The 139,704-nt window shown below is 34.9% G+C and overlaps 2 protein-coding genes across 4 annotated transcripts; one reads left to right on the plus strand and one right to left on the minus strand.

Annotated features, from left to right (window-relative positions):
- The first annotated feature begins 4,139 nt into the window (after positions 1 to 4,139).
- TPP2 (tripeptidyl peptidase 2) lies at positions 4,140 to 94,517 on the plus strand. 3 transcript variants are annotated; one of them, XM_001365769.4, is made up of 30 exons: positions 4,140 to 4,531; positions 12,923 to 13,051; positions 17,205 to 17,300; positions 18,532 to 18,636; positions 20,747 to 20,871; positions 24,737 to 24,900; positions 29,371 to 29,525; positions 34,142 to 34,218; positions 35,814 to 35,941; positions 40,939 to 41,038; positions 43,120 to 43,268; positions 44,713 to 44,828; positions 46,175 to 46,343; positions 48,272 to 48,429; positions 49,774 to 49,850; positions 52,808 to 52,914; positions 59,496 to 59,650; positions 63,469 to 63,585; positions 64,164 to 64,264; positions 65,830 to 65,926; positions 68,668 to 68,805; positions 70,722 to 70,966; positions 71,150 to 71,228; positions 73,205 to 73,243; positions 82,398 to 82,549; positions 82,863 to 82,959; positions 84,057 to 84,187; positions 86,338 to 86,548; positions 90,544 to 90,663; positions 93,593 to 94,517. In XM_001365769.4, exons 1-30 carry the CDS (start codon positions 4,367 to 4,369, stop codon positions 93,680 to 93,682), a joined length of 3,792 nt encoding a protein of 1,263 aa, XP_001365806.3. In that variant the 5' UTR covers positions 4,140 to 4,366; the 3' UTR covers positions 93,683 to 94,517. The 3 variants fall into 3 exon arrangements, with proteins under 3 accessions (XP_001365806.3, XP_001365861.3, XP_016280426.2); XM_001365824.4 differs by lacking the exon at positions 73,205 to 73,243; XM_016424940.2 differs by lacking the exons at positions 90,544 to 90,663; positions 93,593 to 94,517 and having other exon boundaries at positions 84,057 to 84,198; positions 86,338 to 86,518.
- A 4,417-nt stretch (positions 94,518 to 98,934) lies between these two features.
- METTL21C (methyltransferase 21C, AARS1 lysine) lies at positions 98,935 to 111,921 on the minus strand. The gene is made up of 5 exons (XM_001376445.4): positions 111,782 to 111,921; positions 104,685 to 104,883; positions 103,436 to 103,590; positions 100,296 to 100,413; positions 98,935 to 99,673 (listed from the first exon to the last, which is right to left on the minus strand). The coding sequence occupies exons 2-5, from the start codon at positions 104,842 to 104,844 to the stop codon at positions 99,279 to 99,281; spliced, it is 828 nt and encodes a 275-aa protein (XP_001376482.3). The 5' UTR covers positions 104,845 to 104,883; positions 111,782 to 111,921; the 3' UTR covers positions 98,935 to 99,278.
- Between the last annotated feature and the right edge of the window lie 27,783 nt (positions 111,922 to 139,704).

Below are 139,704 nucleotides of genomic sequence, written 5' to 3' on the forward strand. Positions count from 1 at the left end.
TGGGCTGAATGAGCCCTGAAGCAAAAAACCTCCTCCTCCACAATCTGTGTTGAATGGCCGGAGACTGGCCCAGGTTGCTTTCAAGGTAAGCCCTTCAGAGTAACCCCTTCGCCGGCCCTGAGGTTTCTGTTCTTTCAGAAGCTCTGAGGGCTCCTGATGGGATTAAGTTCAGCTGGTGTGGGCCTAATGATCCCGAACCAAAAAAAACCCAAAAAACAAAAAAACTCCTCCTCTACAGTCTGTTTTGAATGGCCGGAGACTGGCCCAGGTTACTTTCAAGGTAAGCTCTTTGGAGTAACCCCTTTGCTGGCCCTGAGGTTTTTGTCCTTTCAGTAGCTCTGAGGGCTCCTGATGGGATTGGGTTCAGCTGGTGCCCTAAAGCTGGAAACTCCCTTGAGACTCAGATGGAAGGGCCCAGCCAGGGGGCTACAGGCTTCCCCCTTCTCTCTATGTTTCCCTGCCATCTGTGTTGGGCACCCCGGAGACTGGCTCAGGTTGCTTTCAAGGTGAGTCCTTCAGAATAGCCAGCCCTGAGGCCCTTTTGCTGGCCCTGAGGTTCCCTCTGCTGCCGTGGGCTCAGCACTCTGGGTTGGGGGGGATGGGTCCTGGGACCTTCCTTCTGCCTAACCCTTGGATCCGAGTGATCTAGGGTTCTGGCTTTTGGGGGGGCCAAACCTTTTGATCCAGGTCCAGGAGGGGGGTTCCCCAGGTCTGTCCTGTTGTTCAGCTTGAATTTCGGTGTCCTAGGAGCACTCAGTTTGCAATCAGTAAGGAAGGGTTTCCGAGGTCTGAACTTTCGCTGCTTCTAAGCCGCCATCTTGACCAGAAGTCCATTTTTTCTTTTTTAACTCTTACTCTCTGTCTTAGTAACAGCCTTATGGCAAGGGCTAGGCAATTGGAGTTAAAGAGGCTAGCATAGAGTCCCAGAGTTAGGAAGTGTCTAGGCCACATTTGAACCCAAGTCCTCCTGACTCCAGGCCTGGCTCTCTTTCCACTAAGGCAGCCAGCTGCCCCAAATCATTCTTTTCTTAATACTCTCTTCACCCTAGGTTTTCTTGTCATTACTTTCTCCTGGTTCTCCTAATATTTATTTTTAAATCCGTACCTTCCATTTTAAAATCAATACTGTGTATTTGGTTCTAAGGCAGAGGAGCAGTATGGGCTAGGCAATGGGGGTTAAGTGACTTGTGCAGGGTCACACAGCTAGGAAATGTCTGAGGCCAAATTTGAACTCAGGACCTCTTTTCTCTGGGCCTGGCTCTCAATCCACTGAGCCAACCAGCTGCCCCCTGGTATTTATTTTATTTAACTGACCACTTTTCTATCTCTTTTGCTGGATCTTTGCTCAGGTCATCCTCTGCTGGATCTTTAACATGCTATGGATGTCTCTCAGGGATCCAGACGTTCTTTTCTGCCTCTACACTATTAATTCATTTGGTGATCTCATCCATTTCCAGGGATTCAATTATCTCTCTGCTAATGACTTTCAAATATACTTACCCAGGACAAATCTCTCTGCTAACCTCCAGCCTCTAATCTCCAATTGCCTACTGGGGACCTGAACTAAATGTGTATTAGACACCTTAAACTCAACATGTCCAAAATTAAACTCATTATCTTTCCCCTCAAACCCTCCCCTCTTCTTAACTTCTTTATTATTGTCAAAAGTCACCCAAGATCACAACCTAGGTGTCACCTTCAACTCTTTGAGCTCCTTCATTCTATCATCTTTTGTCAAAACCCATAGATTTTATCTTTGTAAGAGCTCTCATATACATCCCTTTCTCTCCTTACCCACCAACCTGATGCAGGTCCTTACTATATACACCTGAACTACCACAATAACTGGCTGTTTAATCTGCCTAATACAATTTTCAGTTGAAGTCTATCCTCCACTCAACTGTCAAAGTGAACTTCCTAAAGCATGAGTCTGACCACTACTCAATAAATTCCCATGATTCTCTATTCACCTTCAGGAATAAATATAAATCTTCTGTTTGGCATTCAAATCCCTTTATAATCTCCTCCCATCTCTATGCCCTCACTTCTAGTCTTACTCTACCTTAATCACCACCACCACTGGCCAACTTAACTCTGTGATGTGATCCAGTGATATGGCCTCTTTGCTGTTTCCTGCACAAGATATTCTATCTCCCAACTCTGGGCATTTTCACTGGCTGTCCTTCATGCTTTGTAATTTTCTCTGTAATCATCTCTACCTTCTGACTAAGTCCTGGCTAAAATCTCACCTTTCCCCATCTGCCCTAATTCTGATGCCTTTTCATGTATTTTACATTGTTGCAGGAACTATTCTTTGCCTTTCTTTGAATCCCTAGTATTTAGTGCAGTGCCTGGCACATAACAGGCACTTCTTGTATATTGACCAACTGTACTTGTAGTTAGGAAGAAGAGCTATGTTTAGATTTTATTAGATGGAAAATCACTTCTGGTGGTTCTGAGCAACCTATAGTTGTGAGGATAAAATGAGAAGATACATGCAAAGTGTTTTGCAAACTTTAAAGGGCTATATAAATGTTAGCTACCAAGATTTCCAAAGTTCCTTCCAGTTTTTTCTAAAGTTCTAGGATTCTTTTTATTTTACAGAAGAAATCAAGGATCTTAGAAGTTAAGTAAGTTTCCCCAAAGTCTCTTAGTTAGTCATGACAGAGCGGAGACTAAGATTCCTGCCTTTTTTCCACCATGCCATTAAGCCTCTCTAATATCTTCTATTGGTGATTTAATGATTTGTAAGGTCTCGTGTCAGTTAATTGCTTTTCAACTCAATTCAATAAACATGCAATGTCTACTTTGGGCAGAATCTAGCTGTTGAGAGAATATAAAGAGAAAGCAAAAACCACAATAGTCTCTGACCAAATGGTATTTGCATTCTTATCATATAAACATAAATTCTATTCAGTAAACTGCAGGGGCTTCCTAAATGCCGCCAGGAGTAAGGTGAAAGGCTCAGTTTAACATTCAAAGCCCTTCATAATCTAGCCCACAAGACTCTCCACCTCTCAGCTCAGAACATTTTTCTCTGGCAGTCCCCCATGCCTAGAACATTCCACTGACCTCTTATGTCTCAATTAAAATCCCGCTTTCTGAAAGAAGCCTTCTCTAACCCCACTTAATTCCAGTACTTTCCTTCTTTTAATTACTTCCCATTTTCCTACATATAACTTGTTTTGTGTGTAAATATGTATATATATACATATGTAAAATAAAATGTGTTTGTATGTTAAAGATTTTAAGCTCCTTGATGACAGGAGCTGGCTTTTCCTTCTATGTAGCCCCAGAGCTTAGCACAAAGCTTGACAGAAAGTAGGCCCTTAATAATGTCGAATGAATTAATGACTTGCAGAAGCAGGCTTTGAATTGTGATCTTCTGATACAAGGGCCATACACCTTTTATTTTACAAAAGAGGCAACTAAAGCCTGCCTTGGTTCTCTGACACCAAAAGTCCGTGTTCTTCACGCACACAAATACAAACAAGTACAATCCCTTCATTTTGCAAATGGCAAGTCGTACCATTTACACACATCTGCACACATCTACACCATCTTGATTTTGCATATGAGGTAACTGAGGCTCGCAGGGGCTCTCTCCCCGCTTTAGGAAAACGAGGTTTTAAGAACAGGGGGTTTTAAGGTTGTCCCATGGAAGTTCAGGGCCCGGTCGAGAGAAGCTTGGTTACTAGAATGAAGGGGAGGAGGATAGCCAGGAACAGTTCGACACGCGCACGCGCGCGCGAGTCTCCTAGAGGTCTTTCCTATTCTTTCCAGACTCCAGAGAAGGAATGAGGTTTCGGAACCGAAAACCAACGTCAAGGTTTTCGGGATGATGAAAGACAATACTAGCCAGAAGAGGGGTGACAGTAAGATTTGCCGAAAGTTAGTTTCCAGCCAAAGTTTTAGCTCACATCGAAGTCATCCGCCCGGGCGTGTCAAAGGCTCTCCTTGGGCTGCATTTTTCCAGGCGACTACGTTCCCTGAAGTCCTCTAGGGTTTTGCTCGGGTCCCCAGGGCCATAGGTTCCAAACTAATCTACAATTCCCGGTCCCTCCTCCCCACCCTACTGTAGACATGGCAACGTTCCTCCTGACGTCATGCGCCGATGCGCGTCGCCCCTTGCTTACGTCACTGCCGGCAATTGGCTAGTCCGGTGGGACGGTACCTCCCCTTGGCGGAGCCCGGACCTCGCTCTGAGTCGCGCGCGCCCCCGCATGGAAGGGACTGGCTGGCCAGCCGGGGGCCCCGGACTCCCCGCCTCTTCTCTCCGCCCCCATTCCCTGCTGCAGGGTGTCCTCGAGCTTCTCCGCGCGCCGCCTGGCAGTTTGCCTCGTCCTCGTCCTCGCGTCTCTCATCCATGGCTGCCGCCGCGACAGAAGAGCCGTTCCCCTTTCACGGGCTTCTCCCAAAAAAGGAGACTGGGGCTGCTTCATTTCTCGCTCGCTACCCGGAGTACGATGGGCGAGGGGTGCTCATCGCTGTGTTGGACACCGGGGTAGACCCGGGAGCACAGGGCATGCAGGTGAGGGAGCTACGGAGGCCGTAGCCCCAAGGATGGGGACGCTGGAGACCCGGCACAACGAGGGAGGGGTTGTCGGGGAAGGGGACGCAGCAGCCAGGGCGCCTCTGGGGCTGCCCATCGCGGCGGTGGTATGCAGGAGGAGGGGAGGACCGGATCACGCGCAGGCCCCGCGGGTGGGGGACTGGTCCTCGCGCGCCAGCCAGCAGTGGGCTCGCCGCCCGCCCAGTGGATGGTTGGAGCTCCCGGAGCTTGGCGGCCAGGGAGGAAGGAGAGGGGAGGGGAGGGCTGGAGGGTGCACTTGAAATAGACAATAGCGGCGTGGCGGGCCCTTGAGGTTCTCTGGGAACTTGTGCCTAAGAGCCACCACTTCTCCTTTCCTGGTGACCCTCCCTGTCCTGAAGCCCCTAGATATCTCGAATCATCAGGGTTTTGATTTTTTCCAATATCTTATTGCTGGGGAGAGGGAGGATCATTTTGAATGGGTGATCCAAATGAAAAAAAAAATAGTTTTTGAAGATCCTGTTTTTTAATTTGTGTAGCTTTGTTGCGAGTGGCGGGGAAGCGTTTACATTTAATGTCAAACGAAATGCATTTCATTTAGTTATCTTTAGGTGAGGCTATCAGCTTCCGGGAAGTTCCTTCAAGTAGTTTTGCCTGTTCTTTTTGTTGTTCTTGCTGTTTTAAGTATAAGTTAGTGCTTTCTTTTTCTGCGGTGTGTTTTGGATCTTCGTGTTGCATAAGATAAAATGGCGAAATAAAATGAAGCTTCTGTAAATTCTTGTTTTATTTGAGGATAAATTGGATCGGATTTTGGTTATTCCTCGGAGGGTGCTCTTTTTAACATGACAAATTTTAAATAATTCTTTAAAAATTTATTATACCAAGCCTTGAGGAAAATTTAGAAAAAAAAGACTATTTCTTGCACTTGTTATAATTGCAAACATAAAAAACATTTAAAGTTTCATATAACTACGAGATTTGCTGCTGTTCAGTAACAGTATTCAGAGATAGGTAACTTTTTTTCCTTTCCGTCTACCGAGTAAAGAAACAAATCCTTCTAAAAGAAACTATCCCTGACTAAACACACTACATTTGATCTTTCTGTTACTTGGCATTCCCAATAGACTTTGTTTGTATCTTGATACTTTATATCATTAATTTACTTGGGCTCCAAAGTTATTATGTGTTTTCTTAACTAGTTCTTAAGGATTCAACAATAATACTTCTTTTGTTTCAGTTGCTAAACACACAAATGGGGTAATTTGCAGTAATGCTAATTCGAGTTTAGTTTAAGTTCCAGTCCAGAGTTTTTTTGGGGGGGAGTGGACTTTGTAACTAAATAGTGTTCCTCCAGCATTTTCTAATTATTTGACCTCATGGTCTCTATCCTTGGTGAGAGTAAGGAGTGAAAGGTAGATAAGCAGCAGCATTCTTTCAGAGTATTAGCTCTTGAGAATCTCAAGAGTGAGCTTCACTGGAAAGCGGTGAGGCTTATTGGATATCACTAGATGAGAAATCAGGAAGGACTGAGTTCAAATCCAGTCTCATACATTTCCTTGCAGTTTAACCCTGGACAAGATATTTAACCTCCATTTCCTCATCAATAAAACAAGGTTAATGATAAATATCTCCTACTTCTCATGATTGTGGTTAGAGTAAATGAAGCAATATTTGTAAAGCCCTTAACCTGGGTTAATTTCTGGGTGTCAGATGCCTCCAATGTAAAATGAGGGGCATTTTACTTCTGAGGTTCCTTCCATTTCTAAATCTATACAATATTGTAATCCTAATGATGCTCAAAGTGTAATTGTAGGAGTTACTATTAATATCTGAATCCTGCAGATTGTTTGCAGGGTCTGTTAAAGTATTTAATATTTCACAATTGTTTTAACACTAATAACAAAGCTTCAGAAATAACTTCATTAGTTTTTTCATTGAGAATCAGTCTTCCCATTAATTTTTATGAATTTTATTACTGGCTAGGTAGTTCACTGATTAGTTTGCCCAATCACAGTAATTAAGTGGATCAAAAAAGTTTTAGAAATGAAGACCTTTAGAAGCCACTCTTATTTTTCTAACCTCTTAGATATTAATTGATCCTTGAGTACAGAGTATTGAATTGTTTTATCTTTGTATCCCCATACAATGCTCTATGCTTAATAAATATTTGTTCACTTGAATGAATATAGTAATGAACCTGCCTGTCAAATTGTTACCTTGTTCTTTTTTCTTTCCCATAAAACAACAATGTTTGCTTCCCTGGGATTGCTTTGAAAATTAATTATAGGGGAAAACTAATTATCTATGAGTCTTTAAAGTGCTCAAAGAAAATAGTGTTATATAATCACTCATTTTAAAACTAATATTTATTGGCAGAAACTTGTGATGGGTCTTCAGTAGTTCTTATTCGATTATACACTGAGTTTATTAATATAAATCTTTGATAGGAAGGATGAAATCAAATAAAAATCTCCCTTTGTCTAATAGTAGCATTCATTTTGTGACATTTAAAGGTCTGTAAAAAGGACAACTCAGTCAAATCTAAAGCATTTACCAAATACCTATATGCGCATACTCTGTGATAAAAAGACAAAAATGAAACAATTACTCTTTTAAAGGTGATTGCTGACATTAAAATGCAAAACACATACAAAGTAATTTTGGGGGCGGGGTATCAGAAGAGGCATTCTTTAGGAGCTGAACTTTAAAGGAAGAAGGAAATTTGTGATGAGGAAATGAATGAATGAATTGCAGTCCTAGATGACAACTTGTCAAAAAGGACCAAAACATAGAATATCACAAAAAAAATAGACTGATTTCACTAGAATATTGAGTGTTTTTGGTGTGAGAGGTCCAAGAAGATAGGCTAGAGGTAGACTGAAGGACTTTAAATTTGAAACTGGAATTTTTCTTGAGTAAAGAGAAGGCCACTGGAGTTTCTTGATCAGGTTGTAATATTGTCAGAACTGTGATTTAGAAAGAGCAGCTTGACAGCTCTGTGGTATGAGGATTGAAGAGGGGAAGAATGGAGGCAAGAGAGCAGTTAAGCTAATATAGTAGTCCAAAGTAATGAGAGCCTATGCTTGAGCAGTAGTTTGTGAGTGGAAAGAAGGAAAAGAGGTAAGAAGTGTAAAGGGTCAGCAACAATGGATAACTGAGTTCATGGAACATAGTGACTTGAGGATTAGGGGGGCTGCATATCTTTGAGACAAGGAAGGCATACCCTTAACAGAAAAATAGGGAATGGGGGGATGGTTTAAGGGTGGTGGGAAAGGTAATAAATTCTGTTTTGGACATTTTGAGTTTGAGATGCTTTAGGGCATCCAGTTTGAATGTCAAATAGGGAATTCATAGAATATTGAATTAGAATTCATAAAAGAGTTTTGGCCTAGCTACAAAATTATGGGAATAATTTGCATACAGGTTATAGTTGAATAAGATCATCAAAAGAAAGAAAAAACATGCAATAAGTTACCTTCTAAATATGAAAGGGTTGCTTTTTTTTAGATATTTTAAAGATTTTCATTGTTGCACTTTTTTTGGACTCTAAATTAAAAAGTATGGGGAAATGGATTTCAAATAGGAAACCACAAGAGAATAGTCAAGGAAATAATATATGCATGAAGGACCAAAAAAGGAAAAATTAGGACACAAAAAATCTTAAAGGCATAAATGATACCATTTGATGAAAATGAGAATCTAATGTTAGTTAACATTTTGTTTCTTCTTGGCACAATTCTCCTGAATTAATTGGTGTCTCTTCTGTTATGGAAGAAGGAAGAGTAGAACAACTGAAGATAAATATAAACAATTTTTAAAATATTCATCAAATATTTGAACAGAGTCCCAGCATTATCTTCCATTATATAATCATTTATTAAGCATTTATTAAATACACACTATGTGCTGGCTGTGATAAATGCCATATATATGAAGATTAAAAACAAAAACATGCCCTCAAGGAGCTCACACTTCATATTTGATTGAAGATCAAATTGTTTGGCTTTTAAATGCTTCATAGTTTTGACTCCTTTCTACCTTCTCAGTTTTGCACCTTAATACCTTCCACTTTCCATCCAATGATACTAGCCTTCTTGCTGCTTCTCATACAATACATTCCATCTCCTAAATGGTGATTTTTATTTGCTGTTATTGCACTGTATTCTCTGACTTCCTTTAAATCCCAACTAAAATTCTTCCTTTTATAAGAAGACTTTAGGAATCACCCTAGATGCTAGTGCCTTCCCACTGCCAGTAGACTATGAGCAGCTCCTTCACTGCAAAAACTTTTTTTAAAAAAATCTTTCTTTGTTTCCCTATTGTTACAGTTACCAGAATATCTAGTAGGTGCTTAAGTGATCATTAACTAGATTAGTTGTTCCTTTAAAGGATATATTTACATAATTAGTAAAAACAAAACCTACAGTAAACAGATTCTGTATACAGTAGAGCACCCTTTATCTTAAAGAGTATGTGTTCCAAGACCTACCTTGAATGACTGAAACTCTAGATAGAAGTTAACACATGCTGACCTCATATATATGTGCTCTATTTCCCCAGCTTCTTAGTCTCTAATACCCCCCCAACACACACACACACACACACACACACACACACACACACACACACACACACACACACACACACACACACACACACACACACACACACACACACGAGAAAGTGAAATCCGTGAAATCCGAAGAGATTAGTGGGAAAAAGGACAGTTCCATGGCCTGAGGGAACCTCTGTTGCTTTCCAGGTGAATCTACAACTATTCCTAATTAACTGTGGCTGAATGAAACCTCTGAACCGAAGATAAGGGGCCCCTACTGTACCTGTAAATGTAGGCTTTCAGAGGCTATGAAGACTTAATAAATTATTATTAGCTTCCAGAAGGAAATGGGACCTGAGTAAGGCAGAATTTGTTTAGGGGATCAGAGACCATATTATAGGCTACATGTATTCTAAAGTAAGAAAGCTAAAATGCTACATTCTTGGAACTGTGAGACCAGCCTGATTTCAGTGTAGGGTATGTATGGGTAGCAGTTAGATAGGTTAGGTTCTGGTGGAGACCCACTATGGTGGGTATTAGGCTCTTATTTTCTGTTGAATATTTCTTTGGATTTGTAAGCCTGGATTGATATCTATATTAGCTGACTAGTATTAAAATTGATCTGAAAAGTCTAGATGACAGTCTCAGAAAAGGAAAAAAAAGTTTTGCCTTTTAAGTAGCTGAGAAGCATTAATAACTGCTTGTCATTAATTGAACTAATTTAATGATTATTGGAACAAATTTCTTTTTTCCAAAATTCATCAGGATTTCAGAGATTTAGTATTTAGTATTATGCTTTTGTTGTTGTTGTTAAAACATTTTCCAAATATTTTGGGTCATGTCCCACTCTTTATTAACCCAATTTAGAGTTTTCATGGCATAGATACTGAAGTGGTTTGCCATTCCCTTCTCCATCTCATTTTACTGATGAGGAAAGTAGGGTGAGTGACTTGCCCAGGGTCACACAACTAACAGTTTTGAATTTAGGAAAATAAGTCTTCCTGATTTTAGTCCTGACACTCATCCAATTGCTATATAACATGATGTTAAATTTTTTTTTTAATCTCATTTTTAAAAGCACTCTTTTGAGTATAAAGGAAAATGCACTAGCTTTGGAGGAGTCAGAGGACCTAGTTTTAAATTTTAACTTGCATCTCCTGGTATGTATGTTTACCTTTATCACCTAGACAAGATTAACTTCCCTGAGATTTTTCAGCTCTAAATCTGTGGGGGTGGGGTTTGTGAAGTCTGGTTAGCAAGTGAATGCCCTTATTTTTTGACAGTTATTGAAAACTTGTGAAAGAATTCAGCAGTGCCTTAGGAGGGGGAAAATAATACAGTAACATCTCATTTATGTGGGGGTCACTTATCCAATGACCTTGACAAAAGCCTGCATTCAAGTTTATAAAATGCCCTGAACAATTGAACATAGATACCCAAAATATAGGTACTAAAGCTTAGGTGCTTGATGGAGAAACAAGTGGAACCATCATTCCTGGAGAGTGATCAGCAAGATTGCCCTTCTTTCCACCATTCCCATACTCTTCTCAATTTCCTTTCCTTCCTTACCCTTCTTCCTGGGGAATGGCTTTTGTTGCCCTGTTATGAGCCCTACTGTACAACCCCACCTAGGAGCCCTGCATAGAACAAAAGTTCAGCTTGAGTTGGGCTTCAAAGGAGAACCTCTCAAGGCCTATTCCTAAGAGCTAACTTGTACTTTCTTCAGACATAATTCTAAACAAAGTTATTAGAATTTTATTAGAATTCAAAGTTTGCTAAATTGCTTATCTGGCTTCTCAGGTAGAACATATTTCCAAAAAAAGACTTCCAACTTAGCAAAACAAACATAAATCAACTCAAATCTATCTTAAGTCACCCAGGGAAATGAATCCATTTATAGGAAATTAGATTATCCACAACTTTTCAGGACTTCTTTGATTTGCATAGTGACAAATAGTTATATAACTTTTTGTTGATTCTTAAGAGAATCAACTGTGAAATAGGTACTTTGGATGTTATGCTCTTTCAGCACATGAGGAAACTGGCTCAGAGAGATTAAATAACTTGCCTGTGGTAAAAAAAAATGTAGAATTGGAATTGGAACTGAGGATTCTCCTGACTTCAGATCAAGTGCTCCTTTCCACATGCATCAGTTCTGCTTCTCATAACTGGGATATACCCATGAGGGATTGCAGTGAAATTCTTGTAAAAATAAAATAGATTGAAGTAAAAATATGTGGGTAATTGGCCGCCAAGTTGCTACAAATTTTATTCATATCATTGCTTATAAGCTTTTCTTCCTGGAAATATTCATGACTGTTTTAGCTCGGCTAGGGCACTGAAAGGGACTTTCTGGGACTGATGAGACAAAGGAATTATAAGCATTTTTTAGCAGTGGTGGGAACTACTTTTTCCAAATTACATTTAAAATAAGCAAATAATTTTTACCATGGTTGTTTAACATGTTCTCTACCTGGGTACATCTGAATTTATTGGAATAATAATAATAATAATAATCTTTCTTTGCTTATTACACTTGTCACATCTGTTTTTAGTTTGTTTTTCTCTCTCTCCATCTCCCGCATTGCTCTTTTCTTTTTTCATTATCAATTCCTTCAAAACCTATAAATATAAGAAATGCCATAATGGTGGGGTGCTATATATGGATTGGATACTATTTTTTCTGTTAGTTATTAACTTTTCTTTTAATTGGTCTAGTTTTCACAATGATTATTAGATAACTGTTTTAATTTGTGGATTGTTATTGTTTTGGTCCACTGAGCATTGTGTAGAACCTTTGTGCCATTCAATCATTGCTGTCTTGGGTGGTATCTGAGAAACTAAAATCTGAGTTGAATATAAACACATCAAGGTTTTATTGTCTTCCTACTGAAACAAAATACCACCTTCTTGATACTTTATTGCCTTAGCATCTCTGCCACTGTAAGGAACTTTTATCAACCGTGGCTAGCTTTGGATCTGGATGACATCTCCTCCCCCCTAATTACTAAGGGAAGGGAATTCTCTTGAGAATAAAAAGGTTTTTCCTTTTTACAGTCATTGATTGGGACTATCTTCCCTAGACTGAAATTCAGATCATGTTTTCTCCTAGAGCCAATAGGTTAATGCTGTGATGGCAAACCTTTTAGAGACCTTAGAGCCTGAGTGCCCAAACTACAATTCTTATGCCACTTGTGAGCCCCCCACCTTACCTCATACAGGAGGGAAGAAGCACTTCCATTGGGCTGCTGGACAGAGGGTCATATGAGAAATGTCCTCAGGCAAGAGGGGGAAGGGAGCGGCTCCCTCTGGCACACATACTGTAGGTTCACCAATAGAGGGTTAATGTATTTAACTATCCTTTATTGTGTTGCTTCTATGGAAGGGAATATTTTCTTTGCTTCAAACAGCTGGTTGAGAAGCAAACTTTTAGAAAGCAACCTTTTTTATAGGTTGAGGACCATCTGGGTGTAGAATTAGAAATCCTACCAATAGAATTCCAGTAGCCTCTACACAGTCAAAAGATGTTTCTGGATCAGTCGATTATGCTCTTAATAAATTGTTCATTCTCTCTCTTTCTTCCCATATTTCACATTAAATTGCCCAAAGTCTTATGATGTCTATGCAGTAAATCTTTTCAGTAATATTTTTATGATTGAACAGTCTAGTTGGGATTTGCCAATCTTCTCACTTAGATGATTATTATTTTTTTTTAATTCAGTTACAAGAATCCTGGTCATTTGGGGTTTCTTGATTTGTTTCTTATTTATATAATACCTAAGTAAGGAATATAGTAATTTCTTTCTCAATTAAAACTTGAATTTCTTATTTTTTAGATTACTACTGATGGGAAACCTAAAATCATTGATATCATAGATACAACAGGAAGTGGTGATGTGAATACCTCTACAATAGTAGAATCAAAAGATGGGGAAATTGTTGGACTTTCAGGAAGAACTCTTAAGGTAAGACATTATTATTACTGTTATTCCTTATGTTACATGTATTTTTAATGTCCTTATTATTCCTACTGCCTATGGAATGAGGAAAATGATAATAGCCAGCATTTATATAGCATTTTAAGGTTTGTAAAGTGCTTTTCAAATATTATCTTTTTATTTCTTCTTACAACAGTCCTGGGAAGATCCATGCTATTCTTATCTCCATTTATTAGATAAGGAAAGTGAAGTAGAGGTTAAGTGACTTGCCCAGGAATGTATGACTAACAAACATTTGGGTTAGGATTTGAACTTGGATCTTCCTGACTCCAGGTCCAGAGCCCTATGGACAATGCCACTTTGCTACCTAGAATAATGATCTTGGGTTTGAGGGAAAATTAACTAAGATCTGGTACAATTTTAGGGTTTTTTTTAAAGTAAGTTTTAGCTTTCTTTTTTAAAATAGGTACCTGGCTATTTAGTATGAGAAAAATCTTTGGGAATAAAATTAAACAGTATAGCTTTCAGCCTAATAATGGTCTAATTTTTGTCGTTAGAAGAAAATATCTTAGTTGTTAATGACTTTAGTTTTGTTGAGAAACAAAATAAAACATGATTATAGAGAATTTAATGTTATTTATGTAAAGTTTTAGTTTGGGAATAACTAGAAAGTTGGTAGATAATTGTCTTTGATAGTATGTGTCTTTTTCCTAAAGATGTTTTAGAGTTTATTGACATTATAGATATTCAAGTCTATAAAAAATTGTTTAAATCTTAGTGTTTAGACCATTGAATTTAAGCTGAAAGTAACCTTAAATTAGAGATTCTATATTTTTTTCTGGACTCTTCAGAATAACAATGTTTTTAAATGCATGAAATAAAATTATCAGAATTTTTTTTAAAGTTTACATCCCTAAAATTAAGATCCCCACCTTCACTCACCCCCTATCTTAAATTATTTAAGTCTTTATTTTACAGAGGATTTAAGTTAACCTAGCTCTTACCAGAACAAGCATGTATATGGGAGGGGCAGAGATGGTAGCTATTATTGTTATTATATCATCATCATCATCATTATTATTAGACAGCTATACAAGTTTTACTGATGGCATTGTTTTCTTAGCACCCTTTTAATGTCCAAGTCCTCCTTTCAAAAGGAATGGAAAAAATGTTAGGAAGAACAGAATATCAAATTATTATATTATTGGGGTTGGAGGAATAGAAATCAGCCAGTTGGTCAGCAGGAATTTTTTAAGTAGCATTTTGCCAGGTGCTTGGAATACAGATAACAAAATAAGTAATTCCTCCTCTGGACATTCTATCCTGGGAAATAGTATGTATGTAGATAAATATATGCATAATATATACAAAATATAAAGTATTTGTAGTCATGGTAGGTAGAAGAAGGGTGAGTACTTGTAGTTGGGGAGATTTGGGAAAGGTATGTAAAAAGATGGTGCTTCAGCTGGGTATTGAGTTAAGGGATTTTCTAGGTAGACATGAGTCAGGAGAGATTTAACTGACATGGAGGTGATCAGTGCAAAGTTATGGAGAGGGTTCGTGTTGTTATATATATTAAGAATAGAGAGAAGCCAAGTTTTGCTAAACCAGAGTGTGGGAAAGGGACTAATATATAGATTGAGGTCAGGTTATGAGGGGTTTCAAAATTACAGAAGAGAGTTTCATTTTTTCTTTTCCTAGAGATAATTGGGAGCCAATGGAGCTTGAGTAAGGGAGTGTGATAAAGTCACTTTGCGTGGAGGATGCATTGGAATAGGGCAAGGCAATTAGGGCATTGGCAGTAATCCAGGTAAAAAGTGATAATGAGGACCTGAACTGTGAAGTGATGTCTGTGTGAGTAAAGAAAGAGTCAAATATAACATGTGGATGTAGAAATAACAAGATTGTGGAGTTGGATCCTTGGAGAAAGAACTAAGAGCTTAAGACAATGTTACAAAGCTGGAGACTTGAATATAGTAATTTAGAAATTGAAGAATATAAAAGATGGGGGGGGGGAACTAGCACCTGAAAATCCCAACATTTCCTGCAATGTTTCATACCCATAATCCCTCTAAGAAGGAAAGGAATCACTTCTGTTTTCAAATAGTGCTCCACACTTCTAATTTTCCTCCAGTCAGTCATAGTATTTTTTAGAATTTTCATAAGTTATGTTACTCATAAGTTAATATTGTTCTTAACTGCTTGAGATAAGAGAGTAATCTTTACAAGACTAAACAATCAATTATTACTTGATAAGTTCTCTTTTAACTAACAATTTCTCTCAAATAATATGTTCATTGGTTAAATGGTTTTATTATATACAGTAATTTAGAAGCAGCAAACAAGAATAAAGAGTGTTGTTAGTTAATCATAGTAACAGAGTGACAGGTAACACTAAAATTAAGGGGGGGGAGATATCAAGAAAAGATTGAACCATGTTTTTTGTTTAAGAAGTCAGGAAAATTTAGGGCTTTACTACTATAAAGTAACAAGATTGATTCCAGAATTGCCTGTCATTGACTTGTATACAGTACAGTTCAAAAAGATTTCTATTAAAATGATTTTTAAAGGCTTAACAACTCTTATTAGCACAATGACCAGCTACCATTCCAGAGCACTCAGATGAAACATACAACCCACCTCCAAATTGAGTCAGAATGCAGGACTTATTTTGGGGGACTAATGTAGGAATTTATTTTGTTTGACTGTATATGTTTACAACATGTTTTATTTATCTTCAATGTGGAGAGAGGAGGAGGTTGGGAGTGAGAAAATTTAGAATGTAAAATTGAATTTTAAAAAAGTTTTTTAAAAGTTCTTATGTGACATGGGATAGATATCAATTTTTTTTTACTCTGTGCTAGTTGTACTTTTGACATTTTGATGGATCTATAATTTCACTGATGCTTAGTACCCCTGGACCAGGGTATAACACAACTATATGCAATTATTGTTCACAAACTTCCATAAATCTTCCACAAAAGGGAGTTAAAATTATGCATATGGTTATGCTTTATTATATTAAAATTATTTTAATTTAGTATTCTATTTAATCCCCTGAAATTATAGGATTCATTATTTCTGAGATATAGTAAATAGATCACTTGACCAAGGCCTTATAGTTAATTGGTGGGACACCTTTATTAAAAGGCATACTCTCAATTCTCGAGTAGTTATACTATATTTTGGTTGTAAGATATAGATTTTTTTAAAAATTAAGTGAAAATAAATAAATTTGAGACATTAAAACATTAGGGTTTTGAGAAAAGAAGGTTAAAATCTCTAAGGAACTCCAAAATTTCTATTATGTGAGTAATTCTCTGTTCCACTTCTGGAAGTGATAGTAATTGGCCATATAGATACTAAAAATAGTAATAATGATAATACATATGAATAGCACTTTATCATTGATGAAGAGGTTTTTGCATGGTACCTCCTTCCATTTTCAGAGTGGATAGAATCCTGTGAAGCAGATAACTGAAGACCAAGTTATATGACTTGAAAAAGTCATATAACTTTTATGTTATGAGACAGAACTTAGATGATAACTTGGCTCTTTTGACTGAATTCATTGGTCTTTTTACTCCTCTGCATATGCTCAGATTCTGAATTGGAACAAAGTCTTCAATTCATTTGATCTTCCTACTAGTTTTTATTAATAGCAGGTAAACCTTTGGTTTAATTTCATACATGAAGATACATGTATTTACCTGATCATTGTTCTAGGGTCTAACTTTGGTTAGGTTCTAGAAAAATGTACATAGGCAACTTGTTCTATCAAGAGTGGTTCCAGATAATATGAAAGTCTTGGGTTTTTTTTCAGTTTCAAAGAAGATAAAAAAAGAGCTTTAGCACCTTCAAATGGTAAGCAAACCATAGATACCTTTGATTGCCCCAGTTGTGAGTAGATAAGGTAAGGTTGAACTCAGGGACTTGGAGAATCTTTTGATGTCAGTATCCAAATTCAGATGTTATTTATTCATATGCTTTTTCTTTATATATCTCCTTTCTCCTTGTGAAGTAAGAGGCCTAGTCTAACCAACCTGTTGTCACATTAAGATCAGATTTTTTCATTACAATATAACAGGTCTTAATCTCAATTTTATAGACTAGTGTGTAATTTGGAGAGAACATTTAATGAAAAAAAAATTAATGAAAAAAATTTTCCCTCCCTTCACAGATTCCAGCAACCTGGACAAATCCCTCAGGCAAATACCATATTGGTATAAAAAATGGTTATGACTTCTATCCTAAGGCTCTTAAAGAGAGGATGCAGGTAATCTATTACATTTTGTCATTTATGTACATTTTAAGAGTTTATGCCAATCAATACTATATTTACTCTCCTTTCTTACCCTGAAGAATTCTTACTTCTTGAAAATGTTTTCTTTGAATCATCTCATCAACATTAGTGTTTTTGCCTTTTTTATAATACCAACTTCTGTTGCTATTAGACTTCTCTACGAATTTATAATTTGCTAGAATAAATGAATGCTATCTATTTAGGAATTGTATTCTCTTTTTTTGCTGGCTTTCTGACTTAGTCCCCTGTGCTGCCATATCTTACTATCATCTTCCTTATTGACCTTTTTCATTAGTTCATGAATTTTATCCATTAATAGTTGACAAAATCAGAAATTGTTAAGATGAAGTGTAGATTATTAGAAGTCGTGGATGAACTTAGTGAAAGGGAACTTAGTATTTTTCTGTCCTAGTCTAGTCCTTTTATTATAGTTTAATTGGGAACTCATTTACTACATATAAACTAAATACTACATGCAAACTCTTTAGCCATGTTAAACATTTTATTTAAAAATTGTATTTAAAAAACTAGTATGCCTAATTTTCCTTCCAGTGGCATAATGAATTACACATTAATTCTAAAATTTATCTTTATGTAGTGATTATAGAAACCTTAATTTATCAAATGGGGCTCAGTTATTGTTGGGAAGAGCCTTTTTTACATTAAATTTTAAATTGATATTCAGAAATACAATTTACACATTTTAAAATGACAATTTTTATTGTCATTTTAATGTCAATGTAAAGCCAAAATAGTTTTTCAAAATTCTGTAAAAGTTTAAAATTATTGAAAACCCCAGTGCTAAATGCTGCCAGTTGCTTTTATTATATTCCTTGTTTTTCATAGTTGAGAGTGAATATATATTATCATACTTTAAAATTTTAGTTAAAATATATAGTTTCTTATTTTGGTAATTTTTATTTGAAATAGTAACTTTTTTTGGAAGCAGCAAATTTTGATTGGGTGTAGTTGGAGTTGTAATAAAAAATTGAATAACAATATACTCAGTTTCTTAAAATATGCCTTAAATCTTTTTTTCTTTATTATGTGACTTTTATAGCCTTGCTAACTTTACTAACATTTTATTTACTTTAATTAATTGCATAAGCATCCAAATGTAATAGCAATGGGGTTTGCAAATTAAGTTGTCTAAAGTATTAAATGTACTGTAAAATTTTCAGAAAAAAATTATTTTTTTTTCCAGAAAGAACGTAAGGAGAAAATTTGGGACCCTGTTCATAGAGTTGCACTTGCAGAAGCCTGTAGGAAACAGGAAGAGTTTGATGCTGTTAACAACTCTTCTTCTCAAGTTGGTGCTAATAGTTTAAATAAAAAATATTGATTAAGGATATGCAACATTTGGGAATAAAAATTCTATGTTTGGAATTTTTTCTTGAAAGCAATTCGCTTATTTTCAAGATTTATAATATCATTCCTTTTAAAGTTGAAATAGACTCTGTGCCAAGCTCTTTTGTCAGATAAGATTTTTGGTTTAAAAGTAAGGTCCTGATTTGTATCCCATTAACTAAAAAACATATCATGTCTTATAACCTCATCATGGGAGAATAATAATTTTTAAATAATGGAAAATTAAGCATTATTAAAGGACAAAACTACAGCAATGACTTTGAGACATTTGAGAATCATCTTTCTTTCAACTAATCTTTAGGCTAAATATTTTTTAAACACTTAGGGCAACATATCCTAAGTATATGTGGCAACACTATCTTTCTGAAAAAATTAGACCCCACATGAAAATGTAATTGTGTAGCATTTTTGATCAAGCTCAGATTTTTTCCACTGTTTTATTTTCATAGTAATTTTTGAATTGAATATAGAAACATAGAAAGTATGTTTATTCTAAATTGTTAAAATCACCTATAGATATAGATTCAGTATTTACATAGCAAACCTGAAAGCTTTATTAACTGTTGTTTTATGTAGTTCCATCCTCAAAATAATTTTCACATTTGCTACCTATGAAGAGCATCACTTAGTCTTTTGCTAGCCTGCTGGCCACAAGTTAACTTTTTTTTTTAAAAAATATATTTTATTTGATCATTTCCAAGCATTATTCGTTAAAGACACAGATCATTTTCTTTTCCTCCCCCCACCCCCCATAGCCAACGCGTAAGTCCACTGGGCATTAGATGTTTTCTTGATTTGAACCCATTGCTTTGTTGATAGTATTTGCATTAGAGTGTTCATTTAGAGTCTATCCTCTGTCATGTCCCCTCAACCTCTGTATTCAGGCAGTTGCTTTTTCTCGGTGTTTCCACTCCCATAGTTTATCCTTTGCTTATGAATGGTGTTTTTTTCTCCTGGATCCCTGCAAGTTGTTCAGGGACATTACACCGCCACTAATGGAGAAGTCCATTACGTTCGATTATACCACAGTGTATTAGTCTCTGTGTACAATGTTCTCCTGGTTCTGCTCCTCTCGCTCTGCATCACTTCCTGGAGGTTGTTCCAGTCTCCATGGAACTTCTCCACTTTATTATTCCTTTTAGCACAATAGTACTCCATCACCAACATATACCACAGTTTGTTCAGCCATTCCCCAATTGATGGGCATCCCCTCGTTTTCCAGTTTCGGGCCACCTCAAAGAGCGCAGCTATGAATATTTTTGTACAAGTCTTTGTGTCCATTATCTCACAAGTTAACTTTTTATTTGGATTTTTATTTTATTTTTAAATCCTTTCATTTTCTGTTTTGATACTCTATAGGAATGTTAATGTTCATTGTTGAATGCTTTAGATAAAAAAAAAAGTTTTGTAATAGAATGGTAGTTGGTATTAATCATTTGTTAAATGTGTTCTTTGTTTAATGTGTTTTTAAAACATCCTAGACTGGTGCATGATTTTACAACTCTAAAATAGATTGATTTGATCCAGTAAATATTGGGGTTTTTTTCTTTAGCCTATTACATTTATAAGAATTGAAGACCTGTTTTTTTTTTCTATACTATATTATAAATACTTAAAGAGTTGGGGTTTTTTTCCTAGAAAAAGTCTCAGAGTAAAAATTTGGTCTTTAATGGCCTATGTAATATGATCTACTAGATTAAGTAACTTGATTTCTTTTATAACCAGTTCTTAAAATAGCTTATAAAACTCATTAGAGAGTATTTTTGGTTTATTTTATTAACTACTTAGGAATAAGAGAAGACAAATGTTCTTATAAGGTTTGAGAACTTAATTGACAGCCATTTCATTAGATGCAACCATAATTTAGGGTAGGAAAATAAAATGACCTTTTATTTAGCTGGAGTAAAATTCATACAATAAAGTAGAAAATTGAGAAATGGTGTGGTTTTTTTTTATGCAGATTATATTGGCAAGTAGAGTGGTAGATTATTATTAATTCTTTAGAAGCAGAAATGTACCAAAAATTTGCATGTTTGTGTTATCTTTTTTAGTTAAGTAAATTAATCAAGGAGGAGCTTCAAAGTCAAGTAGAACTGTTAAATTCTTTTGAGAAAAAATATAGTGATCCTGGCCCTGTGTACGACTGCTTAGTTTGGCATGATGGTGAAACCTGGAGGTAAACCCATTCTATATGTCTTCATATTTTAATCATTTTTTAAAAGTGCTTAAATATGGTTTAGACCAAAATTAAGTCTTAGAAAGTACCCAGATTGTTGCTTTATATGATAGTAATTTTACTGACTAAAGTATATGAAAATCAAGTTGGTCTTTTTTTTTTTTATGAAGCACTAGGAAAGATTGCATATTTTAGCTATACAGGGTGTCCCCAAAGTTTTAATGAAGTTTTAGGGTATTAAGCCTTAAAAGCGCACTAAGACTTTTGTATTATTCTCTTAAGAACTACATTTTTAAAGTATATTTCACCTTTTGCCACAGGTATATTAATTTGTATTAAATGTGATCATTTCGTAAATTGTCTTACTTTAAGTGTACTTCAGACTCGGTTTAATTGGTTCCACAAAACCATGTTTGGCAAATAACATTATAGGATGCATTGGGGTAAACAGTAACTTTATTACAAATTTGAAAGGCATTACTTATTGGTAAAAATTCTAACTCTAAAACCTTAAGTATTTAAAGAGATCTGCAATGATGCAGTATTTTAATGGTAATATGGACTCTTTTTGCCCTAAACTCTTTCCTTGTCCCTTTATGTAATGAGCAAAAGAGGAAATGACTGAGAAACAAAGATTGCTCTCCTCTGAGCATATTGATATATCAAGCAATACATGCCAGTTGCCTCCAAAATCAGGGCCAAGACCCTTTCTCAGTTTAGAACTGGTCCCCAAGTACAGGGGGAGACAAACCTTTATACAGAAACAATCAGCTAAGGCCAATTATTTAAAAGGAAATAATACATTGGGCAATCTGATTTCTTATTCATAAAAGATTAGGGGGAGGAGAATGAACTGGTTACAGTTCCCTGAATTCAGAAGAAGTGTCCCATATCCTCTCAAATGTCCACATATAATAAGAGGAACATGGGAACAATAACTGACTAGGGTCAGTTTTCAGATAAAACATATAGGTTGCTTGAAATGTACAAGTACTAGAAAACTCCTTGCATCAATCTTAGGATCTGACTGTGTTTCTGGTCAACACATAGGTCCTTGGTTAAGAATCTCTAAATAGCAGGTATAGGTGATCCAATTTCTCAGCTGCATAGGGTTAGGTTCAAACAGTGCAATAAGTTTTCCTCCTAATTTCCACAATTGAATACACTTTCCTAACATGATAGAATTTAGACTAGGCCCATGATTGAATGGAAAGAGAGCTAAGCTAACTCCAGAACTTAATCACAAAATGGAATCTGTGGTTCAATCAATTTCCAGAGTTCAAATGATGTCCAAATCCCCTCAATTTTCACACTAGATTTCTGGGGATTTAAAGGTGGTAATAGGAGAATAAAGGATTCCATTGATGTGGTATTATTCCTATACACAACCTCTTGATTTTCTCCTTATGACTAACAGCTATCCTAATCTCACTATCTTCACTTAACACAGGATATTATGGGGAAGGAGAAAAAGGGTTTTCTAGTTGATGATTTGTTTTATTATTTTCTTGGCTTCTGGTGATAAGAACATAGGAGACAACATGGTATAATAGAAAGAACACTGGGTTTAGTCAGAGAATCCTGGGTTTGAATATTGATTTCACTGACTGGAGTGAATACTGGCATAACTGTGGTTAAATCATTTAACCACTTGGGTCTTCATTTTTCCTATTTAAATATAGAGAGCTAGCTAGATGATCTATAAAAGTACCTTTTAGCTCCAAACCTGTAATCTTAAGGTGATCCCATGCATGGTGTCTCCCAAACAGTTATTTTCTGATTGATCTGAGAATTGAAAGCTCTGGAGGAAGATGGGAATTATGTGGATGGAAAGTGGTACCTACTTAGTAGTAAGAAGACATTTTCCTTTTGAGGCATTAGCCATGATAATAGTTTTGCTGTTTTGTATCAGGACTTGATTATTAATGTCAGGCAATTTGTACTTTAAAACAATATTGGTCAGGGTGACCTTGTGTATAGGAAATTTTTAAGTCAAATCAGTGATCCATCCATCACAAGTGTTCTGTAGGAGAGCAAAATTGATTCTTTGTGTGATGTAGATATCACAAGGATAATGGGTTTGCTTTTAAAAATGTGTGTGTGTGTGTGTGTGTGTGTGTGTGTGTGTGTGTGTGTGTGTGTGTAATTTAGTCTTTATATACTTCTTGAGCCTGTTCATCACTGTGTTAAGTTGCTAGGCATAACAGTGATATTCTTATAATCATTTTCATTGGAAATAGAGTGTTTGGCATGTAAATTGGGTTTGAAAAGAAAATCAGCTTTCCAGCTGGTGAAAATACTGAAGGGAAAATATGGATATAGGAGGATGAGGTAAGGATCAACTAGTTGTCCACTTTGGTTGAAACAGAATAATAGATGGGAAGTACAGTTGTCCCTCACCATGTCACAGTTCACTTGTTGCAGCTTCGCTGTATCGGTTTTTTTTTTAATAAATATATATATATATAAAATTCTGTATTGCGGAGTTACACTTATTACGGCACATTATTGGCTGATGGAATGAAAGGTGACCAACCACAGTGCTGTGTTCTGTATCCTGGGCACTGATTGAGTCAGTAACTGTAGGTTAATAAGTGTGGAAAAGGTTTATAAGAGAGTAGGAAGGGTTTATAAAGCCTTAAAATATATATATATATATAATTCCACTACTTCATTAATTTTCATCTCTCATGAGGGTCTCTGGAACGTAACTCCTGGGATAGGTGCAGGATCACTGTATTGCAAAATCAAGTTGAAAGGTAGGGTTGGAACCTTGAAGGTCTTTGTTCCCAAGCTAAAGAGATCTTTTTTTTTCCCCCTTTGGTAATAGGCAGCTAGTGAAGCTTTTCTTAAGCATGGTTAGATGCATACATCAGGAAAGATTGTTTTAGCATCTGTATGAGGGTGGACTTGTTATGTGAGAGATAGAGGCAAGAGACCACTTAATAAGTAATATTCCAAAGACTTGTTGGCTGTGGAAATCAATGGAAAAGAAGACCATTTAGGAGATAGAGCAGGTAGAATCAATAGGACTTGACAAATTATTGGATATGGGGAATGAGGAAGATAGAAGACTCAAAGATATCTTTCAGAATCTCTGGGGTGTTGGTGGCAATATCAGTAGATATTACTAAGTTTAGAGGAAGGTCAGGATTTGGGGAAAGATGAATTTGGTTTTTAATATATTGGCTTTGAGGTACTAGGGAGACATGCAGGTAGATATATGAATTGGAGGTTAGGTGACAGATGACAGAGCTAGATATAAAAGGGTCATCACTAAAATTTAAAATACTACTTTAAAGTTTTCATCTCATTTGAGGCTCACTTTGATCTTGGTAGCTATTATTATCCCACTTGTACATATGAGAAAGCTTTGATTCAGACTAAATGATTTGCCCATTGTCACAGAGCTAGCAAAGTAAGTATTAAAGAAAGGATTTGAACCCAGGTTGGCCTGGCCCTGGTTTATTATGCTGTGTTGTTGATAGTTCAGTTAGGGATTTACAGACCTTTAGTAAGAGGAATCTACTTCTTTCATTTTAAATACCTCTAAAGCTTACTTCACATTGCCCCAGCCATGTATAGGGCAATGTGTTTTCTTTTATCCTGATAGCCATTATTTGGTCATGTGGCTACTCTTTTTTTAAAGCCCTTTGAAGAAGAGGTGAGGGCATTTACTTTGATATGTTGGAGGTAAGTATGGTAGATCCTTAGCCTCAAGAAATAGTGATTATGAAATTTTCAGAAATTAAAATGAATTGCATGAAAAGTGGAGGGAGGTGAGGAGAAATTGTACTCTTAGTGACACATAATTGTCTATAAAATAGACATTTGAATATTAACTATTCCTCTTTTCAATTCACAGAGCCTGCATTGATTCAAATGAAGGTGGGGATTTGAGTAACAGCACTGTATTGAGAAACTACAAAGAAGCACAGGAATATGGTTCTTTTGGCACAGCTGAGATGTTGAATTACTCTGTTAATATATATGATGATGGAAACCTACTTTCTATTGTGACCAGTGGAGGTATTTCTTTAATTTGTGTAGCTGATAGATGATGAGTATTTCAAAGTTAAGATTAAAATGCTCAACTCTTTGATTTATCAATAATTTACAGACTCCAGCCTACTTATTTCAACTAGTTAGTGGGACTAAACCTCAGGTCTCCTGATTCCCAGTCTATCCTAAAATAGTGTTAACTATTTTGTCATATTTAAAAAGAAAACATGCTCAGAATGATGAAGCTGTGTGTAATTGAGTAGTTTAATGAATACCAAATTTTAAATGTGTTTCCACCTTTGGGTATACTTTTTATCTGCTTGTTTCAAAAGGGCTACACAGAGTCCAAACTATCCAAATACTCATTATCACATACCTGTAATTGAGTTTGTTTTGTTGTGATCCAGACTTGTAGATTTCATTGTTATAGGGACATCTCTGGCAGTAGTACTGTGAATGCAGATCAGCAAATGCTTTTAAGTTGCCCAGGACATTGAAATATTAAGTGTGTTGGCCATTTTAAATAGTCATACAACCTCTGTGCTAGAAGATTTAAATTTAGATCTTCTTGACTTGAGGCCAGCTATACTGTTCTCCATGCTATTTCTCTTAGGGGAGCAAAATTCGTCACAACACATTATCATAAATCAGTTTTTCTCTTCATGTCCAGGCCTGCCCATCTCTTGAAATTTTTATTGGTCTTCAAAAGAACGATTTTAATATTAGAGTTAAGAAAATTGATGGAGCTTTCTAGTGGGTCATACTATGTTGCTACTTTAAAAATCAAAAGTAAAATCCCATCATATAATTTCTTTAGAAAAAATTCAACACTGACTCATCTCTTGTTTCAAGTATTAGCACAGAGTTTCTCTTATAACCTAAATATTGTTATGGATAAATTTATTTACTTTCACTTATGAAATGAAGGTGAAAACCTTTTCTATTTACTATGTATTGATACCTATTTTAAGTGGATTCATCTTAAGTGGACTTTTTCTGGTAGCAGTTTAACTATTGAATAAGGATTAGAGTTTTATATGTTTGCCATAAATATAGTAACTTTATATTGATTTATGTATTTGTTCACTATGCAAAACACAACAAAATAATAAGTTAATGCCAATTTTCTTGATAAACATCCATTAACAAATGTTTTACTCATTATTCTATTAAGGAATAAACTTGTCACAATAACATTCCACAAAAGAGCGGGCCTATACCCAGTGTTTTCATTTCTTTACTTTCTCCTTCTTTGTTACCTTTATATTCTGGTTTTCATTGCTGCTGCTTCATGGAATCCTTTGTTAATTGAATCAGTTTTGTTATTTTCTTGGGTCTTTGTTGGATTTTGTATTGTTGATTACACCCATTCTCTACTAATTTCCCTGTTTTTGTTACTGGCACAACTCTTCTTTCTTTTTGGGATCAAAATTAGAGTAATGTTTGATTTTTTTCCCTCTTTAATGCTTCTTAAAGTTTTTTTGAAATGTCTCCGATTTATTAATTTCTACATTACACTTTTACTAAACCAAAACCAGTCTATTGCTACAACAATTTGGTTAACCTACTGTGTTCTGTTCCTATTTCTTTTCATTTCATGTTATATCAGTTTTAGATTGATTGATATGGCTGTAACACCATTTTTATCTTGTCACCTCCATGCTAAAGAACTATAATGGCCTCTTATTATGCATTGAAGCAAATCTAGAGTCCTCACCTGACATTGATAACTTTTCCTATATCTTATTTAAACTTGCTATGAAATCACTTTATCTTTTATTGAAAATCTTTGTTCTCAAGATTTTATTCTGATAAATGTACAAATTCTTTTATTTTTGATTGAGTATCTAATTAATTGTTAGCATTAAGGAGTGGCACTGCAGATTTCAATTCATTTATTCATTAAGAGGGGCCTGGAGTTAGCCATCTCCAAGAGGTAATAGATAAGGAAACTTTTTGGTGAAAGATATTTATGTGAAAGTTAGAAACTTGGAGTGCTTGTTCTACTTACATGGCTCCAGTTTCATTTCTTAGAGTATGTGAGTGGGAAGATGCAGGAGAGTCAGAAAAAAATGACATACAGACTGTGATCTGAAGTTAGAAAGGCAAATAGAGGCCATTTAAAACTTCTTCAACAATCTAAATGAATTCCAGAGACGGAACTATGAAAGAAGAAAATCAGTGTTATCTTAGATAGCCTGAAAAGGCATTGATGCCAACATAGTGCAAAACCTTTGAGCCATGTACCAGCTCTTGGAGAATTACATTACAGGATGTGAGATAAATTAGAAGTACTGGAAGTACCAAGTATTTTCCTTGCCCAACATTATTTTGCACTAACTTTACTGATATATTATATAACCAAACCTGTTGTAAGCAATATTGTTTTTAGGGAACCATTTGAAAAAAAAAAAGAAAGGCTATAATAGAAAGAATTCTAGTTTTCAGTCAGATGAGTTATTCAAATTTGACTTCTGCTTATTTTCTTGATGACCCTCTACAGGGAACCTTACTATTCTGAACTTCATTCACCTCAGTGAAAAAAAAAAGTGAAAGGATTGAACTAGATCATTACTGAGGTCTCTTTAGCTCTAAATCCATGGACATGTTACCCACAGTAATATTTCATTTAATAACCTTTTGGCAGATCCATTTAGTGGTATAATCTAATAAGGATCTAGGGAAAGACCTATAAAAATTGGTGAAAGAGAATCTACCTTAGATTTCTTTAAATTTTTTAAATTAAATTTTCTTTAAAATCTTTACATATTTTTCATTACATGTATTATTTTCATTATTAGTTCATTTACGTGTTTTTTACTTTTAAGATGTTTTATTGATGTATTTTGTTTTTTTCCTTTTTTCTTTCTCTTCTGTTCCCCAAAGTGATCTCTTTTCTTTAGATGAAGAAAAGTAGTTAAGCAAAAACATCCTATACAGTAACATAATCAGATGGTCTTTGTAACATTCTACTTTAGTATTTCCCCACCCACACACACACACACTCTAGGGAGAAAGACAGATTTCATTTTCTGTTCTCTTGGACCATTCTTGGTTACTAAAAGTTTGGCTTCCTTTTAGTAATATTTTCACTTATATTGCTGTAGTCATTTTGTGTATTGTTCTGATTCTACCTGATTTATTTTTAATCAGTTCATACAGACATTTCCACGTTTCTTTGAATTCTTGTAATTTCTTTTTATACAATGACATTCTATTACATTCATATACCACAGTTTATTCAACTTGCACCCAGGTGCAAGACTCTGTTTGAGTCAAGGTGTTTTTTTTTTCCTTTTTAAGGAAAAGCATGCCTATATTAAGCTTAAAGCAAATCTTGTCTACTTGTGTTTACTATGCTATAGATTTTATTGTCTAATCTATGTGGCCATGACTGAAGCAATGCCACCTGATGTCATTGACTCAAATTGCAACAAAAATAGTTAAAAGGAAGGGGAAACAGCCTTTTGAATGTTGTGATTAGAAACCCAATGAGTTAAATAGAGTGGTATGGTGGAAAGAAGTTTAGTTTGGACTCAGAGAATTTTTCTATTTAAGACCTATATGAACTTGAGTGGGACACTTGGACTTTCTCTTTTCCATATGCAAAGAAGATACTTGTTACATCTTGAATAAAGTCCCAGGTCTAAATCCTCTTATTCCATAAATGACAATAACATTTTATACTTTACCTCTTCTTACATATGACAAATCCCTACCTTTATAGGAAATTTTTTAAAGTATATCAATAAATTGTACTCTCTTTTATTTGCCAGTTTATACCATACATTTCCTTTAAAGCCAATTTTTTATTAAGCCTTTCCTGATTGATCTTTGCCTACAGTTATATTTCCTTTATCTAAATTTATAGAACCTTTGATCTGTTCATACAAGTTAACTCTTATTTAAATATTGCTATGGTTATTTTTAACATGAAATTCCTATACCACTTGCAGAGTCTTAAACACAGAGGAATCTTAATTGCAAATCATTTGAGAATTCCAAAATATAATGCAAAGAAGTGATATAGTTTGAGGCTTAGGATAGCTGTGTGATGAATTTAAATTAGTGAACTGTTTAATGCTCATGAGTTAATGACATGAGTAGTAGGATCCTATCCAAAGAGTCTTATTAATAAATTATAATTAGGTGGAAATTAAAACATTGCTAAATTTTTATATTTAAAAATGCTTTCTTTTTAGACATCTGAAAATTTTACTCCTTCAGGTTCCTTAGGTTTTCTATTTTTTTTTTTAAACCATTACCTTCTGTCTTAGAATCAATACTAAGCATTGGTTCCAAGATAGAACAATGGTAAGGGCCAGGCTATAGGTGTTAAGTGACTTGTCCCGGGTCCCAGAGCTAGGAAGTGTCAGACTAGATTTGAACCCAGGATGTCCTTTTCTGAAGCCAAGTAAATTTTTTTTCCTATTACAGTTATAAATGTGTAAAAACATTATTATAACATGTTATATTTTCATCTTTTCTTGTTCATAGGAGCTCATGGGACACATGTAGCTAGTATAGCTGCTGGATACTTTCCACAAGACCCTGAACGAAATGGCATTGCTCCTGGTGCTCAGATTCTTGCAATCAAGATTGGTGATACAAGATTAAGCACTATGGAAACTGGCACAGGTCTTATAAGAGCTGTGAGTATTCATTATATTAATCTAGACCTTTTTTGTGCTTAGCCTTCTGATTGCTTGTTTACCTATTGGCTTATTCTTCTTCATGTGTAATTTGCAACTCCATCAGGGAATGGAAGATAAAATAAAACTCAAACTCCACAATTTGATCTATCAGTCTCAGTTTCACATTTATTATACTACTACATTGAAATATTTAGATAATTTAAGGTTTTTTATGAAAGAAGTATCTTTTCTGTATGTTAGCTAGACTACAAATGAGTCATTTAAAAATTTATTCGGTTTGTTCAATGCCCCTAGTTTTTTGTCAGTCACATTCTTAGAGCTGTGTCAACCCCACTATATAAATCTTTTCCTCCAACATCACCCCATAATAGTCATCTAGCCTTTGTTTGAACAATTCTAGGAGCTATGAACTCATTAGATCTTAAGGCATCATATTCCATTCATTCTAGCTAATCTGGAGGCCACAAATACAAAATAAAGTGATGGAATAAGTGAGAATGAAAGTAGTTATTTCTTCTGTGTTCTGTATAATCATAAAGTATTCTAGCTAGAAGGATTTTAGAGATCAGATAGTCCTTCCCTGTCATTTTCTAGATAAGAAATGGAGGCTGTTGGAGATACAGTAACTGTCAAGTTATTACAATTGCCTTGTCTCTTCCCTTAGAGGTTTTCTTTTTTTTAAAACCCTTTTTTTAAACCTCCCATCTTTTAGTTGATACTAAGTATCAGTTCCAAGGCAGAAGAGTGGTAAGGGCTAGGCAATGGGGGTTAAGTGACTTGCCCAGGGTGGCACAACTAGGAAGTGTCTGAGGTCACATTTGAACCCAGGACCTCCTGTCTCTAGGCCTGGCTCTCCACTGAGTCACATAGCTGTGGCTCCCTGACCCCAACACTTAAAGAACAGACCTATTTCAACATGTGAATTTTTGTTTGCATATAAGCAGATATATATCAGATGTCAAGCCCTTAACAGTATATGCCTATAATATGGTTAGTGATAGAAAGTATATATGACTCAGAAGGTAATTTGGTCTAAATGGGGAATATGTGGCCAGGGAAATTTAGATTGGCAACTGGAAGCAAGAAGTATGTTTTTATTGCAGTTGTGCTATTATTTCATTATACGATTTTAGTTAAATGATTCTTTTGTCTTTGCCAGTTTTCTATATTCCTAGAGTGATGAAAAAGATGTCCTCTTTCTCATCTTAGAATTTTTAAAACTATTGAGGTCATCATTACAAAAATATTAAATAGTTCATTTGGATATGATTGTGCTAAGTACTAAACAGGAAGAAAAAAAAAGCACCATCTGCCTGGAAATTGTTTCAGCAACCTCAGCTGTCTGAAACCCAACTTAAAAAATAGGAGTAAGTGTAAAAAGCTTTGGCAACAAAGTTGACAAGTCCATAAACTTGATTATTTAAGAGATACAAATTCCAGTAGCAGCAAGAAATGAAACTATTATCTTTTAACCAGAAAGAGGAAACAAAAAAATCTTTAAGCCATAGCCTTCTAGACCCATTCATTTTAGTGATAAAAGAGCCCCAAGTCCTTCACAAGTCTATAAGAATTCTAAATATAGGAAAATTCATTAATGTTTTGTATAATGATAATCCTGAGATAGCAAGGAAAAGTTGTATTCGGTATATTCTTGTGACAAGGTGATAAGTAAATATTACATTCTGTATTTCCAAGAAAATTGGTTTAAAATATTTTGGCATTTAAAGGAGTAAGCTTAAGATATTTTGACATTTTATCTGGAATAGTTCCCTAGCAGGACTAGATATAGGAGATGTTATTGAAATAAACTATTAACAGACTTCTGTCAGTTTTATAAAAGACTTGCTAGACTAATTGCTGATGGTTTCATTCTCTATTACTTCCTGGTAAAGTGAGGTTTGGTGTTATATTCCATATTCACAATTGAGATGTCTCTGAGTGTTGTAACTCTAACAAGAAGATATTAGCAAAATTGTATTTTTTGTATTCTCTTTCCCTACCCACATCCCTGCCCCAGGAAATTAAAATGATTAGTGAATTTAAATGATCTTATTGAAGCTTGTGTTGTATTGGCATAGCCTTTAGAAATCAAGATAGAAAGTTCTTTGAAATCTTCTACCTACTCGGGGACCTTTTCTCAGTCTTCATCTTCCTTGACTTTTCTGCAACCTTTGGAATCTTCACTTCCTACATTCTGACTGCTCTTCCCTTGGATTCCATGACCCTGGGATGATATAATAGGATCAGAAGATCAGAGATTTAGAGATAGAAGGGAGCTCAGAGATTAACCCACCCACCCCCCATTTTACAGATTAGGAAAAAGGAGGCTTAGAAAGATTAAGAGACTTTTACCTCAGGATCATACTGGGTATTTATCCAATAGCATAACTGGGATTTGAACCTAAGCCTTCTGATTATAAATTCAATGCTTCCCACCCCTTTATGGTTTTATAATTTCATCATCCTTAATTCTTCATTGTCTCTCAGTGCCTAATCCCAACCATTTGCCAAGTCTTATTTTACTCCACAATATCTCTTGTATTCTTACTTTTTCTTTTTCTGCTTACCTGGACTCTGCTTTAGAACCCCATCACTTCTTGGCTTGACTTTTATAAGACTTTTAAGTGGTTTCACTCCTCCTTCACTTCCACATGATTTCCAAAGTAGTTTTCCTAAAGGACACATCCTAAAATGTTGTCACTCTGCTACATACCTTTAGTATGACTCCCTGAGCCTTCCACAATCTGCCCAAACTGATTTTTCTAGACTCACATCATCCCTTTTATCCTTTGTACTTCAGCCATACCAAATTCTCCAAATCTCCAAATCTGAGATTTCTATTTCCTCAAATCCCCCCCCCCAAAAAAAAAATTCCCCTTGCCATTAGGTAGCCAGTTCCTTAAAGGCAGGAATGTCTTTTGCCTTTCTTTGAATTCCCAGTTTTAGTATGGTATCTGTTGCACATAGTTGGTACATAATAAATGCTTATTGACTAACTGCCTAGAATATATTTCTCATCTGTACCTTTCAGGGTCCTTATTTTCCCTCAAGATTATGATCTGGTGCTATTTACCCTTTGAGGTTTTTGTGAATCCCTTTACCTCCCCTTTCTTCCCTCAAATTGACTTATATTTGTTTATCTCTATATGCTGTAAAATGTCTTCAGCCTGCTCAAGTTGCCCCTTCACCATGCCTACCTACTCCGCTCCTGGAAGGTGAGGCCTTGGGGACAAAACTTCATATGAGGTATCAGAGAAAGACAGTAGTGGAGGTTTTTATTTTGTCATTTTTAATGATCTTTTTTTTTTTAAATAAACAGTGACCTTGACCCTAGATTCATTTTGTAAAAATGAATTTTACCTTGTAGCTAAACCTACATGTGCCTGTAACTATTGCCTACAATAGCAGGTAAATTGTTAGGGTAAATTTTTAGTGCTAGAAAAAGGAACCTTATGGAGACTCATCCATTTCTGTGCCTTCCTGTGAAAGAAGTAGAACAGTGGCCTCAAGAACTCAAGTATCTTGTTCAAGGGTTTACTCTTAGAGTTGAGATTAGAACACATTTCTCTTGGTTTATAGGCCAGGACTCTTTTCTGTATATTTCATTCCCTTCATTATCATTTCAAATTATTTAATCATGCTTATTTTTATTTTTTCAGATCTTATAAAAATTAGATTTGAGAGTCTGGAATTTCCATGTTTTCCCACTATTATATAGTATTTGTTTTTGTCTAGTATTTAATGTACAAAAATAAAAGCCTTTTCTCAAACTGTTAGTAAGTATGAATTGCACTTATTAATGTAAATGATTAGAGGAATTTTAAAATTTATACTGAAAATATATTTTTTTTAATTGTAATGATTTTTTTCTTAATGTATATATAATGCTAGACATAAAATCATTGAAGTTTCTTGATTTCAAGAAGTTTTATGTATCTTTTGGAAGCTTTTTAATTAATTAATTAATTTTTAAGATGAAAGTCTTTACTATCTATCTTAAAATTAAAGCTTGGTTTTCAAGTTAGAAGAGCAGTAAGGGCTAAGGCAATGGGAGTTAACTGACTTTCCTAGAGTCACACACCTAGAAAGTATCTGAGGCCATATTTGAACCTGGGGCCTCCCATCTCGAGGCCTGGCTCTCTATCCACTAAGTCACCTGGCTGCTCCCTTTAAAATGTTTTTTAGAGCATTATTTCTAAAACTGATAACTGAATTTTCCTGAAATGCAAGGGAGTAAATTTTAAAGAGGTTATGGGAACTTGAGCTATGGAGTGGCATATCTATAGAACATACAGAAAATAGGAATAGGGTGAACTGAAATTCTCAAGCTTTTACATCTTCCTTGCTGAAATTCCTTCTTCTTAAAAGATATATTACAATAGAAATAACATAATTACAAACTTCAAAATAGTTGTTTGGGCATAATAAGCACCTGCAAAATTAACTGAAGTTTATGAACAAATTGTGCTTTGTGGTTATCAACTATTTTGAGAAGGCTTGCATGTTTTATCTGAAACTTTGAGTCTTTAAAAATAGTATGAACTTGGTCTACAGAAAATACTCTGTTCCTAAAATCGGCATGTAAGCAAAACTCTGAAACTTTTTTTTAACAGATGATAGAAGCCATCAATCATAAATGTGATCTCGTCAATTATAGTTATGGAGAAGCTACCCACTGGCCAAACTCTGGGTAAGTATAAATAAAATGTGAATAATGATTTATGACTATTACTATTTAAACTGCCACATAATCTTTTATGACTCTAACTCCATTTTCCTCATTAGCTCCATAGTCTTTGTTGATCAATTTACATATTTGGGATGCTTTGGAGAACATCAGTATTATAGCAGGGATAGCTAGGTAGCATAGTGTTGAGCCTGAAGTCAAGATTTTTCATCTTCTTGAGTTCAAATCTGGCCTCTGACACTTACTAGCTATGTGACCTGTGGCAAGTTAATTAACCCTGTTTGCCTCAATTCCTCATCCATAAGATGAACTGGAGAAGGAAATGGCAAATCACTACAGTATCTTTGCCAAGCAAACCACAAATGAACTCACAAAGAGTTGGACATGACTGAACAATGTGCTATAACATCTTGATATATGCAAAATCAAGCAATAAAAACCATCAGGCTTCTGAGGAAAATGAGTTTAGGGCACGGCTTAAAAGCTTCATCAGTGACACTAAAAAAAAAAAGAAACCTAACACATATGTATTAAGTGGTTTAGAAATACATCAACACGATAATAATGACCACATCCACAAGCTCAGGTTGTTAGTCTCATTGGAACATGCATAAAAGCAGAGCTTCTTAAACAACAGTATTGAATATAATCAGTGATAAGCTGAACATGAACCAAAAGGAAAGTATTAGATATAGATAGGTTGTGACAACTATATTTTTCTCAAACCATGGAGATAAGCCATTCTCATTCTTTAATTAAAATACCTATAGGTAAGGCATTAACTGAATCTAAATGTAACCCTTGCTGCTGAGGAATCACCTTGCCCTGATATTGTTCAACCTTCATACGTCTTGTATCATTGCACTTTTGTATCTGATCTTACTTCTGCTCCTGACACCTGTTATCTGTATAAATCCTTGTACTCTTTATTTTTAAGATAGATTTACTTGTGTTTTGTAAATACTCTTTTAAAGCATATTCACATTAATTCCTAGTCTTTCATTACCTTAATTTTAAAAATTCTTCAATATCCTTTGTTTTGTTCTTGTTCAGCCCTTAAAAGGCTTACTAATGTGTAGAATGCTCAGTCTCTTCCTCTGGCTTATTACCTTTTTCATGATGAATCTTCTTCCTTGCATCCCATCATAGCTTTAACTGCTAGAAAAACAGGACCCTTGTCTCATTTTATCTTTTATCCCAGCTTTCAGCATACTATGCTCTATGTGGTCAGCATATAATAAATACTGAATTGAGTTTTTCTCTTTCCTCTCTCTAATTTGCATTCTTCCATCTCTTCTACCAGCATATTTCTCTCAGTTCCCCTCCAGCCTAGCCAAGTTCTGCTGTAATTAAAGCTTCATAGAGATTATCTAGATGCCATTTTCCCTGCTTTTTTCCTTTACCATTTTAGGTCATCTCCATGATCTTTTAGTTCCATGATGGGCAGTTCCTGATACAACTAATAGATGTTTTGTTTTTGTTTTTGTTTTTGATATTTGAATTATATATACTTACTACAAAACAGCTTAGTGTTTGAGTTCCATGGAAAATGTTGGAAAATGTTTTGTGCATTCAAAGGGCTTCTGTCTCTCTTTCAGGAGGATTTGTGAAGTTATTAATGAAGCTGTGTGGAAGCATAATATAATCTATGTTTCAAGTGCTGGGAATAATGGTCCTTGTCTCTCCACAGTAGGTTGTCCAGGTGGAACTACTTCAAGTGTAATAGGTTAGTTCTTTGCTTAACAAGCAATTTGTGCATATTTTGTTCTAAAATTACTTATTGATACCTATGATAAGATTCTGTTCAGTGTGATGAGTGGCAAAGCTGGAATATTTTAAGAGGAAAAATATACCTTTTTGGTAGTTAGTTTTAATTGAACTTAATATGCTTTTGGATTGGTATTGCACATTCTGAAAATTCAAAGATTATAGATATATTGTAAAATATCCTATACCCACGCATGTTCATTATCTCCCCACTGTCAAGAAGATTAGTTCTCTGGGGAACAGGAGCAATTTTTTACTCCTGTAGTCCCAGCACACCACCCAGAATACTAGACCTAAACCTTTTTTCTTTTTTTTTCTCCAATGAGAAGGAATTCCCATTTCTTTTGTAGAAGACAGATGGAAGTATTTACTTTAATTGAAGTATAGTTCTTCTGACTGGTGAAAGATACTTGTATTATAATATAATTCCATTTTTTCTTATTATTATATCAGTTGGCACATATAAAACAAGAATGATTGGAAGATCTGAATGTTGCCTAGTGTGTTATTTTACATTTGTTCTATATGCATAGTAATAGCCATTTTTTAAAAAAGACTGGCTTTAACTGAAGTGTACATCATACCCCTCATTTTTTTTTTCATCAAAAGATGCCAGAACTCTGAACTCTGCTCCTTCCTGATTCCTCAATCCCCTATTACCCAAGCATTTCTTTAGGCTCTGCTTCTTAAAAACTGTACATAACTTTTTTTTATTAATGTGTTTGAGGTTTTCATTAAGTGTTATAGGAAAACTTATTTGGGAAGACATAAAGTAAAGCCATTGGAAAAGCTGATAGTATTTTAGAAGTATTATTAAAAATTAATTCTGGTCCTAAATATACTGGATCTTGGTCTTTTTTTCCCATCTTGTTCCTAACACTGCCTTTATTCCCCATTTTGTCTTCAAGTGTAACCTATCCACTTTTATTTAGGCTAAACCTAAATAAATCAAAGTATAGATTTCCAAACTATAGATTTCCAGTTTGGTTTTGACTTAGTATCAAAATATCTAGAATCTACCTATCTAGGTCTTAGCACTTGGTATGGGAACTTAGGCTTATGGCAAAACTCCTTTTTATATACTATATTTACCACTGCATCTGTTCCAGCCCACCAGCATCATAGGAATAGTTTAGAAAGTGTCCAGTTGCCTCCCTTACACTAGTTATTGACCTATAGATTTCCCTTACCCTCATTTAGATGACCATATAAGAAAAAAATTTCCTTTGTTAGCCTTCAAATAATTTTATCCCAGGGCTTTTGCCAGTCCTTGGAAATTTTCTTGCTTTTGAACCGCCCTTACTATAATAGTATAAAACAAATTCTCTAGCTGGATGGATATGTAGTAGCCGTTAATACTCTTTATGGCAGATAATCTCCTACCATCTCTAAAAACATGTCATTGTTGTCATAATTCAACAGTCGAGAATATTTTTTAAAATCATGTTCTTCCAATGTTGCTTTTATTTTTCCCAGGAAAAGGTTTTTAGCAAAATGAACTATTGAACCATAGCCCATTCTGTTTTTTTTAATTGTTTCTGCTCTTTTCCCACCACTTTTATTTCCCAATTATTTTTAACTTTTCACACTTCCTTCTTACAAAGGGGAAAAAAATAAAACAAACTTATAAAATAGCAAGCATCTAACAGCACTTTCAGCATCTGTTTCTCCAGTTCATCTGCTTCTCCAGTGAGTAAATTTTAAGATTATTATCCATTTTATAGAAATACAATTTTATTTAACTTCCACTAAATTAGAGGAGTTTTAATTCTACCACATAATAGAAAGACAATTTTTGCTTGAAACAACTGTTTTTAAGCATATGAAGAAATCTTGTTTTAATCTTGGCATCCTTTCAGTTTTAAGAGTGATCTCAAGGAATTCAGTTTTAGCAACTAAGATCTTTGTCAATTTAGATCACTACCAAGAGGTGGCAGCAGAGAATGGTGATTTTTAACACACTTCCTTAGTTCAGTATGACTTCTTTTCCCCTTCATTTTTTTCTCCAAATTCCTGAACCAAATTTTCCAGTGTAGCTGTCCAGTTTTTTTCAATTAACAAGCTTTTATTTTCTCTATTCCCCTAAATTAAAAAGAAATGCCAAATACTTATGAAAATATGCATAGTCAAGCATAATAAATCCTCATGTTGTCTATATACAAAAATTTGTCTCATTTTGTATCCCAAGCTAAAATTCTATAAAAGTATATAACTTATGAGATATCTGAACTTAACAGAAAATATGGTAAGTACAGCATAGTGGAAAAGTTAAGGGTGTTGAATTCTGATCCCAACTTGGATGCTAAGTAGATAGATGTTATGTGTTTGACCTTGATATTTAGTGTTCTTTTGGAACTAGTTTCTTTATTTGTAAAATGAGAACTTTAGGTAAGCTCTAAAAGTTCTTAAATTCTGTTATTCCTATGAAACAAATCTTCAATTAAATAGCAAATATCTTCTGTTAGCTACTTTGTTTTCCTTCTTTTAATCATTTTAAAGGTTCCAAATTTTTAAATTTCTCATTTCATCTACTTATCTTTTGTATCAAAATCCCTTTGTCATGCTGTCAGTTCTGGCTGGATTCCACTGAGGGAATAATTTTCTAATTGTCTCATGCTGGTAGATGGCCTTCCTTTGCGAAGTTCTCTCTTTTTTGGAAGGAATTCTTGCCTCCTTTAATGTTATCTTTGTGTAGTTTCTCTAATGAAAAAGTCATTAAACATGAAGGTATGAAGAGCGGTTGTTTTATGATTTATCAAAAGTCCTTTATCATATAGTTTGCATCTATCTTCTCTTTTTAATATAACTCCCCATCACATGTTCTATTCTAATCAAACAGACATGCTAGCCTTAACCTCTGCATGGAATTTCTTTTCCTGTCTTGGTAACACTTTTGTGTTCATGCTCCCCTGTGTCTGAAATGTGCTCCCTCTTCATCTCTGCCTCATAGGATTTCTAATTTCCGATAAAGCACAGCTCAGATCTCAAATCTTACTGGAGTTTTCCTAATCTTCCTAGGTACTCACACTCTTTTCATATTGAAATTACTTTGTAAATACTTGAATTGTGTTGTATATCTCTCCAGTAGAATTGAGTAGTCCTCAAAGGTAGCAATGGCTTCATTTTTACGGTATTTCATGCCCTTGTTACTGAAATTGTACCTTAAACATATTATATGTTTATAATAAATATTCAATTGAATTGAATAAGTAGTTAGATATCAGATTGAATAGGTGACTTCTTTCTACCAAAATTAAAAAGCACAAAATCATAGAGCTTTTAGTGACTTTAGATATCACCTTATCTAAACCATACATGCATATTAAGCACATGCCCTTAGACCTGTTCTTAGTTCTGTAATTTATTACTTAAACTAAAATTATTCATGATAGTTAAAAATACTAATTATAAGAATGAATATTACTTTTTTGGTATTTTCTAAAAAAGTAAAGGCTAAAGGACTCCTAAGACCTGGTAAACTATTTTTAATACAAAAAGAATATACTGAAACCATTTTCATGTTCATTAGACAATTTAATTTTAAAGTTTTCTGTGAATAATTCAATTCTATAATTTTGAGTGTTCAACTAAACTGAACAAATTCATTAACTGCTTTATCAGTTCGGTGGACTATTATATATTTCTGGATACTTCTAAGATAAATTTTAGTCTCATTTATCCAAATCAGTTCCCCAAGAATATACTAAACTCCTTTTACACTTATGGTTCAGTGCCAGGGAAGGGCAGACAGAATTTTACATTAGACATAGTCCCTGCCCTTTAGGAGTTTATAGTCTAAGTCTAGGAATAGAATGTATACACAGATAACCAGATCAGATTCTGTCTATTCTGAACTCAAGTTCAACTGTGCTCCTTGACTTAGACTCTTTTTTAGGCTCTAACTTCATCTTTTTTCATTTGTAGTGTTTACCTACTAGAGTTTCTTGTTCATAACATGGTAGGAACCTAAAAAATGCTGATCATCACATTTGTTGACTTGGAAAAAACTTTAGTCTCTGAATTAAAAGATCTTGAATATCAAGAGGCTTCCTATATATACATAGGTTTGTAGAGAGTTACTCTAGGGCCAGAATTATGTATACAGTTTAGATTAGCAAATTTAACAAACTGTGGTATAGGTTTTCCAACAGCTTATTAGAGACAGCAAATCAAAAATAGAAAAGGATGGGTTAGAGCTGCTAGAATCAGACATTGAGATGTGATAGCTAGAAGAAGGAAAGGAAAGAAGCAATAGAACCATCAAATAAAAAACTGTTGGAGGCCACTTAATACTAATGATGATAAAAAAAGACAGTGTATACTCATCAGGTGATCAGTTTTGTAACAATTATTGGTCCAGCAAAAGGATATTACTAATCAATCAGAAACATATATAAACAGAAGTATCTGTAAATATGTCTTGAATTCTCAGCCCCCATACCTAGACTGTGTGGCAGTATTGTGTAGTAGAAAGGACATTCATTTGTTTGGGAGTTCACTCTGTTGCTGTGTGATCTTAGGAAAACCCCCTAATGTATCTGACTTCAGTGTCCTTATCTGTAAATAAGATGATTGGACAAATTATTTCTAAAAGCTTCTTCTAACTCTAAAGTCTGAGAGTTTATATATTTTCTGATAGTTTTGCACTTGTATATTTTTCTGTGCTGCCAACATTTTTTTTACGTTACTTTGTCACATGTATATTTGTATTAATTTTCTTCTTCAAATTGTGAACTCTAGTAAATAAATTTATTCATCTATTCTTTGCAGCTTTTTCTGTAATCTTAATATAGATTTAGCAAATGTTAGCACACCGGTTAACTAAAAGTGACTTTCTTTTTCTTCAATAAATCTAGTGGCATTTTGTGGAACAATTGTTATTTCCATATTACATAACATTGGAGAGCATTTTTGTTTTTGTTCTGTAATTTGTTAATTCAGATATCTGTTTTGTAGGAGTTGGTGCTTATGTTTCTCCGGACATGATGGTGGCCGAGTATTCACTAAGAGAGAAATTACCTGCTAATCAATACACTTGGTCTTCTAGAGGCCCTAGGTAGGTCAAAATTAATATCTTGAAGGCATTAAAGTTAAAGATACAAAGGTATAATGAGGGGGAGGCTACAAAAGACCTGGGTTAAAACTCAAGTTCTTATATTTAGAAACTGTTTGACCTCACACCAAACATTTTTCCCTTTGGGGGTACTTAATTTTCTCATCTCTAATATAATTGGATCAGTGCTTGAAGGGACACTTAGCTAATTTATGACATACATATAAACTTTGTTTCTCCAATGTGGACTCTAGATAGAAATTTTAATTTCATTCAGTCTTTGTACTATCATGTACATTTGATAATTTCTATTACTGATACTACTAGAACAAAGTAAACTGCTAACTAGAAGAATGAAACTCAATTCAATTAATTCATTGTATTTTCTGAATATAGTTTGGCAAAAAAAAAATAGAAAATAAAATATAGAATAAGTTCTGTTTCTATCAGGTCTCAATTATTATATCCTGAATAGTTGCAACAGTATGACATTCTTATCTTTAGGATAATAGTATAGTTGCTTCCATCTTATAGTACTAAAGATTCAAATTATGATAAAAGTCAAGCCTTCTTTCAGACATTTGCAGAACTTTACCACAATGGCAGATTTTAACAGCCCTTTTAAGGCCAATTCCACTGCATTTTAGTTTTTAAGGTAGTAACTTGGGTTGGGAAACATTCAAACTCGGGACTGGAAGTAACTGTATAGATTGTTTTTTTTAACCCTTACCTTTACTTTCTGTCTTAGAATCAATACTATGTATGTATTGATTCTAAGCCAGGAGGGTGATAAAGGCTAAGCAGTGGGGGTTAAATGACTTGCCCAAGGTCACATAGCTAAGAAGTTTGAAACCAAATTAGAATCCAGGACCTCCTGTCTCTAGGCCTAGTTTTCAATCCACTGAGCCACCCAGCTACCCCTCAATTCTATAGTTTTAAGTAAGAGTTATTCCTTTTTTAGGTCATACAGTCCCATGTGAGCTATAAAGCATTCCAGAGATATAACAGTTTCTTAAGCATTTTTTTCTTAGGCTAATGGTGTTTGCATGCAATGAGAACACCTGGCAAAATAGTGGTTAAGGGGTTCTCTCCTGGGCTTTGGAATGGACAGATGATAAAGGGAATAGACAAAGTGAGCTCTCTACTCCATTTGATTTGAGGGGGATGCGGGAATTTCATGAATTTCCTTTATAAATTATAAATGGCACCATTCCTATGAAGTTCACTACCTTAAATTCCTATGTGATAACTTGTTGCTTAGCACAGTTATCATAGAACTAGAAAAAATTTAGGACTTATTTATTTCAAATTCCTAATTATATAATTAAGGAAACCAAGGCCAGAGGCATGAGATAGTATTCCTAGAGTCAAATGGTATAATAAAGTGACATACATAACATTCATGTAAATAAAGTTCAGTGTACTTTTTATAGCTTTATAATAAGAAGCAGACATACATACATACTATTCAATACTTTAAGGATTTATTAATTCATCATTGTGTATACTGTCTTCACAGAATAAAAGTGACCCATTGGTGACTTAAAGTCTTCCAAAGTTCCTGGGACTGAAAAATTTCATCACTCTGAAGCCCACTTCATGATAAGATTCTCTGAATTTAGTTAAATTGGTCCTTGTGTGATAGACATATATAGTCTTTCACTGTGACCATATTTAAATCCTCCAGCTTTAGTATAGGATCATATAATGATCATTTATCTTTGTATATAAAATGCTTTTACTATACAGTGTATTTTCCCTACAAAAGCTCTGTGTAATAAATAATATAAACTTTATTTCCATTTTATAGATGAGAAAACTGAGGTTCAAAGTTTATAAACGACTTTCTTGTGGTTATATAGTTCATGTGGAGGATATAAACCTAGGTCTCTGGATTCCCAAGGCCATTAGGTTTTTCTATTACACAGCACTGTCCTTGTTTATAAGTAGTATAGAGTTCTGGCATTTCCTAATGTTTTATCAATATTCCATCATAGATTAGAAAGCCTTAATGAATTGCCATTCCTCAAACTTATTACCTGTATTGCTTATTTAAGGTTAATAATTTTTATTTTTATTCTTAGTACTGATGGGGCACTTGGAGTGAGCATTAGTGCACCAGGTGGAGCTATTGCTTCTGTTCCTAACTGGACGTTAAGAGGAACCCAGCTTATGAATGGGACATCTATGTCCTCTCCCAATGCTTGTGGAGGCATTGCTTTGATACTCTCAGGTAAGTAAATCATGTATGATTTTTAATGTTATTTCCATTCCTTAATGCATCTATGTAGGCACCCATATGGGGACTCTTTCTAGTGTCACAATTTGTAGCCTATTAATGCCTTTTCATACCATGTGCACTTTCCAAGTTCTTCCATAAATCTTTGTAGAAAAATCTGTCTGGTCACTCAATACATTATTTTGAAGCATCTGTTATGTGTTCAGCACTCGTAGGCCCTGGGGATACAAAACCAAAAACAAAAGTCTCTGCCCTCAAAAAGTGTGCATCCTGTTAGAGGAGACAGCATGCACAGTCCATTCAAAATAAGTACAAAGTAAGGAGGAGGGAGAGACCTAAGAGCTTGGAGGTATCAGAAAAAGACTTCCTTTAGAAGGTAGGGCATAAATGAAATCTTGAAGCAAACAAGGGACTCTGAGGTAATGCATTCCAGACATGAAGGGAAAAAAAATTATCCTAGAAAGGTAGTTTGGGGTTAGATGGGAAGTGTTTTTAAATGCCAAATAGAGAAATTTATATTTTTGTCCTGAACGCAATAGTTAACCACTGGAGTTTGCATATAAGAGTGATATTGTCAAGACTGCAACTGTCTAAATTATGGGGTTCATCCTTTAGTTTTTTTTTTTAACATTCTGTGGGTAGCTGGCAGCATAGTGATTTTGCTCTTGCTGTGTGACAAGCCCACCCCTCCTTGTCTGATTATAGTCATCATGTCATGAGTGGCATATTTTATTCCTCATTTTACTTGGAAGTAAGTCATTTTCATAATAAGTTGCATTACCCTGCCATTCATTGCTCCATTGCCCTTCATTGCTCCATTGCCCTTCAGATATATAAAGTTACATCTGTCTTTCATCTCTTCATTGCCCTTTGGCTACCCAAAATTTTAATCATGATAGTGTAACTTCTGAAGGAAGGGTGGACCAGAGTGCTACCCAGGAAGGAGAGTGGCAAGGGTCAGGGAGGAGTCTGAAAGAGCTGGGGCCAAATTCTGTCAAAGTTAATTATTAGTTTAGTGATCTGGGGAAGTTTCCTCAGATAAAAATGTGGTAATACTTCACAAGGTTTTTATTTAATGAGATCATGTATTATATTAAAAAAAAAATTCTACAAACCTCAGTTGTTATAGAGTTATTTAAATCATGTCTGACTATAATCCCAATTTAGATTTTTCTTGGCAAAGATATTGGTTGATTTGCTAGTTCCTTCTTCAGCTCATTTTATAAATGAGGATGCTAAGGCAAATGGAGCTAAGCGACTTGCTCAGTCACCCAGCTAGTGTCTGAGGGCAAATTTTAACTCAGTAAGATGAGTCTTCATTTACAAATCAGAAATGATATGCTCTAAACCAAAAAAGTCTACATGTAATTCTAAGTTGAAATAAAGTGTTTCCTGCAGCCAGTTATCTTTAAATGGATTTTCTTTTCCCATATTTTAGGACTGAAAGCTAATGACATTCATTACACAGTTCATTCAGTCAGAAGAGCACTGGAAAATACTGCAGTGAAGGCTGAAAATATAGAAGTGTTTGCTCAAGGACATGGTGTTATTCAGGTATTGTTTTCTTATACATATAAATGGATTATAAATCATTAAAATGACAACCTAGCACAAACTTTATTTTCATAACTCTTACCTTCCATCTTAGAATCAATTCTAATGTATTGGTTCTAAGGCAGAAAAGTGGTAAGGGCTAGGCAATGGAGGTTAAGTGGCTTGCCCAGGGTCACCCAGCTAGGAAGAGGTCAGACAAACTTATTTTAAATGATCCCTTTTGAAATTCTTATTTTATTTATCTAAATCCTACATTAAAGTACTCTTTTATTTTTTTCTACTTAATGTAGTATCTTGTGCTACAAATGAAAAAGAGAATATTTTTCTGGTTCATGCATTGCACTCAGTCTTCAGTTGTTTTTAAGCAAAATATTGGGGTATAAATAAAGTTGGAACCATGGCTGAGAACCTAGAGTTGGTAGAACTAGATTATAATGGTAGATTGAGTGACTTCTAAATTGTAATTACTTAGGAGTAAGAGTATGAGCAAAGTTAAGGAAGAAGTGGCATTTAGAGACTACTACTAAAAGAATTCTTGTAAACTGAATTACTTTTGCAGATTGTTACTTTGTAGATTGAGTTACCTTGCATTTACTAAAATCATGACAGTTACTATGTAGATTTAGAGCTAATCATTAAGAAATTTTTTTCCTTTAATTTGAAAATAGAAATTAGAAAATGAAGCAGAGTTATGTAATTCTTACTAAAACTGGAGGTCATCACTTATTAGGTCATAGTCATACTCTTGTTATATAGTATAACATAGTCAATGTTTTGTTACTAATTTGTTATAATTACTTCTGCAATGCTATTAGTGATAAAGGGCCTAACACCAAACCAGTGTGAGATCTAGAAGCAGCTTAATTACATTTTAAAATCAAATATAAAAACCATTTTCAAATGAGCAATATTACTGGCCTTTATCATCTCATAGAATTAGATTTGGCAAGAATTTGAAGAATTTCCCACTGGAATAATTTTTATCACTGATTATTATTATTAAGTTCTTCACATTTTAAAAAATATCAAGACCACAATGTTAATTATTTCTAAGATAATGAGCATCTAGTTCATCTAAAGTTTAAGATTCTTAGAACCACACATAAAATTACCATTGTTTGGAGTCTGATGGTCCACCCAAGGAAGTTCAATGTATATTATTTATTAGATTTACTACTGACTCTTCAAAGGAGTTATAAAATTCTTAGGAGCTTAAGCTTGTAATTGCAGTTTAACCTTTTTGTATCTTTTTTTTGCTTTATTGAAATTTCTAGTGATTTGCAGCCATGCAAATTTCTATACCTAAGCTTATATTTTACTAATTGTCAATTTGTTTTTCTGCTTAGGTTGATAAAGCATTTGACTACCTCGTTCAAAATACATCATTCACGAATAAAATAGGTTTTACTCTTACTGTTGGAAGTAACCGTGGCATCTACCTCCGAGATCCTGTCCAGGTAGCTGCACCTTCAGATCATGGGGTTGGCATAGAACCTGTATTTCCTGAGAATACTGGTAAGCAGTAAATAATGTAATTTTGTAAAAATGTTTATATTCAAATTTCATGATCGTGTAGGTACTATTAGGTTCTATAAGGGGCAAAATACAAATGTGCTAATAATACTAATTTCCAAAGTTATAAATGAATAGTTTAGAAATATATATTCATATTATTTTAGCAGTAAAATTTCTGTTTCAGTAAATCATCACAGCATAGAATAGAACGAGAAAGTATTGCTAACTATGATTCATGAGTTAAGGGAGCAGCATGCTTTATTATTATTGTTCAATCTACAGTATTGCTGGACTTGGAGTGAGAAGACTTAAGTTTAAATCCTAGCTCATCTATGTACCTTGGAAAAATCACCCTTTCTGGGACACAGTTTCCTCATTTGTAAAGCGAATAGGTAGAATTGTATGGCATCTAAAGTAAGTTCTAGCTTAAATATATGATCCATTGATTTCTTTTAAAATCTCTTTAGATTAGTCTGAACATAATGAGGTAATCCTTCATGCTTTTGTAGATGATCTGTACAGCACATCAAAATTGTGATTTTCAAGTTGTGATTATCAAAAAACTGATACAATTGATTTTGAGTTATTGTGTATTACTGATTTTTAAAAATACTGATAAATAGACTTTCTTAACAAGGTATATATTAAAATAATATGTATTAAAGATTCCTTTTTATACATAAGCAACGATAATTTTGTTCAACAATTCCTAGATTATCAGTATAAAGCAAGGTATAAGGCAAGCATATGTGTTTACTCCAAAGGGCTTCCTCAGCAGTGTTCAAATGAAAGAGGGATTCCATTTTGATTTTAAGGTTTTCCAGAAGCTCTTGTTTACAGATAATATTGTCCTGATTTCAAAGCACATTCTATCATTCTTTAATCATCTCAGAGAGGTCTATAGCCTAGTAATTGCTATAAGAATAACCCAGTGAAAAAAATTACTTATTGATCACCTTATGAAATGCAGTTAATTGGTAATCATTCAGAAAGAGATAAGAATATGTAGACAGCCTAAGTATGGCACTTAAATGCCTGAAATAATTAAGAGTTAGAGGAAAGCCTTCAGAACATTCATTAGATCTCTTATGGAGGGTTTATGGAAAGACATGGATAAGAATAGTACTGCACAAGAACACACACACACACACACACATATATATATATTTATATATATATATAAATTGCACTCTGGTGAGAGAAGTCATAGATGCATGGAAACTTCATTGTTGTTTTTAACAGCTTTAAAAAAATAAAATTAGGTCATTTGCTAGACATGATTGTTCACAATTGTAATCCCTGGTCCCTGAGGAGATTAAGACTAAGTGGATTTCTTGATAGTAGATCTAGAGCCAATCAGTGTCTTCACTAAGTCTGGTATCACTATGATGAGCCTCCAGAGCCCTGGAATGCTCATCAGGTTGCTCAGAGCAGGTCAAAGTTCCTAGAGTGATCAGTATTGGGATCATTTTCATGAATTGCCATTGTGCATCTTGTTTAGATAGGAAATAACAGTCCTCCCCAAAAAAGTCCATCTTGGTCTGCAAACTCAAATTGTTAGTTGCTCAAGCTTTTTTCTAAGAGTGCTAGTTGTATTAGTGTCATTTTTTGAAATTGTGCATTTTTTGTATTTTGTGAAATTAGTATTCCCTGTCACTTTGCACTGCCTGGATATGGAAAGAAAGCTCTTTTGAAGAGGGGGAAATAGAGGCAGCCATGAAGAATGACAGGTTTTCCTTCACACAACTAAAATATATATACATATATATTTTCAGTTGCAAAGGAGTTCAATATTCACCCAATGTATGAGGCTATTTGAAATAATTTTTTTAAGTCTGTTGATAAGAATTAGGCCTTTGATTTAAAATAAGTATTTTTGTTTAATGAGAAAAAATATTGATATGTAGCTTTTTTGTCTTTAATGGCAGATAATTCTGAAAGAATATCTCTTCAGCTTCATTTAGCTTTAACTTCAAATTCTTCATGGGTTCAATGCCCTACTCATTTAGAGCTCATGAATCAGTGTAGACATGTAAATATACGAGTGGATCCTCGAGGCCTGAGAGAAGGACTACATTTTACAGAGGTATTTTTTAAAGTTCTCTATGAATTTTCCCCTAACGTTGCCTCTTATTTCTACTTTCTTATATTTAAGTGAAAAACTCCAAAGTACTGCTTTCTAGGAAATATTTAAGTCTTAAAACTTGCCTGATTTAGCTGCTAATTATGCCATGTTCATATTCAGTTAAAAAATAAATTTTAAAAATGTAAAAGATATTTTAATTAAAAGAAATAGCATATTACAATCAATAACTTTTTGTAGGTTGTAATATGCTTTTTCTTTAAAGTATCTTTTAGACTTCCCTCTAATTTGAAATTTTCTTCATACTTAAAACATAGCTGAAATGAAGCTTTAGGTGGTACAGTGGATAGAGCACTGGGCTTGAAATCATTTAATCCTTATTTGCCTCAGTTCCTCATCTTTACAGATGAGCACACACTGGAGAAGGAAATGGCAAACCATTCCAGTATCTTTGCCAAGAAAACTATGGACAAAGTCTATTTTTAGACATTTTAACATAGAAACTGTTTACTGCAAATCTCCTTCATGGCAGTAACTTGTTGGCATTTAAATTGGAATAATTGAGCTTAATTCTGAAATGACACAGTGGACAGAAAACTCTTCTTGGAGCCTAGAAGACCTGATTATAAGTCCCTCTTCTGACACATACTGGCTCAGTGATCCTGGGCAAACATTTAACCTGTCAATGACTGAGAAGGTGCGGACCTGCCTTGGCCGGTGAAGTTTGCTCCTTTAGGTTTTCTCTATGTCATCATTGAAATCATAGATCTATTCCTTATCCCTTCTCTTCTTTTAATTATAGAATTAGTATTAATTAGTGAGGTCTTAATTCTGTAGATCTGAATGGTTCAAAATCTAGTAAAATTGTTTATCAGTATCTGAAGTAGATTACAGAGGTTCTATGCTCTTTTTAAAACCATTGTTTTCTGTCTTAGAATCAAAACTGTATATTGGTTCCAAAGCAAAAGAGCATTGAGGGCTAGGCAATGGAGGTTAAGTGACTTGCCCAGGGTCTCATAGCTAGGAAGTATATGAGGTAATATTTGAACTCCAGATCTCCACTCTGTAGGTCTCACTTGGCCACCTAGCTGACTGGTTCTATGCCGTTTTAAAAATAACTCTGAAACTGGAGCATTATTCATCCATTTAATTTGTTCAACATTTATCTGAGTATCAGTAGGTAAGACAAAGATATTTATTTCCATCAAATATGTTAGGTTTCTTTAAAGTTTCTGAAGTATAGATAATTCTATGGATCAGTTTATTCTATATTTCCATTTTAATTCTTGATTTTATTTTGCAGTAAAATAGCGTATTAACTGATATAAGTAATTTTTTTTGTTAAAGGTATGTGGTTATGATACATCGTCACCTAAAGCTGGCCCTCTTTTCAGAATTCCAGTAACTGTTATCATTTCAGCAAAGTGAGTATATATAGCATATTAAAAGATATTATTTTTGAACTATCATGTGGAATGCTTGTTGGTTATTTAAATAATGTGATATTTAAAAAGTGGAAGATCCAGGAAAGCTGAATTCTAATCTAAAGTTTACCATTACCTTACTTTTGAGCACTGCATTAAAAATCAGAAGACTTGGATTCTTTTTTCTATCTCTACTATTAACTAGAATGGGACCATACATGTACACAATTTCCTGCCACCTCCAGTAGTCTCTTAGTTTTTTTACTTCAGACAAGTCAGTCTAGTCATTTAGTGTCTTAATTCTCTCCTTTGTATAATATGTCTTATCTGATCTTGTTTCTGAGCTATAATACCATTCCAGAAGTATGCCCCAGAGAGAACTTTAATATTCTCCCTTCATTTTGGCATTTGGTATGAGAATGAGAAGTGATATCACAGAAGCAGTTAGTTCAGATAATCCCATTTCACCCAAGCAGCTATAAAAACCCCTGTATATCATTGATTAAACTCAATTTTGTGAAATGAGAGGTATACGGATAACAGAAGAGGAGGGAATATATTTTAACCTTGGATACAGACTGAAGGTAGTAAAAAATGGTACTCCACTGCTCCCTTCATGTAGTCTAGACCAGAGTTGAAAAACTCCTTTTCTTTCAAAGGACAAAAGCCACTCTTAAGGAAATATTAGTAATCAATATAGCATGTATCTATGCTGTTAACAGAAATCACATCCTACGTTGAATGGCAGTGACAATTTTTTTAAGAGGGGGTGGGGCAAGCTTTTAGGCAACAAGTTCCCATCCCTGTCTAGATTCTGAGAGCACAGATCTTTGACTAGTTTACTAGTTTCATGCCTGGAGATGAATGGTGGTAGTAGGTTTGTATGTGTGTGTGTGTTTAATTTTGTTTTTATTGTCATGCAAAACATACTTCCATATTGGCCATTGTTGTAAGAGCAAACTCATACATAACCAAAACCCCAAAATAAAACCATAAACACACTTTTGTGATAGACAACTCCAACACTTCTTTCTCTGGAGGTAGAGAGCATTCCCCATCATAAGACTTTCCAGGTTGTTTGAGATCATTGCATGGTTGAGAATAGCCAAGTTTTCACAGATGATTATTGTACAATATTGCTGTTATTGTGTACAATGCTCTCCCAGTTCTGCTTATTTCACTCTGCACGAGTTCCTTTCCAGCTTTTTCTGAAATCATCTTGCTTATCATTTCTTATAGCACAATACTCTTCCATCACAAACATGTACCACAATATGTTTAGCCATTCCACAATGGATGGACATCCTCCCAATTTCCAGGTCTTTGCCATTACAAAAAGAGTTGCTATATGTATATTTGTACAAGTAGGTCCTTTCCCTCTTTTTATTATTTATTTTTGGGATACAGAATCATTAGTGATATTACCAGATCAGAGGGCAAGCAGTTTTATAGCCTTTTGGACATAGTTCCAAATTTCCCTCCAGAACGGTTAGATCAGTTACTCCACTAACAATGCATCAGTGTCCCAATTTTACCACATCTCCGACATAAACCGTTTTCCTTTACTGCCATACCATTTTCCTTTACTGCCATATTGGCCAATCTGATAAGTGTGAGGAGGTACCTCAGAGTTGTTTTAAATTGCATTTCTCTAAGCAAGAGGGATTTAGAATATTATTTCATATGATTATTGATAGCTTTGATTTCTTCATCTGAAAACTGCTTCCTTTGACTATTTGTCAATTGGGGAATGACATGCTTATAAATTTGACTTGGGTCTCTATAAATTTGAGAAATGAGACCTTTCTTAGAGAAATTGGTTATAAAATTTTTCCCATTTTGTTGTTTCCCTTCTAATCTTGGTTACATTAGTTTTGTTTGTGCAAAAGTCTTTTAATATAATAAAAATTATTCATTTTATATCTTATAATACTCTATCTCTTATTTGGTCATAAATTCTCCCTTTCTCCAAATATCTGCAGGTAAACTATTCTGTGTTCCCTTTATTTAGTTAGGTGATGGTTTTTACAGTGAACACATAATGATAGAGGGAGGGGAGGAAGCAACAGTCTTAAAGTTGGAGATACTGTTGATCCAATGTCACAGATAAGTGGACTTCCTATAAATTTAGCATTCAAGTGGAGATTGAATAGATAACTGCCTCTTCTTATTTCTGAATGCCTTTAGTGTATCTTGCAGTGACTATCCCAAAACTTTCTTAATCTCATTCTTTCATACCATCCTCTCATTAGCTGGTGAATTGACTAAGAATATGAAGATCTTCTGATGTAAACTTCCATCTATTCAAGGGAGATAAAATATTAATGAGAGGGAAAAGGCCAAATTGCCTAATTCTTGTTTTATCACATTTATTAATTGAACAAAGTGAGGATGACATTCAGAATCCAGAAACATAATAAACAGTGAAATGAATCTGTGCGAAATTTAACAGAGATAAATATAAATTTCTATTTTTAGAGTTTCTTTTTTGTTTTTTGTTGTTTATTTTTCCAAAGAAACTCTAGCAGGTTATTGATTTCCTATTTTTTTAAAAAGCAAATAAATAGAGTGCCATATAGGGAAACTAAAACTAGGTCCTCACCCAAGAAATTCACATAGTTTAGTTTGGGAATAGGGGACAGACAGACAGCTATGCCCCAAAGCAGGAGAACAAAAGCTGCGTCTAATCAAGGTAATAGTCTCTTTGAGATCTCAAAATTACCTATGTTCTTTGCTGAATATTACATTCCGATGGAAAGATCTGTCATTTAGTTCTATGGATAGAAAGAAGTAGATATGAAAGATGTGAAAAGTATTTCAACATAAAAGAAAAATGGCATTTAAGATTGTAAAAGAATCAAAGTATTCAATTTCATTCATCCCACAAATGTTTATTGAATATTTGTTTTCTTTCTAAACTTCCATCACATTTATTAATTTAATTTTAATTTTTCCAGAGTAAATGAATCATCACATTATGACCTAGCCTTTACAGATGTACATTTTAAACCTGGCCAGATACGAAGGCATTTTATTGAAGTTCCTGAGGGGGCAACTTGGGCTGGTGAGTAAAGTGAAAATGTTTTTTTACTAAAATTTTACATATATTGTATCTTTGTTTCACTAGACTATAAAAAAGAAAACAACATTATTCTATTTTGACATGAAGATTACTTCCATGTATATTTAACTAAGCAAACAAAGCATAGTATACATACTCATTCAAAGCATTGCAAACTAATTATTTCAGACTGTATTTTTTAATGAATCAATTTTATAAGCATATAAACCATGAATATTCTTCTTAGAAAGAAACTTATGCTCTATACTAATAGTCTTTAGGAAGCTTGTCCTACCTTCAGTTCATCACATTACCCATGAAAAGACTGTTAAATAATTGTGATTCCAGCATTTGCTTCAGTGTCTCTGTTATCTTTGCAAAAATTATATAATATTAGAACATAACAAAGGTCAGAGCAACCCACATATTCCATTTTTGGAATAGGGAGAGAGACCTTTAATCTCTGTTCTAATTTGTCATTTGATATTACAAAATATTAATTAAAATAACTAGCATTTATAGAGTACTTAAAGTTTGCAAAGTGCTTTACAAATATTATTTTATCCTCAAAATAACCCTGGGGGTAGGTACTTTTATTGTCTTCAGTTTACAGATGAAGAAACTGAGACTAGGAGAGATTAAATAACTTGCCCCAGGGTCACATAACTAGAAATGTTGTGGGCAGCATTTGAACAGTCTTCCTGGCTCCCAAGCCCAGTACTCCATTCACTACGTCTTCTAGCTGCTTCATCTGTTAAATCATTGAAGGTTATAACTTATTAATTTATTTACAGAATTGTATACATTAGTCCTTTTGAGATGTCAATGTGCTTTTTATTTTACATCAGAAAAATATATGCCATTTGTTGACTATCTCTAATGGAGAGAAACAGGAATATTTTGGATCTAAATAATAGATGACTCTTTATTTTGATTTAGAGTATATATATTTAAATAAAAGTGTGATATTCTTATTCACATGGATAAAATAAGTTAATTTGGGAAAATCTGACCCTGGAAGAACTGTGTCCATTTTCCCATCTGTTCTCTTGTATCCTGCCCTTCAACCCTTAAAATTGCTAGGAATTGATAGCAATATTCTGAGCAAAATTCAGGCTCCAAGGAATTAGCAGCTTTGATTTTTGGAGAATTCAAAATAAGAATAAATAGTTATTCCTAATACCTATACCCAGTAAGGATAAAATATATTACTGTAAACCATTATCATTAATGAATATCCATTAAAAAATTTTAAATATATCCTGTTAGACATGTTACAGCAATTTATTCAAGCTATCTTGTATTTGACCAAATTGGATTTATATTAGGGATGCAAGGATGGTTTTGCATTCTAAGAGCACAGTCAACAAAAAAGTGTCATAAAAGCAAGCACCATCTCAAATGAGGATATACTAATAGTTTTCCCAGGAAATACAAGAATATGTCAAGGATGCCCTTCCCCACTTTCCCATTATTTGTTGTAGTTCTAGAAATGCCAACTATAGTAATAATATAAAAAGAAATACTTAAAGAATAAATAGGGAAAACAACAGGCCAAAAATAGCAGGCCAAAAAATGCAACAGAGTATCATACTTTAAGGAAGTTTTTTCTATACCCTTGGAAGTGAGGTTTTTATGCATAAATTTCTAATTAGGATAATCCTTACATGGATGATTGAATGTTGTCTATACTTGAATATGTAAGAAAGATACTTGGGGTGGATAGAATTTGAGCTCTACAGAGTTGCTGATAATTTTATCCTTAAAGAAATATAAGTAGCACTATTCCAGATCATAAGAATGTAAAAATACTTGAAAGAAGGGTTATTTCACTTGTATCTTTGTATCTCCATTTCCTATCATCAGTACTTGACTCATAAATAGAATAGCTGCTTAATAAATGCTAATGAACTATTTAATTGACCTACTCTGACAAAAAAGAACAGGAAGCCAAAGTAGAAATGATTGGAACTTTGGGAGTAAATGACTTGGCTGCCTTTGAATTTATGATAGAGAAAGGCACAATACCAGCCATATCCTGAAAAGATATTCTGAACTTTAGAACAACAGATGAAAAAAATGTTCATAGAAAAGCTAGGTAACTATATGGCATAGTAAGTTTTGAGTTCAAATCTAGTGTCTAACAGTAGCTATTTGTCCTTGGGCAAGTGTCTTATTAGCCTCAGTTCCCCATTGAAATGGGGATAATAAATGCATCTATCCTTCAGCTTTGTTCTGAGTTAAAACAAGATGTCATTTGTAAAGCACTTCACAAAATCTAAAAGCCTATGTACATACTACTTATTACTGTCCCATGTCCTAAGATTCTAAAAGAAAAGTCATGTTAAAAGGCAATGAAGGGGGCAGCTGGGTGACTCAGTGGATTGCGAGCTAGGCCTAAAGATGGGAGGTCCTAGGTTCAAATATGGCCTCAGACACTTCCCAGCTGTGTGACCCTGGGCAAGTCACTTGACCCCCATTGCCTAGCCCTTACCACTCTTCTGCCTTAGAACCAATACACAGTATTGATTCTAAGTAGGAAGGTAAGGGTTTAAAAAAAAAGGCAATGAAGACTCCCAAAAGGAAAATTGTGATGAAACCAACCAAAAGATTGCTATGAGGAAAAAAATAGGGAGCTGATTTAAGGGAAATGTCATTGAATGGGGAATGACTAACTTTAAAATGATGAGATGAGGGGGATTACACAGTTTTTTATAGTGCTGTGAAGAGTGGGCCAGGAACAAACTACTTATATCAAATGCTATAGACTTCAAAAATAACTTTTTAAAAAGTTATTTTGAAAGCAACAAGATGATCAAGGAAGGATTGAAATTAGTGTATTAAATGGAAGGGACTATAAAAGATGATTGTCGTAAAAACAAACAAAATAAGAGTAGTAGCTTTGCACTTTGTCTAGTGGGAATGATCTTCCAACTCCACACAAATGGCTAGTAGGTAGAGTGGAAAGGATACTAGTATTAGGCTCTGAGTTCAGATTTTCCCCTTTTGAATACCTAATGACCATGGGCATATCCCTTACTTCCCTGAGATTCCATGTGCTATAACAGAAAAAAATCAGAGGAGTCAGGTTCTGGTTAAACCCTGACTGTTCTCTTCATGACTCAACACTTAGCCTCTTTGGGCCTCAGTTCCTGACCTTAAAAATAGACTTATTTCTAAGGAGAATGACCATATCTTTAGAGAATCCAGAAAAGGAATTGTATACCTAGAGGTATAATGTTCCTTGTCTTTGGAGAGCTGTATTCCAGCATAATTTTAGATTGACTTTTCCTCAAATTTAACACCTCTCTCCTGTGCCTCTTCATTCTCACAAAATCCTCTAGCATTCCTAGAGCATGCTGTTCTATCTTTAACTCCACCTGTTTTTCTTCAAGGCTTATTAAACTCATGGGGTACCACTTACCTCCTCTGAAGCCTTTCCTGAGCCCTACCCTTTGTTGACATTCTCCCTTCTAAATTACCTTGTACGCTCATTCTCACCATCATTAGGGTCCAAGTTCCTTGAAAATAGAAACTTTGTGCCAATTTTGGATCTTTATATTGTAGTATAATCTTTTTACATATTTGGCATTACCTAATCATTATATGATTTGAAATGAAGGTAAAGGGTTATTTATTGCTATTATTGTAAAGAAAATTTCTGCATCAAGTGTGGGTTAAATGAGATGTCCTGAAATTTTTTTCATCTCTGACGTTTCCTGCTTCCTTAAATTATAACTAACCATATATAATATGAGGGGAAAATGAAAGAACATAAAAGTTATATTTCCTGATGTAGCTGGATTATCTTCATTAATATAGGGAAACAATAACATTGATAATCCAAATCTGAGTCATTTTTTAATTAGTTTCAAATTTTGTTGCTATTCTTCCATCTGATTTACCGTCATCTTTATGATTTGTCTAGGCTAATACTTAAATTAGTTTGTTTCCTCCAGGCACTCATGAAAATGTGGAGGAGAGGTGCCCCAAGGAGCATCCTTAGGTAATGATAGAATAGATTAGTATTAAAATGCCCTACAGATAGTTTCTTCTGCACCTACTCATGTGCTGTTAACACTACTAATGGAATCCACACAACTGGATCATTCCAAATTTATGTTATCTAATTTCAAATGGCCTCACACTACTGCAAAGCAATCCTCTTACTCTTTTGCTAATAGATTCTTTTCTATTCCCTTCAGCCTAAGCTTTTTATTTTCTCCTCAAATCTTCCACATAATATACTTCCCCTCTTGCTCAATAGAGGACCTCTCCTCATATTTTTCTGAGAAAATAGGCCGTTTTCCATGAGCTTCCTCTCTTCTTCATCTTAAAAGCCCTCATCATCATCCCTCATTCTTTTCCCTTTTTCTCTAGGCTATATGGAAGATATGGCTGTTGTTACCAAGACCAAACTGTCTACTTGTCCCATTGATCCTATGTCCTCCTTCATATTGCCCGCGTAGTCATCCTGCCTCCCACTCATGTTAGTCTCTGAGTACTGGCTCCTTCCTAGCTTTATACAAACATGCCTTCAAAATTCTTCTCTTGTTCTGCCATTCCTATCCAACCATTAACCTATATCTTCTCTCTTTCACAGCCAAACTCCTAGAGGAAGCTCTTTACACTCATTGCTGCCTTCTCTCAAGTCTCAACCTTTTTAATTCTGGCTTCACATTTAATTATTCAACTGAAACTGCCGTCTCCAAGGTTACCAATGATCTAATGGAAATCCAGTGGCCTTTTCTCAGTCCTCATCCTTGATCTCTTTACAGCATGTGATACTCTTGACTCCTCTCCTCATGAGTATTCTCTCTTCTAAGAATTTTTGTGACACTGCTTTTTTGGTTTTTATCTTTCTTCCTTTTACACCCTCACCTTGAGCTCCATCTAGTTAGCCAGTAATTCTTAAGTGCTTATTATGTGTTAAGGCATTATGCTAACCACTGGGAGTACAAAGAAAAGCAAAAATTTGGTCTTTATTCTAAAAGACCTCACATTCTAATGGAAAATCAACACATTTGTAGATACAAAATATATTCTGTCAGTGAGTGATAATCTTAGAAGGAACTGATAGGCAAGAAAGGCCTCTAGCAAAAGCTGGCATTTGAGGTGAATCTTGAAAAAAAACAGGAAAGGTAGACAAGGGGGTAGCATTTTGGGCATGAGGACAGCCAATGGAAAAGCATAAAGTCAGAGATGGAATGTTGGGTATGCGGAACAACAAAAAGGCCAGTTTTGATGGATTATAGCATATGTAGAAGGTTTAAATTTAGTAAGAAGCCTCCTGTAAAGGAAAGAAAGGATCAGTACTTTAAAAGCCAAACACAGGATTTTTATGTTGGATCCTGGAGATAACAGAAAGTCTCTGGGATCTATTGAGGAGGAAGGTATATTTTTGACAGCTAAATAAAAGATGGTCTATAGCTAAGAAGGGATTTCTTAAGGCAGAGACACTAGCCATAAGGGTATTACAATAATCTAGACATGTGGTAGTAAAGACCTGCCCTGCATGAATAATAAAGAACATCTATAAAAGGTGGTATGAAAATAGGAACAAAAAGGTTTGGCAATAGATTGGATATATGTGGGAACTAAGAATGGCATTGAATTTGTGAGAGTATTGAGTGACTACAGTGATAGTAATACCCTTATCAGTAATAGGGGAGTTGGAAAGGGGCGAAGATTTGGTGAGGAAGATAACTAAGTTCTGTTTTAGACACACTTAAGTTCAAAATGTCCAATAGGCAGATGGTCATGTGAGACTGGAGGTTGTGAGAAACATTAGGGACAGATAGATACTAGAAATGGCTACATAGATGATAATTGAACCCATGGGAGCTGGTAAGATCACCAAGTAATTTAGTCTAAAGATAAAGAGAACAGAGAATAGGACAGAGCTTGGGAGATATAGAGTGGGAGTGACCTAAATCAAGATATAGAAAAGGAGACTGAGGAGTGGAAAACTAAAAGGAATAGTAGAGAGGAAAAATATTCAGCAGAAAAGGGAAATCATGTCAAAGGCCACGAGTTCAGGGAGAACAAACAAACCTCAAGAGAAGATTTTTGCATGTAGCAATTAAGAGATCATTGGATTGAAATTCTGGTGGATAATGACATGATTAAGGGTATGAGGTGGCATGGAAGAATAAATAAAGGGAAGGGAATTTAACTATATCTTTGGTTAATATTAATAGCCAAACATGGGATGCATTGGATTTTATATTTAGAAAGTATTAGGCAGGTGCATAGCATAAACATATGAAGACAAAAAGTGTCTATATCTAATACTGTATTATGATCTTATGACCATTGTTTCAAGGTTGATTCTACAAAAATTTACTGTTAATACCCAAATACAAACCCCCTTTACTTTGGCCTTTAGCTTTTTGCTACAAATTATAGCTTTATTTTCTTGGAAAGATGATAATTTTTTCTTTATGTATAATTTCATGCTTTGATAATCCTATAGCCAATAAAACATTCTTATTGTCATCATTACAGATTGATTTTGAATTTATAGTAATCAATTTATTATTTTACTTAAAGATCAATAAATTTAATCTTTTCTCTTATTTTAGAAATTACAGTATGTTCATGTTCATCTGATGTGTCAGCCAAATTTGTTCTTCATGCTGTACAGCTTGTGAAGCAAAGAGCATATCGAAGTCATGAGTTCTATAAGTTTTCTTCCCTTCCAGAAAAAGGAACTGTGACAGAAGCATTTCCTGTTTTAGTAAGTTGATATATTTTGAACCATTATAAAATGTTTCTATTTTCTATTGTGTTGATTTATGGATTATTTAGTTGAATTAGTAGTATACAAAAACATGTAGTGTAAGAGTTAAAAATAAAAAGGTTGTACTAAACGTATAAAAATGTGGTCACTGAAATTATTACTCATGTCAGAATCACTTTATAACTACTTATAAAATAGAGGGGAAGAGTGAAAGTAAGGAAATGAGAGAGAGTAGATAATTACTCCAGCCCAGTCCAAACCAGGCAGGGCTTCAGAGGCCCCAGCAAAAGGGGCCCAGAGTTAAATTAAACAAGGGTTCTGGCCACAAGACCTCCAAGACAAGGGGCCCCTGGGGAGGCTAGTACCTCCAGAAAAGCCAGGTAAGGGAATCAGCCTTTTTCACTCACCCAAATGATAGTTGAAGAGCAGTCCAAGGTCCCCAAGCCAGAGCTCCTTCAAGTTCAAGTTTGACAGAGAAAGATCTTGTCACAAGAAGTTTCTCCCACTTTTAAAGACCATTCCTTTCATCACTTCCTGTGCCTTCCTTCCACTTTATTTTTTAAATTTTTTATTTGCCAATTGCAGCTATAGCCTTGCTTAGGGCTGCCCAGGAGGTAGTCCATCAATTTTCTGATTCATCACCTACTATAGCACATTGGGTCACAAAACGCCCCATACTTAAGGTTAAGTGGGGTATATATGCTTCTGGTGATTAAATCTAAAAATATGCAGGGTAGAGTTAATCCCATCTTCACAGTAGCAACAGGTAGACTAGCCCCAAACTATTATCCCTACTTTATAAATTAGAGAACTGAACTCCCAGAAGTTTTAAGTGACTTGCTTATTATATTCACATAGCTAATAAATATCCTTTTTGTTCTACTTTATTGATGTCTTTTGTTTTTAATACCATATCTATTTGATGATATACCTTCCTGTACCCTGAATAGAATCTTCCTTTATCAAAAAGAATAATCGAGCAAAACTCTCCAGCACAGTGACTTTATATGACATCTTGGCACTAGAGTTAAGGAACTGGGATTTTATTGGTATAGAGAAGATGAGGAAACTCCCTTTACTTTATCTGCCACATAAAATCTTAGGGTTTCATAACCTAGGTATGTATGTCAGAAGAACTTGAACTTGGATCTTCTATCTTCAAGGTCAGCTCTATGTCCACTATATCCCACTGCCTCTTACTTCTATTATAAAATACACTGAGTATTTTACCATATATGAGTTCTTCCTATCTGATCTTTTTTACACTACATTTCCATTATTGGGTTCACTACATGTGAACAGTTTAGTAACTTTCTTATATAATATCAAATTGTTTTCCAGAATGGTTGTAGCCACTTAATAGCACCAGCATCATAGTTTTAGTGTATCTGTCTTCCTGTAGACTTTTCAATACTATTTCCACTTTTTTAAAGCTCATTTATTTAATTAATTAGTTTAGAATATTTTTCCATGGTTACATGAATCATATTCTTTCCCTCCCCTCCTCTCACCTCCCTCCCATAGCCAACAAGCAATTCCACTGGGTTTTACATGTGTCATTGATCCAAGACCTATTTCCCTATTATTAATATTTGCACTAGGGTGATCGTTTAGAGTCTACATCCCCAATCATATCCCCATTGAACCATGTGATCAAGCAGTTGTTTTTCTTCTGAATTTCTACTCCCACAGTTCTTTCTCTGAATGTAGATAGTGTTCTTTCTCATAAGTCCCTCAGAATTGTCCTGGATCATTGCATTGCTGCTAGTAGAGAAGTCTATTACATTTGATTGTGCCACAGTGTATCTGTCTCGGTGTATAATGTTCTCCTGGTTCTGCTCCTCTCACTCTGCATCACTTCCTGGAGGTCATTCCAGTTAACATGGAATTCCTCCATTTCATTATTCCTTTTAACACAATAGTATTCCATCACCAGCAGATACCACAATTTGCTCAGCCATTCCCCAATAGAAGGGCATCCCCTCATTTTCCAATTTTTTGCCACCACAAAGAGCGAGGCTATAAATATTTTTCTACAAGTCTTTTTCCTTATGATTTCTTTGGAGTATAAACCCAGCAGTGGAATGGCTGGATCAAAGGGCAGGCAGTCTTTTAATGCCCTCTGGGGACTATTTTTTATTTTTAAAAACATCTTTGCCATTTTTTCTAACAATATGTTTTAGAATTTAAAATTTTTCATTTGTTTTTGTTTCTGATTTTGAGCACTTATATAGGTTTTTTTTTTTTTAATAACTTCACATCACCTATTTATTGGGAGGCGACTTTTGGTTTATTTGTATTTAAGTCACTATTTACCTATATCAGACTTATTTGTAATAGTTGGTGCAAAGATATTTACCTCCATTTGACAGCTTCTCTTACTTAGTTTGCATTTTTTATTTGTGCAAAACCTACAATTTCAAATTTTATAGTTCATCTTTGATTTTTTTAATCCTTTGGTTATAAATTTTTAATTTCATTTTAGATCCCAAAAAGAACTTCGATTCATTCCTTCTTACCACCCCCCCTTTTTTTTTCTTTTTGAGGTAAACTTTGTGTTTATTTTTCTTGGACATTTGTAGCTTATTTCAATATGTGGCTTAAGAACATTTTCCATTGGTTTGCTGTTCAGTTCTCAGAAATTTTGTGTTTGTGATTTATTGAATTCTTTGTGTTCTGTTTCACTGATGTGCTTTTCTCTTTTTTAAGAAATACCTGATAATTTTAATGACTAAAGCTTTTTCTAATACAAACATATACAAATACACACATATAGTTAATCAACAGGCATTTATTAAGCATGTACCACATATCAGGAACCAATATATAAAGGCTATCAGGAAAAGCAAAACAGCACCTGCCCTCAGGAAGCTCACATTCCATTTAGGGAAATCCCATATAAATAAGTAGGCCGTGCTAAAAGGGAAAATATACTTCAGCAGGAAAGACCTTAGCAATTTGGAATTATTAGAAATGTCCTACAGAAGGTGGGATCTGGACAGGGTCTTAAAGGAAGCCATAGAAAGTAAAAAGCGGAGAAAGCATACTTTGCATGGGTGTGGATGGGTATGGTAGAGGCATAGACATGAAAGATGGGGTGTGAAAGAAAGTACAAAAAATGTGAAATTTAACAATGCCAGTCTTTGGGGTTTTTGAGGTTTTTTGCAGATTTGATTATGATTACTTTTATATATTTCAGGGGAATTTTCTATCCTTTGTAATGTTGACATTGTCTCACCTACCTAAAATATAATTATTTTCTCCACTTTATTGTATTTTTCATATTTTTATATGTATGCTGATACATATAGAACTCCTTAACCTTGAGTATTATGAAACCCATTACTATAAAAACCTTTGACAATTTCCCTTATTGAAAAATGATGATATGGAATCATCCCCAGTTCAACCTCAGAGATTATACTCCATGTAAGAAAATGCAAAGTTTTCCACTTTTCTTATTTTGGGACTTTGCAGAAGTTTTTGTGCCTTGTCTTTTAGTTATGCAGCTTTTTCAAATCTCATAGTTTTTCTCCTTATCCATATTACATATTTTATGTCATGCTATAAACTTTTCTAATTAATTTTCTTATTATTATCAACTAAATAAGACAACACATGATTAAGAATATTAACTGATAAGTCATTATCTAAAAACACATATCCTAAATTTGAATTATTGTAATAGTTCTTAGTTTAGATATATGCCTAGCTTGAAACATTGAGCACTGATATTCTGGAACTTTGGGTGATCTCAGAGTATTAGGAAAGGTAATTAAATATTTATGATTTCATTTTTGTGTTTTCATTCACAGGGTGGAAAAGCAATTGAATTTTGTATTGCTCGATGGTGGGCAAGTCTTAGTGATGTCAATATTGATTACACAATTTCCTTCCATGGAATAGTTTGTACTGCTTCTCAATTAAACATTGTAAGTATAATTACATTGCCTTTAAAAAAATAGTTCTAGCTCTATTTGTGAAATCATATTTCATTATGGCAATAATGCATAAATTAATAATTTTATTGCTGTGAGTATTTTGTATGTTATGGCAGGTGATACATATTTTTCCAGACAATGTGATTGCTTCATTGGTTGTCATGTTCAAAGAATTAAGTTGCCAACCTGCTGGTGATCCTCCTTTTTATATCTAATTATATTGATCCTAATCACTAAAAGCCTATTCAGATCCTCCTAGCCTGGTGGAATCTGCCAAGACAGAGTAGTAGAGGCAAACCATGCTAGGCCCATGATAAAATGAATTCATCTTGTAGTAGAGATTTAAGTTAAATCAGTTTGAATGAAAAAGTGACTATGGTTCTGTTGATTTCAAATGGGTTTTTTAATTTCGCTTTAAATAGTATTTTGATGTATTTCTTTAAAATTTTAGATTGATTTGGAACACAGTTGGTTGTATAATAAGTTCATTTGCTTACTTAGAAACAAATGATGTTAACATTTTAAAGCCAATATAGAAACCAATTCAGAAAAATCTTGTTTTTCTGTAGCATGCCTCAGAGGGAATAAACCGTTTTGATGTTCAATCTTCCTTGAAATATGAAGATCTTGCTCCCTGCATAACGTTGAAGAGCTGGGTCCAAACTCTACGGTATTAACTATATTTCTGTGAATTATAATTCTTAGTAGCTTTTTATGGGGAGGTACTACTTTCTTATCCAAAACTTTTGATAGTTTGGACTGTAAATGCCCTCACATCCCAACTGCTAGAAATACCCTCAGACCAGATCAAGACAGTAATTTCCATTTTCACCCCAGTGGAAATAATTTGTGTTCAATGATTTGAGTATCCCTGGTATTTAGGAAGTTATATTTGTCTTATGCTAAAAATAACAGTGACTAGCTAAAATGTAACAATTTTTCCTATTTTAACTATTAATATGAACCCGGAATAAGCTGGAAATGGTTCCTGAATAGTACAACTATAGAAGTAATTTAGTATTTCCCTGCCCAAGTAGCTCTTTTTGTAAAATGACTATATTAATGTATGTTAACTATCTCATACTTAAACTATGAGGATAAATTAGAGATTGAGTGAAAACTCTTTGTAAAAACAACACTAGTAAATACAAGGAAGTATTATTTATTTTTATTGTTCAGATGAATCTGATCTTAACTCATGTCAGCATGGGCGCCATTGGCAAAGTACATTACAAGTAATCTAATGCTGGGAAGAAATCTCCTGGTGATATACAAAATATCTAGAAGTATGACCTAGAATTGACAACAAAGCATGATAAAGTCGAAGTTCTGTAAGATATTCAGCCATCCAAGTTGCTACATGTCAGCATTTTAAGGCTGAATACCAAAAATTGAGCTGCATCTCAGGGAAGTAGATGATCCTCACAATTAATTTTACTTATGCAATTTATATACTGTACTGAGAACTGTTTTTGTCTACTCTCTACATTTTAAGCATCTTGACTCTTCTCATGCAATGAGAATTACATTGTTTATTGAATATTGTCCTGTTTCTAAAATTCTTTGTAGTGTGACTTCATGTTGATTAGTTCCTTACCTTCTGCTATTCATTTTATCCAGTTTGGTTACAATTGATTCATTAAATTTACCTGAAACTAAAATTCTAAATCTCTTCACCTGTCATTATTTTGCTAAATATGATATTCTGAAACCTGCATAATTAATTTGCAAAGTCTAATTTTGAAATATTGGGAATGAATTTTTGAATTAAAAAAACCTATCAAAAAATCAAAATGTTTTTCAATCTGTCCCTTTCATCTTACTTAATACATACTTTAGATTTCAGAATATCACTACAAAATTTAAGGGCCTTTTCTTTGTTATACATGATGTTTTCTTTAACCACTTTTATAAAAAAAGGAATATCTCATCTCTATTTCCATATTAATCTTCTTAGAATGGGTATATTAAAGCTACAATTCCAGTCTTGTTAGGCAAACTCTTTGAGCTGTTTAAGTCTTTGGCTGTATTTACTGTTGAAACAGATCAGTTATTTTCAAGCATTTGAAAATCTTTGTTATTCAGAGATTAATTTGTCTTTTACATTTTCTTAAAAGGAAATTTGTTAATATTTTTCTGTAAGTAAAATGTCATTCTAGTTTTAGAAATATAAAGTACTATTTGATTGAATGAATAATATTTTATTTAAATAAAACTATAATTCCCTAATTGCAGACCAGTGAGTGCAAAAACAAAACCTTTAGGATCCAGAGATGTTTTGCCAAATAATCGTCAACTTTACGAGATGATCTTGACATATAACTTTCATCAAGTAAGTATTTGAATAAAGAAAAATATGTTACTTACAGTCAGAATATTATTCTAAGTTTGCATTGTTTCCATGAATCATCATCACTGAAAAGTAAGACTAGAATGTAAGAGCTGGAGCAAATAAGCAACAGTATTTATCCTAAAAACTCTGGATATAGTACATATATTACTCCTGCCATAACTCCATTTAGTCAACTAGCATTTCCTAAATGCTTGCTATGTGTCAAACTCTATGCTAAATACTAGAGATAAAGAAAAAAGTAAAAACAGTCCCTGACCTTAGTGAACTCACAGTCCAAAGAGGGAGACACATGCAAACAACCATGTACAAATATAATCGATAGACTGATACGATGTGGTAATTGGAGGTAATTTCAGAGGTAGAATACTAAAATTAAAGGATTGGGAAAGACTGCTTGGAAAAGGTTAGATTTTAGTTGAGACATGAAGGAATCCAGGTGGAAGTGATAAAGAGAAAAAGTTCCAGGCAAGGAGATAGACAGCGAAAACTCTTCAACAATCTAGAGATTTGGAGTGTCATGTGGGGTAAAGCAAGGATGCTGGTGTCACTGAATCACAGAGTGTGTGAAGAGGGGAGTAAGGTGTACAAAGGCTAGAAAGGTAGGAAAAGACTAGTTTAGGAAGGACTTTAAAAGCAAATAGGGAATTTTTTATATTTGATCCTGGAGATAATAGAGAACCACTGGATTTTATTTAATAGTGGGGGTTGCCATCAGAGTGGAGGATGGCCTAGAGTACAGAGGATCATGAGGAAGAGAGACCAATCAAAAGGCTATTTCCAGGTATAAGATGATATGAAGGATTTCATTAGGGTGGAATCTGTCAGAAGAAATAAGGGGCTATATTTGAGAAATATTATACAGGGAGAAATGACAGAACTTGACCAGTGATTTGAATATATGGGGTGATAGTGAAGATTTAAGGATGACCCTTTTCAAGTGTAAGTGACTACAAGGATGATGGTATCCTTGATAGTAATAGGGAAATCAGAAAGAGGGGAATATGAGAGAAAAAGATATTCAATATAGACCTTCAGTTTTAGATATATTGAATTTAAGATGTCTACAAGATTTCTAGTTCTAAAGATCTAGAGGAAAGTTAGACATGCAAGATTTGAGATCAGAGAGTATTTAGGTTGAACAAGTAGATTTGAGAGTCATCAATATAGAGATCATCATTGAATTCATGAAAGTTGATGAGGGAAATGGTGTATAGGGAGAAAAGAAGAGGGCCTAGTGGAAAAACCCTGTGGCACACCACTGATTAGCTGGTAAGCCCTGGATGGAGCTCCATCCAAGGATACTAAGAAGGAGTAGTCATATGGGTAGGAAAAGGAAAAGCAAGATACTAGTATCATGAAAAAGAAGAAATTATTTGTTGACAATACCATAGGTTAAGAAAGCTAAGGACTGAGAAGAGGCCATTGTGTTTAAGAGAAATTGGTAACTTTGGAGAAAGAAGTTTCAGTAAGTGATGAAGTTAAAAGGAAAAAAGTGGAGCCAATGATTGCAGATGGTTTTCTCAAGGAAACCAGCCACAAAAAGGAAAAAATATAAGACCCTAGTTGTGGGATGTGTAACAAAGGGGCAGGACTATTTTGGAAAATGGTAAACTAGTATTTGAAGTATCAAAGTTATTTGACACCAAACATTTCAAAGTAATATTAACATTTGAGAGTGTCTGAATGTTTTTTGAAAATTTATTATAAAACTGTTATTAGGTTCAGTAGGTATTAAATAGTGAGGGAAAGGAGTAGCATCTTTAATATTTCCCAATATACCCCTTAGGTAAGCCCTCATTAATTTTCTGTAGACTGGTATAAGGTGTATGTCAGATAACATGCCTCAGATTTTTAAGGAGCTTATAAAAAGGCACATTCAGATTTTCTTTAGCTTTTGTTTTTTTTAAATAACCCTTACCTTCCATCTTGGAATCAATACTGTGTATTGGTTCTCTATAGCAAAAAAGTGGGAAGGGCTAGGCAATGCAGTTTATGTGACTTGCCCAGGGTCACATAGCTAGGAAGTATCTGAGGCCAGATTTGAACCTAGAACCTCCCTCTGTCTCAGCTTTGCTATCAATCCACTGAGCCCTAGTTTCCCCCTTTAGCTTTCTTTTTATCTGTCCTTCATAAGAATATTGAGATATTGTCATATTGAGTACAATATGCAATTAAATGTTTACATATGTTTTTGTTATTATAATGATAATGAAACAAATATCTTTCTATGTGGAAAATTTTTTTAAATTATTATATAAAAACAGTAGGTAAAAGTTGAACACTTTCATAAGAGAGTCATTTGTGGTTAGGTCTGGTGAAAAATTTTTCAGTTCAAATTTTATGTACCAATTCAGAAAAGTTTTTTTAAAGGTCTAATTGTGTACTCTCTCTCCTCACATTTTCTTTCTCTATGCATTTCTTTGCTCTTGTTGTATTTAAGGTAATTTTAATCATAGCATTTATTTTTCTTTTTGTAAAGTATAAGCCTAGTGAGCATTTTATATTTTCAAAGTTCAGTCTTCCCAGATTTCATTTTATTCTACAACTATGCCTTTCTATTTTTTTTTTCTGTTTTAAGCTTACTTTTAGTAGTATTTTTTTAAACATTATTTTATTTGGTCGTTTTCATACATTATTCACTGGTTACTTTTAGTAGTATTATCTTAGACTTTGTTTTTAAATTTTTTTTTAAAACAATGGTTGTATTTTTCTTTTGGTAGCCTAAGAGTGGGGAAATAACTCCAAGCTGTCCTCTGCTTTGTGAATTATTATATGAATCAGAATTTGACAGCCAGCTCTGGATTATTTTTGACCAGAACAAGAGACAAATGGGATCAGGTGATGCCTATCCTCACCAGGTATCTTTAAAATAATTTCTTAGCTCTAGTTATAAAGTGAATATAGTCACTTAATCTGTATTTTAAGCAAATGATATTAACTTAAAAATGGAGGGGGTGGATTTTGCTTCTGGTATCTGTGAATTTCTTAATTATTGTTAGATTGATAGATTAAAGAAATCTTACATAGGCTCTTGGGATTTATAGACGTAATTTCAGTAGGTCCATGATTTTTCTTTTAAATAACTATTATTTGGTTTTTATAATGTTCTGCATTTTTTTATGAATTTGAACATTTACTGAAATGATCCATAGACCTTGCCAGATTGCCTAAAGAATTCATGACACAGAAAAAAATTTTTTTAAACTTATTCTATATAAATCAATTTCTATGTGATATTTTCATGAATTTGCTTGTGACATTCTTGTGGACCAGATAAGAAAAATACATGCTAGCTAGATGGATTCTGCTTATATTAGTCAAAACCAAAGAAGAGTCTAAAGGAATGTCACTAATAGAATGTTGTAGCAATCTGCCTTAAGTGCTTTCATATTTATCATTTTTTTAATGGCTCAAAGACATAAATAATAGTCTTATCATATTTTCAGTTGATAAAACAGAGAGAGATAGGTAACATATTGAAGAGTCATCAGAATCACCATAGTATTTTATAGCATAGAAGAGTGGACTGAATCTATATTTGTTTTTTTCTGAGACTCTTACTAATTGAGTCCAATTAAGTCATCATATTGAGAAAACTCATTTTACAAGTACAGGATGACAGAGAAATGACTAGATGATGACTTGTATAAGAAAGATCTGATAATTTTAGTGGACTATAATTGTACTTGATGTGAATTCAGAATCAGGCTGTATTAATAGGAGCATAGACCTAATGAAGAGAATGAAGTTGTTGATATTTTCCCTGTATGGGTACCACATTTTAGGGGAAACGTTGATTAATTGGAACATGACTGTGACTAGGTCTGTGAGAGACAATGTCATATAATAGTGATGGTGAACCTTTTAGAGATGAAGTGCCCTGCCCACCCCACCCCCAGAGACCAAGTGCTGTGCCCCACCCTCACCCCCGGATCTTCCCTTCCCCCTTACCACCTCAACCACCACCCCGACCCCCACCCATCCCCACTCACCACCTCCACCCACTCCCGCCCCGATACACATTTTACCATTGGGCTGCTGGGCAGAGGGACAGGTGACCTGAGAAATGTCCTCAGGCACCTGGGAGATGGGAAAGAGAGAACCTCCACCCTGAGTCTCCCTAGATTTCTTGTAATGAACTCTGGCAGGTGACTAGAAAACGTGCCCACAGCGCAGGTTCTGCATGCTCTACAAAAGTATGCGTGCCATAGGTTTGCCATCACTATCATATAAGTTTCCATTAAAGGAACTAGAGCTATTTAGCCTAGATAAGAAAAGACAGGATCAAATAGTTAACTCTCAGTGTGGAAGGTTTAAATTTGTTCTACTCAGCTCCTGAAGGAAGAGCTAAGAAAATGGGTAGAGATTAGAGATCAGTCACTTTTAAGCTTAACATATTAAAAAATTTCCTAGCAATTAGAACTTTTCTGTGAAATACATTACTTCATATTCCTTATCAGTAGAACATTACTTCCTAAGGTAGTCTATTTTCCTTTTGATAGTTTTCCTCTGACTGGCTTTAAAGAAAGCTAGATGACCATTTCTCATGGATATTGTAAGAAGGATTCATGAATTGTTTATATGACCAGAGGAATGACATCTGAAGTTTGTTCCTGCTGTGATTCTGTGTCTCGAGCTGGAGAATTGTATTATTATTCCTACAAAGCTTCTAAAATAATTCACAGTTAATAGCTAACCCTAGAATTCAGAGTCATTTTCTTGATATGATATTTGCTTGCTTAATCTTTATTTTTTATGAACACTATTTTTTCAGTACTCTGTGAAGCTGGAGAAGGGCGATTATACAGTTCGACTACAAATACGTCATGAACAAATCAGTGATTTGGATCGTCTTAAAGATCTTCCATTTGTTATTTCTCATCGACTATCTAATACTTTAAGCTTAGATATTCATGAGAACCATAGCCTTGCACTTCTTGGAAAGAAAAAGTCAAATAGTTTAACTCTACCACCAAAGCATAGCCAGCCATTCTTTGTTACATCATTATCTGATGACAAGTAAGTAACACTGAATTTATAAAATAAACCCAAATAATTTTGTATTTCATAAATTATATTTGTAATATATAAATTTCCTCCTCTTTTCTGCCTTGTTCCCTGTTGAGAATTCAAATAAGAATTATTTCCGTTCAGTTTGGTTCTAATTTTTCCCCTTTGAAACCCTCTTGCTTTGTTTTTCAGGATACCCAAAGGGGCAGGGCCAGGATGTTATCTTGCAGGATCCTTAACATTGTCAAAGACTGATCTGGGAAAGAAAGCTGTGAGTATCTACTTTACTTAATAAATATGCTATTCTAAAAAATCTCTTTATTTCTCTAAAATACATGAATTTACTCAGTCTAGCAGATAAGTCAAACAAAAAATTAGATCTGAAAAATCTTAACACTTTTTCATGTGTTATTACTATGCTGCTTTCTTTTAATATTAGCTGTAGTGTTATTTAGAATTATTTCTTTTTTATGCCATTATCCTCTGCTAATTTTTGAATGACTAAACTAAACTCAAACTTCCCATTATATGACTATGCATTTTTAAAAGAAGAAATTCAGACTAGAATAATTTTAAAAAAACAATTCAAAATCAAAATAATCTCATTTCTAGATGTTCTGTTAGGCTAATTTTAAAATTGTGAAGATTGGACCAATTTGCTACATTTTATTACGTTGCTTCTAAAAATTTATTTTTAAATACAGTAATGAAATAACAGGGTTTCCCCACAATTCTATAAAACTTTTGGAATGAAGATTTGAATAACTGAGTAGAGAAGTGTAATTTTAAATTTGTGGGTATGCTATTTCTGGGTTACATTTGTTCATGCATGTTTTGTAACAGTGGGATTTAATTGGTTTTGCATTTTTAGCTAATACAGTTTACAGCAGCCTTTTACTCAACAAACAAATGCTGTTGCAGGCCTTCTTTTTTGTAGATATTTTGTTTTTAGCTTTTCTCATCCACTCTAGTGTTAAGATTTCTCTTCTGGAAATGACATTTCTCTTTAGTCACTTCTCTTGAACATTACCCGTCAATTGCCATAATTTCATTTAATTTTAGCTTAACCTTACCTGCAATAGCTAATCCAACCTTTCATCATTTTGCAGCTTGACAATATCGGCAAAACTTAAATCAATCTTTTGATTTCCTTATGTTGGAGTTTATAAAAGTTGTTATTGAAATGGACAGATTTCATAGGGGTTTTAACCATTTTTGAACGTTCCCAATTTTTCCTTGACTTATAAAAGTATTCTTAGGGTTTGTTTGTACATTAAAAAAGCTTTGTCTTAGAGTTACTTGCCTCAATTTATGGTTCATATGTTCTGTAGAAATAAGAGGATCAGAATTTCCCGGTACAGTGATTTTTAGAAACACTGGTTTCATGTACAGACTTTATAGACATGGCTTTAAATCTGAAATCTAGGGTTTATTTTTTGTTTGTAGATCACTTGTTTGTTTTTAACCACTTTGTGAGGCCTAAGTAGTAAAAAAAAAAATCACTTAAATATTAAAAAATATATTTTGCCCATTTAATAAAATTCCACAAATGAAAAATAGTTATTAGTTCATGATTAGCTTCTGAGGCAATTGTGGAATCAAAGAAATTTGGAAAACTTGTGAGATTTGCTAGTAGCTAATGTCAGATTTAATAAAATCCTGTTTCCTCTGAAGTAGAAGAGGAAAAAAGCCCACATTCAGTTAAATTTCATTTTCCACCTCATTGTCATAATCATTCCTTAGCAGATTTCTAGCTTTTTGGAGTTTCTTATTTGAAAAGATTACTTTTCATAATTTTTCTTATTGTAACCACCATAAGTGGTACTATTACTTTGCATGGTCCATTTTGGGGGAAAGCATATGAATAGAAATTTTGCTATTGTTGTCATTTAAACTGGCATTAGAAAAATAACTTGTACAGCATCTTGTGAACATATAGTTAAATGTGATTTTCTAAGATTTATTTCGATCATCATGAACTTTGGTCTGGTTGATCTTTGAGAGAAGTGTTTACATTTGCCTTGGAATAATCACATAAAAGACAATTATGTTTAAGCACATTAGCATTAAAAATTGTAAAGGCAGTAGTGCTTTAAAAGCATGTCAATCTTCATCATAGACTTGACACTTGAAGTAATGTAATCCATACAAGTGGAAAGTAAATGAGACCTTATTCAGACAGAGGTGGTATCTCCATCCTGTGTAGTGTGTGCATGTTTTCTTACAGAATGTTGTTCTAACTCCCAGGGGCAGTCTGCAGCAAAACGACAAGGAAAATTTAAAAAGGTACTGAATGTCAGTTCTTGAAAAAGATGTGTTAAAGCCTTTTTGCATATGACTTAACATTTTTCTGTCCATATATCTTTTAAAACCTTCCCCTCAATTTCCTTTCCTTTTAAGTTCTACAGTTCATTGCTACTAGCTACACCTACTATGATAAACACTGACATGCTGCTTTCCTAAATCTCTTTGAGCAGCATGAATTGCTATAAGATCCCAGTTCTTTATATCTTGTCTTTATGTTACTCTTCTAATCATAGTCTCTTAAGTAATCATGATGTTGAGTTAGTAGTATTCTAGGATAAAGTGCTCTGCTACTACTTTCTGTCCTTGTGTAAAGCATTTCCATTGTATTTTATATTCCTAACTACCTTATTCAGTATTTTGACATTTTATATGTCTAGAAAATTATAGGGAGAAAATTGCCTTTTTATATATGTGGTCTTGGTATGTATTGGTGAAGGGTACATGTTCGCTTTGGCTTTTGTTATCAGTTTTCTGAGGGAGAAATTATCTTTTGAAGGATTTTGTTTAATGGAATAGTCCCACCTTTGAAATGAAATTTTCTACTTGTTTTTAAGACATTTAGTTTAGGATATCAAAGAGAGGAATAGAAGAGAGCAGAGCAGAAAGTAATAGCTGACATAGAGTACCCTTTAGTTTATTATTGCTTGGAGAACATCCTGTAGGATTTAAAACAAGATCATGAATGGAGTATATCGATAGTACCTTAAAGATTCATTGAAAAGGGGAAATTCTGAAATAGTATTATGATTTCCTGCTTGTTAACAGCCACATTGAAACTGATAAAGAAAATTTACTTTAATGTCTGATTAGTAAGATGACTACTTTGATGTCTTATTTAGTAAGACTGCTAAAAGAAAAACTGGAAAAGAGTTTAAATATTGGGTGTTTGATATAGAGATGAAAAGAACTCTTGGGATAATTTTGCTAACATGGGTCAAACTTTATTTTTAATCCCATAATAGTAGATTTTCATTTATCCCATAAAGGAAAAAGTAAATAATTGGGATTCCTCAGGTTCAGTAAGTGATTGACAAAAATTGGTATTTTTTAAAATGTAATTCTTTTAAAAACCTTTGGAACATAAACATTTGAGGTTATTATTTTTTAAGACCTAGTACAATTTTTATTAAGAACTTATTCTCACTATATAACATGTAGTTATAGAATAATACTATTTTAAGATATATTGTTTAGGGGCAGCTGGGTAGTTCAATGGATTTAGAGACAGGAGGTCCTAGGTTCAAATCTGGCCTCAGACACTTCCTAGCCATGTGACCCTGGACAAGCCACTTAACCCCCATTACCTAGCCCTTATCACTCTTCTTCTGCCTTAGAACCAATACCCAGTATTGATTCTAAGATGGAAGATAAAGGTTTTTTAAAAAAGATATATTGTTTAAATTTTTTTCCTGGTACTTGGAGAAGAAATAGCTAAGGACCAAATCTTATAGGTAATTAATGAGTGAAAATAACCCAGTAGGAGGCAGGTATTATTCTGGCTGTCCCCACTTTTTTTCCTCTTTGTTGGGCATCAGTTTGGAAGTCAATGGCTTTTATTTAGATTTGGTTGCTTAAAGGGGAAGAGCTTTAAAAAATTACTCCTACTTAATAGTAACATAAAAGATGCAAAAGTAGTTCAGTTACTAGAATTCATTTTCGTGAACTCTATATGGAATGTAAGGCCCTTGAAAGAACAGGAATTGTACCTTTTTTGTTTTATTACCTAGCATAGTGCTTGGAATATAGTGGGCACTTCCTAATTAATGCTTGTTGATTATTTACAGTATACAACCAAGTTCACTGATTATGAAGAATGCTTTTTATGTCAAGTAGGATTAGAGAAAGTACTTATAATAGAATTTTGCCAGAATGGGAAGTGGGGAACCAGAATAACAAAGCATTATTTCCATAAAATTTCTTTTAGATATTTAAGGATCTATATAATGAAGATGTTTCTTTGTACTGGACTCCATGGAAGTGGCTCTTTATCATTGAAATTGTTTGGTGGCTTGGTGGGTAGATCCCTGGACTTGGAGTCATGAAGACCTGAATTTGAATCCTATCTCAGATATTAGCTGTGTGAATGAGCAAGTCACTTAATCTCTCTCAGACTTAGTTTCCTCATCTGTAAAATGGAGATAATAATAGTAGTTTCCTGGTTTTGAGAATCTGAGATAATATGTAAAGCACTTTGAAAATCTTAAAGAGCTATCTGTATAAGTACAAGATGTTATTATTACCATTACTACTTTATCCTAAGAGCTACTTCTGATAGCTCATTTAGAGTAAATCTTATAATGTTTTAAGGATTTGCAGTGTTGTGGATAATGTTACATTGATGTTTAAAGGTCAGTGAATGATGACAAGAACCTAGAAGCCTGTAATTTGAGACTTATATGAATCTTAAAATCTACTAAACCCAAAAAGTTTTTGCAATTTATTTTACTTATCTCCTTTGTGTTGCTTTTTTTGTCTTTTTCTCCCATTCTCTCCCTGTTTTTTATTTTTTCCCTTTCTCTTCCTCTTTACTTTTGCCACTCCTCCTTTTACTTGCCTTCCTGCCCTTAATGTGTTTAACTTTCCTTAAAGTTTTATAATATTCCAAGGATTAATTAAATTAGTGCTATAAAAAATACTAACGCTGTACTCATTTTTTAGGCTCAAATCTGCCAGAAATAATTTCATATTAATACCTAAGCATTTCTGCTTTGGAGAGATGTTCTCTGACAACACTCTAGCTCAAGATATGTACATTTACAGAAATCTTAAAAAAGAAAGTTGCAATAAATAAACACGTGGTTTGGATTAACATTAAAAAAACATCAAAATTTCATTCTTTCTTGAACCACTTTCTTCATGTTAATCAAAAGGTGGTTCTCTCAGATCTGTGTTTTCTGAGTGGGAGGCTGAGAGGATACTTCCCTTTCAGTGAAAATAGAGCACTTTCTTAGGTGATTCCTAGTGCCTCTACCTTCAGAATGAGGGTAGTTAGTGAATTTAACTAGACAAAAGTTAAGTTTATTCATTTTTCCTAAGAAAGGTCATCTTCTATTACCCTGGCAAATAATAAGCTTATATTTCCTTATATTATGCTTGGTTTGATGCCGATATTCAGCAGCCCATGAAAACAGTTATCTCCATTGTTATATCATTCCAAAAAAATTTTTTTTTAATTTTACTGGTAAATAAGAAACCTTGTTTAAGAGAAGCCTTTAAGTTTCAGGAAGTCAAATGATTCTCTGAAGGCAACAAACAGTAGGCACAGTAGTATCTTATACCCCTTAAGCTTTTCATTCAAGAGTCCGACTATGAAGATAAAAGATTTTCCTTAGAAAAACCAAGCAGTCTGGTTGTTTCCTTGTTTTTTTTTTGTTTTTTTTTGTTTTGTTTGTGTTTGTGTTTGTATTTTTAAATCAGGAGTATCCTGATTTAAAGGTACAGGTGAGCTAGTAGTTGCTTATGTCATCTCAATCAACTTTTTTTCCTTTTCTTTTTTTGGTAAAATTTCTATCTGTGATCTTATTCTTTTGAAATCTTCCTTCTCTTCTTTGAACTAGTTTGAAAAATCAATTCCTAGTTATTTTTAATATTTTGTGCCATAAGCATGGATTTCTTCTATATGTATTTGGTTTGGGTACAGCCACTCTTTCTGACTTTAATCTCTTAAATATCATTGCCATAATCCAAATGTAATAGATCAGGTAATAATAATGTAATACCATGTTTATGGCACTTTAAAATTTGCAAAGGACTTTACATAGCAACCTTGAGCAGTGATACTATTCCAGTCCCCAATTTATAGTAGGGAGAATAGATAGAAAGGGTTAAGTAGCTTGCCCAATGTTATACAACTATTAAGTCCACTGTTTTTCCCATTGTATCATCCAAAGTCAAAATATAGGGACTCTACTCTTTAACAGATCACCATAGAAGTAGTGGAAAATCTGTTCTATTTCATGTATATTTGTCATTCTTCCAATTTAAAAACAAATACTTTTGAATGATCAAGCTTACTTGGGACTAATGCTCACCTGGAAGCTTGTTTTCCATTAAACGGTTTTTTGTAGTTTTGTGAGGTTAAAGTGCTCATTAACTTCTATTATCATTTTCTATTATATTCAGTAAATGAGTTTGTGTTCTAATACCACATAGCTTTTAAATGGTTGATGGGGTTAGGCTCATTTAGCCTTCCTGTTATGGCAGTTATTTTGTATTACTTCAATCTTTTTAAAGACAGGGTTATAGTTAGTACCTTCAGCTATGTCCATTTTCAGTTTTTCATAGTGATCAGTTTGTTTAAATAAATTAGAAGTATTGTAATTGAAAGCAATATTTTCTTTTCATCTTACCTTCTAATTTGATATTTTGACCTTTGTTCTTGATCTGACTACACATAGGCACATGATCCTCAAATTCTATGTCATCAAGAAAAATGGTCAATTTCAAATTTTTGAAAATTGTTCATTGCTTAACACTTTCAATTCTATTCTTGGAGAAAGCCATTATGCTATATATGGCTTCTGAATATAAGCATTTGACCTCTTAAATTTCTGAATTTTAAACAATATTTTCTAACATTTTTCACTATTCTTCCTTATGCTCACCTTTTTAGTATAGTAACTACACCTCATAATATGTGTGACTACATGTATATTGTCTTAATTTATAGGATCTTGTCAAGATCTTCATAGATTTTCTTCTATATTTTATTCTCTGCAGCAGGTGTTGGTGCACAAAGCTGCATTATTTTAAGAGGTACTATTTGCCATGCTCCGTTGTGATCAAAGACATGATGTATACCATAAAATGGTGTTTCTTGTTGCCTCTGAATACACAATGAATCCAACTTTTTTGTTCTCCTCTGAGCTGTGAACTTTCCTTTAGCTGAGGCACTTTTGTCTGGTTTCATCTTATATTGATCATAATATAGATGTGTCTCATTTCTTTGTAGACAGGCTAATAAATTAGAATTTGTTTATAACATCCTTGTTTCCTTTTTAACCAGTTACTGCAGAAACAGAAGAATGCCACAGAGAGATACTTTATCATTTTAATCTATTTTATGGTCACTGGCCAAAAATAATTCACCCTTTGGACAACCTTTTGATTAGTCTTTCTCACATAACAGGGAGGAATCTTGAAGCAGCAAATATGACTTCTTACTTGGGTCATATTTGTTACTCTCTACTGATGATAGCATTTGTGAAACCAGGTTTATTATAATGCCACAGCAAGGCACCAGAGTAGGCAGGACTTTTGTAGAAAAGCGATTTAATTTTTACAAATAACAAATAAGAGTCAGTGTTTATTGTATTGTGCTTAAAAAATACTTTCAAGTTGACAGCCTGTAGGTAAACCTATTTTAACACCAATTCAGAAGTCAGCAAAAAAAAAATTGATCTAAGAAAAACATCAAGAACATATGAAGTACCTTTAAATTATATTTTATAAATATGTTATTTGACTGTCCTGTAACTTTTAGAGTGATTTCTCATAATTTAGTGAAAAATAGCTATTTCTGCTTATTCATGTTGAGTCATCACTGTCAGATTCATATTAGATATACACAGTCAATAATTGAAGAAATGATTAATGAACTTAACAAATGTAAAATAACTAAAGGCCCACATTTCTCTTATGATTAGAAAGTAATGCTAGTATATCTATATCAGGACTTTATATGCTATATTTTAAATAATCGTCTTTTTATTTTATTGATAAGGTACTTACTGTAAGATCAAAGCATCTTTTTGTTGCTATTGGTTTAGTTTAATTTTTCTGTATTGAATACAAATTATCATGGTTCAAATAAAATTACTTCCTCTTGCCCCAGCATCTTTTATAAGATTTCTTTAGCATGAACTTTTGTATTTTTAAGAAAATAACTTTGAGGTTGCTATTTGCTTGTTTATTCTTTAATTTAAAAGTTAAACCATTCGTATTTTTTGAATTTTTATTAGGTAAAATTAGTATATATACAATTCTGTTTTTACTGTTTCCCACCCATATTATAAAAAGTCAGTCTTGGACAACTTTAACTTGGATTTTCTAAAATTGCCATTCCCCTAACCTTGTGCTCTAGACCTCATCCAAATCTGGGCTAGACATTATAGAAAGAAAGCTTAATTACTTCAACTTAAATTACTGCATCTTTTAACTAAAACAGTTCTACTGTTACATTTTGCCATATATGGGAAAGCTGATACTTATTTAGGATGCAGTTCCTGGTCATAATTTAAGATGCAGTTCCTGGTCATAATAGTACTTAGGCCACTGAAGTACTTCATTGTTCTTTTTTCAAGGCAAGTGTAATTAATATAAAAGATGACATAACTGATTATAAAGCAACTAATGGGCTGAAGGAAATAAAAATAATGTACAAAATAATATTTGTTGCACAAAGATCATTTATAATAGTCAGATATTAATTCTTATTTGCTTCATATACCTGTTTTCTCTATAGTTGATTGAGAACAATCTGTTTATACATATGCATTTATACATATATACATATATACATACATCTATATTGGTGTATGTATATTAATAACATTTTACTTTTTGTACTTTATTTAGTCTTTGGGTCTGGGGGGACGGATCACCACTTAATTTTCCTATACTCAGATATTTTTTAGTAAATATATCAACTATAAGAGTTTTTTGAGAATGAAATGCTATAAAGTTGTTAGTTCATGAAGATTCCAGCGAAGGAAGATGGGAAGAAAGAAAATAAGTATTAAAAATTCAGGATTATTAGCCAACTATAGTGAAATGTAGAAGGCATTAATTGAGGGCAATGGAATTTCCACCCAAAGTAACTGTTTTATTCACTTTATTGTGCTAATCTTAAATATACAAAGTATGCCAAAGAACTACTCATAAAAATGACTTATAGAAAGTGTAAATTTTACCATGTTTGGGTTACAGTGTATTTTATGGTCCAATTAAACATATTCTTGCATTATAATAGCTCCTTTTCTGTAATATTTAAGTTTGCAGAGTGGTTTACATTTTTTTATTTTCAACAACTTTGTATAATAGATACTACAAATATTCTCCACTGTTTTACAGAAGAGAAAATGTAGGGTTAGAGAGAGTAATTAATTTGTCCAAAGTCATGCATCATCTACTAAGTGGCTAAACTATAACTATAAACCAGGTCTTTTAACTCTGAGTCCAGTGGTCTTTCTACTACATCTTCCTGTGAAATTTTTTCCTCCTTATTCACATGCTAAAATCAATACAATTAATATGTTTATTAGCAATATGCAATGAGTATCTATGTAGTTCTATTTTCTCTGCTTCTCACTTTATTACAAAAGCATTATAAAACAATACTCATTTTTTTTAGTGGTAAAAAGAGCCATCTAAGCAGAGTCTCAAGTTGACAAGTTGACATAATTTTTCTTATGGATAGAAAAGGGCACAATATGGGAAATAGTGAAAATTAGGAAAGAAACTCAATATTAAGAGTAAAAACTAGAACAATCTAGTAATTGGAGAGAAAAAGTTTAATATACTATCACCATTTTTTCAGAAGAGTATTAAGCAATCATTATGTTTTGTTCTGAATTTCTAATATAAAGGAAATTTCTTTTGCCTCTTATATTCCTTTTAGGGGAATCTGTATTCAAATATTTTTAATGGAAATGATGTAAATCAAAAGAATTAACACATTCTGATTGCCTTTTTTTTTTAAGTACAGTACATTAGAAATATCAGCTTTGTTATCAGCCTTTGAGAGAATTTAGCCCAGACATTTTTAATGAATTATTTTAGTTCACCTTGATGATCTTATATTTACATTTTCATATAGAATTTCCTATATGTATCATTTAATCCCCCAATTTACCACCACAAGCACAATACATCCAATAAAATAGTCAAGCATCATAAACAAGTGAACAATTTTATGTTTTCATATATTAAGGTTCTTTTATATATTCATAGGTTATATGTTGTTTAGGAATATTATTAACATGAAAAGAAATACTTTGGGTTCTATTATTGCATTAGATTTTGGGGGTGGGTGGGGTGATACAGTGCTTTGCATCAAGGCCATCAAATATTAGTTAATTGTGAAAAGTATTACAATGGATATGCTGCTATGGACTTTATATCTAGATGACCTTTCCCCCCCTTCACTTGTAATCCTATCTTAAATACTTTGCATGTAAGTCACATTTTTTTAAGCAAACTTTTACTTACAACAGTATACTATTGCTTACCCTTACATTGCTTTTCTTAGACTAGTAAAACATATTTTAGTTACATTTTAGCTGAAGATTTTTGAATTTCAAGAATTTAGATTGACATAAGAATAAAATTTGTAATACAGTAAAAATACTATCTGTGTTGTATATAAACTAAGAAATATTTAACTATTTCTGTTTGCATTAGGAACATCCGATATTATAGTCCAAAAATGCATCTTAGCAGTCATTTCATAATGGTAGTATGCAATTTTATTTTCTGGTGAATTTATAATGCTGACTTTTCAAGACTTAAGGGTATATATCTGCTATAGTAGCTAGAATAATGGAAGTACCTTTGGGGTCATTCACTTGATAACTGTTACTTAGAATTGAGGGGGGGACATAACTAACAGTTAGAATTAAATCATACAAGAAATTAAAAAAAAAACCCTATTCTAAATATATTTAGAATTCCACCTTAAGTTCAGCCTGGCAAAAAGCTGGGGCTATTTGTTACTTGTTTTCAAATGTCTTTTTCCCATTGGCAGGTATAAAATGTAGAGTTTTGATCCCTTACCCTTTTTTTACATTTTACATTATAGATTCTCTTGTTTGAATCTGCCTCTAACCACATTAGTAGAGCATGATTATTTGAAGAAATGTCTTGAGGAAAATGCTTGCAGCATATTATGGCAGTTTCCCTACTTTTCATTTAGAATTGGGGGGGGGGGGGGATTTAAGTCAATGCACATTGGATTTTAAAGCTTCATTCCTGATTTCTGGAATACTTGGATAGCCCACTTCAGCAACACACTAAAATATGAAATTATACATGTATTTCATATGCCAAATCATCATCAGGATATTATTTTTTCAAAGATAATAATTTATCTAATTTGATCCAAGAAACTGATATATTTTTCCCCCCACATACACAGGATATAATCCCTGTTCATTACTACTTAATACCTGCACCAACAAAGACAAAGAATGGCAGTAAAGACAAAGAAAAGGATTCAGAAAAAGAAAAGGATATCAAGGAAGAGTTTGCTGAAGCATTGAGAGATCTTAAAATACAGTGGATGACAAAGTATGTTGGTTTTTGTTTTCAATGTTGCTTTTAAAACTGAAAATTACTAGAAAATTAATTATGAGATTTGGACACAACTTTTATAGCTTATTCTAGAATTTATCTTTTTACAATTTTGATTTGCAACAGAGGCATTTTAATATATTTCTAACTCTTTTCTTTGTCTAAGCACAACATAAATACTAGCTTAGGAACTACGTTTCTAAATGACCCACTTTTTCATTGTGATTACCTCCTAAGTCAGAAAAGTTACCATGTTAAACATTTCTGTTTTTAAAGGAAATGAAATGATAACTATTTCTTTTGTTTCCAGGTTGGATACTAATGATATTTATAATGAATTGAGAGAAACCTTCCCTAATCACCTTCCTTTGTATGTTGCACGACTTCATCAACTGGATTCTGAAAAGGTTATAAGTTATTTATGTTATAAATGAGTCCTTTATTTAAATTTTAGTTGTTCTTATTTTTGTGATTCGACTTGCAGTAACCTGGGAGGAGCAATGAATGAGTGAAGATGGTATTTGTCTAGTGGTAGCATTTAATAACAGATTGGTAATTTTTTTTTTTGCTATCTACGTCATGATTTTAAAATGCTTGAACTTAGTTCTAGAAATGTTTCAATTGGACCAAATCGCACAGGTTCTCACAGCAGATAAAAGTCTGCTTATTATCTAAAAATTAAATTAGCCCTAGCCAGCTAAAACTCTGCAAGTTTGGAGGGGATATAGAAGGCGATTTTTATGGAGGAATCCATTAGATTTACAGTAGAAGGAAACAGACATCTGAAATTAAGAAGGAATCATAGACATATAGATAGTAATTATTGCTGCCTTATTTCTCTTTTAAGAGTTGGCAGGAACATTTATCTCACTTTATCAAATAGTTATTCTAAATGACCTGTTTGAATAGGATAGAGTAAAGCTAAAATAATTTAAAATTTTCATCTTCAGTTCCTTATGTGTAAAATGAGGGGATGGAATAGATGACCTGCAAAATATATTCAAGCTCTATATCCAGTGATTACATTTTGTGAGTGTTGTTATTTTGCTAATTCTCTCATAATTCCTTTCAATCTCACTACCTCCTCAAAGAGAAATTATTGTTGTGTTTTGTTTTTAAGATAAATTTGCTATATGAATAAAGGTTTAACTTGCTTCCCCTGGCCAACTATATAACTCATGCTTTCCCTGGTCCTATCAGGTTCTGGATGTAAACAAGGTAAAAGGAAGCATTAACTTTAAAAATAAAGACATGTGAAAGCCAAAGTTTTCTAAAAGCAAAAGATTATAGAAATACTTTGGATGACATTAGAGGACATCCTCCAGGGTCCATCCTTATGTGTAAACACATAGTTTGAATTGTGCATTTGTGTGTTGCATCTGTTAAGTAGGTGAGCCACCAGGAAAAAAAAAAAGCATTCACATGTAAATAAACATGTTTTAGTGTATGGATGCATGAAATTTTACCTTTAAATTCCTTACTTTTTTTTTCCCCCTAAACTTAGGAACGCATGAAAAGACTTAATGAAATTGTTGAAGCTGCAAATGCTGTTCTCTCTCACATAGACCAAACGGCTCTCGCGGTTTATATTGCAATGAAGACTGATCCCAGGCCTGATGCTGCTACTATAAAAAAGTACCTGACCAGTAAATACTCTTTCTTGCATCTCATTTTTAATCACTTAAAATAGGGATTAATGCTTTTTAAGGCTATAGAAAATGAAAAAATTACAATAGATTTTTGTAACTGCATTCTCTGTTTTTGAGGGTGATTTATAATATAAAAAATGATAATATGGAAGTGGGTTTTTAATTGTTATTTATGAACTGGTCAATATTGTGTAAAAAAATAGTATATTAGAGTATAAATATACTTTCAAGTACACTAACATGAATGGAATAGCATTAAAGCACTATTTGTCATTTTGGGATTTCAGTTGTTGCTTGCCCAAAAAACATAAAAATTTAATCCATTCCTGGATGGTTATATTAACCAAACTGAAATAGTAAAGCATATCTTATTTGAACAAAGAATTCAGTGTAACTGTATGCGACAGTTTTAGCAGAATCTTAGATTGGAAGAAAGGATTCCCTTTCACAGATTCCCTGAGTAGTATTCACCCAGTCTCTGCTAGAAGTCTTCCATTGTTGGGAAATCACCTCTCCCGAGGCACTTCATTCTACTCTGGAGAACATAGTTAATGTTTTTTCTTTGTTTTAAGCCTAAATTTGCTTCACCTCAGCATCCCTACCTATTGCTTCTCTGGAATCAAGCAGAACAATTCTTAATTCTATCATGCAATGGTTTTTCCCTATTTAAAGACAATTCTTATGTCCTTGATAGAACATTTTCTTCTCTAAGCTGGGTATTTACAGTTCTTTTAATTGATTCTTACATAGCCTGAGACCCCCTTCTCTGTACTCCTTTGAGTCCCCATCCTTTCACCATCATAGCCATCATCTTGAATGTGCTGTAATTGGTGTTCTTCCTGAAATATGGCTCTTAATATTCAGCAGAATTATGGAGTTAGTTTGGCTAATAAAAAAAGGAACAATGAATATTTGGACTTAAATAATAGGTATTGAGTTTTTCCTAGAGATGGCAAAACTGATTACTTTCAAACTATGTGATCCGTAATTGAATCTTTCTGAACCTTAATTTCTTCATCTCTATTCATGAGATTTATTGTACTAAATGACCTACCATCCCTTTCAGCTCTGATTCTGTGATGATTTTGTTGCACATTGGCTTTAATGTAATTTTGGTAGAAGAAGGGCAATATTAGTTATGATTTTTAGCAACTTTTTCAATTAAGTGAATTCTCTACTTGCTTATATTTTTAAAATAATCATCCATGTGCCAAAATTTACATATTAGATGTACCACATTTGAAATTATTTTTAAAAATCAGCTTTTCTTTCTGTGTCAGTGTGACATTACCTAGCTAAATAATAGTGAAATGAAGTTTGCGTTTGGGGCTTTAGATTATATTTAAATTTGTTTCATCAGTCATTATGGTGTTTTGCTATGTGATCATAACAAGTAATTGTTTAGTTAATCTCAGTTGTCTTAATAGAATGAATAGCAATATTACCATATTTAATGTCTTTTGCACTCTTGCCTTTTTATTTTTGTCCCTGTTTAAAAAATGAGTAGATAGATATTAAAATTTTAGAACTATATGATACCTGGATAGTTAATTTTAGCTCTGTTTTTCAGGCTCTTTTTTTTTTTTTTTAATTTCTGCCTTACTCAACTAAATAAAAAGATAGACATTAACTTATGTACCACGTAGAAATCAGTAAACATTTACTAAATATGTACTTTGTGCCAGGCACTGTGCACTAGGGATGCAAATATGAAAAAGGAATATCCCTTGAGCTTTTCATCTAATAGAGGAAGACAGCCCACTAACGGAAACTGAAAAATGGGAACAGGGAAAAGAGGGAACAGTTCTTGACACTGGGGCATGGTAGACAAAGTCAGAAGTTTCCCAAAGCAGTGCAGTGGAAAAGAAGATCTCCTGACTTCTACCCTCTAATGAAAGGAGCAGAGGGTAGTGACTAAGTGTCAAGGTTTCCCAATAAGAAGGCACCTAGGGTATATACGAGCAGTCAATATAATAATAGCTTACTTGGTTTTTGTTTAATAAAAAAAAATTCTTACATTTTAAAGGTTTAATTGTCCATAATAATTGTGACATGCAGAAAATATGTTAGATTTTAGATTTAAACAACATTAAGGAAATTTCACTGTTAGAATTTTTTTCCCTCTCTGCTTTACAGTGACATGGACAAACAAAAATCTACATTAGTAGATGCCATCTGTCGAAAAGGATGTGCATTGGCTGATCACCTTCTTCAGTTGCAAGCTCAAGATGGGGCTATTTCATCAAGTGACACAGACGGGAAGGAGGAAGATCGAGAGAGCTATTTAGATTCTCTGACAGAAACTTTCTGGGAAACCACAAAATGGACTGACCTTTTTGACACTAAGGTAGTTTTTCAGTAGTTTGCATTTTTGTTTTCATTTCAGTGCTGAGTACTTCATTATTTCTGCCCACCTTCCAAAAGTATATTTTCTTAATAATCTTTCTGTTCAATCCCTTTTATTGCTGGAACTACTGCATGGCTAAACTAACACCAGAAGCTAAAGTATTAAATCTGCTAAAAATTTTTTTTTGAATGGCTTTAATTCCTCATCAAGAGACAATTCTATATTCTCTTTAGAAAAGTTTTCTGGTACTCCCTCAGTCCAAGGAATGGAAGTTCTGTAATTATATTAACAATAAAAACCACTTTGAGGCTATTTGTATTTGTATATTTTTTGAACATAAGCAAATATTAGTACAGACAGAAACTACAGACATCTTGGGAAATAGTTGAATAGATTTGATGCATGTTATATAGACTTCAGAATCTCATTCCTGTTCCTAATCCCTAACTTTCAATTTACTTCCCATAACATGGGAATATGTTTGTTTTAAAGATATTCTATAGTTAGGAGTTTGAGGTTCATAAAAACTAGTTCCCATTTTAGGAAGATGGCATTTTCCTTCTACCATTTTATCGTTTGTACTATAACCATTTAAAACTCATAGGGTTAGGCAAGAATTTTATTTTAGAACAATGAGATCACTCACTTTTCTTTACTATATTATACTTGATGAGAATACTAAGAAAAGCTTTCATTTAATTTGCTTTTTTGCTGGTTATTCTTAAGGGTCTGAATTGTCTTTAAACTAAAGAAATAAGAATTTTTTTAAATTAAAATTTTAAAATCAAGATTACTAGAAAATACAATGTACTAAAAATATTTCCTTACTTTTTTTTTTTAAACTCTTACCTTCCATCTTGGAGTCAATACTTTGTATTGGCTCCAAGGTAGAAGAGTGGTAAAGGCTAGGCAATGGGGGTCAAGTGACTTGTCCGAGCTAGGAAGTGTCTGAAGCTAGATTGGAACCCAGGAACCCCCATCCCCCGTAAGCCTGGCTCACAATCCACTGAGCTACCCAGCTGCCCCCTTTCTAACTTCTTATGGATAAAAATATTTACTCTTTGATGCCTGTATATTCTCCTTATCACTACTACCAGTAACCAATACCAGTCTTCCTCAATGAATAAATATATACAATGAGAATAGAATTTCATTTTTGATGCAGAATTAAATATTTAATATTTTCCTAACCATATGAATTTATTTTCAATTTTCAGTACCTTTTAGAGTTTTAAGACTGTTGGGGGCAGCTGGGTAGTTCAGTGGATTGAGAGCCAACCCTAGAGAACAGGAGGTGCTAGGTTCAAATGTGACCTCAGACACTTCCTAGTTGTGTGACCCTGGACAAGTCATTTAACCCCTATTGCCTAGCCCTTACCTCTCTTCTATGTTGGAACCAATACATAGTAATGATTCTAAGATGGAAGGTAAGGGTTAAAAAAAAAAAGAATATTGACTTCCTTGGCATTATTTGTTCAAAAGTTGCAATTCTTTCCTATTTTTCCCACCTTTTTTTCTGTTAAATATTTTAGTTGTAAAAATAGAATTAAGGAAGGAATGGTTCTTTGAACCTTCATTTGAATATTTTTAATTGTTGGCTTTTATCTTTGTAGCACAGTTAAATCTTATTTATACTAATTCATATTTGCTTCACACCTGTGAGGTTTATAACATTTTCTCCATAATAACTGTAATATAAGGGAAGGCGAGAGAGGGAATGAAGTCTCCTCCTACTGAATCAGGACTAGAGTGAGATAGAGGTGAAATGGAGTCAAGTAGAAAGAGAAAGGGGATGGATTGATTTTCCCTCTCTCTTCTCCCTGGCAAACCCCACTCTGGATGCCTTCAAGATCACAAACTTCTGTTCCCTCAGAGACTTGGTTGAAACGATTATGATACAATCAGCTTCTCACTCTCTGAGGAGAGAAATGTAACTTCCCTCCCCCCAATCTTCAAAGTCTCCTTCCTTTCTTAGATACTATGAAGCTACTCACTTGCTCTCATGAACAGCTGTTTATTCTAAGGGAACAAATGAAGGTAGGGCAATTGAATTGAGGAATGAGGTATTGGGAAAAGAGGGAGCAGGAGGTCCCTAGAAGTAACTGAACCCATTTTCCCCAAAGTCTGGCAGGGTCAGGCTTCCCTGCCTGACCTTTTGAGGTCAGTTGTGAAGATGTCCTGACTTTCTAGTTGCCATGGCTATTATAACAAGTTCAAGGACTTCAGGGGATTCAGAGGAATTCTTCTTATAGTGAATCTGCTTCTCTCTTCCTTCTGGCAGGTTAAGTCCAAGTTCCTCTCTTCCATAAACTAGTGAGCTTATTAATAAGCACAGATATTCTTTAGATGGCAGACCTGAGTTTTAGAAAGAGTGAGTGGCTTTCCTGTGGTCACTCAATTGGCCAAGACCTAGTTTATCATAGAGGCAGACATGCACCCTTGGCACTCCTTGCTCTGAGGAAAAAGGTTGAAGTCTTCTCTCCCAGACTACTTCATGACTGCACTGTATTTGTTACCTCCCTAGTAATAAAAGTTCCTTGACAGCAGGCCCTGTTTTACACTTTTTCTTTGTATTTCTAGCACTTGGCAAATGCTTCATAAATGCTTATTAATTGATTGGGTTAAAGTTATGAATAAGACTCTATCCTAGGTTAAGGAAATCTGTGAGTATTTCTCATATAGTCATAGGATGTTAGAGCTAGAAAGAACTGTAATGCCTTCATTTACAGATTAGGAAATAGATATAGAGTGAATTGTTTTTCAAAATATAACATAATGAGTGGCAGAAGCAAGATTAGATCCTAGGTCTCATTACTCTCAATGATATAGTCTTATAACTGTGCTATACTATACTACACACTATTTATCATTTTCTCTCAATTGGCATGTTTCCCATTTAGTTGTCAGTATTCAAAATGTATCCTATAGCTTAATTCCCTATATCCACTCTTTTTTGTTAAGGCAGATCTCTTTAGCAAGAGAAGAAGCATGTGCATACAAAACTGATATTTTTGGCAAGCGAGCATTCAGTGGCTAGTGGCAACCAGGAAAAGTCCTCAAATAGAAAGTAGTATTTGAAGTGAATCTTGAAGGAGTCTAGAACTTCTGAGAGAAGAGGTCTCTTGAAAGGGAGTACATTCCAAAGTAGAGTGTCCCATTTAAGACATGCCCTGCAAGAAGGCCAGTTTGTCTGGACCATATTTCTGTCTACATGAAAAAGAGTCCTGTGTAATACACCTTGAAAAGTAGACTGAAACTAGATTGGGAAGAGCTTTAAATGCCAAAAAGTCATTTATATTTCATCTCCAAGGAGTTATTGGACTATATTGAACTAGAAAGTGATATAATCACACCTGAGCTTCTGAAAAATCACTTTGGCATATGTAGAAGATAGATTGGAAAGGGGAGAAAAGGTTTGAACCCAATTAGGAGACCATAGTAATCATCTAGCTGAGTTAGTAAAGGACTGAATTACAGAGTAGTTGATATGTGAGTGAAGAAAAGGAGGCAGATATGAGAGACAATGGAATTAGAATCATTTTGTACTGTTTGTTTAAGGGAAACTATTAGGACAAAAAGAATTCCAGCAAAGCACAGTTGACAGCTAGGAAACAGCCAGCTGTGATTAAGGTAGAGCCTAACCAAATGGTCCCTGAAGAGGCAAGGAACTACATAGAGAACTGATTTAGTAGTAACTCAAGGGAGCCCTCTCAGTGTCTTGAGAGCATGAATCCGCCCAGCCACATCAGAAATTTGTCCCTTTTTCTCACTGGCAGAGGATCCCAGGATGGGGAGGAATATTTTCCATTGATTTATGAACAGTTATAGATGATTTTGTTGAATGTTATAGTTTCATTGAATGCTTAGATTTGCCTGGTCTTTGAATAAAGTATTTATCTAATTGAGGCTTAAGTCAAGATGATTTTTAATATTCTATTTGTAGTGTCAGAAGTGCATAAATTTTAATTTAAATTGTATTTATTTACCTATTGTAGGTTTTGACATTTGCATATAAACATGCATTGGTAAATAAAATGTATGGGAGAAGCCTCAAATTTGCAACCAAACTTGTGGAAGAAAAGCCAACAAAAGAAAATTGGAAGAATTGTATCCAAGTAAGTAATCATAAAAAATAATAATCTGTCATTAGTACATACTTATTAGGAAAGTCGGCTAAAATCTTTGTTGAAGTAGTAATTTTCTATGAATTAAATTTTTTAATATTTAAACAACTTGTCACATTCAGTTATATTACAGGCAAAATGTAGTATAAAAACTAAATTAATCATGAATCCTAAGAGATTTTTTTTTTCAAATTTAAAAAGACTTAAAAATCAGATTCAAGGAAAAATGTTTAGCATTTGCTATAGAAGTAGTATTGACTTTTTTGTAATTTTAAGATATTGGTTGTTTTGTTACCTTAGTATTAAAGTACTTTTTTATCAGTAGAATATAATGAAATTTTTTTTAAGTGGGTATTAACTGAAAACAGTTTAAACTTGAAAGGTTCATACTTGACATTAGTTCTTTAGTGGTAGTGGAAAACACTGTCATGATACTTTTTTTGTTGTTGTTGCAGTTAAAATATATAAGATGGTTTTCTTAGTTTATGGTGGTATTTGAATATGAGGTTATGGCAAATACATAAACACAGCGAGTATTGTAATTTTGTAGGTATATGTGTAATAAATAATCTGTGACCACTAATAATGTGAAAGGAAGCCCAATTCAAGAAAATGAGAGAATATATGACATTTCATAATAGAGCTATTAATCTCCCTCACTATAAGGACTATGTAGCCATCCTTTTATACAAAAGATTTCAGTTCTCTAAAAAACCAAAACATTATCTAAAAGTGATTAGTAATTATGTCTTTACATAAAAAATTATATATGTTTGTAATACATCTTAAAGTATGGACATTATAAATAATAATGGCAGGAATTTAGATTTTAAATTCATAGTAGATTTAAGAAGTAGGTTTTTCTTATCCATAAGAACATAAGAGAAATGCTATTAATTTGCCATATTTGGCAAACTAATGATCCATTTGTTATACTATTCCATAATCTAAAAAGACTTCATGGGGGTAATTTATGGTGATGCATAGTAGCAACTGCCCTCCATGATTTTCCCTGTAGAGAAATTACACTGAGGAATCATTAAAGGAAAAAAAAAGTATTTTTGTTGATGTCTTCCATTTTCCATCATCATAGTTATTTCTAGCATCCTCCCTCCTCCCAGGGAACTATCTTGTGTAACAAGTAGTATTTTTTTAAAAGGAAAAAGAAGAGGGAGAAAAATTTACCACAGCTGATTAATACTTTGAAAATCAAAAGAATGTTAAAAATCTACAGACCTCCTACCTCAAAGAGTGGGTTAGAGGTGTCTTTTCCTATCTCTTCATTTGAATAATTCTTGATATGTGTTCATTTCACTTTTAGTTTTTGTGTATGATTGTTCTTTTCATTTATATTAATGTAGATCTTTCCGTGCTTCTCTGTATTTATATTATATATATTTCTTACAGTACCTTAATGTTCCATTACAGTCATGTACCACAATTTGTTTAGCCATTCAGATGGTCATCTACTTTGTTTCCATTTCTTTGCTATCACAAAAAGTGCTGCTCTAAATGTTTTTAATATATATGGAATTTTCTTATTAATAGCTCCTTTGAGAGTATAAGATCAGTAATAGAGTCCTTGGTTCAAAAAATAAAGATATTTTTAGTCACTTTATTTTATAATCTCAAATTGCTTTCCAAAATGGTTGTAAATTTTGTCAGGCCACAGCTCTAACAGAATACTATTACACTATAATATGCCTCTCATTTCATAACCCCTCCAACATTGACTATTGTCATTTTTTTTTTTGGCATCTTTGCCAATTTGCATAGTGCGAGTGTGAGGTGAAAACTCCAGGTTATTTGTATTTGCAATTCTCCATTCTTTCATGTGTTGGCAAATACTTTGTAATTCTTTTCAGAACTGTTTGGTCATATTCTCTGACCACTGATCTCTTCAAGTATGGGCTACTAGACAGTTTTGTACTTTAATTGATTATTTGAAATTTTCATCTTTTCATTGATCTCTGATTTTTCCCCCTATGAATAAAACAGGAGCTTAGGAAAAATGGGAAGGCAGAATAGAGTTTGGAGGCAAAACCAGTTTATAGAGAATATAGAAAATTAATTTAAGAATGTGGAAGAGATAGTTATATAAACCACAGAGAACAGAGGAGATAAATCAGTAAAGTACTATATATATTCTTGAGATTAAGAGCTCTAGAATGGAAACAACCTAGCCTATACAATCAATTAATTACTCATTTTTATAAGCTTAGTATAGCAAAACCCCACATATTAGTTTGCTATTATAAGGAACTAGTCAAAGTACAGAAGACAGAGAAACTCGATCCCCTTTATCTTTGGATCACACATTACCAACTCCCATCACTCTCCTTGTGTTCTACAACTGACCAGTCAGACTGCTGTATCACACTTTAACCTCATTGATCTATCTTTACTGAAATTCTGAAAAAGTCTCTTTTAATTTAGCCAAAACAAGGCTGAAGTTTTCCAAGAGGATTTTTTACTTTGAAACTAAAAATCCGTGCTCACTACCTCTTCCAAAAAGACAAGTAGGGGCAGAAAAGAATATAAATGATTTGAGTCCGTTTTACTTGTCTGAATTTAATTAAAGATTAGTCATAAAATAGCTTGACCTGCTTAGTTCTGAGTATCTTAAATGCAAATTCTTTTACCTTATTTCAACTCTGCTTTGACATTATGTTGGCACCTAAGAAGCAGATTTAGTATACCTGAAATCAACTGTTATTTTAGAGAGGGCCTAAAATTTTAAATGTGTTTTAAGCACAATGAAAAATTATTTCTTTTTAATTTGTTCTGCTAATAAAATCATTCTCTGTATTGTGAATTATTTCCCACTGTAAAATGTTTATTACAGAATTTAATGAGGCTTAGGTGGTTCAAAGTAATTTCTTTTTCTACTATAACAATATATTAATGTTTTTCATTTTAGTTGATGAAGTTACTTGGATGGACCCATTGTGCATCTTTTACTGAAAACTGGCTCCCCATCATGTATCCTCCTGATTATTGTGTATTCTGAAATATCAACTAAGACTTGAAATTATTAAAAAAAAAAAAGATGTTTTATAGTGACCAGATTATACAACAAATTTGTGACATTTTTATTCTGATGCATGTTCATCCACTATTAAAATGATGTGTATTTATCAGAAAATTCACTGGTGTGTGGCTTAATACATGTAAACTCAGACCCCTGACATCAAGAAGTTTTCTTAGTGCATCACATTGCTGGCAATGGGATGTGTCTTTACTGCCAGCACCAAGGATTTTCAGTTGGGTTGCAGCTTATTGCATGCATATTAGGTTTTTAACTGTTAATTTGAACTGCAAACCTGTAAAATTTCTATTTTTATTTTATAAATGGACAGGGTTTTAAAATGCTTGACTTTAATTTTTTTTCAATTGTATGAAGGCCTTAAAATAAGCTACATTAGGTGTAGCTAAAATTATTTATTAGACTAAAGTAATGGAACCTCATTCATTTTTTGTTGTTGGCAAACGTTTACATTTCAATTAAGGAATCAAATGAAAAACTGTTACAACTAGTGTATGTCATTTGATGGAGCATACCTCCTCCTATAAATCTTCATCTTGGACTTATTTCAGGCAAATCATTTTTTAAAATATACACGTGAAGTTCAGAGTATCAGGACGAACTGATACATGTATAAGTGCCAGACAGCTAACTCTTTATCAGGTATTGTAAAGCTATACATATGGTATGTTTATTAAAGTTGAAATAATGTAAAACACTTGAGAATAAATGTGCAAAATTGAAGATCAAAGTACACCATATGCACTCTGATACCTTAAGGAAATTTTTTTATAATTAATAAAAATGAATATTGAAGCTACTTCAAGTTGGTCTTAATTTTTCATAAATAAAATTTTGAAAAGCAGGTAGCACTTAACAAGAAATATACATTAAATCCCATGGGAAGATTTCATTAGTGCAATATTTTATGTTGAAATGTTCTTTGTAGGATTGAAATTACTGAAACTCTTCCTGTGCCACCTACCAACTGTGTTCCCATGGATAAAACTCTTAATCTTTGTGAGTCTCAGTTTTCTCATTTGTAAAATGAGAGAATTGGACTAGATGATCTTCAGGTCCCCTTCTAACTCTAAATCTGTTATAAGATGATTGTATTTTCATATATTTTAAGTTCTAACTGTACTATTCAACTCTATAGTTGACCACACATTAAAATTTTCTTTCTCTTTGCCCTCAAAACACAAGGAATCATGATAAAGACTTCCATATTTAACCACACAACTCTTCTATTACTTTATAATAGTACCTTTAAAATTATCTGGTCGGCAAACCATTGAGTAATTAGTTGGTCTTCTGAATATGTGAATTCTAGAATCAAAAAACTTTGAAGATAGACAAGCACCTCTCTTCACTCTTACCCATGGCCCTAAAGGATAGTTTCTGATGTCTTTCCTGAGATCCCATGATTGTAGGCAGGACCCATGGGAAGTACTCACATTTTTTAAATGCCATTACTAATCTTGGTACTTGTTCTACTTATTTCCCTCCATCCACCCCTTTGAATCCAGCATGAAAAGTAAAAATAGTAAAATTTAGCTTCAATGACATCAAGTAGAGGTATCCCTAAACATCTTCTAAACATAACCTCCCACTTCATTGGCTCAGTGATTCCTGGCAATTTTCCGAATTCTTTTTTTCTGTGCTTAGGATTAGATTTTAAATATAATTTTGATATGAGATTGATGTAATAACATCATAAACATTAAATAGGCTATCATTGGTGCCACCACTAATTATGTGATTGTCAGAAATTAGGAAGATGGGCCATTCTGGGCTGGAGTGGTGGCATGAATGATAAAAAAAAAGAGGAGCAGCAATAGAATGAGTTTGGCTCAGCAGAGAGTAAGATGAAATCAGTTTGTAAAGATATATCTTGAGTTATATTGTGAAAGTTATAAAAAGCAATGTCATGGGAAATGAAATAATAGCAAGATGTGTTCAACAGGAAGTAAGCCAATTTAGCCTCTTTAGAGCAGAAGAGGGTAATGTGGAATCAAACTAGAAAGATAGGATGAACTATGTTGCGTGAAGAACTTTAAATGCCAAAAAGGAATTTGTACTTTAAAGACAATGGGGAATCACTGAAGCTTCTAGCACAGGGGAATGGCATGGTCCAGCGTGCATTTTCAGAAGCAGGATCAAAGAGGAAAGAATACATAAACCAAAAGTCCAGGCAAGAGGTGATGATGAAGTCATCACTTGTGCAAAATGACTAATGTGAGAGAGGTATGGTATAAGATGAAAATGAGAACTGAACTCTGACAAGTGCCAGAGACTCAGCAGGACATAAGCTATACTGAACGGTAAGACCCCCTGGCACCTCTTCCCAGTTTCTTGGTAACAAAAGCAAAGGAGATTTATCTGTTCCAGCTGGCACAACAAAGGGACTTAGGGAATTGCAAATTGAGGAGCCGTAAATAATGAGGATTTTTATGTAACACTCTTAGCACAGTGTAGATATGCTTGCACAAATAAAATCCTCAAAGAAAACAGACTTTACCATTAGAGCCACCTCTCTTAGGTCTCTGCTTGGTTTCTATGCTTACTAGCTTCCAATAATCCAAAAGTCCTTTCCCTTCAGTAATAAGGTTTGAAGAATAAAGATTACAAGAACATTTTAATTTTCAAATTTGGGAGTAGGGAGAACAGGGAAAGTAGGCAATTTTTTAGACTGGTAAGATTACCATAAAGTACAATTTTGAGTAAATACAATATTGCCATTTATCATCAAACTTAGCTTGGAAGTGTGTTGAATGCATGTTGGTGTAGAATGGTGGCACTCTAGAAACTACACTGGACTGTAGAGCCTGCCATCAGGATGAAAATGTAGCTTTCTGGTACCACCTGGCCTGGATAAGGTCCATGAAGAGTAGAGTTAGAGGTGGTCTTGTTTGTTTCCCCAGAAACAAGTGAACACAATATCTTGCACACAATAAGTGCCTAATGTTTGGGATGAATTAAGTAAGCTGGCATAATTAATTTGAGATTGAACTAAATACCTGAGAAGCAATAGTCCATACCAATATATTTTATAGAATAATTAACTTCCTCAAAGATTGACTATGGGGTCAGCTTTTACTAAACCCAAAGTGGCTTCTCAGTGGCATACATTATAAAAATATTAAATGTCAGTATTAAAGAATAATAAAAATTAGGTCAAGAATGCAATAGTTTCAAATCCTACCTAAAAATAATTTTACCATCACTAATACACTAAACATTCTCAAACCTGGAAGGTTTGGGTTTTAAGCTGTTTACAACCTCACCCTACAATCTTAAGTGATATTATATAGCTTATTGTTCTTTTTATTCAGTTCACTGTGTAACTATATAGTAAAAACAGTTTAGTGTCCAAAAATCTTGAGAAACTGAATTTGGGTTAAGACCTCTAAACAAAAAAACATTCTAGAAACTACATGACAGAGCCTTTATGTTCCTGTTATGCATTCTAAATTACATTTATTTGTACATTTATTACCCCTTTAAAGCCAAAAACATCCTAAAGACCCTCTGAGCCTAGTATATAGTTTTGCATGTGACCTATAGTTCTCATTCTGTTCCAATAAATTATTAGTATTCCTCCATGGGGGTTGGGGGGGGTAGTGGGAGAGCTCCAAATATCCCTTTGAATAACGTCCCATTTGTGATGCTTATTTGCACATTATTGCTTGCTTCCAATAAAAAGAATTCTTGCAAACATGGGATAATGATTCCTGATATTCCTATGAATAGTGTCTGTTCATTGATTCTTTCTAACCCTTTCTCTTAATATTCTTCATTCTTCTGATTTTAACTGGGAATAAGTGGCAGTTAGATACTATTATAAATAACACCTAGTAGCTTATTATTTCCAAAAAAGCATCTTACAGATGCTACTTTTAGCAAAGAAAATGTATCTCAGGTTAGGGCATCTTCAGTTAGCTGTAGCCCAAGGAGGTTGGTGTGAAATCTGGAAGACAACTGAATTAAGAATAGGTTATGAGGGGGCAGCTGGGTGGCTCAGTGGTTTGAGAGCCAGGCCTAGAGACGGGAGATCCTGGGTTCAAATATGTCCTCAGAAACTTCCCAGCCCAGTGACCCTGGGCAAGTCACTTGACCCACATTGCCTGGCCCTTACCACTCTTCTGCCTTGGAACCAATACATAGTATTGACTCTAAGATGGAAGATGAGGGTTTTATAAAAGTAAAAATATATATATATATAGATTATGAGTAACTAAATATCCAAAATGGTAAGTGTATGAATGGTGACTATTTTCTTCTCAGAGCAATTTTTATCTACTGAGGAAAAAAGCTGAATAGTGGATACTAATCCAAAACAATCTTGGACAAACCAGTCCTTTCTGGCAGTGCTTCATAGTCAGAGTATTAAACCTATAATTATTTGCTGCCTCTTCACCTCCTGTCGCTTTGCAACTGCCATTTTTGGAATAAATGGAAATTTCACAATAAAACATGTATGAATACTAACAGTGGAATGAGCAAATCTAGTTTTAAAAGGAACCTTTGTGGGAGAATTGACAAGGATAAAAAGACAGCATGCTGCTTAGTGAGAACTGTTTCAAGCTAATATTTATGCTGTAACATCAAGGACTTAGCTTACCTCTAACAAAAGTATACTAATGCCTCTTACAAGGCATATCATACCTTAGTTTGCCCCTGGCAGCTAGATTGAAATCCCCAGTCCTTTAATGCCCTAGGAGCATTAATATTAATAAATATTAATCTTGGTCGGAGTTGTCTTAGATTTAGCTTACTGGTTTGTGTCCATTGTGTGTCCATCACTCTGCTGTAAAATCATGTGGTTTTTAAATTGAGATTTCAAACAAAGAATGTAATATTCTGGTCAAATTTGTAAAGAATTCAGTTTTATGTTAACCTGTTTGTAATATCTGCCTGATATTTTGTTTCTTTGCTAGTTTTAAAAACATGTAGATGGGATTCAGCTAGTTTAGGAGTGTTTATTTCTGCTGTATGAGGGTAAAATCCGGAAGGTGAATTTCTACGTTTTCCCAATATGTAATATTATCGTTTCTTTAGTATTAAGATTTGAAAGGGGTGTGTATGAGAGAGAGAGAGAGAGAGACATCGTGTCTGAAGTTACGTATGTCTACAAAGCACTTTAAAGACATACCTGCTGAAATTCAGCTTACTCAGGTATTTATATCTGTTTGGCCCCAAATGTAATGAGTGTATATCTGCTCTTGCTCCAAACAGCATACTAGCATGATGCATTTTTTCCATTGTATTTTATTTCATTGTTTAATTTATTTTTTTAGAATATTTTTCCATGGTTACATGATTCATATTTCACCCACCCATCCTTCCTTCCCACCTCCCAGAACTGACAAGCACTTCCACTGGTTTATCCATGTTTTATTACTCAAAAGCTCTTTCCATATTATTCATATTTGTAATAGAGTGATCTTTCCAAAGCCCCAATCCCAAATCATATACCCATATAACCAAGTAATAAATCCATGTTTTACTTCTGTGTTTCTACTCCCATAGTTCTTTCTCTAGATGTGGAGAGCATTCTTTTTCACATTTCCATGTCATTTTAGTCCCATTTTAGTGTTGCTTTGAAAATCTTGACTGTAGACTCTGGAAATTCAGCAAGTAGTGTTGTGTTGAAAATTTGCTTGAATTTTTCCAAAAATTCATAATCTGTGCTGAATCTGAATTTGTTTGCCCAGAGCAACACCGTCCCTGGCTGACACAAATGTATCATTGTAGTCAGCAGTTTATCCAGAAAGTAATGATGGTACACCACATCAGTGGCTAAAATGAAATCGTAATAGTAAGATGAGTTGGGGAAGTTCAGTTCAAGATCTTCCCCCCACACTAGTTCTCTCACTTCAGGTTGATGCACTGTAGATTTGTGGGTATTTTTTAAAATGTTGTATTGAAGGTTTCCTAGCACATCAGGAAGATCAGTTGCAGTGACATGTGCTCCTAAGAAAGAAAAAAACGTCAGCAATTACCAGGTAATGTTTTGGGGTCTATTGGGCACCATAATATGATCAATTATATTAGACATTCTGGAGGAGATACAAAGGAAATAAAAGTTTAGGTTTATTTTGTTTTGTTTTTTTTAAACCCTCACCTTCCACCTTAGAATCAATACTGGTTCCAAGGCAAAAAAGAGGTAAGGACTAGGCAATGGAGGTTAAGTGACTTGCCCAGGGTCACACAACTAGAAGTGTCTGAGAGGTCAGATTTGAACCCAGGACCTCCCATCTCTAGGCCTGGCTCTCAATCCACTGAGCCACCCAGCTGCCCCCTCTCAGTAAGTTTTATCTAAAATGGGGAGGTTAGAACATAACCAGGCTTAGTCATATACTCACAAACATAAGATTATTTTACTCATAGACTGTGTTCAGTATTTCATTAATGTCTTTGTATGGTGTCTCTATAATTTTGTTTTTTCCTGCACCTTAGTTATTATTCACATCACATTTTCTTACCCAAAGCCTTAGCACTTCCTTAACTTAATTGAAATAGGAATTCTAGAATTCCTACAGTTTTACAACAATTTTATTTTTAGAAGAGCTATAAAATAATTTAACGTACTCACCTAATAGACTAGCCACAATCGAGACAAGACCTGGTCCAGCCCCAATTTCAATTGCTGTGGCATCTTGGAACTTGAGTTCTTCACTATGTTGTTCCAAATATTGGCACAAAGCTACAGCCTAAGAAATAGTAAAATATTGCGGTTAGACACAACCAAGGGATTGGCGATCAGAGTTCTAGCCTTAGTTAGCTATGGAAGAAAGCCATTCCTAGGTCCCGGTTTCTTCATCACAATAGAGTTGGACTTCCTCCAAGATCCTTACCCAATTTAAAACCTGTGAACCTAGGAAATTATGTGGGCTTCAGCCTTCTCGTGTGTTTTAAAAAAAAAGATTTTGAGTAAATGGATCTTAAATACCCTTTCCGGTTCCAAATGGTCTCAAGTATGGAATCCAGAAGTTCTTTTGCTTATAGAATCTAGCAGCTACTGATACACAGGACTACAGGATTGTAATCTTAGAACTTGAGGGGATTTTGATTTAGCTAGTCCGTCCCTGCACGCACACTCCAATTTTACGGGCGAGCCAACCAAAGTATGGATAGTAACTTGGTGAAAAGGCACAGAGGGATTAAAGGGCAAAAGTAGAATTCAGACCTAGGCCTTCTGACTCCAAATTTGGTATGCTATTAAAGATTTAAATGGCAGCATTGAATTATAATAGCTTGGAAATGAAGACAGCAAAGAAATCTGTAATATCCTGTATGATACTACTAGTATTTTAAAGTCTCCAAGGATTTAAAGGGGTCTGTGGCCCTACACTATCACATTCCCTTGACTCCTGCTGAATAAATAAATTGTTGCAGTAAATGAAAGTAATTCACTTTGGCTGATTGTAGCCACTCCCTACTTGTTCTAATCCTTTTACTGTAAAACTTTTTTGAATAACTTTCCTTCTGATACATTATTTGAATTGAAATGGATAGAGGGCAGCTAGGTGAGAGACAGGAAGTTGTGGGTTCAAATCTAGCCTCAGACTCTTCCTAACTGTATGACCCTGGGCAAGTCACTTAACCTCCATTGCCTAGCCCTTACCTCTTTTCTGCCTTGGAACCAATGCACAGTATTGATTCTAAGGTGGAAGGGAAGGGTTAAAAAGAAAAAGTCAGAATGAATATAGAAGCTCTGCTTTTTTCCCCCTTTAATGGTCATTTAGTAACCATATATAAATTGGTCCATATGGGACTTTTCCAGGCCCTCTGCCCCTCCAAAAAATATTTCTTATTTGTGTTTATACAGAGTAGAGACACGTCCATGTAGGGAGGAGTATATATACTAGACTGTGTCAGAAAATCTGGATTCTAATCCCAGTTTTGAAATTTTAACAACTATGTAAAATCTAGCAAGTCATTTTAAGCTCTTTGAGCCCCAGCTTCTTCATGTGTCCAGGGTAAATAGTAATATTTACACCACCAATTCATGAGATTATTGTGAAGATCACTTCGTCTTTATATTAATGTAAGCTATTATTGGGGATTTCAATGGAGATCGATACCTTTGAGGTTTCTTTTTACAAGAATAAAGAGGCTTGCAAGGAGGGATATGGGAGGGAAATGCTGAGATTTGAACATAAATTATCTTTTAGACGCATCAGGATTGCGTCAAGCAACAGCTTGAACCCTCTGTGAGGCCATGTGACAAAGCAGACAAGAGGCTGGCCTCGGAGTCAGGAAGAGCCATTTTGAGTGTTGCTGTGCCTTGTAGAGGGAGCATCCTTGCCCCAGGCATCCTCTCCCCCAAGGAGAGCGCTGCTCTTAAAAGCCCTTTCTCTACATTCTAGCTTCTGTGAGCAAATGTGAAGTGTTTACTAAGTGCTGTGGCTACAAATACAGAAGTGCTGACTTGGTACAAAATAATCGAGAAATGTGGAGAGGGAGGACGTCCTTTCTCTCACCCCTCACTCGCCATCCCCAAAATAACGACTTGGGGAAGGTCACGCTAATAACTAGGGAAGATAAGCAGAACTCCTTGGAGGGGCGGCGCTTGAGCCTCTCAAGGAGAGAGAAGTAGCGAGAAGGTATCTCGGGTACAGACGACCCACCAACCACCAAAGGTGCAGAGATGAGAGGCGGAATGCTGTGATAGGCAAAAAACAGTTCAATTTAAAGAGTGAAGCGCGTGTGAGCCAGCGATGTATAATCAAAAGGAAGCGTAGAGTCAGATGGGGGAGGCTGTTCATTTAAAGAGGAGCCTGGATTTTAAAGGCCTTTTGGCCCCATTTACTTTCAAGATTTTGTGTGACTCGGATGGAATTATCTTCCAGTTTGACCTCTGACATGACCAAGACTCTTTCATAGTGTATTTTTACCGAATGATCCATGTTACAGTTTTTATTTACATGGAACAGTATCCTGGTATAAAAAAGGTCATAACGTATACCAGTGTTTTTCCTCTCCAGAGTGTTAGGGGTATTCAGTTTCAATTATATAGATCTGTGCTGTTCTTTGTATTATGGTGCGAATTGTATCACATAGCTGACAACAGGTTGGAGCTGGGGCGTGGAAGCAGTTTTCCTCCCAAAGTATCAACACTTGTCTTTGCCACAAGCTTCTTGTAAAACTGAACTGAACTAATACATCAAAACACACAAGTTTAGAGGAAAAACAACTCTATTTGGAGTCAGAGTTTGAACTGGGTTCAAACACCAGCTTTAAATCTACTACCTCACCGGGCAAGTCACTTAATTGTTTCTTCATTCATAAAATGAGGAGGACCTTTAAAGTTCTTTCCAACTCAAAATTGTGACCTTTCCCAGAGAAGAATTTAGAAATTTGAATTGGAAGGATCCTTCTCTTAGGGTTCTTAGGAGACCAAAGCACCCATATGTGGGCCAAAGTTTATTATTACAAATGCTTCTAGGCATTCTTATCTCCACATTCTCAAGTTTTCTGACAGAGTGAATAGATTCTTTTCTGCTACAAAGAACCTTTGAAATAAAGACATTCTGGCCTACATGGCCTTGGTAGCATAGTGGCTAGCATGTGGTAAATACTTAATAAATTCTTATTTTCTTCCCCATAGATATAGATACATCTATAGATAAATAGATACTTGATACATAAACATATATGTAAATATGTATGACAAATATAGTGACTTTACAGTTCAAAAATTTTTAATCATAAAATTTACAATTAACTTACACCTGGCCACACTACAGCTCCATAGCTCTCTATTGATTCTTGAATAATAATATTCTTCCCTGCATATGAATAATATTCCTTAGTATAACTGGAATAATTTATAGGAAGAAATTTCTGGGGACTTGGAACAGAAGAGGATCCTTCATCATTGAAATCTGTGGGTAAGAAAATAAAATGTATTTTATTTATTTGCAATAATGCAGTAAAATTATTATAATAGAATTTTTTTTTAAATTAACTCTTTATAGGTAGGGGAATGCTAAGTAATTCCAGACTTAAAACCAGATTTAATCATAAAGTCTCTATAGCTATGTTGGTAAAATAGCTATGTATATGAATATGCAGATATGCAAAAATCCAGGCAATCCCAAAAGATCTCTCAGATCTCTGCCTAACACCATTAATTCTCTTTCCAATATTTATATGATTTCAAGCTGCTAAATATTCCATGATGATCACTAATGATGTATGGACAAGTTTACAAAGCAAAAGAATTCAAATGAAAGTAGTCCTAAATAGAAAGGAGCAGTGTTAATATGTTCATTACTCTTGGCCATACTTAAACTAAAGATAATAATAATAACAATTTATATTAATGTAGAACTTTATAGTTTGAAAAGCACTTTACAAATATTGTAGTAAGAGGTTTTTATGTCTTCTTGTCAGGTGGAGAATGAATATATTTTTCAAATTCACCCAACTAGAAGTATCTACTGAAAAATCACCCAATCTTGGTTCCAATCTAGATGATTTCTTTTAAACTATTTTACCATTAAATATTGCTTCCTGAGTATTAGAAACAAAAATAGCTATTAAACATAATATTCAAATTGAATGTAAGAAAGTCATTTATAACTCACTTTGTGCCAAGTACTAATGCTAAGGAAACAATTTTTTAAAAAGTGTGACATTCCTTGATCTCAAAGAGGTCTTAGCCCAATTGAGGAAGATAACCCATTAAAGAAATGTCTGAATGTCCTAAGGGTTCTGTAGTAAGGCCAAGGACATTTTAGGTTATATCAGATGACATCAGTCAGATGACACCCTCACCCCACCTCCCATGAATTGTTCTTTTGTCACACACAAATGCCATTAAAGAAAAATTACAAAAACTGGAACCCCTGTAATAAAATATTAAAATGTCATCCAAGTCCTGAAAAAGGTTACAAGTATACCTACCATGCTAATTATACAAACTTTCAAATCATAAACTAAATGCCCAGTGTATGTATTCAACAGGAAATGTTACCTTTTCTGTTGTCTTGGCATTCTCCTGTAACATGGGAATGAACAACATTTTCCTGTAACTTGGGAATTGATTCATTTTCTTGGGACTTGACTTGATCCTCTATTTTTACTGTTTCTTCAAGAAACACAGGAGGTGTAGTGGAACTTGAACACATATCCATAATCTGACCAAATGAGAAGGGAAATATCCAGGCAAGAAGCTGAAACAAAGCACAAATCAAGCACATGTTTTAGACCTTGAGATTTGGCCTTTTTCTGGGGGTTCCAAGTTACAGATCTATGAAGCTTAGGTAACAGTACCATTTCTTATTCCAGACTTTCATTCTTGTCATTTTTGATTAATCTAATCACTCTTGCTAGAACTTGCCTATCTATAGATGGAGGCACCATTCCTCAGAGCACAATCATGGTTGATGAATTCTTTCTTAGTCATCACTTTGTATCTGCATCTCTGCCTTGTTTCACCTCCTTGGAATAAGATGCCTCTCCCAGGAAAAGCACATCACTTCTAATCTCATCATTACACTTCTAGCTTAAGCATTGGGTAACATCTCCCTCAGCTTCATCTCCTTTCTGGAGTGTGAAAGGTAGAGGACTAAACTCCCAAAGTCTTCCTATATAGAGGGGGGATAGTGGACATTGAGGTCACTCCAACTGGCATCTGCAGCTCCTGATTTCAACTCCATGGAACCATTTTCCCTGCACTCAATATCCCCTCGATTTCCATACCTTCCCACCTCCTCTACCGAATCCCCTCCACGTGTTGTCTTTCCCACTGTAAGCTCCTTACCATAATACCTGGCATGTACTAGGTGCTTAATAAAATATGTACTGAATCATCAGTTGGAATTTCTGTCAAAATATATGCTACCCTTGGTCACATCAATTTCCTTCTGACCACACTATCTTTTATTGTGTTTTGCAAAATCAGTTCTGGTGGCAGTATCAGCAATATTAATAGCTTTTTGGTGTGTAATTGGAGAGTTAATAGCATCTGACACCACTAAAATAATAGTGATGCCCTACTCATACAGGTGGGAGACTCAGATCTACCCCACTGGTTTCAAGCAATTTTATCAGTCATTCTTAGGACCACTCTTCAAATGTAAGGATCAAATTTTCAACAGGCTAGTGAGAAAACAGTCTTCTGGGATTAAAAGAATACTTTTCCTATTTAGTCCTCTCTGGCTAGAAATGTTTAACAAATGGCTGATAGCAGTTTTCCTGATCAGATTCTAGGCAGACAGAAAGAGCTGGGGAATCTGCTTAAAAAGGATGCAACATAACCCATTTCAAAATGCTAAGCAAAGACAGAATGGAGAATTGCAGAAAATATGGTTCATATCCTGAGGGCAGGAAGCAACTACACCTTCCTCATCTTGAAGTTTTTTTATATCACACTTGTGATTTAATTCACATAGGAAACTCTGTCTACCAATGTAGATCAGCAATTGCTCTACTAAATATAATTTTAGAGAGTTGCCTGAGAGATCAAATGATTTGTCCAGTGATACAACGTGCATCAGGATTTGAACTCAGATCTTCCAGATTCCAAGGCTAATTAATCTCTGCCTGCCATTCTGCCTCATCTTATATTTAACGGCTCTAAAAATGTTGCCAAATTAACAAAACATTTGGATTACCTGTGAGATTACTTTTTTAAATGATAATGATAAAAAAAAGCAACTATAGTCACTCACCAGAGGACAGATTTTATGTGTTTGTATTTTCATTTCAAAAAATACATGTGGCTGATGGGACATTTGAGGCGCAGACCAGAAGAAAAGCATCTTCCTATATAAAAGTGAACACTATGTTCATTAACACGCAAGATTATTCAGTTGTGCAATCCAGGATAAATTCAGCCTGACTTGTGAATCCATGGTGAGCCTTGTGTGAACCTACAGACATAAGTCTTCAAACCACTTATTTAGAAGTGGGACAGTTCATCTTTCCCTGCTGGAGATCCCCTGTAGAGGACATGGGCTGTTCTCTATATGGTGGCTTCCGACATGGAGGTGGTGCAGTTAATAAAACACTGGACCTGAAGTGAGGAAGATTGGATTTCAAGAATGGAACTTCACATTTAGACCTAGATCCTGTGGGCAAGTCACTTAACCCCTCTGCCCTCAGTTTTCTCATCCATAAAATGGGGATGATAACACCTGCTTCCCAGAGTTTATTGTTGTTGGGCTCAAATGAGATAATATTTATAAAGTGCTTAGCACAGTGCCTGGCACATAGTAAGTACTCTATAAATGTTAACTAGTAGTAGTAGCAATGAAAACACCTACCTCCCAAGGTGATTGTAAGGTTCAAGTGAAATAGTATTTGTAAAGCACTTGGCATTGCTGTAAGCTCTCTATAAATGCTTAAATCTCTTTCTTCCTTCCCTAGACTTCAATTTCCTTATCTGCAAAAATAAGAGGATCAGACTAGATGATTGTTAAGAAGGTCCCTTCTACCATGAAGCCTTTCGCCTATGATATGCTCCAATCTAAGGTATCTAATGCGTGTGATGTAGCTCATGATCTTGACCAAGAGTACTGAATTAGGAAGCAGAGAACCTACATTTGGATCCCTGCTCTCTTACTACCTTTGTGATCTTGGGTAACTTCTCAGGGTTTCACCCCTCATCCATAACGTGATATTGGGAAAAAGTAAGGAAGAAAGCATGTAAGTGCCTATTATATATCAGGCACTATTCTAAGAGGTTTACAGATATTACCTGGTGTCATCATAACAGCTTGTCCAGGATTAAATAATCTCAGGACAGATTTGAACTCAGGTCTTCTTGACACCTGATCCAGTCCTTTACCCACTACACTACCAAGTTAGATCTAAGTTGGACAAAGTGGTCTATCAGAGGCTGAATTTGGAATAAAAGATTTTGATTAAAATCTATCATCTATTACATATTAAGTATGATGTTGGACAAGTCACTTAACTTCTGGCTAGATTTCACTTTTCTCATCTAAAACACAAGGCATTAGTCCAGATCTCTGATGGTTCTTTCTTATGCTAAATCTATCGTCTTCTCATTTAATAAAACAAATTCCTACTTCATATGTGCAAAGCAAGATGCTAAGCACTGGTGATATGAAGATAAAAGTAACAGTCTCAGTTTCTTTCAATCCAGTGAAACCATTTTATTTAAGCTTCTTTTGTTAGGCTCGTCCATGCAAGAGCTTCAGATCCTTGATCCTTTGAAAGGAAAATGGATGATGCCTCCGCTATATTTCTATGAACAGCTTGGACGAGGCAGCAATGTATATTCTTGACACCACCTTTCCTAACTCAGCAGTGAAGCAAACCGCCCAGATCATCCTGTTCAGAATAGTTGTCCAGATAAGGGGCATCATTGCTACAGAGTACAAAGGCAGGCTTCCTGCCAAGAGGAAGCTTGCCGAGTCTGGCACTGGCATAGCTACTCCTGGAGCTCAGCTTCTGACTGACATTTGACTCTGGCCGAGCCTCTTGTCATTTTCTTATGAGGAAGAGGAAGAGATGTGGCCAGAGGAGAGCTTCAAGTTCATTTCTGACAGCTTTTGGTGTTCTCCCAGATTAGCCAGTATTGGGGGTATCCACAGAGCTTTCTTCCTCCCTGCTGGGGTGAGCAATGTCAGCTATTTGGTATATTCAAGAAAGAAGAAGAAGAAGAAGAAGGGACGGACACCATCCATCCCAGAGAGTGCTGGTTATCCTTTTAAGTCCCTTGTCTTCTTACTGTAATTCTAAGACAGAAGAGCAGCGAGCACTCACACAGCTCTGAAGTATCTGAGACCAAATTTGAACGCAGCTCTCCCGACTCCAAGGCTGGCACTCTACCCACTGTTTGCTGGCTGCTCCGTGTGTGGCTCAGCCCTCGCCTTACCTGCTATTTGCCACTGAAGTGAGCAGATTGGGACAGTGAAATGTTCTCGAAGGTTTACCTAATATTGATTTTACTGTATCTGTTTAACCCTATAGGGGCGCTCTTGGTGATGACAGTGTTTTTCCCTCTCTAGGTTACTAAGCAGGTGCCAGAATTAGCCTTCAGCGATGCTGAAATCGCCTCGTCGGTGGTCCCCAGCTTCTAGGCTTTCCCCTCTCAAATCCATTGTCCACAGAACTGCCCAAGTACATTTCCTATCGCTCTGCTCTGACCAAGTCACTCCAATGCTCGCCAAGATCAGTGGCGATTACCCCTCAGATCAAGCACAGACTCGCCATTCCACATTTAAAGGCCTCCTTGGCTTGACTCCAGCCTTCTATTACTCTCCTTCCCACACCACATCACCAGGGCAAACTGGCCTTCTCTCTGTTCTTTCCCAATGACCGCCCAGCTCCCATTTTCACGCTATCGCCCTGTCTTCCATCACTAGAATGCTGTCCTTCCTCCCCTGTCTCTCAGCCCCACTTGCCTTTAAAACTCAGTTCAGAACTTCTACAGAAAGCTTTTCTTCATTGCCACCAGCAGCTAGCGCCCACCCAAAGGAACCTAGTGTATTTTGTATACTTGTGCATGTTTTCTACCCCAACATGATGTTCAGCTCCTTGAGCATGAGAACTTTTATATTTTTGTCATTATATCCCCAAGACTTTGCACCTAGAGGGTGCTTGAGAAATGCTTTTTTTTTTTTTAACCCTTACCTTCCATCTTGGAATCAATACTACGTATTGGTTCCAAGGCAGAAGAACGGTAAGGGTTAGGCAATGGGGGTTAAGTGACTTGCCCAGGGTCATACAGCTAGGAAGTGTCTGAGGTCACTTTTGAACCCAGGACCTCCCATCTCTAGGCCTGGCTCTCAATCCACTGAGCCACCTAGCTACTCCTGAGAAATGCTTGCTAATCAATAACTGCCAGACTTTATACAAGATACAACATAGAAGAACACAACAGCAGAGTTAGAAGGGACTTCAGAAGTCCATGCCTGAGCAATAATCACCTCCAAACATCTCTAAAAAGTGTTCATGAAGCCATTATTCGAAGATCTTGAGTTGTAAGGAGCTAGTTGCATCTTAAGACAACTCATTCCACTTTTGGACAACTCTAAATGTTAGGAAATATTTGCGGTGGCGAGGTGGCATATGGATAGATAGAGCATCAGGCTGGAGTAAAAAAGATGAGTTCAAATCTAGGCTCAGACACTTTCTATCTGTGTGACCCTTGGAATGTCACTCAATCTGTTTGCCTCAGTTTGCTAATCTATAAAATGAGCTGGAGAAGGACATGGCAAATCATTCCTGTATTTCTGCCAAGAAAACACAGAAAAAAGGGGTCACAACAAATCAGACATGTACAAAATGACTAGATAACCACAAGTGTTAGAAAATTGCTCCTTAAATAGAGTTGCAGTCTCACTCTTTACCACTTCCCATCACAACTTCTAGATCATGCCCTCTGATAGCATGCAAAAGAAGTCTAATATTTTTATCAACTGATAGTCCTTTGCAGACTTAGGAACTGAGGGTTTCTAGTTGGAAGAAACCTCAAATATGTAGTCCCACTTGCTCATCTTTTGGCTTAGGAAATTGAAACCTAGAGAGATTAATTAATTACCTAGAGTAACATAGGAAGTAAGTAGTATTTTTAAATTGATGAAGTAGATTTTTTTAACCCAAATGAAAATTTTTATATTTCCCTCTTAAATTTAATCTTTTTTACAATTCATCATCTTTGCCTGTCAGAATCTTTTCTGAATACGGTTTATGTTATCTGCAGATTTGACACGTATACAAACTTTGTCTTCCTCCAAATTATTGACATAAAATATTGAATGGAATTAAGCTAAAGACATTGCCTAGACCACTACAGAAAGCAGTGGTTTCTCTTCAGGTTGACAATTCTTGAGTCTGAGCCATTCAACTATTCCCAAATCTACCTAAGGACATTGGAAAACATTAAGAAAACCTACCAAGAAGAGTACCCCATCAAGAAGCCCTGCACAAGTGAAGAAGGCAACTGTCTATACCAACCCTGTAGCTTACAAAGAAAAAACTAGCAATCTTTTTTAAAAAAACACTGCCCCACCTTTTACTCTTACTTGGTATAGATATGATTGTAGAAGAGATAGATTTTTGAAGGGCAAGCCAAAAAGGTGCTAAAATTAATGAAAATCTATCATCTAGCCCTCAGTCTCAGTGTTGCCCATAAGCATGTCATAAGATTAGGTTCTGTCAGTTTGTAAACTGAATAACTTGATGAGGAAAAAATGTGCCATACCCAGACAGACTGAGGAACCTTTCCTTCAGCAATAAAACCTGGTTTTTTATTTTTTGTTTGTTTTTTCTATGATGTAGCAAAGGTGGTATATAACTCAACAATTTATATAGAAATAATATATTACATATTATGTAAAACAACATTCTAACTTCACATCACCAAAAAAAGAAATAGATTGCTTTAAAAACATTTTTAAAAATATGTTAACATTATCAGACATGTCAACTGATTATCCAGTCCATTACCCTTCACTATTCAGATCATGTTTAATTTAAGAAGAGAATTTTTTTTCTTCCCTGGTACTTCATTTCCTCTTCTCTCATTGCATTCCTTTCCCACCTCCCAAAATTCTTTCTTCTATAGTTTCAGAGGACAAATTTTTGAACCTTGCTCCAGGAAGGGGTTAATCAAGTAGATCGATCATTTGTTTAAATTCGTAAAATGCCATATCCAAGTCTTTGGAGTTAATTTAACTTCTAACAAGTATACATTCCCCCATCTTCTTTCCATGGCCCCTCTCCCTGCTTTTTGAGATGAGTCAAACATAATTATCTCATCCAATCACAAGAGGACTCTTCAGAAAATGCACACACATTCTTCGATTGCATTGCAAGGAAGACAAGACAGAAGGAACGACTCCCTTCCCTATCATATTCAATGACGTGAAATTTATTTTCCATTTCCAAAGCCAGGTGCACCTTACTAAGCAGCCGAAAAGCAGCTGAGAAAAGAGCCCCTGACCCTCCCTGTGCTCAGTATTAGTCCCACATCATCAGCTTACAAGGTCAGTTTCAGCGTTGAGCAGCCTCGATCTGAAAAGTATTCCAAAAGTGAGTTCGTTAGTGCTTACAACACTCATTCAAGCTGTTAGTTTCAAGAGCTGTTGCTATTACCTTTGCTCAGAACAAGCTGCAAGTTGCCTTTACATCCTCCAATCCCCCCCGCACTGGATTTTATAGAGATCTGCTCCTCAAAAGAATTAGTTCCTGCACAAAAGCCAGCCAGTGGGAGTTCGTTCTATTTAGGGTAGCATTACCCACCGGCTCTTACGGGGAAGTTACTATGTTACACTTCTTAACGCAGCCCTTGCAATGCAAATGAAACTCTCTCTCCCAAGTCCCAGAAAAGGAATTGTTCTCCCAGTTGGTGAGATTGGGTTGGAAAAGCATCTTGGGGATGTTCGCTTGGAATGGGACTTTGGGGGGAGGGAGAAGAGAGTAGGGAAGACCTGCCAGCTCTCAGACACTATCCTGTGGCTGAAAAGGAAGACTAAGCCCAAGGCTTTAGTAAAAACACTCTGGGTGAGGAAACCAGAGATAACCCAGTAAGGATAGTATGGGCAGAAACCCACAAGATTACAGTAGAATGCCCAGGTAAAGGGACACGAGAGAGAGCAAGGCTTGAAATTGAGAATGAGGTGTCTGGGGGAGATAGCAGAGAACAAGAAATTGGGCAGATTCGTCCTGAAAAAAAAAAATAACTGAAGCCCCTGCAATTATTTTGTGGCAAATGAGAGGCAATCTTTTGCAGTGTTTCTTCATTTAAGAAAAGAAAGGATGGAAGCCTAATAAATATGGAAGTTTGCATTTTTGATAATGATTATATGTATATACATATATGTGAAGTTTATTTACTGAATATTTCTAATTTTGGAATTATACGATCCTGAAGTTAGTTTTACTTTTAGAAATATAAAATCCTACATCTTCTTTCCTTAGCCCCTCTCCCTGATTTCTTTCTTTCATATCTTTTCCCCCCAATTGTATGCTCCTTACCTAGACAGTCAGATATGTTTCTCTGTGTTATATTTTCTGAAGCCAAGCACTGTACTTAATAAGTAGCAAATAACCATTAATTCTGTTTTATTTTTGTTTTTTAGTGCTAAAACATCTCTTCTATTATTAGTGCTTGCAGTTCCGCTCTCCATCCACTAGGTGCCAGCCATACTTGTCACCATCATGAAAGAAGTGTTTCCTGTCCTGGGCTTGCTTGCTTTTAAAATAGAGCAAAAATGTCATTTGGGAAAAATATTACACACACATGCATATGGTTAAATAATTTCATGGGTATGTGCCTTCATTTGCATGTGTGTTCTCTCCTTCAGCACAGGTTATGCACGCCCATAGGTACCTTTTATTCAGTGTGATTCTTGCCCATGTTCCCTAATAGATGTTCCATTCAGGATTTAGCCAACATTCCACAGGCCTTCTTCTAGGTCTTTTGTATTTCACTGGGACAAGTGAGCACCCTTAATGGCCATTAATGCTCCTTTTCCTGGATAAATGCAATCATAGAGATAATTCTGTTTAGTGAGCTTCTGCTTTCTAGCATTGGGTGGTATAAAGATATATATATATATATAACCTTTGGAAAAATATATATACATATATATAGACTTTGAAAAAAGTTTTATTGATTTATTTTTATTTATATTGATTGTTTTTATTTAATTGTTTTAACTGATTTGTATTATTTATTTTACTTTTATATCACAAACACTTATGAATTACTCCTTTTTGATGAGAAAGTAAAAGTTAAGTAAAATTAATATCACGATCGCATCTGTACATGCATACATTTGCACATCTATACTCTTCTCATACTCTTTTTTAAATTAATGTAAATTTATTTTCTCTGCCATCCACTATCCTATTGAAAAGGGGGGAAACAAATTCCTTATACTAAATATGCATAATAAAATTTAAAAATCCTTCAGTGGCTGCAAATAATATAAAGATACACATAATATACATAATGTATGTATATATCTGTATACATATACACACATATATGTCTCATTCTACACCCTAAACTTATTACCTCTATTTTGGATGGCAGGCTTCATTAGTCCCCTGGAATTATGAATGGCCATTATATTGGTCATAAATTGTTCTTTTATGATACTGTTATTGTATAAATTGTTCTACTTATCTCATTCTTCATCAATTTCTAAAAGTCTTCAAAATTGTTCATTTTTAAAAAATCTTTACCTTCCACCTTAGAATCAATATTATGTATTGGTTCCAAGACAGAAGAGTGGTAAAAGGTAGGCAATGGGGGTGAAGTGACTTGCCCAGGGTCACCAGATTTGAACCCAGGGCCTTTCATGTCTAGGCCTGACTCTCAATCCACTGAACTACCCAGCAGCCCCCTAAAATTGTTCATTTTTATAATACTGATATTATAAATTATTCTTCTAGTTCTACTTCATTCTTTATTAGTTCCTCTAAATCTTTCCATGGCTTTTAAAAATTATCTATTTCCTTATTTTTTATGGGACAAAAGTCTTCTATCACCTTCATATTCCACAATTATTTAGCCATTTCACAACTAGTTACTGTCCAAGGCAAAATTCGGACCTAAGCATCTGTTTGACTACAAGTCCAATATGCTTTTCATTACATCTCATTGCTTCCTGAAGAAAGCAAAAAGTTCCAAAAAATTATAATGTTGGAGGAATGCATTCTAGGCATTGAGGATGACCTATGCAAATGCAAGGAGTTGGAAGAAGTCTAGACCATAAGAAGTTTAATGGAATGTAGGTTCCATGAGGGCAGGGAGTGTTTTTCATTTTTATCACTATATCCCCAGTGCCTAGGCTAGTGCTTTGAAATTGCTTGTTGTTCAATTGTTTTGATCCTATTGGGTTTTCTTGACAAAGATACTAGAGTGGTTTGCCATTTCCTTCTCCTACTCATTTTACAGATGAAGAACTGAAGTGAACAGGGCTAAATGACTTACCTAAGATCACATAGCTGGTAGGTATTTGAGACATGAAGATGAGTCTCTGATTCAAAGCCCGGTTATCTATCCACTGCTCGATCTAGCTACCCCAAATGGGAGTTACAAGCACATTTACTTAGAAGAGTAATTGGGGATTGGTGGATAGATAGCCATGTCTAGAGGCAGGAGATCCTGGGTTCAAAGTTAGCCTCAAATACTTACTGTGACCCTGTGCAAGTCACTTAACCCTAACTGCCTAGCCTTGTTCTTCTGCCTTAGAACCAATACTTAAGGTCTTAAAGGGCTTTAAAAAAAGAAAGGTTATTAGATCTTTTGTTGTTGTTTTATATCTACTGGACCTTTGATTCCATCAATATGAGTAAATCCTTTTGAAGAAAGTCTGTTTTCCAATGCAAATAATTAACTTAGACAGTTGTCTGGGATCCTGAAAGGCTGAGCCATTTTCCAAAGATATCACAGCCAATACGCATCAGCAATGAGACTTCATCTTTGAACTTCTTGACTCTAAAACTATCTCTTTCAACTATACCATGTGGCCTCTTAATGAATTTTATTAGTGTGAAATATGAATGGAATGATACAAGGGTCCTTGTGGTCATGATATGAAAAGAACTTTTGGTACTATAGACAATAAGGAGACATCATTGCACCTTTTGAACAGAGGAGTGATATGGTCAACCTTGTACATTGGGCAAAATATTTTGTCACTGGGTAATGGATTAAAGAATCAGAGAAGAGGGAGACAGGCATATATAGATCAGCACGATTAATAATTCTCTGATACTGAACATGGTGTACCTTTTAATGCTATCCTAGTTTACATTAGCTTCCCCCCCCCCCCCATTATGCCATGGTGTTTACTTATATTCAGATTGTAGTCCACAAAAAACCCCTCAGATATTTCTCATGTAAACTGGTGTATATCTATGCTTCTCCTGTACTTGTAAAATTGATCTTTTCAAACCAAGTATAGGATTTTACATTATCCCTAATAAATTTTTGCTTATTAGACCCAACCCATCATTTGAGCCAATAGGAATCTTTTTAAAGATACAAACTCTCATCCAGGGTGTCATATAATGTCTCTCTCCCAGCTTCAAATCATCCATAAATCTGACAAGCATGCCATTTGTCCTTTTATTCAAGTCACTGATAGAAATTTTGAATAGTACAGGACCAAGGACAGTTCTCTAAAGGCATGCCTCCCCTGAAGTTGAAATTAAATGATCAAATGACTGCTCTTAATCTATAGTTATAGTATTTGAAGTTATCTGATTTGACACTAATTGATCCCAAACCTCTTCATGATATTTATAAAGATCACATGAGACTCTTTGTCAAAGTGATGAAGTAGAAAGAATGGCGAACTTGATAAGAGGAAACCTGGATTTGAATTTCACCTCACTCAAGAAAAGTTCTTGCAAGCCACATCAATAACTCTTCCATTTATATGATCAGTTGAGACCTTTCTAAAATTGTTTAGAAAATGTGTTCATAAGTCCCTAAACCAAGAGAGTGGGAAAGAGTGAAAGATAGTCAGAGAGAGACTTCTCAGACAGATAGAGATAAAAAGAGAGAATTGGAGAGAGAGAGAGAGAGAGAGAGAGAGAGAGAGAGAGAGAGACAGAGACAGAGACAGAGACAGAGACAGAGAGACAGAGAGACAGAATCAGCATGTCCAGATGGTTGAGTTACTCCAGAGCATTAAGATAATGCCTCTGTGCCAAGAGTGATGTTGCTAGAATTTACTTGTCTATCTCTTCCTCTTGTCCAAATGGTTTGCATACTTCCAAGACAATATCACAACTGTTTCTCCTTCCTTTGAGCTGCACCCAAATACTCTCCATTATATAATTCTCTCAAGTTCCTGGACTTCCTCATATGAATATATTGCCTTAACATATAATCTTATTCCACTACATCCCTTTATTATTATTTTTGTTCTTTAAAGAAAGCTATTAGACTTTTTTATCTTCTTATCTTTATTTTTTATCTAGCAAGGGATGTCCCACTGTAAATAGTATGCCAGGGTGGCATTATGTGGCTCAAAAGGAGGCAGAATCACTGTCTCTGTCCACTTCTCCCCTCTCTTTCTTCAAGAGACTTAAATTCCTTCCAGAAGAAGGAGGAAACTGGGATCAGAAATTTCTCCACTCTGCTCTCCTCAGAAAGAGGGGATCCCAGACTATAATTTTATTTGCTCCTTTAAATATTAGTAGTCTTGAGGACATGATTTTTCAATTTCAAGCTAAGTTCTGCTCATTGTTCCATTAATGGGAGAAGCAGAACCCCTACCTTTAAAGCTTTATATGTAAGGCATGACTTCTTTCCCACCAAAAAGCAATTCTACAATGAGCAAACACATATCAATTAACCAAGAAACCTATTTGTCCAAATATAGCAAAACTGAAATCAAGAATGCATAATCTGAGAATATATAATACATAATAGGAGTCCTCCATTGAGAGCGAGGTGACTCAGATCAATCAAGAGAGATGGTTCTAGATTGCAACTAAGAGGAATTTCCCCAATGTCTTCAATGTAGTAAGCTAAGGATAGGGATAAGATGGAAACTTCCATCTCCTCTTGCATTAGTTTCTCTAAGAGACATTTCCTTAAGCAACCTGAGGTGGGGTCAGCATTGTCCATCTTCTCTTTTGAAGCTGGAAGCCAGGAACTCCTAAAGCCCAAAGATATTCAGTGATAACATGAAAATTAAAGACATTCCTCTCTCCTACTCTCATCAACTCTGCCTCATCCTTCATGCAGGTTTAGGACATTGGTCTCTACTAATTAAGGAATACCTATAGCAATGCTAGCAGGCATAGTGGGACCCATTGCTTATGACTATGGAAACCTATAATAATATATTCCTTCATTTTAAAAAAAGAAAAAAGAAAAGTGCCTCAAACCTTTAATATGCTGCAAAAAAGGACTAGAAATATTTATTGGCCTCTATCAGTAAAATCTTTTGCTCCCATACACATCCTGTATGCATTTGCTAGAAGTACTTCATCCATGGACATGTATAATTTTCATAAAATTCAAGATTAAAAAAATTTTTGAGAGAGAAATTTCAGGAAAAGAAACTTGTTAACTCCCCGAATCAAGAAAGTGACCTGTTTGGAGAAGGTGCCATAAAGAAGCCTACAGAAACCACACACTGCATCAGAAGATTCAGAATGAACTTTAGGATGCAGTGAATCGAAATGAGGAGTGTTTTTTTATTTACTCTGAATGTAAACTCTTATGCCAAAGGGGACTGCCCCCTAATTGGCTTTTTGTCAATGTGCCCAGCAATCATTGCTTTTGCTCTCTTTCTCTTTTATTTCCCTCTTATCCTCAAATTATTGTAATTTCCTTAGAAAGTGCAATATTATATGTACCTCTAGTGAGAGATCTTTAGAAACATAAACTGGTTATGTGAAATGATTCATTGGGGATACTAGGCATGTAAATCTGGCAGATTTCAACATGCTCATCTCCCAAAAGAATCATTGTGGGGGGGATTGTGTAAAGGATTCCCCTTCCTCCTGGGGTCACCTCTGTTTGGAAAGTTCCAGCCATGCTAATGTGCTGGCTCAGATGGGCAGAAAGTTCACGACCCTGGGAGGAAAGGGTTCCCTTTATACAGACTAGAGCCTATTATTCCTACATTTTAAATATTGGACCAGAAATCAAAATTCTGTCCTTAGATGTCATTTTTTAAAACAACTGTTCATTTCCAAAATCCATATCCATCTTCTGAAAGCTTCATTTTAAATCAGCAGCAATGATAAAATCCACATATTCCTCAAAAGTCTAAATTTTTTTGCTTAAGATTTCATAATCCTGAGCAAGATTCCAAGTTCCAGAGTCATTTATCCTCACATCAACCACAAGACTGGGGTAAGAGTTGTCAAAATTGACAAGTCTGATAAGACTCTCCATCATGTCCCGGATACATGCTCAAGGAAGATAAGAGACCTTTTTATTGTTAATGTCATATCAACAAATATCCATTTTTTGTTTCACACAGGAGGAAGTCACAAGCCATTACAGTTTATTTAGTCTTCCTCTGTCTATTATTATTGGATGACCCCTCTCCTTGAGTAGCTGGTGATAACAAATATCATCCTTTATTTGTCCCACAAAGAATTACTTAATCCTCAGAGAGTCTAGTTCCATGCTTTACAGGAAGATCCTTACACTTATTACATAGTTCTAAGAATTCAGTGGTCCTTCCCTTCAAGATCTTTTTTTCAAAATTTTCTACTCCCCAGCTTCCTGCTACAGGTTAAGATGTCCCTCTATTTCTTCATGTTCTTTTTTTTTTCTTTTCTCTTTGAAACATTTCTAGATTTTCAAAGAATATTTCTTTCCCATGATTGCTTGGAAAGCTTAGATGTGCTCTCTCACTCTTTCATCTTCTCTAGAAGGGAGTACCCCTAGGATGTATATAACAGGATGATGTGAACTCTTTAAAGGAAGCCCGAGCTTCCCTTACCATCTCCTCACTATTCTAAAATTTGAATCCCCCATAAATCATTTTTATTCTATTCTTTAATTTAGTCATTCTTTTCTGGCAAAGACTAGCAACAATAATAGCTATCATTTATATAGCATTATCTATGAGTCCAGCACTGTGCTAAACACTTTACAAATGTTATCTCATTTCGGTCATTTGAAATGGTAAATTTCTAGTTTCTAGTGCCTTTTTTGAAGCTTGTTAAAGTTTTTAAGTTAAAACATTTATTGGTCATTCCCTTATCTCTAGCCCATCTTCTTTTCCTTTTCATTCTGATCCCCCCCCCCTCTACCCATCCTCTTTCATAAAAGAAAAAAGAATTTTTTAAAGAAATTTATTAGTCGTAGTCCTGAGCAGCGTTACTTGTCACACAGGCAGACACGATGTGTTTGCTAAGTCACCTTCCATGCATTTTAGAATCTATTTGCTCAAGCTTCTATCATTCTAAACTCCACATGCCCCTTATAATAACTCTAGTGAACTCATGTGTTCCTAGTAATATTCTTTCTTGCCTGCACCTCACCTTCTCCTCACCAATAATTAGAAATAATGTTTTTTTTCCTTCATTCTAGTTCAAGAAAAGGATCAATTCTGAATCAAGAGCATCCTGCCCCACTCATTAATAGAAGACAGTTCACTTCATTCAATCAAAGTGAAAAATCTGGTTCCACCTTCCTGGCTACCACTTTGTGAGGAAAAAATAGGTTATATCATTTCTTTCTCCATTACTAACAGCTAGAAATTCATTGGGCTTCAGCTGTTAATTTTTACATTGCCAGGTAGGCAGACACCTAACGTTTTGCAATTAGATCCAAGATTGCTTTATCTTTGAGGCTAGGTTTGCTTTCTATACTATTACTTGACTATAATAGTGACTATTATTCAACTCTCTAGATTCGGAAGGTAAATCACTTTGATTTCTTCTTTTAAGGTGAACTTCTATCCATTGTTCTAGTCATTTAGATTCACCTCTTCAATGTGATCCTTTATTCCTTTCTCCAATATATTCTGCACATCCAATCACTTACTAAATTTTGTGATTTATTTTTCTAGAATAAGTCAATAAACAAGCATTTACGTGACACCTACTATTATGCCAGACACTCTACTAGGCCCTGGAGATACAGGACAAAGAATAACTGAACCCTATACAATGCTGGAGGTCTCTTAAAACTCTGAATATGGGAAGAACTTGACTTTGTAAGACATCTGGGTAATAGGGATCTGTTTCTGAAGTGGAAATGGGGAGTCCTAAGCCCAGCAAAGATATATTACCTCATTCACTCTATAGGAAATCAGAAATACTCACTAAAGATGACTCCAAATTTTGATTTTAAAAACCTATCAATCAATAAAGCATTTATTCAATGTGCCATGAACTCAGTTCTGGGGATAAGAAGTCCTTGTCCTCAAAGGTTGTCCCTTCCTAACTTCAAGCACAGTTTACTCTTTGTCTCATTGGCTTTTCGTTTTGTCTTGTGACATAATCTATGTTATTCTAATCTTTAATTATGGATCAATTCCACTTCCTAATCCTTGTTATTGGAAAAATGTGATGGATAGAGTCTAAGACATTTGACATTTAGGTAAATTGTATAAATGAAAGAATTTTATATGATTAGTTATATGTGAGATTATAAAATATTATAAAAATTATAGAATTTTAGATCCAGGAGGGGCCTCAGAGACCACATTTTTTTTAAAAAAGTACTATAATTACAAAAGGATTTAGAACCGAAAAGCAACATAAAATTGCTTTGCCTGACACTCTTATTTTCAGATGAAGAAACAAGGCCCAGATTATTAATTATTATTATAATTTTATATGTATATAAAATTATATTAATTATATAGATATAAATATATATATATATAAAATTATAATAATAATTAAAAAATATAATTAAAGTGCCCACTGTCATGGATGTTACTTATGTAATCCACCTTGTCTTTGGATTTTTACCCAAATGTATCTAGTTTTCATGTATCAAAGGTTCTGTAGGGGTTACCATTATTTCTGAATCTATTCATCACATACGTTCCATACATTGGAATTGACTTAATCTATATTGACTTAATCTTCATCCCACAGAACACATCTTCTCAGATACAGCTATTATTTTTAATTGAAATTTGTCTATTCATTTATTTGTTACATTTAAATACTCAGTCAATTCCCTTTCATCCTCTCCTCCCCCATTAGGGCAGGCATCATTTAACAAAAAGATATATGTGTATTTTAAACTGACTGTCTTACTTATTTCTACTTATCAGGTCTTTCTTGGAAGTGGATATACATATGTCATTCTTTGAACAATATTTCTGTTGTTGTATATAATGTTCTCCTGGTCCTGCTTTTTTTTCATTCCTCATAATTTCACATAGGTCTTTCCATGTCTTAAAAATTAAGCTATGTGTCATTTCTTACAGTGCAGTAGTATTCTATCACAATCACAACTTGTTAGCCATTCCCCAATTGATGGATATCCCTTTAATTTCCAGTTCTTTGCCAATATAAGGAGAGCTGCTATAAACATTTTATAACATATAGGTTCTTTCCCTTTTTTCCTTGATCATCTAGAGAAATAAATCTAACAGTGGTATTTCTGGATCAAAAAATATACACAGTTTTAAAACTCTCTAAGTATAATTCCAGATTGCTTTTCAAAATGGTTGGAAAAGTTCACAGTTCCATCAACAATGTATTAGTGTTCCCATTTTTCTACATCCCCTCCAACATTTGCCATTTTGTCCTAATGTTTTAACCAATCTGATAGTATGAGATAATAACTCAAAGTTGTTTTGATCTGCATTTCTCATTCATTATTTAAAGTAGTTTTCATATAGTTATATATAGCTTTGATTTATTCATTACTTACCCATCTTATTATAACCAAAAACAAAGTAGATTAATTGAATTAATAAAAGCATGATAACACTGGGAGACATCAAGCAAGAGGTAATATAATATATATCCTTCACTTTTATAGCATCCCACAAACTATATTTCAACTCTGCCTATGGAGGTGTATCATATGCCTACAGGTAGTGCAGGTGTTTTGTTTTGTTTTTTTACGTGTCTTTTTCCTTTGACAAAATATAGCACTCATTCCTATTGAAAACACTAGAAAGTGTAGGAATAGAAGGTCCTTTCCTAAAAATAATAAACAGTATATATTAAAAACCATCAGCAAGCATCATCTGCAATGGAGATAAATTAGAAGCCTTCGCAATAAGATCAGGAATGAAGCAAGGATGCCCATTATTTAACATTGGACTAGAAGTGCTAGCAATAGCAATTAGAGAAGAAAAAGAAATTGAAGGATTAAAGTAGGCAATGAGGGGACTAAACTATCATTCTTTGCAGATGATATGATGGTATACCTAGAGAATTCTAGCGAATTAATAAAAAACCTAGTGGAAATAATCAACAACTTTAGAAATGCAAAATAAATCCACATAAATCATCAGCATTCTATATATTTCCAATACAACTCAGCAGCAAGAATTAGAAAGAGAAATTCCATTTACAAGTGTCTTTTTTTCATTTTAAATTTATTTATTTAATTAATTAATTTAGAATATTACCCCATGGTTACATGATTCACATTCTTTCCCTCCCCACCTCACCCACCTCCCATAGCCAATGAACAATTCCACTTGGTTTTACATGTGTCATTGATCAAGACCTATTCCTATATTATTAAAATTTACACTAGGGTGATCATTTACTCTACATCCCCAATCATATCCCCATTGACCAATATGATCAAGCAGTTCGTTTTCTTCTACATTTTGGCTCCAAGAGTTCTTTCTCTAGATGTAGATAATGTTTTTTCTCATAAGGCCCTCAGAATTCTCCTGGATCATTGCATTGCTGCTAGTAGAGAAGTCCATTGCATTCTATTGTGCCACAGTGTATCAGTCTCTGTGTATAATGTTTTCCTGGTTCTGCTCTTTTTGCTCTGCATCAATTTCTGGAGGTTGTTCTAGTTCACATAGAATTCCCCCAGTTCAGTATTCCTTTTAGCACAATAGTATTCCATCACCAATAGGTAACACAATTTGTTCAGCCATTCTCCAATTGAAGGACCTCTCCTCATTTTCCAATTTATTGCCTCCACAAACAGCATGGCTATACATATTTTTGTACAAGTCTTTTTCCTAATTATCTCTTCAGGGTACAAACCCAGCAGTGGTATGACTGGATCAAAGGACAGGCAGTCTTTTTTTTTTAATATATTTTATTTGATTATTTCCAAGCATTATTCGTTAAAGACATAGATCATTTTCTTTTCCTCCCCCCCACCCCCCATAGCCGACGTGTAAGTCCACTGGGCATTAGATGTTTTCTTGATTTGAACCCATTGCTTTGTTGATAATATTTGCATTATAGTGTTCATTTAGAGTCTATCCTCTGTCATGTCCCCTTAACCTCTGTATTCAGGCAGTTGCTTTTTCTCGGTGTTTCCACTCCCATAGTTTATCCTTTCCTTATGAATGGTGTTTTTTTCTCCTGGATCCCTGCAAGTTGTTCAGGGACATTACACCGCCACTAATGGAAAAGTCCATTACGTTCGATTATACCACAGTGTATTAGTCTCTGTGTACAATGTTCTCCTGGTTCTGCTCCTCTCACTCTGCATCACTTCCTGGAGGTTGTTCCAGTCTCCATGGAACTTCTCCACTTTATTATTCCTTTTAGCACAATAGTATTCCATCACCAACATATACCACAGTTTGTTCAGCCATTCCCCAATTGATGGGCATCCCCTCGTTTTCCAGTTTTGGGCCACCACAAAGAGCGCAGCTATGAATATTTTTGTACAAGTCTTTGTGTCCATTATCTCTTTGGGGTACAGACCCAGCAGTGCTATGGCTGGGTCAAAGGGTAGATATTCTTTTGTCGCCCTTTGGGCATAGTTCCAAATTGCCTTCCAGAATGGTTGGATCAATTCACAACTCCACCAGAAATGCATTAGTGTTTCAATTTTGTCACATCCCCTCCAACATTTATTACTTTCCTTTGCTGTCATATTAGCCAATTTGCCAGGTGTGAGGTTGTAACTCGGTGTTGTTTTGATTTACATTTCTCTATAAGAGATTTAGAACACTTCTTCATGTACTTATTGATAGTTGTGATTTCTTTATCTTAAAATTATCTATTCCTGTCCCTTACCCATTTATCAATTGGGTAATGGCTTAATTGTTTTGTACAACTGATTTAGTTCCTTATAAATTTGAGTAATTAGATCTTTGTCAAAGGTTTTTGTTATATTTTTTCTAATTTGTTGCTTCCCTTCTAATTCTGGTTACATTGGTTTTATTTGTAAAAAACCTTTTTAATTTAATGTAATCCTTTACATTTTGTAATATTTTCTATCTCTTGCTTGGTTTTAAAATCTTTCATTTCCCATAGATCTGACAGGTATACTATTCTATGTTTACCTAATTTACTTATAGTTTCCTTCTTTATATTTAAGTTATTCATCCATTCTGAGTTTATATTGGTGTAGGGTATGAGATGTTGATCTAATCTCTAATTATTGATCTAATGTAAACCTAATCTCACCCATACTTTTTTTCTAATCCACTCTGATATTTGCTTTTGTTTTATGGGTGAGTTCATCCAATTCACATTCAGAGTTATGATTATCATCTGTGTATTCCCCATCATTTTGATTTCCTCTCCTAGTCCTGCCCTTTCTTCTTTCATTATTTCCTTCTACACCAGTTTTGCTTTTAATCAGTCACCCTAATCCCCATCCTTATTTTACTTCCCTTTCCACCTCCTCCCTTCTTTTTTTTTCTTTAGGGTCTATTAAATTCCCTTCCCCCTCTCTTTTCCTCCCTTTTGGTACTCCCCACCCCAATTCCCCCCACCCCCGCTTGGTTTTTCCCTTTCAACTTCCCCATAGGTTAAGAGGTTAAGATAGAATTCAATACTCCAATGGATCTAGATGCTCTTCCCTCTTAGAACTGATTCCGCTGAGAGTAAGGTTTAAGTATTACCTATTACATTCTCTTTCTCTCCTTCTTATAATAGCATTCTTCCCCCCCCCACCTTCCCATGCACCTCTTTCTGTGGTATTATTTATCTTATTTTTCTTCTTCTTTCAAGTTTCTCTTGGTACCATCTTCTATTCCCCCCCCCCTTTTTTACATATTATCTTAAACCATTTAATACCCCAACCTCTACCTGTTGTTAGGGTGGAAATGACAGAGAGAGGAATGAATTTGCAGAGGTTGGTTTAGCTGCATGCTAGGAATCTGATGACCAGGGGATTCTAGATTCTAGAGAAAAGATTTGAAGGGACACCAACCAAATGAAGGGGCTTTTGCTTCCTGGTTCCTAGAGCTATTATCAAATCTATAGTGAGGTTGAAGGGAAACCTTTGGACCTTCTGGGAAGAACCTTTCCTCACTAGAAGATATACACCAAAGAAGATCTTTATAATATCAAGCCTGATCTAATCAAGAGTCAACCAACATGGAGGATTAATTATACTCAGGTATGGACAGTGAGGGCTTGGGGAAACTAGCCAGAGACAGGAAAGGGCTTAGGGAGCTTCAAGAAAAACAAAGAATTTACCATGTGGGAAACATAGAGGGAGAAGCGAGTGAGACTTCTTAGAGTTAGGGAAACCTTGTTCCTGAATCCTCCCTTCCTAATCCTTTCATTTTATTATTAATAAATCCTTTACCTTTATACCAACACTGTTTGGAGGCCTGATCGTGCACTGCTCCCAGTAGGTAAGGCCATTGGCTTTACTACACTGAGAGATACTGAGGGATCCCATATACCTCAGTGTACTATATTATTTCACTATGAATAATTCTTCTAACTACTATGATAGTGAATACAGTTTTTGAGAGTTACAAATATCATTTTTCCATATAGGAATATAAGGAATTTGACCCTACTGAAGCTCTTAAAAATTTCCCCCTTCTTTCTTATTTACCTTTTTATGTTTCTCTTGAATTTTATATTTGAACTTCAACTTTTCTGATTAATTCTGATCTTTTCTCTACAAACACTTGGGCATTTTCCATTTTGTTAATGCCCATACTTTTCTCAGGAAGTATATAATCAGTTTTGATGGGTAGGTGATTCTTGGTTATAGACCCAATTCTCTTGCCTTTCTGAATATCATATTTCAAGCCTTGTGGTCCTTTAGTTTAGAGGCTGATCCTGTGTAATCCTAATTAGTGCTCCTTGATATCTGAATTGTCTCTTTCTGGCTTCTTACAGTATTTTCTCTTTAGCTTGGAAACTCTTGAATTTGGCAATTACATTCCTGGGGGTTGTCTTTTGAGGACTTAATGTAGAGGGTGATCTATGAACTCTTTCAATGATTATTTTGCCCTCTTGGTCAAGAATATCAGGGCAATTTTCTTAGATAATTTCTTGTAGCATGATGTCAAGGCCTCTATTTTTTCCAGGTTTTCAGGTAGACCTATGATTCTCAAATTATCTCTCCTGGACCTGTTTTCCAGGTCTGTAGTCTTCTCAATGAGATATTTCATGTTTCCTTCTATTTTGTCATTCTTTTGACTTTGCTTTATTAATTCTTGCTGTCTTTTGAGTCATTAGCTTCTACTTGCCTAATTCTTTAAAGACTGGTTGTCAGCTATGATCTTTTGATTTTCCTTTTCAGTTTGGTCTATCTTGCTTTTCATGGCTTCTAGCAGGTCAATTCTGGTCTCCAATTTGCTTATCATTTCATGTGATTTTTGTGTTTCTTTTTCCAAGTGGGAGATTCTGTCTTTTAAACTGTTGTTTTCTTTTGTTTTAATTACTTGCATTTCTATTTCTCATTTTTCTGCCCATTTTTCTTCTATTTTTTTTAAATTTGGTTCTCAAACTTCATGTTGAGTTCCTTGAGAGCTTATCACCAATATCCATTGGGGGGGGGGGGGAGTTTGGATGTGTTTGCTTGTTTGTCACTCTCTGCTGTCTCCTCTGTTGACCGCTGTTTTTCACCATAGAAGTTATCCAGGGTCAGAGGCTTTTTCTTATTTTTCTTTTTGATAGTTGTAGATTTTAGTTCTTCAGTGTTGATGGCCATTGTTGTGTTATTTTTTCTTCCCTTCCCAGCCAGAAGTCAAAGTACGGAGGGTAGGCAGCTGTCTCTGTATTGAACTACAGAGTGGTTTTTGCCCTGAGGCTATTTTTCAGTCTCTGCCAGTCTGCTGTGGGCAGCCCCTCTTTGCCCTCTCTCTGTGCCCAAGCTGCATATTCCTCAGCCTCCTGGGGTCCCAAGTCTCACTGCCCTCAGGGGTAAGTCTGTGGTGTCTTGACTTTCTGTTATACACTTTTAGCAAATATAGCTCTTTTTCTCTAGCTGAACTCTGCTGACGCTTTTTTGAAAGTGGGCTGCCTCAGTCTCTCATCCCATACTCCTTTGTCCTAAAGAACAGATTCAATAGACTTTCATTTCTCCACATACTTGACTGAACTTTGCTTCATGAGAATCCCCTTTTTGCTTTAGTAGCCCATATGTGAGATATTTTTTAACTAGGTGAGACTAATTTTTCTCATAACAGCTATTTACACCTATTTGTTATCCCCTTCTCAAAGAACTCAACTCAAGCATGTGCAGCAATTTGTCATATCTAACCTGCTTTCTTTTCTGATAAATCATACCCAAGAGACTCTATAGGTCATTGTCATGCACAGTTTGATATATTTTCTATCTGCTCTAGATCCACTGAGCTCTTGATCATCAGATGAAGACTTTCTCTAGGCAACATTAATTTAGAATTCAGAAAAGTGCTAATGTACTCCAACATACCAATGCTCATGCACATGTGCTGCTATTTTGTCTCAGTATGCACTATAATGTACAAAATACAGCAACAGTGGTCAATACTATAATAGTACATAAGATCTTATGCAAAACAAACTGACATTTTTTGATCACTGGGAAAGCCCACAGAAATATAATAGTTTCTTTAGGGATTTATTGGCAATCTTTGCTATTACTCACATGTCTACTTATAACCTAGATTCAACACATTGTCTTAGCCCCTTTCCTACAGGAAATTCTACCTTCTTAGACAGTTACTTTTTTTTTATCTGTTGATACCCAATAGATTTGGCTCCATCCTCTTACTTTTATCCTATGTGTGTCTACCTTCCTCACGTGTGTTTCTTGTAGACAGCATATGGTAGGGTTTTTAATCCACTCTGCTATTCACTTACATTTTATGGGTGAGTTCATTCCATTCACATTTAGAGTTATGATTACCAGTTGTGTATTTCCCAGCATTTTGATTTCTACTCCTAGGCCTGACTTTTCTTCTTTCACTATTTCCTTCTACACCAATGTTTTGTTTTTAATCAGTCCCCCTAATTTCCATCCTTATTTTACTTCCCTTTATTCCCCTCTCCCTTCTTATTTCCCCCTTATTTACAGTCTTTTTAAACTACCCCCCCATCCTCTCCCTCCCTTGTACTGCTTCCCTCCCCACCAGTCCGTTTGTTACCCTTCTACTTCCTTATAGGGTGCAAATCAATTCTCTGCCCCCAATGGATTGGATTGTTCTTCCTTCTTTGTATCAATTTCAATACATGTAAGAGTTGAGTATTTCCTATCTCCAACCTCTTTACCCTTCCAGTGCATTGATGTTCTCCCCCCTCCTGCCATGAATTTCTTTGTGACATATAAATTTTCCCCCTTTTGTTTCTTTTCCCATTTCTTTTAGTCTTAACCTCTTTTTTAGCTCTAGTTGTATACATACACATATACACACACATATATAAGTATTTTTGCATACATATATCTATATACATATTTATGTCTTGGCATTCCATCCTATACAGTTTGTCACTGTTCCCTCTAAGTGTAATTCTTCTAGCTGCCCAGGTGATAATAACATTTTTTTTTAAACCCTTACCTTCCGTCTTGGAGTCAATACTGTGTATTGGCTCCAAGGCAGAAGAGTGGTAAGGGCTAGGCAATGGGGGTCAAGTGACTTGCCCAGGGTCACACAGCTGGGAAGTATCTGAGGCCAGATTTGAACCTAGGACCTCCCATCTCTAGGACTGGCTCTCAATCCACTGAGCTACCCAGCTGCCCCCGATAATAACAATTTTTAAGAGTTACCAATGGCCTCTTTTCTTATAGGGATACATATCATTTTAACTTATTGGGTCTCTTAAAAAAAGTTTCTTTTTTTGTTGTTTTTTGCTTTGTTTTTCTTTTTTCCTCTTTTTTAATTACCTTTGATGATTCTCTTCAGTTCTGTGCTTGGGCATCAAATTTCCTATTCAGGTCTGATCTTTTCTTTACAAATGCTTGGAATTCTTCTATTTTGTTGAATGACCATACTTTCTCCTTTAAGTATATAGTCAGTTTTACTGAGTAGTTGATTCTTGGTTGTAGACCTAGTTCCCTTGCTTTCTGGAATATCATATTCCATGTCTTTCGGTCCTTCAGTGTAGATGAACTGGATCCTGTGTTATCCTCACTGTGTTTTCATGGTATCTGAATGACTTCTTCTTAGCAGCTTGTAATATTTTTTCCTTGGTCTGATAGTGCTTGAATTTGGCACAGCTTTCCCTGCAAGGTACTCCCTCCAGACCAGTACCTTTGCCCGCCCAGAGGTTCCAACTGCCACTGGAGGCTTAGCTCTCTAGGTGGGGGAAGGGTCCCAGGACCTTCCTTCTTCCTTCCTCTTAGAACTGAGTGTTCTCAAATTCCAGCTTTTGGGGGGCATACCTTTTAAGTTGAGTCCAACAGAAGGGTTCCTTGACTCTGTCTTGTTGTTAGTTTTAATTTTCAGTCCTCTAGGAGCATTTAGTTTGTAATCAGTAAGGAAGGGTTTTCAGAGGTCGGAATGTTCAATGCCTCTATGCCGACATCTTGATCTCTCAGATAGTTACTTTTTAAACAAATCCTTTAGATCTTTTATTGTAACTGAAAACAAAAGAGTTGAATTGGATTAGAAAAAACATGACAGTTGAGAAGTTATCACAAGCAACAGAAAAGAGAGCACAAACCCATTACACTGATTTCTACCTTAAAACAACTTCCTTGAACCTCCCCTTCAGGCAGGGTATATGATCTTGCCCCACAGTCCTACCATACCATAAATGGAAACTGGGAAGTCACTTATAGGAGCAGCCTCATTCATAGGTCATCTCAAGCTTTACTGATCACCTCTGGTTTGAAAGGGCAAGAACAAAAATCTATCATGTTGCAGGTATCATAAAATAATTATGGTCTACTCTTTCCAGGCAAGAAGGAATGAGGTAATATGTCTTGTAAAAGGTCCCAACCAAAAGAATTATTGTCTTTTCTTTCTTCCCATCTATTCTTCCTAGTGTTCTTTTTTAAAAAATCTGCTACTACCTGCATATTCATTTAGAATTCATATCCCTCAGGCTCCAAGAGTCTCAAGAGGAATGGGCATAAAAAACTAAAGTGTTGCCCCCCCTGACAAGATCACAGAACATACTTTATTAAACATTTGGTAAATATTTATTAAATACCTAGTGCTGCTCATCCTTCATTTTCAAAAAGGGCCAATGACATTCCAAGGTGATGTCTTGAATTGCACTTGTATTGGATTTAAGTGAGGCAGAGATGCATGAAGTCATCAGTATCAAACAACTTATTTATTAATTCCCCAATTGATGGACATCCCCTCAATTTCTAATTCTTTGATACCATAAAAAGAGCTTCTATTAATATTTTTCTATAAATAGGTCTTTTTCCCCTTTCCTAGATCCCTTTGGAATACAGATCTAGTAGAGGTATTGCTGAATTGAGGGTATGCACATTCTTATGGCCTTTTGGATTTACTCACTATCTATCTACCTATCTACCCAAGTTAATCTATAATCAATGAGGCTGTTAAAGCCTTAATTCTGTTTCTCTAACTCCAAGTAGAGAGCATGAGCTACACACGCTCTCCCCAGGAGACCCAGAGGAAAAAGCCTTTTGCAAGTCTCTGCAACTGACTAACCCCCCTCTGCCACACCCTTCTAATGGTCACTAACTGATAAGCAGCACAGCAGGGGGTCTCTGACAACCTGCACAGCAGGGGATCTCTTACTGAAAAATATTATTGCTCCTTTTCCTCTTAGATATAAAAAAGCAGAAGTTACTAAAAACTCTCTTAACAGTGAGTACTAGATTATTTTTGACAAATGCCAATTTACAATATAATTATGTTTGGTACTATAAAAATGGAGATTTGAACCCCGGACTTCAATTCCCAGAAGTCCTTGGTGGTTTCCAGAATCCCTGAAATCTCAGGTGAGGTCTTCACCTGGGCCGAGAGAAAAAGGGGTATTTAAACTGACTGTATGGCCTACTTGCTCTCTCTTGGCTTCCGCTTCTGGGCACACACGACTCTCTACCAGGCAGGCAAGATGTAGGTTGCATGTGCTTTTCCTTATTTCATATTTTCTTTATTTCTTGATCTTTAATAAACTTCTAAAAATATAACACTTTTAGAAGAGAAACTAATTTTAATTGTTACAGTTATGGCAACCAAGTTGGATGAGAACTCAAATTTTTTTTAAACAAAAAGATAGCCTAGATAATGATTTCTAAGCCACGTTTCTCCAAGCCTTTTTAGCAAGCCTCTTGATTTATCTCACTTCTATCTGCAATCTAGACCCAGATTGTTCTCACCTGGTCTCAGTCCTGCCCGCCTTTCCCACCCAGCTCGGTTCCCATTGCCTGCTTCTCTGCTCCAGCAATTCGGACCTATGCTTTCACTCACCTGGTCCCAACCAGCCCACAACCCTGGCCTCCAAGCAGATGGCTCATTGCCCTAGCATATCACTCATCGCCTCAGGCCCAAGACTCACTTTTACCAGCTGGTAAAAAAACGGGGGTGTTCTTTCCTTAGGCGACAATTAGCCTCCAAGTGGATTGGGGGGTAGGGGACCATAGGGAGGGAGAAAGAAAGAAAGAAGGAAGAGACTTTTCCAAACAGGAACTTAAAGCATGGCTTCTTTAAGAGGATATCTTTTGACTGTGCTGATACTTTCATTTTTCTCACCTGCAACTCTTTAGCCAAATCTGAGATTCCTCACCATGGTGAGGCAACTGAGTGGCTCAGTGGATTGAGAGCCAGACCTAGAGACTGGAAATCCTGGGTTAAAATCTGACCTCAGACACTTCCTGGCAGTGTGGCCCTGGACAGGTCATTTGACCTTCATTGCCTACCACTTACCAATCTTCTGCCTTCTGACAATAGGCATCTAAATGGATAAAAAACCCAAGGAACTTTAAAGAGACTGACATTTTTAAGGCTTTTCAGACTCTGATGTTTTATAAAAAATCTCTGTATTTTATTGCATTTGGCTGTTTGTTTTGTTTAAGGTTTAACTTTGTGATTTTAAGTTCATATATTACTGCATTCAATACTATTCTGTTATGCTGAATCATTTAATGTACTGGGTTTTTAAACTACTGTTAAATTCTGTTGCTCTTCCCCTATAACCATACTGAACAGACATTATTGAGTAGGCTCATACAAAAACAGCTTTTCTATTTTTGACTTTGTAAATTGTCACATAGAGGATAGATGGACTCCATCAGAAAATTGCTATAACAACCTTTGGAAAATTTACTGAGCTAAATATCTCAAATTGATTTTAAGGGTTCTTTAGACATGATTTTTAGAATTTTTTCCTTAACAATCTCTGGTCACTTTGCCTGCCCCTAACACAAGGTAAGGCCCATTTTGGTAGCTGAAGTGAAATACAATTATAAACCCCAACTCCCGAATTTATAAAAATGTGAATGGAAGTTGGGAAGTTAATCCCAGGGCATTTGTACCCCTAGAAGCCTACAAAAAAGGAGAATCTCTCCTTTATTCTCTTCAGCTCACTTTACAGAGTTTTGAGTTTTTTCTTAGACGCCTCTGCCACATTTTTGTAATGATATCTAGATTTTTTGATGATGTTCTAGACCCAAATAAGTTTTACTTTGTTTAAAAATATGTTTACCAAGGTTTAAATATTTGATCTGTTTGTAGAAATTGTGACAAATATCCATCAGTTCATAGGCTTTTAAAAATGCTATACAAATGAGTATCCCAAACTTGGCTCCTAACCTGGCTCCTACAATCTAGTCCCTTTTTCTCTTTCATAGTGTGGCAAACTTTCTGTAGTTCTGCCTACTGACTGGGTAAATGCTTACTTGCTTAGATCATTTTAATTGGGCCCTGATTCAAGGACCTGTTATAGATTTATTTTTCCTTAGAATTTTTATACATAAGACTTTGATAGTCTATATTTTCATCCAGAAATCATCTTTTTTATTTGGATTTTTCTGATGTCTTTTTAATTTCTCTTACCAATTGATTCATATGCCTCACAACTCAGCCATGCATCCCTAAGTGATCCTGTGTTTTTCAATCACCCTCTTAATGGGGGAGTGTAAAAATATTATTACTTTAAATTGCAAAGTTTAAATTCCTTTTGAGAATAATTTTAGGTTAAGAAAGATGCAACCTCTCTGAATCCAGAAACTGAACTGTTTGGAGAAGACACCATGAAGATGCCTCCAGACCACAAGCTACATGAGAAGATCAAGAATGAACTTTGGGTGTGGTTGATTGAACATTTATTTGTATGTATAATTTCATGCAAAAGGGGACTTCCCCCTAACTGGCTTTTTGTCAATGCATCTAGCAATTATTGGTTTTGTTCTTTTTTCCCCTCTTATCCTCAAATTATTGTAATTTTAAGTTGATTATGTTTTCATGGTCCTTTTGGGGAAAATCTTTCCCAATAAGGATCAAATGGAGAATTGTAAAAATGGAGATTTGGACCCCGGACTTCAATTCCCAGAAGTCCTTGGTGGTTTCCAGAATACCCTGAAATCTCAGGTGAGGTCCTCACCTGGGCGGAAAGCAAAAGGGGTATTTAAACTGACTGTACGGCCTACTTGCTCTCTCAACTTCCACTTCTGGGCACACGCGGCTCTCTACCAGGCAGGCAAGATGTAAGTTGCATGTGCTTTTCCTTATTTTGTATTTTCTTTATTTCTTGATCTTTAATAAACCTCTAAAAATATAATACTTTTAGCAGAGAAACTAATTTTAATCTTAACAGTACAGCTAGGCCACTTTCCTTCAAATTTTTAAAATTAATTTCCTTGATATTCTTGACCTTTTGTTCTTCCAAATGAATTTTGTTATAATTTTTTCCAGCTCTATGAAATAATTTTTTTGGTAGTTTCATTGCTATGGCACTCTATACGTAAATTAAGTTGGGTAGAACTGTCATTTTTATTATATTGGTTCAGCCTACCCATAAGAATTAATATTTTCCCATTTGTTTAGATCCTTTATTTGTGTGAAAAGTGTTTTGTAATTTTATTCATATATTTTCTGGGTTTCTTGTGGCAAATAGGATCCCAGGTCTTTTTCTATTTTTTATTTTTTAAAAACCCTTCCCTTCTGTCTTTGATTCAATACTGTTTGTTGGTTCTGAGGCAAAAGAGCCATAAAGGCTAAGCATAAGGTATTGTAAGAAGAGGGTTATAAAATGTAGTATTAGAATGGAGACTGACTAGTTACTTTGCCTTGTGTCTACAAAGTATCCCAGTTCTCCTTCTTGAAGGAAAGTCAAAAGTGAATGTTCTTTCACTGGGCTCAGCGCACAAACTGTCTTGGAGAGTATTATACATATAAAAAATATATTTATTTGTATTATAAAGGTTAAATGTAATAATAAAATAAGTTTGCTTTAACAACTAAGGGAACTAGATTTCCACCCACTCCTCTTTCATTGCAAGACAAAATTCTTCTGGCATTGGGAATTCACCCAAACTACTCTATAAAGCTCCTTATCAATAACTAAAATACCCCCCAAAAAAAACTCTATCTGACTAACCTAACTCAGTTCTTAAATATAAGTTCAAGTATCTCTATATTTTAATATATTTTAATCTATATTTTAATCTCCAGCCTCTGACCCTCACCTGACACCCAGCTCTCACTTGTGGCTCCCAGTAGCTGCTACCATGAGGCAGTGGCCACACCCCGGGCAATGGCTTCGACAGGCTGGCTAAACCTTGTGAGGGTAGCCATCGGGTCGTCGTCGACCCCTGGTGAACCAGGGCTTTGCTCACACAGCATGTGAAGACTGCTTTGGCTGAACAGACGGAAGAAACCAATGAGAAGGTTCAACGGCTGAGATGGCGACGCAGCAAAGCACTGTGGAGTGCTTAGGGCGTGTTGGAGCACAAAAGACAACATGGCCATCCAATGCAGCTGAGGAAGTCTCCAGGTGTAATGACTTTTTGTGCCACTGGACCCAGGCTTCCAACGCCGAGAGAGTGGGACTGTCTGTGCAACGACTTTTCCACTTAAAGCTCCTTCATGCACAAGTGTCTTTGTGCACACTCATCTATACACCATAGATGAAAACACACAAAGACAATCGTCATCCTTGGTTACTGAGAGACCAAATCTCTATATTAAAGTTGTCTCCAAGTGAGTAAAAACAATGAGTCAAAATGACAGAGGCTCACTGAAACTCAGAGTTCAAGCAAGCAGGATCTTCTGTGATTCTTCTTCAAAACAAAATGTTATCACAACAGCAGATAGAAACTGGTTTCCTTCCTGGTATTTCCCAAAGTGGACAAAAGGAAAACTACCAAGATAGTTCACGTTTTCTCTTTGTTTCTCCTCAAAACCAATGCTGTGGTCTAAGAGAGTGAAAAAGCTGGCTAACCCCCACAACAGTCAGGGATTAACTGCCACTGCTCCACTCTCACACCTCCTCCTTCTCCTTTCATTCTAATCTTTTCACAGAATTCCTTGCATGTGCCTCTCTGTACTTCTGGAGACAACATTCCAAGTCCTCAACCTATAAAGCTTATCTTATCAAACTATATCTTTTATAATCTCCTTCTTATGGTATTAAGTGACTTGCTCAGAGTCACACAACTAGAAAGTGTCTGAGGCCATGTTTGAACCCAGTACCTCCTGTCTCTAGGCCTGACTTTCAATCTACTGAGTTACTTACCTTCTCTCCCCCCCCCACCCTACCCCCAGCTACAGTTATTTTTAATGTATTTCTCTTTCTTTCTCTTGCTATTGGACTTTGTTGGTAATATAGAGAAATACTTGTGATTTTTGTGGTTTTATTTTATAGCCTTTAATTTTACTAAAATTATTCCTTTTTTTAACCCTTATGTTCTGTCTTAGAATCTATACTGTCATTCTCTTTAATGACATTATTTCTTCTTTGACCCACTCATTCTCTAGAATAAGATTCTTTAGTTTCCAGTTAATTTTTAGTCTTTTTTTCTGAAAGTCTTTGTTCAGTGTAATTTTAATGCATTATGATCTGAGAAGGATGCATTTAATATTTCTACTTTTCTGCGTTTGGTTGTCAGGCTTTTATGCTCCTTTTGCATGGTCAATTTTTGTGAAAGATCATGTATTGCTGAGAAAAAAATATATTCCTTTATATTCCCATTCAATTTTCTCCAGAGGTCTATCATATCTAACTTTTATAAAATTCTATTTGACTCTTTAACTTTTTTCTTGTTTATTTTTTTATTGGATTTATCTAGTTCTGAGAGGAGAAAGTTGAGTTCACCCATTCGCATAGTGTTATTATTTCTTCCTGTAATTCATGTAACTTCTCCTTTAGGAATTTGGATGCTATGCCATTTGGTGTTTTATATTTAGTACTGATATTACTTCATTTTCTATGGTACCTTTTTTCAAGATGTAATTTCCTCTCTTAAGCTTTTATGAGATCAATTTTTACTTTTGCTATATCTGAGATCATGACTGCTACTTCTGCTTTTTTACTCCAGCGGAACCATAATGGATTCTGCTCTAGCCTCTTACCTTTACTCTCTGTGTATCTTCCTACTTTGAATGTGTTTCTTATAAAAAGCATATTATGGTCTTCTAGCTTTCAATCTACTCTACTACCTCTTCTGTTCTATGGATGTGTTTATCCCATTCACCTTTACAGTTATGATTACTATGTGCTTTCCTCCATATTATCCCCCTCACATCCATTTATCTATCTCTCATTCCTTTTGGCCTTTCCCTCTTCACAGATGTTTTGCTTCTGGCCACCACTTCCTCCAATTCACCTTCCCTTTTGTCCATTTCCATTCTCATCCTCCTCTATTTTTTACCCTTTCCCTTCAATTTTCTTATAGATTAAGATAGATTTCTATAGCCACTTGAGTGTGGATGTAATTCTCACTCTGAGCCAATTGTAAGAGCCAATGAAAGTAAGAATCAAACATTGCCCGCCACCCCTTCATCTTGCTTTCCACCACATTGACTCTCACACACCTCTTCTGTCTCTCCTTTTCTTTTCTCCCAGTGTGTTTCCACTATCTCAATCCTTAATTTTGTTTTGTTGGACATCATTCCATCAAATTCAATGTAATCCCTGCCCTCTCTATATATACTTCTACTCCATGACCTATTAGTAATAATGTTCTTAAGTATTTTAAGTACCTTAAGTATTTCTTATATCATAGATATCTTAAGAATCCTAGTTATCACATTTCCATGTAGAAATGTAATTAGTTTACCTCATTGAGTCCCTTAATTTTTCTCTTTTCTGTTTACCTTTTTCTTCTTCTTTTGAATATTGAGTTTGATCATCAAGTTTTCTTATGAGCTCTGGTCTTTTTATCAAGAATACCCAGACGTCTTCCATTTCATTAAATATTCATTTATTCCCCCTGGAGAATTATACTCAGTGTCATTGGGTAGGGGATTCTTTGTTGTAATACTAGATTCTTTGCCTTCCAAGTCCTCTAGTCCTTTAATGTAAAAGTCACTAGGTTCTATGTAATCCTCACTGTGACTCTAAGATATTTGAATTTCTTCCTTCTGTTTGCAGTATTCCTCCTTTACCTGGGAGTTATGGAATTTGACTAATAGTCCTGGAAGTTTTTAATTTGGGACCTCTTTCAGCAAGTGATTAGTAGATCTTTAAAATTTTCTATTTTCCCTTCTTGTTTGATAATATCAGGACAGTTTTCTCTGATGGCTTCTTGCAAGATGGTATGCAAATTCCTTTTCTGATCATTGCTTTCAAGTAGTCCAATGTTCTTAGTCTATCTTTGTTGGATCTATTTTCCAGGTCAATTATTTTTCCAGTGAGATATTTCAAATTGTCTTTTATTTTTTCATTTTTTAATTTGTTTTATTGTTTCTTGATGTCTTATGGAGTCATTAGATTCCATTTACCCACTTCTAATTTTAGGTTGTTATTTTCTTTATTGGACTTTTATACTTCTTTTACCTTTTGGCCAACTTTCTTTTTAAAAAGTTGTTTTCTTCAGTGGATTTTTGTTCTTCCTTTTCCATTGGACCAATTCTAGTTTTTTTAGGAGCTGATTTATTCAGTGAGTTTTCTTATATCTTTTACCAAACTGTTGACCTTTCTCTCATTTCTTTTTCCATTTATCTTCTATTTCTCTTATTTTTTTATTTTTAAACTTCTTTTCAAATTCTTCCAGGAGTTCTTTTGGGGCCTTTTACACCTTTCTTTGAAGGTTCACATATTTCTGTTTTGGCACTGTTGTCCTCTTCTGAGTTTTTATTTTGATTCTCAGTCTCTAAAGTAATTTTCTAAAGTCAAGTCTTTCCTTTGTCTTTTGCTCATTTTTCAAGTCTTTTTAATCTTTTTATTTATTGGTGACCTTGACTCTATTTGGAAGTCCAGTGCTATTCCTGGTGTGAAGCGAATTCTGTCTCTGGATTAACTTAGGTTCCTTGTGCCTTGGATTGAGCTGGATTCCATTCCCTAGCTACCAATTCCCTCAGGTGTGTTTGCACTGGACAACTCCACTCCAGGTTCCCCCTGGAGTACTTGATATATCTCCCATATTACCCCAGTGACATGGTTTTTTCCTGTTTGACACTGTCTTTTCTTAGTTCTGCCACTCCAGAATTCATTTTAAGGTGGTGGGGGGGTTTGGTAGTTGTTTGGAATTGGGTTTGGGTGAGCTCAGAGCATTCCTTACTTTTCCATCTTAGTTCCATAAAAGCAGAAGTCTCTCCAACTCATTACTTTTAGCAACAGAAATCTAAAACAGGAGAAGTTTTTGAGTGAGGATAACAGGTATGGTCCAAATGTGACTGTATATGTCAATACCTTTGTCTCATTTTGAAATTCAGGAGGAATGGGTAAAGGGACCTGTACTGAAGAGAGTTTGCAACATATTGTATCCTTATAAAATAACTAGATATTTGTTAGGAATAGAAATAACTAAAATGTGTTGATAATTTAGAGCAAATATCTCAAACTCAAGACCCACCTGCAAAACTCCCAAGAATGATATGAACCAGGTTTAAATGTAATTGGAAAATGTTTAAGAAAATAACAAAAATAGTTAATATTCACTTATGGTTTTCTAAATCAATGCATAGCCAGTGGGGGAGTCCATTTCTATTCGAGTCTGACACCACTAATTTAGTTGTTTATAAGAGAATGGTGATTCCAAAGAACATAGTGGTAATAGGGTGAAAAGGAGCAAATTGAATTTGGATATGGATGGGCTAACTGGAATAGAAATAGAAATTCAGAATGAGAGGCTTGAT

The sequence above is a fragment of the Monodelphis domestica genome, chromosome 8 (assembly GCF_027887165.1).
Source record: "Monodelphis domestica isolate mMonDom1 chromosome 8, mMonDom1.pri, whole genome shotgun sequence".
Lineage (NCBI taxonomy): Eukaryota > Metazoa > Chordata > Mammalia > Didelphimorphia > Didelphidae > Monodelphis > Monodelphis domestica.

Coding starts and splice junctions, on each gene's coding strand:
- TPP2 (XM_001365769.4), top strand. CDS start 4,367: ATGGCTGCCGCCGCGACAGAAGAGCCGTTCCCCTTTCACGGGCTTCTC. Junction 18,637..20,746: donor TTAACAACTCTTCTTCTCAA/GTTGGTGCTAAT, acceptor TATCTTTTTTAG/TTAAGTAAATTAATCAAGGA. Junction 20,872..24,736: donor CATGATGGTGAAACCTGGAG/GTAAACCCATTC, acceptor TTCAATTCACAG/AGCCTGCATTGATTCAAATG.
- METTL21C (XM_001376445.4), bottom strand. CDS start 104,844: ATGGATATGTGTTCAAGTTCCACTACACCTCCTGTGTTTCTTGAAGAA. Junction 103,591..104,684: donor ATGCCAAGACAACAGAAAAG/GTAACATTTCCT, acceptor TCTTACCCACAG/ATTTCAATGATGAAGGATCC. Junction 100,414..103,435: donor GAGCTGTAGTGTGGCCAGGT/GTAAGTTAATTG, acceptor ACTATTTCTTAG/GCTGTAGCTTTGTGCCAATA.